This window comes from Sturnira hondurensis, unplaced genomic scaffold (genome assembly GCF_014824575.4).
Source record: "Sturnira hondurensis isolate 20B ecotype Veracruz unplaced genomic scaffold, ASM1482457v3 Scaffold0022215, whole genome shotgun sequence".
Classification (NCBI taxonomy): Eukaryota; Metazoa; Chordata; class Mammalia; order Chiroptera; family Phyllostomidae; genus Sturnira; species Sturnira hondurensis.
Window position 1 is genome coordinate 11,320,768 of NW_028094846.1, and position 121,896 is coordinate 11,442,663.

At 44.5% G+C, this 121,896-nt stretch overlaps 2 protein-coding genes and 1 long non-coding RNA gene across 8 annotated transcripts; 2 read left to right on the forward strand and 1 right to left on the reverse strand.

Annotated features, from left to right (window-relative positions):
• The first annotated feature begins 39,044 nt into the window (after positions 1-39,044).
• NPL (N-acetylneuraminate pyruvate lyase) lies at positions 39,045-94,133 on the forward strand. 4 transcript variants are annotated; one of them, XM_037035260.1, is made up of 14 exons: positions 39,045-39,148; positions 42,484-42,569; positions 50,443-50,516; positions 52,106-52,193; positions 55,085-55,142; positions 56,549-56,624; positions 58,879-58,971; positions 59,721-59,869; positions 59,997-60,043; positions 62,320-62,404; positions 65,272-65,311; positions 68,700-69,525; positions 78,634-78,639; positions 94,123-94,133. In XM_037035260.1, exons 2-12 carry the CDS (start codon positions 42,502-42,504, stop codon positions 68,879-68,881), a joined length of 960 nt encoding a protein of 319 aa, XP_036891155.1. In that variant the 5' UTR covers positions 39,045-39,148; positions 42,484-42,501; the 3' UTR covers positions 68,882-69,525; positions 78,634-78,639; positions 94,123-94,133. The 4 variants fall into 4 exon arrangements, with proteins under 4 accessions (XP_036891155.1, XP_036891158.1, XP_036891157.1 ...); XM_037035262.1 differs by lacking the exon at positions 39,045-39,148 and adding an exon at positions 40,189-40,354; XM_037035261.1 differs by lacking the exon at positions 39,045-39,148 and adding an exon at positions 40,516-40,724.
• LOC118979228 (uncharacterized) lies at positions 71,586-72,737 on the reverse strand. The gene is made up of 2 exons (XR_005064870.1): positions 72,206-72,737; positions 71,586-71,992 (listed from the first exon to the last, which is right to left on the reverse strand). It is a non-coding gene; the product is annotated as an uncharacterized LOC118979228 (long non-coding RNA).
• DHX9 (DExH-box helicase 9) lies at positions 77,504-120,458 on the forward strand. 3 transcript variants are annotated; one of them, XM_037035257.1, is made up of 28 exons: positions 77,504-77,566; positions 80,838-80,970; positions 81,599-81,739; positions 88,877-88,991; positions 89,967-90,079; positions 90,692-90,840; positions 92,995-93,041; positions 94,778-94,914; positions 95,244-95,333; positions 95,427-95,588; positions 95,712-95,789; positions 96,327-96,518; positions 100,866-101,007; positions 101,439-101,521; positions 102,823-102,979; positions 105,998-106,098; positions 108,012-108,225; positions 108,384-108,478; positions 108,763-108,836; positions 109,959-110,111; positions 112,168-112,328; positions 113,108-113,219; positions 113,820-113,981; positions 114,091-114,218; positions 115,590-115,819; positions 115,991-116,106; positions 116,728-116,928; positions 119,826-120,458. In XM_037035257.1, exons 2-28 carry the CDS (start codon positions 80,860-80,862, stop codon positions 120,178-120,180), a joined length of 3,819 nt encoding a protein of 1,272 aa, XP_036891152.1. In that variant the 5' UTR covers positions 77,504-77,566; positions 80,838-80,859; the 3' UTR covers positions 120,181-120,458. The 3 variants fall into 3 exon arrangements, with proteins under 3 accessions (XP_036891152.1, XP_036891151.1, XP_036891154.1); XM_037035256.1 differs by having other exon boundaries at positions 77,524-77,654; XM_037035259.1 differs by lacking the exons at positions 77,504-77,566; positions 80,838-80,970; positions 81,599-81,739; positions 88,877-88,991; positions 89,967-90,079 and adding an exon at positions 92,040-92,169 and having other exon boundaries at positions 90,753-90,840.
• The last annotated feature ends 1,438 nt before the right edge of the window (positions 120,459-121,896 follow it).

Sequence of the window (121,896 nt, forward strand, 5' to 3'; positions counted from 1 at the left end):
CCCAGCCCCGCCCCCCGCCCCCACTGCCTCATCGAACTGCACAGGAAGATTGACCAAACACCTGTGCTTACCCCAGTTATTGGAAAAAGGGGACAAAATTAGCATCACTGCTTTAGATCGGCTCTACTCAAACTAAGCATAATTGGTTTTTGAGCTGTTTATGCAATTTCTGCTTCTTCAGATGTTTCTCTTTTAAATCATCTGATCGTTTTTATCATTGCTGAAAACTGAAATACTTTTGTCCTCATTTAAAATTTTTTCCACATGATACAAGGGGCTTTTTCTTTGCTTTTTTTTTTGTTTTTCTTTTCTTTATCTCCCCATGGGCCTTCCTATTTTCTAGTTTCGGAGTACCAAAAGTTGCAAATAGCTTTTTGAGAAATGACTGAACTTAACCCTAAATGATCATAGGACAATGACTTGGCTGTAAAATGGCACTCTACATGGTGTGATGTGAAAGAACTGCTGCAAGTTCTTTCTCAAAAAAATGTTTACTAACCTGCTTGATGATCTCAAATTCTTTTTATGTAAGAGTATATCCTTTTAGGCGAAAGCTTTGGATTTTCTGATAATGAAACTATCCACGAAAGGGACGATATCTCATTCTCTGCTCAAAAGTCATCCGTTGATTCCCCACTAGCTACAAAATAACTTCCAAGTTCTTCATCTGCTCAGACCCTGACGTGGGCTAGCCCTGCCTTCTCAGCATCACCCCCAAGCCCCCCATCAGGAACTCACTACCCAAGAGGACCACAGCACTCATGTGTTCTGAGCATGCCCAGTGCATGCCTTCCTCTTGCCTTTGCTTCTAATGTATCCAGACCACCCTCCCTCTCCATTTGAGACTTTATGCTTATCAATAACCTGCCTCTAACATCGAGTCGGCAGCACTTAAATTCTACCTGGATTATAATTAATTTTTTCATTCTTCTGATTAAGAAAATAAATACTTCATCCATTCAAGAAGTATTTATTTAGTGCCCACCACGTGCCAAGTTCTAGGAGTTAAGGGTGCAGCAGTGAAAGAGGCAGAAAAAGACACACAATTCAAGTTTAGTGAAGCCAAAAACAGGGAAGGGAGAATGTCTTGGCTCATGTCACAGAACAACTAAATTTGGTTACAGTCAGAAGCGACTTTAGGGACGTCATCAGAAATGAGTCTCTCTCTGTCATGAAATACTTAATTTAATTCTACTTTTCTTGGATCAGCTTCATCCTCTGGCAGGATTTCTTCGTAGGGAGATAGAAATGGCCACCTGGCAGCCCTGTGCTTATAACATTCTAGAGGCAAAAATGCCAAAGAAAATAGAGCGATTCTTTCCCAGGGACAGGGCATTCTCAGGATCTGCTCAACGGGACGTCAAGCCAGGTACACACTCAGCCCGCGCTTCTCTGAGTGTCTCTCAGTCATTTCACACGTACAAAGTGGTTTCTAGCCATCCAGGTGTAGGAATAGGCTGCAGGAACGCTCCCATCGCCCACTGTGCTGGCCACTGAGCTCCACAGCACAAAGGCACAGGACCGGAGTTCAAATTCCGACCTAAGGTGAGTGACCCTGGAGGACGTGGGTAGCAGAGAAGGGAGGTTTGACGCTGACGGGGTCAGAAGCTAGTGGGTGGAAAGCTCTTCCAAACACACACATGTAAAATTCTCAGTGGAGAATTTTGTTTCGTGAATCCAGTCCAGATGTGCACTCCCTCACACAGTGCTCATAATTATGAAACACTCTTCCCGTCCTCAATGGTGACAGGCAAAAGCAAACATATCAGAACTGCCATGTTGGGGGGCATGAACCTACCACAGCACCATAGGTTCCGTGTACAGAGTTGCCCGCTTTATGCCCCTCAGTGGGTCCTGTCTTAGCATATGCGATCCCTCTCATCCTGATGAAGAAGGTAGTTCCAGATAAAATTTTGCCACATTGCCAAAAACAGAGAAAAATGGCCCCAAGGAACGTGTTGTTTTCTCCCTTGAAAAAAATCAATGCATTCATTGAAAAGTCACTGGATATAGTATAAGAGTAACTGGATTACATAATTATATCTGTCATCTATTTCCTGCCTCCCCAATTGCCCTATATTAGTGTCCTAGGGCAACTATGACGAATTATCATGAACTGGGTAGTTTAAAACCACAGAAAGGTGTTCTCTCAGGGTGCTGGAGGCTAGAAGCCCCAAATCAAAGTGCCGGCGGGGCCCCACTCCGTCTTCCTAATTTCTGGTGCCTCCCGATGATCCGAGTGTTTCTGAGTTTACAGCTGCATCTCTCCAACCTCCGCCTCCATCGTCACATGGCCTTCCAGCCTGCCTCTGTGTATCTTCTCTTCTGCTTATAAGGACACCAGTCACCAAATTTAGGACTCATTTTATTCTAGTATGACCTCACCTTCACTGGTTACATTGGTAAAGGCACCGCTTAGACCAAGCAGAGAGCATCTGAACCTTTCCATGGTTTCAGAAGGAGCTGCGCCAGCTGGTCACCCAGCAGGGCCCTGAGAAAGAACACACAAGAGGGTGATACAATGATGGCATCAGGGTGAGTGACAGGACTGAGATCCAAGGGCCACCTCATTACAGGAGGTGCAGTAAGAAGTTCTGGGGATCCATAGGACCCCAGAACCCAAGGAATGGGAGGAAGAGCCTAAAACCAAAACTTGGTGCTATGTGCCACCATTTTATGGGGTTAACTTTCTAAGGCTGGCATTCTTGGTGTTCTAGAAGTATTATATTTTCTACTAGATTATATGTCTAGAATTCTGGCAGGCTCAGCCACACCATGGTGTCTGAGATTAAGGTAATCAATCAGCCAGGATTTCCCTAGTCACAGGCAAACGAAAGACACGTTAGCTGAACTTTACAAATCGATAAAGTATAACCCCATGAAAATAACAACCATTGAAGTTAACAATTCATGAGTCACTAACATTGGCACACATTTTAAAGGTTGTCCTGCAGAGAAGACAGTTAATAAATCATGAACGTTGAGGCACAGGTGACACAGCTGTCTCAGCTTCTACCACTGATGTTAGCACGGCTCAAATTCGCTCTGGGTCTTTCATATCTGGGCCCAGCACTCCTCCTCAGTGGCTTCTCTGAAGCTTGCGGTTTGCAGCTCTTAGTTAATTGCAGTAAATGGGCCCGGATTGCCCCTAGGAAGGAATTTCATGGGTGTCTACGTAATGCTAATCCCAGAAAAACCCTTAGGTTTTCGAACCTTTGTTTTCCATGAAAAGGCTATGGGTTTCACTAAGCTTTCTCTGTAAAATGCTCACAAGCATCCTCAAAGCAACCCTAGGTAACCCTAGGGGTACAGCTGGGTCTAGGCTGCCCCCCAAAACCCAGTGTTTTAACATGTTGCTGTACTGAATTTCCATTCTACCACGGTCCTCCCCAGGAAAAGTAATGCGCCCCCTCGTTAAAGAAACGGGAATGTTGCCACTCTCCTCGCGGTCACTTTCACAAAGTAAGGAGGAAACTGGGGGTGGAACCCAGCCACAGGGCATTGCAGCAGGTCCATGGCTCCGAGGAGCCCTATAGCCAGGCTCCAGACTTTGGATAGGGGCTCCTGTCATCATGGGCCTTCCTGGCTGAAGCTGGCTTCTTGGCTTCTTGGGTCCATGTACCTCACTCCAAGGGCTCGTTCCGCAAGAGGGAAATAACCCGTTAGCTCTTCCCTCTCTCATTTTGCTGAAATGAGAGAATGGAATTCTTCATTCCATTTCAGCAATGGATGATAAGAGTNATTGCAGCAGGTCCATGGCTCCGAGGAGCCCTATAGCCAGGCTCCAGACTTTGGATAGGGGCTCCTGTCATCATGGGCCTTCCTGGCTGAAGCTGGCTTCTTCTTGGCTTCTTGGGTCCATGTACCTCACTCAAAGGGCTCGTTCCGCAAGAGGGAAATAACCCGTTAGCTCTTCCCTCTCTCATTTTGCTGAAATGAGAGAATGGAATTCTTCATTCCATTTCAGCAATGGATGTAAGAGTTAACTTTTATTGGACATTAATGATCACATTCCAGGAACCCATCTAAGCCTTTTCCAGGTGTATCTCATTTGAGAGATGACACCTTGCTTAAAGCATGGCTTCCAGTCAGGTTGCCTGAGTTCAAATCGCGATGTACCACTGCCCAGCTGTGTAACCTTGGGCCAGTTACTGAATCTCTCTGTGCCTTACTTAGCTTCTTCATCTGTAGAATGAGCTAATTATAGCCATATCTTATGGGATTATTGGGAGAATGAAATGAGCTCATACAGAGAGGGCATATAGAACAGTGCAATTTGAGTATTAGCTATTAATAGTGTGTCTGGATTGAAGAGAGTTTATGATGAGTTTTGGCTTTCCTGATGTGGAGTTTTTCTCTTCACGACATCTCAAGGGAGAAGAGCTGGCATTCCACTTTTTATTCATTCGCATAAAATGTGAAGAATTTTCAAAAAGAACCCTTTCTTGAAAGACTCATGACCCAAATGGAATTTAATAACTAAAAACTAAATATAGTTCTTGTAGGCTATTTTGCTTAATGTTATGAATTTTAAGACACTGAACAATTCAACAAGGATTACAAATATCATCTGTATTTCTCTGCCTTGATAATAATTAATTTAATATTATAAGTATTTGTAGGTTCAGAAAAGCATAGCTTTTTCCTAACATAATATTGCAAATGTATTCTCTTATTATATGTATTAATCAACATTCTTCCCCTAATTGTCTGAAAGTTCTTAGTAATTATTTTTATATATGAAGTGATAGCTCTCATGGTCATATTAATTATTGCAGAATTTTACTCTGGCAGAAATAAATATATGTTTATACTTCACCTGACTGTGAGATGTAAATGAATAAAGCACATAAGGAGATTTTTTTACTTCAAGTGACATCGAGAGTAAAACTCACCTACATTTGAATATTCCAGTAACCCAATACCCCCGTGTTAACAACAAATTCAAAGGATATAGGTTCATTGTACAGATACTGTTACGCTGATATTTTATGATGGCAAATAAATTCTTACACAATCACTGTTCTAGAGTTCAGAGATGTCAGAGATGACATCGAAGCATTCTCTGATCAGAGCTTCAAAGACTAAGCCAATCCGAGCAGGATCTTCTGACGAAGTACCAAGGCCAAGGTTTGATGTGTCTCTAAATATCTTAGAATAATCTAGAGGCATGATGGATAATAGTTTAAATAATAAAGATATGGGAGAATGCTGATCACAGCCTCAGAGAACATAATAAAACAGGATCTTTAATTATATAAATCATATGATCCAAATGACTTCCATATGAACTATTTAGACACTGAAGAATGGAGACGCTCTCTAGCTTGCACAGATAAAAGAAGTCTGGCTTTGGGATAAACACCGAGTGATATGAAAAAGTCAACGAAATTCAAGAGGCAAATCTTAATAGAGCTAAAAAAGAGGAAGCAAAAGCACAATAAGGGCAAGTGTATTAAAATCATCACCCGACATGGCAGGGAATCAAGAGGCAATGTCTAAAGTTGATGAAACCAAAAAGATTTAGGGATGTTCTTTCAGGATTCAACCACAGAAACCAAAGAAAAACTAACAGTAACTGCATGAAAAATAAGAAGGGGAAGAAGACGAGAATAGTGCAATACTGCTTTTTCATAGGCAGTACTTGCTAGATATATCCTCAAATAATCAAAACTGAGCAGGACAAGTGTCCTATTTAGGAATAGATCGTAATGAACCAAAACACCAGGCCGAGAGTCAGACGTGGTAGCCTCCGGGTGAGGAAATGGGGCAAGGCAGACACTATTGCTTCTTTTATAAGGCTTTCTGGCTGATCTTTTAAAATTCAAGTTTTATGTATTACCTGGACAGAAAACTTCAAACAAAATGGCTGATTGTATGAGAAACAGTTTTCCCCCTAGCATGTTTTTGTCCGCCTGGGTGGTAAAGATGTTAGCTGGTGTGTGACTTCCTGTCTTTTCACCTGAGAGTCCCTTCAAATGAACAGCCGAAGGCTGGGCTGGTGAGGTCCCTTGGATGACTCCTTCCGCATCGGGGCACAGCATTTCTGGACACTTCCATCCGGCGTACCCCCTTCTACTTGCGTTGCTAACTGTGATTATGGCAAAAGGGGGAGATTTTCATTGTTATTTAAAACTCGCAACCTTTCTCCAAAGACAGCAGAGCACAACTGTTTCTGATTTACATTTCGTAACTCCTTCCATCACATAATGACTCTTTATTCTATGAAAATGTGCAATGTAAATGTAAATGCCTTCAGGAAGCCCAGCGTTATTAAAGGATATACTGTCCTTCCTTACCCCATAAGTCAAACCCTGATAAAGCTGCATTAACATACTAATTAGCAATTTTTGCCGCTTAAATTTTTTATATAGATTTAATACTATTTTCAGGTTTTGTTTAAGGAATATTTAATTCAGAAAGCTATGCAACGATAGGTAATTATAGCTCTACAGGAACACATATTGACATGTAGTTTAAAAGACCATGAAAGGTGCCTTGTGCTTGCAGCGAGTTTATAATTTAGACACAAAGAGAAATTTTAAGGTTGCCAATCAAATATTCATCAGAAGAAAGACTTCATGGAGGATCGCACGTCCTTGGGGCACTCAGGCAAAGGAGACACTAAAAATAACACAGGAGCAGATTTGGCAGACCTTGTTTAGGCAAAATTCCAAACACATCAAAAGAGACCTTCTTTTTTTTTTTTTTTTAATGTTTCTCTAGCTTGAAAGCAAAGGCAACAGCATATAAGGGGCAGGTTTGGAGAAAGGGGTGGAGACAATAAACCAATGCGCAAGTAGTTTGAATTTCACTTCCCAATCCTTTTTTTAAACATCTTTTCTTAACGTGAATTGTCCTCCAATATCTTCAACCCTTTAAATGGAGCCTCTTGCTGCTTCTAAGAAACTCATTTTCTCTAACGTGTAGGGACTGAACCAGCTAACCCTCCAGGGGGTGGGGGGTTACGTTTTAAACAACCCACACAACGCAGCAGTGAAGGCGCAAACATGGATACCCTATCACACCAATAGGCAATCACGTTTTCTTGCAAAGAGTTTGGCCAGGTTTAAGAAAGAAAATTTTACAATCCTTCCAGCAGCTCCCCACTCACCCCCTCCCCCTACCTTGCAGAGAAAGGGCAATAGACCTCAAATTTTAACATGCTTAGGGGTTTTCTGGAATGCTACAACTGACCCATCCCATTTCCTGAAATTCTGAGATTCTGACAGCCCCAGAAAGCTGTACTTTTAACCAGAACAATAAGCAATTCCGATGTAACCCATCCCCTGACCCACATTTGAAAATCACTGCATTGTACTACGAGACTGAAGGAATACAGAAAGCTTTACTTCTGTCTGTTGCAGGGAAATCCACCAGGGCAGGGTTTGCTATGAATGGTGCCAAGGACCACCCAGGGTTCAAAGCAAGGAGGAGATCAGTGAAAAGAGACTCAGGCAGATCTGCCTCCAGTACCAGGGGTTTATCCACACTGTCCAGTTAAATGAGTAACATACACAGACTCAACATCGACAGACTGGCAGAGGTCCTGTAGCCAATAGTCTTCTGTTTAATGTCATTGCCAGAACGGAAGACACGGCCTGGTTGCCAAGTTATTTTGGCTTCAGATCTGAGTAAACAAAAAGTAGGTCAGTTACAATATGCTCTCTGCATTCTCTGCATTCGCGGATGGGTATTGATTGGCTGGAAGGTAAAAAATGAATCCTCATGGTGATGGTTATGATTTTGGATGCGAATGTACGATACTTGCAGCGTTATGAAGTGCAAACATCCCACCAGAGAAGAGAGTAATGCTTGCCAGTTAAAGAGATTAGAAGGTTCTCATCAATAAGTCATGGGAAAAAAATAATCAAAGGAATCTTGGGCTAACACAAACATATTTTCACTACCCCAGTACTCCCACATCCCTCTTTGATTTGGTGGTTGGTCCAAGCACTTTTCTGGGCATTTTTATGTTGCCTCATTATAAGGCATGGTTTTGTAAGAATTCCGCTTGACCAAGACGCTCTTCCTGTAATAGAATCTACTAATATTAACTAAAGAGGTAAGGGAATTGACCTAAATACCCAAGTTTGGCACCAAAGAGTTATAACTTTGCATTCTCAGTACCCAGAGGATATTGGGAGGTACAGAGTCAAGGATTACTCGGTGCCGAGTAAATAAAAGGTCAGGATTTAGTGCAAGCTAAACTTAGCATTTTCTAAGGCAACGCTGTCCATAGGTGAACCACTAATATGCTAACATGAGCCCCATATATAGTTTGCAATGTCCTAGTAGCCACATTAAAAGAGGTTAAAACGGCAGGTGAAATTAATGTGTATAGTATAACTTAGCACAATATAGCCAAACTATTATCATTGTAACATCTAGTCAGTGTTTTTGAACTATTCACATTTTACGCTCTCTTTTGTTGGACCAAGTTGTTGAAATGCGGTGTATATTTCAAGCTGACAGCATGTCTCAATCTAGGCTATTAGCCCCATTTCGAGGGCTCGACAGCCTCATGTGGCTAGTGGCTGTCACGCAGGGCACCACAGTCCTAAGATATCGAATGGGTAGGAAATTCAAGTAGAGAAAAGCATTTACTAAATATATTATTTTGACATGCATCGTGTTACATTGATTACAGAGTATTATAAGCATCTGTAACTAAAGAAAAGCCATTGCGTATTCTCTTTAAAAGAAAATAGAGGGGTTTTTGTTCCAAATTAGAAAAAGACATCCATTAGTTAATTTTCGTGGTGGAATCCTTCAATCCAACAGAATTCAAAGACCCGTGCTTTGGGATAATATGGGTCATTTATAACTCGGAAAATAACATGAAAGCCCTGACAGCAAAATATGATGGGGACAGGGTGCGAGAGAAGGAGAGGGGAGAGGAAGGAGGGAAAGAGCAGCAGGTCCTGTCCCTGTGACAGAGGGGACCCGGTGGGTCGGGGGTGGGGGGGACTTCCTCTCCGTCGCATTTTTACCGAGAACCGTGCTGCTCTGGAATAAGCCTATGCCTCGACGCAGCCTTATTGCACCAGTTTGCAGTGATGTATTGCTCTGGTTCTCTCCTTTCCGTGTTCACAGGAGACACGTCTGAAGGGTCATCTGCTCCTTCTGAGTGGCTTCCTGATGGACGCTGGTCACCAGGGCCTGCACCACACAAAAGTGGAGGCAGTGACCTACACAGATCTCTGTGCCTCAAATGCCTCCTCCACTTTCCTGTTGGAAACATTAAGGATCATTAACAGAAAACATGGATTCAAGGAATCAAGGAATAGATCAAGAAATCAAGCCTAAATTGGTTTAGCTGGAGTCAGTGAAACATTTATTGATGGAGACAGATGATGCAATCACTTAATAAGAGTAAACAAATACAGGACCTTGAAATCCAGTCTGAGTCGGGGATTCAGTTCAGAGACGGATGGCAGGTCCAGGGAGGAGGCTGGGGCCGAGTGGAGAGGCTGTCACATCACCTGGAGGGCCAAGGAGACGGGTTCAGAAGCACTTGGTGGCGCGAGAGGCTGAAGGTTAGTGGTAAGGACTTTGAAAGATGCGGAAGCTAGAGAATTGAGAGAACATTCCCTCTCTTCCATGGAAGGTGCCACCCTGAGTTCCGTCCCTGGACTTGATACCCATTTAACCTCTGGTCCTTCCTCGTTCCTGGCACACAGAATCACTGAGGATCGTCTCCTTCGAATTGACAGGGCTGCTTCCCCGGGTGAAAATGGATCACGCCCCCGCGTGGATGCTGGGAGATGCTCAGCATTCAGATGCACAATGAAATCCGCTGGTTACAGTCAGCTGCCATTTTACTTCCCTTTCTGTTCTTTCCTTAGGGTCGGCTACTCCCCGTTTAGGAGGAGAATCGCTGCTTCACAGGTGAGAGAAAAAGAGCCAGAAAGACGGCTTTCTAAGGGCTTCTGCAGCCCAGTGAGATGGTTTCTCTATCCCTGACGCTGAGGCCAGGCAAGCAGCACAGGGCCACCCGACCTTTGGATAAAGCTGCTTCCAGTGGGGTAGCAAGACGCCGCAGTCACAGCCACACTCACACACTCTCCGGAGTTTGCAGGGAATGAACGTTTCTTTTTAAAGGAGAGAACAGAACATGTCAAATTGTTTCTTTCTTCTCTGAGGGATTGGATGTTCATAGGCTTCTTCTTGGTGTCAGAGATTCTTCTGCCTGGGAGGAGGAGGCACTGGGGCTTTCCTTGTTACGTCCTTGTTTTCAGGAGAAAAACATAAGCCTCCTTCCATCCACCCAGAGGGAATCTCAGGGGCCCTGGTGTAGGTGCCGAAGCACTGAGGTGTCCTGTCCTTTCGGCCTTGATCTCTGCCTCCTTGGGCCTCCCTTCCAGGTACCCAGTCAGGGGGCAGCCAGACACAGGCCACTCCCCCAGGAACCCTCGTAGGCACCAGCAGTTACCTGGAAACAGTGACAGTCGTGATAACAGGGGACAAAACAGCAGTGGAGACCAGAGAGAGCAGCCCTTTCCAGAATCTACAAGAAGCAAAGAGCAGGAAGGCAAAGGGCCCTTTTTATCAATGGCTTTTCATCCCCATTCATACCGTTCCCCTGAATCCCCAACTCCCAATTTCTATCATCACCTGGTAAAAATAGCTTCCCATCAGAGAGTTTAATAACAGACACAGAGTTAGATGGAGTGGTGTACTTGGGGAGACCCAATAAGCAACCCCCTTCCCTCCAGGGCAGAATGGTCGGGAGTTAACCCACCCCAGCCTCCCTCTGTGCACATGCTGTATTCCAATGCCAGGATGTTGTTTTGACCACCTAATCATGCTTAAATTTTGTGTACGAAGAAGAACTGACAAGCAGCGATCTTACTTCTTGTCGCCCTAGCCACAATTCCGCAGTAAGTGGGCGACCTTGAAGAGCCGGGCGTAAACATCTAGCTAACAACGGCCAGCATTTACTGAACCCTTATAGGTGCTACTCTGGGCTCTGTACAGACACGTGTAACTTCCAAAACAATTTTAGGAGATCAACAATATTATCATCTCCACTCCACAGATGAGAAAAAATTAGGCTCAGATGGGTTAATTGTCAAAGGTCCTACCTCTATTAGGGGCAGGGCCAGGACCTGAACTCCCTTCAGGAGGTGAATTCATGTTCTTAACCCCTTTGGGTCTTTTTTTATAAAGATTTTATTTATTTATTTATTTATTTATTTATTTATCTTTAGAGGGGAAGGAGAGGGAGAGAAACATCAATGTGTGGTTGCCTTTCGTGCGTCCCCTGCTGGGAGTTGGCCTGCAGGGAACCGGCCTGCAACCCAGGCATGTGCCCTGACTGGGAATCCAACCGGGATCCTCTGGTTCGCAAGCCCGCGCTCAGTCCACTGAGCTACACCAGCCAGGGCTTAACCACTTTGTTACATGAAGATAAAAGGTGAGAGACCTTAGCAAATTCTAAGAGGGAGCCTGGGTGATAAGGCAGAAATGAAAATTACCTAGCTATAAGAGTCAGTGGACAAAAATTAATTATACGGAAGTCACCAAATAGAATATGCTAAGAAAAACTTACTCCTTGTTAAGATGGGATTGTGTCGTAGTAAGGGAGGCTGATCAATCCCGTCCAGCAGAGTCCTGTAAAACCACGTAAATACCCACAGACTTGGGGGCATGTCAACATCAGCCTGCTGGGAAGATAACCCTTGAACACCCTGTCATCCTCACCACTCTGATGAGAAGGGAAAAGCAACACGGCTGTGTGAGTCCACACAGACAGAGTGACGTGTGAAGCGAGATGAGCAGAACTTAAGTCCTGGCTCAGCCGTCCACTCTCTTTGTAACCTCAAAGAAGTCAGTTCCATAAACATTTATTGTCTCTGTCTTGTACCAAGTACTGATTCAGGAGCTGAGGAAGTTACCAGAATCGACCATGTTCTGAAACGAGGTCATGGGCTCATAGGACCAACAAAATGGACCACTTCCCACCTTTTCCTTCCCTAGACGGGGAAGACTGATGGCAACTTCTGTTGCCAGCACCACACTAGCTGATGACCGTGAAAAGCACTTACAGGCTATGTAAACATCATGCAAAGTTAATGGTGATTACTAGCGCTAAAAATGAGCTCTCAAAATAATTCACAGATATCACCGTGCTTGTTACCCACATGAACTGATCCCTGCCAACCTTGCCAACTTTATCATCCTCTAGCTCCCTGTCCCTCTTCGTAGGCAGACAAGCTAAAAATAGTCCTGCCTTAGGGGCTTTGCACTGCCTGGAATGTACTTACCCCAGTTACCTGGGTGGCTCATGCTTTCGTTTCATTCAGAGAAGTCTGCTCAAAAGATCCAGGGAGGGTCTTCCTATTCACCTGATCTAAATTAGAGAACATGTGTGCGTGCGCAGACACACACACACATACATAATACATACACAGGGACAGATACACTCAGACACATGCATACATATACACGCACACATACACACACAGATCGCTCTCTATTTCCTTGTCCTGCTTTACCTTTCTTCAGGGTACCACTCTTCCTAAAATTACGGTTTTACATGTTTGCTCACATGTGTTACATGCCCCCACCCCAGAATGCAAGCCCAGTGAGAGCTGGAACTCGGTCCTGTACCACGGTTTATTTTCAGTGCCCGGGGACAATTCCTGACCCATAACACAACCCCGTATGTATTGAGACATGACTCACATGCCATACAACTCACTCGCCCAGAGTGTAAAGTTCAATGGTTTTTAGTAATATTCCTAGTTTTGTGAGACCATCACCGCCATCCATGGCATTTTCACGGCCTCGCAAAGAAACCCCCTTGCCGCGGCAGCCAGCGCTTCATTTCCCCGCAAAGGCCCTACTGCCCCCAAGTCCTGCTAATCTACTTCCTGTTTCTGTGGCTTTGCCTGTTCCCGACATTTCAAAGAAATAGAATCCTATCATGTGTGTTCTTTTGAATGTTAAATTTTGACAAATGGGTGGAAAATGTTAAATTCAATGATTTGCCACACCTCCTGGACATTTGTAGCCCCACGGACTTTCCTTCCGCAGGTTTTGAGCAATCTAATATTTAATCTAGGAAATGAAGGGTTCATCTGGCAAAAATCTCATTTATTTACGGTACACTTTTGTTTGGTTGGTTTTCAATAGTGACATCTTGACAGGAGTTGAATGAAAGCTTCCCTTTGCATTATCAACAGAAAAAAAAGAGAGAGAGAGAGTTGACAGCAAGTAAATACTTCAAATGAAATTCTGAGGGGCCTGTTTATTTACTTAGAAGAACAACTGTTTGCGAACACTCTGAATTACAAATAATTTAATTCTAACCTAAGCCAGAGGCCAGCACGCCTGGTGTTCTGATATGTTGATTACAAATCATTCTGTATTCGTTAAAGCATGACCCTGACCAGCCAAGGCTGGTAGACATAATTCCACGCATTCGTGGACTGGAATGTCATTAAATGCCCTTTGATTATTTATAAGGGCATCCTTTCCTGGGCAACAATGAAGTCATTAGCGACACTTCCCAAATTTTCTATTTTCAGGCTATTTTCTATTTATAAGCATTTCCTAATTGACTTCACCAAACCCAATGACTTTCACCTTCAGTTATTTCAAATCAGTGAGGTTTCAGCGTATCAGTGTGCTCTTCTCTAGTATAAACCAATAGTTAAACTACGTCTCATATTTGATTCCCAAAGAGCAGTAAACATAAGTATCTAAGTCAAACCAGGAACGAGGCTCTTAGAATTAGAACTGCACTATCGGGTGTAACCTCTTGCCCAGTGCTGGAACCCCTGTGATAACTTCCCCACCATGAATGCATCCCAGAATTCGGGGCACATCATTACTTAAAGCAGCCTCCACCATTCCGGACAACTTTAATGCTAGCATACTGTTTTCTAGAGTAAACTCCCCAAGTATCNCAATCATTAAACTACGTCTCATATTTGATTCCCAAAGAGCAGTAAACCTAAGTATCTAAGTCAAACCAGGAACGAGGCTCTTAGAATTAGAACTGCACTATCGGGTGTAACCTCTTGCCCAGTGCTGGAACCCCTGTGATAACTTCCCCACCATGAATGCATCCCAGAATTCGGGGCACATCATTACTTAAAGCAGCCTCCACCATTCCGGACAACTTTAATGCTAGCATACTGTTTTCTAGAGTAAACTCCCCAAGTATCCTAACTCAAAGAACTTCTCCCCATGTAAATGTCTCCCTGCATCCCCTCTCTTTTAGTCCAAGTTCTGGCCCCTAGGATGAAAAAAAGGAAGCCTACTTTTTCCTTCCCAGGGCATGGAAGTCCCTCAGCTCTCTGGAGACAGCTCCTCCCCAGGAATTCTTCCCTGAGCTAAACCACCCACAAGCCATCCTACAAACTGGTCTGCAAACCCTCTGTCTGCTACACACCCACACTACGCCCCGCCCCCCGCCCTGACCCCTACCTTTCTGACCACCCACCACCAAAGCAGTTCACTGCCACCTCTCGGCACCAATCTGAAACATGGGCATTTAATTGTGAACCTTTTCAATAAAAAAAGGAGGCTGTCCAAACCTTCTGCTAATTGCTAAAATTACCTCTTAAATGCAAACACATGTATATGAATTGTTGACAGTACGCAGATGAATTCCTCCACAGTTAGTGACTTCTGTGGGCTTTTCTCTTTCGTTTGTGGGTCAAGGACAGCTTTGAGCTAAAATGAGCAGATCCCACTTGAACAAAGGACGATATCCATGCAGGAGCTCTGACCTGCACGTCCTATCTTTAGACACATGTAATTTCAACTGGAGTTATCATGGACTGAGCCAAGAGAGCCGGCGCTCTTTCAGCAGCTGTGAAAACAAAAGCAATAATACCAAGCCTCTTGTATCCATTGAATTTGGAGCTTTCCCAAGGAGAAAAAGTAAATTTCAGTGTGCTTCCCATTTAAAGATGACACACAGAGCACATCTTGCGGTTTCACAAGTCCTTCCCATGGCTGGTCAGAGCTCTAAGATAAGGGGGCGAACTGGCAGCCTATTTCTATCAGAGACACCATCTTAACAAGAATATTACGGTTCTAGGTCTAATCGGTCTATCCTACACGTTCAAGGACAGTAACAAGTTCACCCAGAACTGAGCCAGCGTGGACGCCTGAGTCCCCACCAACTGAGGCTACTCCTTAATTTCCAACCAGGGAAACATCCTTGGCCCATGAGTGAATCAAGCAAGAAGCGTCAAGCACTTCTCTCCCAACAGACAGCAACAGATAGAAGGACAGAAAGAAGGCAAGGAAGGTTCGCCCAAGCAGTATCCAGATCGCGGCTCCACCATTTCCGATGAGCAACTTTGAGGAAATGACTCACGCACCCCTAGCCCATTGCTTCATCCAAAAATGGGACCCTGGCTATCTACCTCCTGTTGTGAGCAGTCCTGTATGATAGTACACATGGAGTGTAGTAAACAGGGCCAAGCACACAGTAGGTGCTCATTAGCAGTGACTCATAGACAAATGACAGATCGGAAGTTTGTTTGGTGAGTGCAGAATGACAACATGGGGCATGGGGCGTGTTTAAGGGCTTTCTCTCGGGCTCTGAGAAGCGAATGAATTGCCGACCTTCTGCTTCTATCTAGAGACAGGGAGCAAACAGCTAGAACGGCCCGCATCCTTTCCTGGGCAACAATGAAGTCATTAGCGACACTTCCCAAATTTTCTATTTTCAGGCTCTGTGCGGACAACACCCTTCCCTGACACCTGTCATCACAGCACGTCCTTTTTGACATCAACACTAGTTTCAGATCCCTGCTTTTACAGAAGATTTTTCTTTCTTTATGATCAATAGGAAGAACTTGAGCCCAAGGGCAAACTATGCCTTACATCTCAGGCTGGATTGCAACTGAAGGTTTTCTTTTCTTTTCTTTCTTAAAATTCCGTCACAAAAGGGGACACTTTTTCCTGGAAGTATCTTATTCTTTCACCAAAATCATCTGTCTGAGGATTCCTCTAACTGTGGACTGATTCCTGTCCCCCAGCCCTAAATCCACCATCGTTAAATGGAAGTAGAGTTCTCCGTTTTCACATTCAACACAAATGCATTGAATGCCTTTTTGCTTATAAAATAGGCAAAGAAGAATACTGCATAATCCATTTTTTTAAGTCTGAGTTTATCCTCTCTAATTCTCACCCAACTCTTCTACATTATCACCCCCACAGATGAGAAAACTAAGACCCAGAGAAATCCAACCCAACTAGTGTCACACACAGACGAGTCCCCCCTCTGAGGCAATACTCCCTCCACACCATCCCCGCCTGCCACGACCCCAGGTCTGGGCTGAGCCACCTGGGACGGCCAGGGGTTCAAAGGCCTGACACAGAATATCAGCAGGTGGCTCCTCTCAGGACCGGCCTTTCCTGGCACGAGTAAATGCTCTTTCAGGATCTGTTTGGTCTCATGGGACAGTGACAGCTTTGTCTCCTTCCTCTTCTGTCCCCCTATTGTGCGTTTACAGAAGGGGAACGGGCTGCGACTGAATAAAGATGCTAAAGCTGGAACCGTGGGCCATCCAAGTTGGTGGCCGCTGAATCACGAGGAGATTCTAAGCCGCCATTTGTTCTTCTACCAAGCTTGAGTGACTCAGTTGTTTAAATCTTGTGGCAAGACACCTGGAAGCTATTCATCTTGTTNTGAGCCACCTGGGACGGCCAGGGGTTCAAAGGCCTGACACAGAATATCAGCAGGTGGCTCCTCTCAGGACCGGCCTTTCCTGGCATGAGTAAATGCTCTTTCAGGATCTGTTTGGTCTCATGGGACAGTGACAGCTTTGTCTCCTTCCTCTTCTGTCCTCCTATTGTGCGTTTACAGAAGGGGAACAGGCTGCGACTGAATAAAGATGCTAAAGCTGGAACCGTGGGCCATCCAAGTTGGTGGCCGCTGAATCACGAGGAGATTCTAAGCCGCCATTTGTTCTTCTACCAAGCTTGAGTGACTCAGTTGTTTAAATCTTGTGGCAAGACACCTGGAAGCTATTCATCTTGTTCACGAAGGACTCATCCACGGGGCAGAAAGGTAATCATGATTTGCCACCACCCCATTACCCCCAGGGCCAGATTGCTGCAAACTCGCAGCACTGCTGATTCAGTCACCCCGTCACTGCAATAGCTATTTATGTCCCAGCACCATCTGAAACACCTCTCAGATCCTCTCTGAAACGTTCAAGTCCCAAGGAGGCGGCCTGATCTGATGAGGATGTGACTGGCTGTGGGTCCGAGGAGAGTGAGTCTGGAGGTCAGCCAGCCGCCTCGGGGTCTTGGCTTCCAGCTCAGGTGATAACCTCCCTCTTATCCTCAAACTTATTTCAGGACAAACTTCCTCAGAGTAAGACAGTCACAGGTCACGTTAGCTCTGGGACAGTCCACTGCCCACTACAGCAGGAAGGAGACGGAAAGACGTCAGTAGCTGAATGTTGGATAATGTTTCAGACTTGCCAATAGCCTGACACGAACACGTGGTCGCCTGCATGGCTTCTCTGTGCCCCAGTTCCCCCAACCAAAAATGAGGATATTTACCCCATGGTGAAATGAGGTGAATAAATGATGAAATGAGGCTAACACCATAATGGTGTGTAGTTGGAGGAGCTGGACACCCAGCATGAAGCCAGCAGAGAGGGGGCAAACCTGTGAGCCTGTCTATGTATATGGAAGTCCTCTGGCTTGCTCTCCCCCACCGTCTCCTTCAGAGGGCCTCAGGTCTCACCTGAAAGAGTGACCACCAGCCCGGACTGGTGTGGCTCAGTTGCTTGGGCGTCATCTCACAAAGTGAAAGGTCATCAGTTCGGTTCCCAGTCTGGGCACATGCCTAGGTTGCGGGTTTAGTCCCCGATCAGGGTGCCGTGTAGGAGAAGCAACCAGTCGACGTTTCTCTCCTTCTCTTTCTCCCTCTGTTCCCTCCTCTCTACAAAATAATAATTATTATTTACATAATAAAGATTAATAAATATATAATAAGTATTTATTATAATAAAGATTTTTTAAAATAAAAGAATGATCACCAGGAAGGAAACAAGCTGTCCTTGTGTCCTTCCTTCTTCCAGGTACACGAGGTGACAGTAGCTGATAAAATGCTTCTGGAGGACTCCAAGCTATATGAATAGAAAGTTTTCTTATATCACAAAACGCTGGAGAATGGCTTGCCCAGAAGTCATGACACATCAGGCAGACGATAGAGGAAATCACTTCCTTTCCTTTCTTCCGATCTCTGGCTAAAAGCTTCTCAGTCATTTAAGGAGGATTTAATCCACTAGTGGACTGTCCCCATTTGAGGACTGCAGGGCTAAAGTTAGTACTGACCTGAACGCGACAACCACAAGGGGAAACAGACCACAGTTTCTCTCTGCTGCAAACTAGCCGTCTGCCAGTTGGCACAGCCTTCCTTCCCCAGAGTTTGGGGGACACAGTTTTCCACCAAGGTCTCTCCTTGGAAATGCCTTCAAGCCAGAGAAGGCTCAGGAAAACTCCCCGCTGGCCCTCGTCCCACCTCTGATTTTCCCCAACTTTCAAGGGACCTACTCTTCCTCATTGGTAGAGCACCTTGCTCTCAAAGGTTAGTCATCATTGCCCCACTTACATGGTCGCCCCCAAGGACCCTTTTTTTAAACAACCAGTTTTAAGGCACTGAGGAAGAGTGTTGCCAGGGGCTAAGGAAGAAATTTTCCCTTCAAACGGCTCTAGGAAAGTAGCTGCCAATTGCAGCCTTATAGTAGTCCATTTGGAAGGCGACAAGTGTATGTCCCAGGGGGAAGGACCAAGAGAGCTAGCAGACACCTGGTGTGAGAATTAAGTGATAAGACTGGGAATTTTCACTCAAAGAAGCGATCTCTCCAGGAGACGCATTGGTGCTTCCAAATATGTGAATGTGTGTAAGTGTAGTTTGGTGGTTGTGGCACAAACAGTAGAAACCCATTCAAGCTAGCTCAAGTAAACTGGGATTGTGACCGGCTTCTAAGGGGCTCCGGGCAGTCCAGCAGATGGAGCCACAGCAGGCCTGGGTCTCCTGCAGCAATGGGTAAGGCAGCAGGTTTGAATCTATGGGGGTCTAGAGACTACAGGAGCAGGAAGAAGTTCAAGTGCCTTTTTATACAGAAAATCGCCTCTAACGTGACTCATCTGCAGGCCAGCCATCTGCTTCCTCCTCTAACAACAAGCAAATTCCTTCCAAGTTGCTTCATTAAAATTCCATTGAGAATCTTGGCGGCCTGGCTTACTTTATTTTAATGACTTTATTTTCTCAGAGCAGTTTGAAGTGCAGAGCAAAATGGAGAGGAAGGCACGGAGACTACCCATATACCCTTAGCCCCCACATGTGCATAGGCTCCCCCATTATCAACATCCTAAACCAGAGTGGGACATTTGTGACAAGCGATGAACCTATACCGACACAGCATTACCCAAAGCCCATAGTTTACATTAGCTCACTTGTGGTGTTGGACAATGTGCAATGGCGTGCACCCATCAATGGCGTGCACCCAACGTAGTGCCCTACGTTGTATTTTCACTGCCCTGAAAAGTCTTTGCACTCTGCCTAGTCATCTCTTTTCCCCTACCTCCAACCCCTGGTGACCACTGATCTTCTTACTATTTCTGCAGTTTTTGCCTTTTCCAGAATGCCATACAGTGGGAATCCTACACTATGCTACCTTTTCAGATTGAAATAATATCCAACTAAGTCTCCTCCATGTGTTTTTATGTCTCGATGGTTCATTTGTTTTTAGTAATGAAATAACACTCCATTTTCTGGATATACCACAGTTAATTTACCCATTCATCTACTGAAGGACATCTTAGTGGCTTCCAAGTTTTGGCAGTTATGAATAAAACTGCTATAAATATCCATATGCAGGTTTTTGTGTGGACATAAGTTTTCAAATCCTTTGGATAAACACCAAGAAGCAAGACTGTGGAATCATATGGTAAGAGTATATTTAATTTTGTAAGAAATCACCACAATGTTTTCCAAAGTGGCTACGCCATTTTGCATGCCCACCAGCAGTGACTAAGATTTCCTGTTGCGTCATACCCCCACCAGCACTTGGGCATGTCAGTGTGTGGATTTGGGCTCTTTGAATAAGAATTTCATGGTTTTAATTTCCATTTCCCTAAGGACATATGATGTGGAGCATTTTTTTCATTGCTGTAGTATGTGGGTTTAAAAGCACAAGCCTCGGAGCCTGGTTTTGAGACCTGGATTGAAGACCCCGGGCTCTGCCTTCCCCCATTTATGTGACCTTGGACAAGGAACTTGATCTCCTCAAGCCTAAATGTCCTTGTCCGTAAAGTAAAAATTACTTTACCTCCTAAGACTGTGAAAGGATTGCGTGAGACCATGAGTGCAAGAAGCATTTCCCATATTGCCAGACAAAGTCATTATCACTATCGTCCTCCACATCCTCATTTTTATTAGCACAACCCCGTCTCGCGTGGTTTAGTGGCAGAACCTGGCTTCCACGTCAGGCTGACTCCCTACCCAGTGATTTTCAAACTACCCCTTAGTGAATCTATGTAGGACTGTGTTTTCAATTTAGCTCAAGAAACAGTCACCACTTATTTAACATTCCTGCCAAAATTGCACATTCTGACTCTAACTCATGAGGGAACAGCAGACAAAACCCAGTTTGAGGGACATTCTAAAAAATAACTGACCTAAATTCTTCCAAGCCGTCAGTGTCGTGAAAAATCTAAGGGAGGCCAGAAAACCATCCCAGATGCATGATTCTGCATTGGGTCCCGGGCCAAAGCAAAAGCGTTGCTATAAAGCACACACATGCACGCACACATACGCACGCGCACACACACCCATGCATGCTGGGAACTATTGGCAAAATGTGAGACCTGTAATTAATAGCATGTCATTGTTAAATATCCTGAATGAATATTCTTCTTAGAAAATACACACTGAAGTATTCAGAAACAGAGGAGCATGGTTTCTGAAACTTGTTCATGGTTCTAAAAAGCATTATATAATATATATAAATCTATAATGCATAAAAACATAAGTATGTCAAATATGTGTTTGGCATAATTTTCAGGTAGTTCTCTACTCAAGACTCTCATCTATGAAGGCTCTGTGATTCCTTAAGGTCCTTTGTTGAAGGAGACCTAGCACAAAAACTGGAAATTATTTTATATTCTCCTCCTCACACACCACTGAGAACACAATAATTTTTACATGTGCTGCCAGTGAACTTCCACGAGTTATATAGAAGGATTTACAACTGTTCCTATTAAGTTTTGTGTTTTTATGTATATGGAGAGAGAAAAAGGTAAAGAGAAAGAGAGAAAGGGATAAAGAGAAAACAAATCTGGCAAAATACTAGAAGTGCCCGTGACAAGTAAGGCACTATGTATGACAATGACACCTGGTGTTATATAGGACTTTACAGTTTATGACACTTTCACATGACTTCCCATTTGATTTGATTCCACTGAATTCTCAGTGAAGCGCAATGAAACCATAACTTATGGGGGCAGGGTATGAAGCAGGGGTCTAAACTTTCAGCCGGGAAGGCAAAAATCATGAAGTTTTTGTACATGAACTTCCTGGCATACTCTTTCTGTTTAACGTGTTATCTTGTACTCACAAAGAAATCAGAAACCAATCTTGTTTGTCGTGTTATCTTGTAATCACAACCAGAAACCAATATAGTATCTTACTTCCGAAAAGACAAAAATGGAACAGATACGTTGATAATAGAGAGAGTTAACATTTATCTAACACAGAGGGTTCTTCCTCAGTTGTCACAACAGATTTAAGAGGCAAGTACCATTATTATCACCACGTCCTGGGTGAGGGGACTGAGATTCAGGGCAAGTGAAGCATTTACTCAAAGTCACAGCAATGACGGAGCCAAACCCAGGGGGAGGAGCACCTATCCTGACCCAGGCTTCTCTCGGGCTCAAGTCTGCTCCTTTGACCACTTGCAATGTAATGCAGCTTTCTGTGAGGTGAGTGATTGCCAATGTTTTTTTTCCAGTCCCCCAAATAGTGTTTTCTAAGCTGGAAGAGACAACCACTGATTAAATCCAGCAGCCCTCATTAATCAGTTCCTTGAATGAAAACTAAAACAGCAGGTTTCAGCATTTTTATTCTTAACTACCTTACGAGGGAAAAGAAGAGGGCAAGGGAAAGTAAGGAAATTGGCATCAGAACCCAAGATGGCGAATTCAACTCCATCTCTCCTGCCTCCGTCGCCAGCTACCTTGGATTCCCCAGAGCCCTTCACCAGCCCCAGGACAGCAGACCTCCCCATCACACTCCTGAACCCACGCAGGATCTCCGGTCCCTATACCCACGTATTCCTCCACGGTGAGAAACGGTCGTTGAATTGTGTCTCCCTAATGTGAACGATGAGTTTTCCCCCAACAGCAACTGGCTGCAGTTCTCAGGTTAGAATAATAGTGGATCTGCCACTGGAGCCCTCTCAGTCCCCCTTTGCAGCAGCCCCCCACCTGCCCCCTTTGCGCCTCTGGTCCAGGTGCCCCCGTTGCCCTTGGTGATAGCGCTAAGGTTCTGGCACTCCCCACCACCACACAAATGCCCAGGGACTCATTTGTAAGGGACACCCAAGCCGTCACTGCTCACTGCTGCAAAAAGAATCTTGCTGCAAAAAGAATCTTGGAATCTCTGGGTTATATAACCTTATCCCATTTTTCTTGGCTGCTGACAAATTCTGGGGAGCAGGAGGGATAGCAGTGAAACGTCTATCATCCTATGGCTTGACTAGCAGCTGCCGTGACCTCCTCAGACTGGATAACCGCAGGCTGACTGTAATCGTGGTCTGTTGATCTGGCTTCCCGGATACTACCTCGATGCATCATCCTCTTCCTTATCTATGTTGGATGGGCTAAGAAAAGCTTCCTGCATCTCACCATCTAAACCTGGGAAGGAAGGACTTTATAACTAAATTCCAGCTACAACTGTGTATGCTGAAAGGGAACGTATTTCATGTGCAAAGGTCACTAGAGGACACTTGGATCTTGTAGGTCCATGCATCTTGAAAAAAGAATTTTAAGCTACACTCTGAGGACATGAATGTATCTGCAAATGTGAGCAAAATCTGTGCCAATAAATGTTCCATCTTGCCGAGTGTTGCTGATTTCTTCCAATAATGTTCATGGAGTACTTCCCCATTTTCTAAGAGGACCCTTGGATTACCAATGAGGTTAGTCATACCTTTGTAACCGGAGATTTATATCCACCTATATTCTTGTACAAAAACCTGCGAAGGATTGATCACTTTCATAAGCAGCTCTGATTCAATGTCATTACTATAATAATGTCACTCTCATTCACGCCCATTCTTAATATGCTTTCCTGGGGCAGAAGGGTGGGGCATATACACAATGCTGGTGTTGTCCCCAAGAACGCGTCCCAACAATGCATACCAGCTGGCGTAAGTTTCTGTGAGCAGAAGGCTCAGGACAAGCATCCCATGCCTGTCTCATTCTGACTCGGTGACAGTTAACGGTGTGCACCCCTAACTGCGCCTGCAACAGCACCTCAGACAGAAGGAAGAGTCAGAACCCAAGCAAGGTTCAGAACTAAGGCTGCCTGGAATGAAAATTGGATGGCCCAGCTCAGTCAGCTATGTGGAGCACGTTTCCCAATCCCGTCGTTTTCTCATCTGGGATAAGAATATCATTGCTTCATGAGATTATTATGATCAGGGTTGAATGTGACAATCATTTTAAGGTGCTTAGCACGTTGCCCATCACAGGGCAAGCTCTACCAACGTCAATTGGTAGAGCTTTTGTTATAGCAGGCACTTGGAAGATGCCGGATGAGCAAATGAAAGACCTACCCTCCAGTGTTTCAAGAGCAGAAAATTACCCAAGAACTATGGAATTGGCCGGGTTATCTTCACTTAGGTGGTTTTCTGCGCCAAATACCACCACACTTTGTCTTGGCTTCTAAAGCACATACATTTGGATACTTGTCACCTACCCTGTGGTGACTGTCAGGTACCACACGGCGAGCATTGTCCCACACGGTGAGCAGTAGCCAGCATCGGCAAGAAGTCCGGCCATGGTCAGGAATACACTTTGTGGTCGTGCCAAAGAATTTTCTTCCAGAAATACTAACAGCCTTCTGTGGGAATCAATCTTGTAATTTTGGCCTCCAGTAGCAATGGAATAAATCAATTTCAGGGAATAAGAGGAAATCAAGAAATTTGTGCCCTTCTACTAGGGGCGTATTTACAGTAACCCTCAGCCAATGATTCAGCGGGGTGACTAGCTGGACAATAGTTATGCAGAATAGTCACAATTTAAGAAAGGATGTTGATAAATTCCTTTCCAAATCCTCTCTAGAAAAACTTCTGTGCTAAAAGAGAATGAGGCATGTGTGACCAACGGCTGTATGTGACTTTTCCACCAAAATTCAAAGCAAAACTCACAGGCAATGTCATATTTCCCCATATCTTTGGGCCTCCGCCTATGCTGTTTGCTCAGCCTGGAATGTCCCCACCCACCCTCTTAATCCCAGCAAACCATAGTGGCATAAGTGCAGAGGTTAGTGACACGGGTTCAAATCCCAATTCCTCCTGTCCCCAGCTAGATTACATTAGGCAAGTCATCTAACATCTCTGTGACCCAGGTTTCTAAGGAAATGATACTTCCACCAACTTTGTAAGGTTTGGGGAAAATGACAGAGGTTAATATTAGAATAGGGCAGTTCATGAAATATGGTAAGCCCTACCTAATTAGCATCATTATTGTCTTAAATCCTATCTCAGCTTTAGACCGTTGGGAAGGTTCTTTCATTCCCCTGGGCAGAGTTACACACCTCCTCCTCCCTGCCTGCAAGTCCCACATTCGATGACAACCATCCCCACGAAGGTCTGCCGAGCCACAGTGCAAAAGCATAAGAAATGCAAACACCGTCATTTCACCCCGAAGAGTCTTTGGCCCTTACAACAGAGCCACACACATGATAGATGCCCAATAAATATTTGGTTAGCATATGAATACATGGATTAAATGCTATTTAAGCTTTTCAGGCTTTCCATCAGTCGGTGTGTTTTCCTTCTTGCATGAAACCACTGAGTGACTGCTGTTGCTATGGTTGCTTCTAAGGTCAAATGAGGTAAGATTCTGAACCATCTCCGAGTCTGTACGATGATCACCGGTATCATAAGAATGCGTTACTAGCACCATTCACGGAGTGGATTAATGTTCTCCCAGGGCCAGCAGAATGACTCGGCCCAGCACATGTTATCTCTGGAGACGAGCCTTCGATTTTCCTCGGGCGAGTTCTCAAGGACTGCAGCGCCCTAGCATTGCCGAGACGGGGGTCACCGGTCACAGCTCCGAGTGGTTAGTCACCGTCCATCTGCAAGTGGAGAAAGGCCCAGGCAGGAATGTGATCTGAGGAGACACTAAAAATAAACAGCCCGTTGAAGGCCAACAGAACTTCCCCTTTATGAAAGTGAGAAGGGTGTGATGAAACAGGCAGCTTCCTGGCAATGAAAAAAAATAACCTCCTGTCTGCGACGGATTGTGAGAGAGGAACCGGGGACCCCGGGAGGCGCTGGCTGCCTTGGGACAGTGTGGAGCAGCAGCGGGGACCCATGACATGAGGTTTGCAGTCGAATGAATCAAATCTTAATTCTTCCATTTGATGAGTTAACTTTCTCCTCTTGAAAATCCAGAGACAAAGAATGAAAACTAGAGTACCCTAGGCGCGCAGGAAATGATTCAATATGCAGCTGGGAAGGGCCCCTCCCGGACTCACAGCAAGGGTCCCACCCTGAACAGAGACCTCTCCCTTCCATCCCTTCCCCTCCAGGTTTCAAAGAGATGCCTCTGCCTCCTTCTCATTTAAATGAGCAAGTTTTAAAGACGCTCCCAGGACAATAGGCCCGAAGGTTCTCTTGGGATAAAAGGTTTGTTAGAAATCTGCTTTCGTTTGGCCACCACAGCTTGGAAATACATGAACCCCTACAGGGTGGTTCACGGCCCGTGTGGACTTTTCTTACCTTCGGAGCAGACATTTAAGACGCACACTGGCTGGTGAGCTTCGGGAGCTGGCTGCCTCCAGCTGGTGAGAGCTGGTTCTGCACGCCGCTTCCCACCTCCATGCTCAGTAACCCTGGCAAACGACAAATGCTATACATCAGGATTTTTTTTACCCTCTCGCTCCAAAAGCTGGTTTACCAGAATACCACTGACTGAAAGCCACAGAACGCAAGAGTCCCCCAGCCACCACTCTCGATTCCAAATGCTACCCAAAAGAAACCACACACACACAAATACCAGATGAGGAACATTGCAGAGATACAACACAATGAGCATAGAATAAAAGGAAAGCCCTGCTATACCAACTGCACATCCCCTCCACATGAGGTTCTGGCAATGAGACGCACTGGGTCAGGGGCGGGGTTTAAACCGAGAGTCACTGTAATATGCCAGGGAATTTTGAATCAGCCTTATTTGGAGCCTCAGATGAATATATCCAAATGTCATATCACAGCTAGAATTCAAACGTCTCAATTGCACATCGAGGGTAACATAATAACGGAATCACCAACTCGTCAAAATAGGCGATGTGTCGTTTACCCCTGTGAGCACAGTAGTGCTGCCTCTGTAACCTTTGAATACATAATGGTCAAATTAACGAACAGGCGTCGCTTCCTCTTACACGGTCTATCTATTCTCTCCCAGCGTAAATGGATTGTTCTTTTTCTCCTGGGGCTCCAAACATGACACTGTTCCCCCAGGCTGGTGCTCGTGATGGGACAGGAAGGTAATGCTTTGCCTGCAGAGGGTGATTGGTAGCTCTCAGAGGCCTTTCTCATACACGAGCGCATTGAGTACTTAGGCACGCCCTCTAAAGTAAGGTGCCCCCCTTTCCAGACAAGGAAGAAGACGTCCGCCATGATAAAAAGCTGTGGACTCCGTACCCTATTGTCATTAATGCTACTGGACATCGAACACTGACTGTCATAGCCACCAACGCCGCTGCCACTAGAATAACTATGAAACTGCCCTGGCTTCTTTGTATCACTCTTTACAGTCAGAGAGCTCAGGGTAAGCGTTTGAATATCATGGCCATATACTAAGTCCTATGTCAAAATTTCAAGCAAACCAGTATCTGGTGTTTTTTCTGTGTCTGCGGTGAAACGAATATCCTCTACCCAGCAGGGCTTACAAAACGGCGGATGCCCCTGATACGAAGAAGTTCAAATTCTGGATAGTAGAAATGATTATTAGTACATTACTATTATCCTTGTTGTTATTATTGGCATCTATCCTATTCATGGCAGCCTATCATTCGCATCTCCTTCCTGTCACAAGTCATCAGCACGCCAACACAGGAATCAGCCATGGACAGCAGCAGTTTCTCATTGGGTCCATTGGTGGGTTTGGGGCAACATTCCTCCAGGCTTACTCCTCAAGCCCAGCTTTCCAGTCCACTCAACCATTCTGTGATGCACCCAGTATTTTTCATTAAATAAAATATTTTTCCATGTATTAAGAGTCAGCTTCTGTTGCTCAGAAAACTCTGACTAATGTAAGAACTCTGACTGATACAATCATTTTTCCTATTTCCCAGATGTGAAAATGGAGGTCTTCAGAGGCTCAGCTTCTCGAGATCACAAAGTCAGCCAATGACAGAGCAAGAATCTGAACCCTCGTAATCCGAAGTCCACCTTGTAAACCAGAAATATTAAACCACAAAAACCACACGACTGATGAATCAAAGTGGTCCTTGTTTTTTTTTAAGTTAGAACAAATTACAGAAATATTCAGTGTCACCCAAAGTTCTGAGAAACTATGTGTCAAAGCGGAAGCCACAACCCAAGTCTCCTGATCTGATGGGCTTTCCATGGTACTGGGCATCCTCATAACCTCATCACGTTTTTCGTTACATATTTTGAGATGGATTTTTTAAAAGATTTTATTTATTTATCTTTAGAGGGGAAGGGAAGGAGAGAAAAAGAGAAGTATCAATGTATGGTTGCCTCTCATGAGTCCCCTGCTGGGAACTGGCCTGCAACCCAGGCATGTGCCCTGACTGGGAATCAAACTGCGATCTTGTGGTTTGCAGGCCCACACTCAACCAACTGAGCTACACCAGCCAGGGTTGAGATGGATTTTTAAGTGCAATTGAGTTCGAGAATATTATACAGGAAGGAGATCACAATCGTGTTTGGCACCCCACATTTTCTTCTGCATTCATTTTCCATCTTACGGAAACTGACTCTTTTGTAGTTCTTTAAGCAAGTCTATTTTTTGTATTGTTTACCAGCAAATGCCTTTATTTTTTTCCCCACAGCCTTGAATGATATCGATTTCTAGGTTGAACGTGATTTCTCATCGACACTTTCCCCGCATCTTTGTGACGGATAAGACGTTTGCTATTGATCTGCTTGCCCTTCTTTTGGATTAAACCCTTTTGTCCCCCTAGCAGTTTTTAATATTTTACCTAACTTCGATAAGCTGCAACATCAGCCCAATGTGGGGTTTGTTCTTACCGATCTCGCTTGGAACATGCTCCGACTTTGATTCTTAGGACCCTTGTCTTTCGTCAATTCTGGAAAACCCATTCACAATCTTTTATAACACGGCCCCACTTCAGTGGGATAAACGGCTACTTGCCCTCCAATATCCATTTTTCTCTATTTCTTCTGAGAATAGAACTATCCTTTTTTTTTTCCAGGAACATAGCTAGAACCTCTCCCTGCCTCCCGAGTAGCTTTGTGACATGATAAATGATACATGTATCTCCTGATAGTGCTTTTAAAGAAAACAGGCACACCTGCCCCTTTTCCCTTCCCCGCACATTCCCCACACCGCCACCTGGGCCTAAGACACAGACCTGGGGGCCAGAGCTGAAGAAACCATGTGGAAATCCTGAAATAGAAACCAGAGACTGAAAATAACGGAGCCGCTCCGCCGGCTCCTGACATCTGGACTGTTATGGGGAGAGAAACAAATCTCTGGGTTGTCTAGACGAGTATTTGGGGGTCTTATCTTTTAAGCAACTTTTGTTACATCTTAACAGCTGCACCTCTGTCTCTCTCCGCTTCCCCTTCCTTACACTCTCAACGTGTGTGTGCACACGTGTTCTCACGCACATCACCTTCTGGTTATCACCTTCGTTTCTCCCCTTTGCGTGCATAGTTTTCTACTTCATTATTCTCCGTGCTGCATGTGAGGTGCCCGTCTTCGATCTCTCTTCAAGGTCACTTGGTCCTCCTCGGATCTGATGTGCCGTTTGGTGTGTGCCTTTACATGTCTGTTGTCAACAAGCCTACTTTTCGTTGCTATTTGGTTTCTTCTTAAATAAAGCTGCTTCCTTTTGATAACAAACTAGTCTTTCATTTTATGCTTTCTTCTAGGTCTCTGACATTTGGAAGTTACTTATTTCATGACGTCTTCCAGATTTTTTTTTTAAGTTAACTGAGTTCTCAGATTGCTAATTTTCCTGTTCATCTCCAGTTTCCCTTCTAGGATGATTCATTTCCTCATTTGGTTGGTAATATTTTAGTAAGATTCCAGCAGGGCTGGTAATTCCAAAGGATACCCGTGTGTTTAAACGGTAGGCATGCCCCCACTGGGCAGTAGGTTTGTTTCTGGTGAATTTCTGAGGGTTCAAAGGTCCTGGACCAGGTTTTATGGCAATTGCTCAGGTTGAGGTTTCTCTATCCCATAGGCTGTACACATTCGACTCATGGCAGGTCGTGGGGGACACGTTTTTGCCCCCACAGCCCCAGACCAGCTCCAAACCGCCTTCCTGTTTCCTCACAACAGTGGTCAGTGTTTGCTCCAGTCCCTTCCCGTGGGTGAGGAACCCCTCCAGGGCTCCAGGGCTGATTGACAGAACTCGGTCACAGTCAGGGTTAGATAAGATACGGTTATTTATTTACAGCTATTAGTTAGTTATTTATTTACAGCTAGTGCACCAGTTAAATTTGAATTTTAGATATATTATTCATCTAAATAATGTTGATCCGTTGTTTATCTGTAGTTCCAATGTAACTGGGCATCCTGTATTTGTATCGGCTGATCTCACAGCCCAAGTCACGGTGGCCTGAGGCCACCTATCCTGCCTGGGTGTCAAGGCCGCAGTCCCCAGATTCTAGCACCTACCTGCAGGGTCAGCAGCATTATCTGGTTATCACACGGGCTCCCAGTTCCTTTTTCACACTGCACACTTGACTATGTCCCGTACTCTTTTCAATACCAGTCGTATATAAATAGTTTTCATTGCTGCCACATTTTATCTAGGCTTTCTATGTGACATCAGTGGGGGGGAAGTCCTGTCCATGACAGCTGCCTGCCAATTGTCAGAAATACTTTCAGTACTTTCCATGTGTCCCGATCCCCAAGTCGGATACTCCCCTGTGCGGTCCAGTGGACCGTCTGGAGCAAGGGCTTGATACCCCCAAGGTAACTGGAAGACAAAGGAATGTGCGGGAACAAGCCTGCAGGGCTTGTATGTCAGGGATACTGCCCAACTCAGCAAAGGGAAGTTTTCTTTTGGGGGTTGGAAGGGTTGGATTTTTCAGACAGGCAAACATATCCCGGTTTTAGCTAAGGTTTGACTTCCAAAGAACCTGGCTAGCCAAAGATGTTCTCTATATTTTGGGAGTGTAGAAAAGGAAAAAAAAAATCTGACTTCACTGCACTTTAGTTTCACTGGTCTGACTAAAAGATAAGAAGTTAGAAGGTGAGGTAAAAAATAGAAAATTATTCGCTAAAAAAAGTTCAAACACGTATATTTTAAGACCTTTGATCAGTCAAAACTTAGAAAATGGAAGACATCTAGTCACAGGAGGAGAACAATAACATGCTTTTGTATTGGAATGTTTCCGTTTCAAAATAGTTCTAAATAAAGTTCTCGGAACAGAAAAAGAGTATTTTGTTTTCACTCTGGACATGGAAAATTCCGCGGGCCAAAAATTCCAAAACCCTTCCCAGATATTTTCTGATTTTTGTTTCCCAATAATCCCACATCCTCCGCGTGGTTTCCAGGCAGGGCTGCTATTATTATTATTATTAATTACTCAGGCACAATTATTATTAATTATTTGGAGATTTTTTGCATAATCTCCAAATGAAGTTTTACTTTCTGTTCTTGTATTCTTTGTGTTAAAGGTATTCATTTGTTCAGAACAGCATTTAAAATACACCACATTGTTTTTTAAAAACTCTGTTTTGGTACATCTGTGTATGTATTTTAACATTCCAGAAGTCTGAAAAATTGATCCATGCCCTGGGTTTTCTGCACCCTCTGCTAGGTTCTGCGGCTAAAAAAACTCATGATTGGTCCGCCTCAAGGTGTGAATCCCTCCCAAACACCCCCCACCTTAATGTGAGTTCACAAAAATAAGGTGTGCGTTCTGACAAACAGGAATTATTCCTCATTCAAAGGAAATGGAGTAATGCTTGGGATTCTTGCCTCCTGTCCCAGAACTTCTTGGTTGTGTGAAATCTCTGGCCCCCACCCGCCTCCACCTCCACCTCCTGGGCCTGTAGGAACCTCTCTGAAATAGGTTGACAGAAAACTTACTGGGTAACAAAGCATGACTGCCAAACTTTGGAAACCTATTAGATCAGAGAACCACACGGTTTTAATACACGTCTTGTGAGACTTAACCATGGAGCCTGGAAATCATTTAGAAACTACACAAAAACATAAAGAAGTGGAAATCACAAATATCTTCACCACTCGGATACATTTCTCTGCATAAAACACATTTTTAACAAAAATGAAACCATGTTCTTCAAGTTTTAGAATTGGCTTTCTTCATTTATCTCTGTACAGGGATCATTGCCTACCATGTGAAGTATTTTTCTATGGTAGCATTTCAGTGACAATGGATTCTAGTTTATAAATATGTCTTAATTCGGCCCTTAACGTGGCTCAGTGGATTGAGCGCCGGCCTGTGAACCGAAAGGTTGCTGGTTCAATTCCCAGTCAGGGCATGTGCCTGGGTCGGGGGCGTGCAAGAAGCAACCAACTGGTGCACGCAACCAACTGGTGTTTCCCTCAAATACAGATATTTCTCTCCCTCTCTTTCTCCCTTCCTTCCCCTCTCTGAAAATAAATAAATAAAAATTTAAAAATAGGTGTTCATTTATTTCATCAGTCCTCTTTTGGGGGTTCTGTGATAATTATCCCTGTAGAAAAGCTATTCTTGCAGTCGGCCATGCTTACATCCTTGGGATACATTCCCAGAAGCAACACTATGGTCAGAATAATATGCACATATTCAAGATTCGGAGCACACATTACCTAATTACCTCACCAGACATTATTGGTCTCATCAGTAGTGTTTAAGAGTATCTACTCACTTGCTTCAAGGAATCTCACATAAAGATAAAAACTCTAAGAGGTTTTCTGTCATACAAAAGTGCTCTTCCTCAGTGAAAAGGGTTTACAGCGTGATTTCTTTGAACACCGAACTCTCCAAGCACGTGCAAAAAGCCATTCGATTTCAAGGATGACTGTAAGTGTCCGTGGACACTTTCTGTAACACAATTCCTAAAGAAAATAAGGTACTTTCTCTACTTGATTTTTGCTGTCAGGGAAGAACGCCACCTCTCAAAGAATTCTTTCTGTCTGTCCTCATCTCCACCGAGAAGAGGTACCGCAGTGCAGCACAGTGTCTGCTCCTCATCTGCGGTCTGCTCCATATTCGGCTTCCCAGCAGGCACTGCGTAACCACGGCAGCCTGACATGCTGAGAAGCCTTCCCCAAGGCTGCAGCCCACACTCACCCATCCCTTCCCTGAGCTCCTATTATACTTATTGTCTGTACCACGCAATTAGCACTTTATTATATACTGTCTTGTTCTCTAATTGTCTGTACCACACACTTTAGCACTTTATTACATTCTGTCAGATTCTGTGATTGTGTCATGTATTTTTGTCTTGTCTCTCCACCGAGATCCCAAGCTCCAGGGTGACAGGGACCCTGCCCGGCCCTGCCTCGGCATTTCCCACGGCACCAGACACTGTTCCAGGGAATAGCAAAGTGCGTGTTTGACAAACACTGGCTGGTTTATTGGTTGGTGGGTGGGTTGGGAGATGGGTTGGTGGATATTCTGCTGGGCTTTAAGGAGACTGTGCCAGCTAGAATCTGGAGTAGAAAATAGATAGGAGGTTGGGAAACAGGAGAGGTGACCCCATGTCATCCCAGCCATTACCCTTCAGCCCAGCCTGCTCCTCGCAGGTCATTTGGTCTCCACCTGCATTACTTTGTGTATGTCAAACAACTAAGCCAAAACATTGGCCAGGTAATACTGTGTTTTAAAATAATGTGGGAATCATGGTTTTCGCCTAAAGATTTTACATTATAACATCGTCCACTCAGGCAGGGCCTGCCGTGGAGAGTGAGGAGGCCACGCTTTGGAATTAAAGGGACTTCTTATGAGCTCTGTGATCTTCAGCAAATTGTTTAAACAATGTCTGTCTGTCTGTCTGTCTGTCTGTCTCTGTCTCTGAAATGAAACTCTCATTCCTCATCTCTGAAATTATTCCAATGACTATAATTACTTGTGATAATGCCACTGAATGCCCATAAGCCTGCTGGAATATTCTTATTCTTTCCAATTCTGCAACATACTCTTGTTTTTCCAATTCGGCAAATATCATGTCTTAAAGCAAGTGTGGAGTACTATTATTATCATAATACACGTAATTAGTACCTCTGTTTGTCTCGCACTAACCGCAAAGGATCTGCCTTGGCTCTGGTTCATGGGGTTACTTCTCAGAGAATCAAGTCAGGTAATGACACAATTTATCTTTCTTGGTCGAAGAGTTATTTACAGCTAGTGGTCCATCCCATGGTATCAGACTTACTTGTAGTAAATAAGAAGAGAAGAAATGGCAGTTTCTAGCATTAACAATTCCACACCCCACTGTCGCTTGGATCTCTGCTAGAAATACGTAGGTGAATCGAGCATTGAGTTAACCATAGTTCCCTGAACGATACAAATAAAATGTTCTGTCCCTTGTCATCTGCTTGTTCCCCTTCTCATCAATATGTTTGGCCATACTGCTTTTGTTTTCGTGTTTCCGACCTTGTTTTTCCCATTGGCAGGCACACAACAAAATGTAGCTAGTTGATGAGTTGTTCAACAGGTTATCCTCTCAAAACAAGATCAGTGCAAGCCTCTCCCAGAGGTTCTGCTCAAACCCTGCATGTGGTTGACCCCTAAGGACCCGAGGGGCCTACACAGCTTTGAATGCCCACTTTGTAGGGCAGAGGTTGCCCTGTAAGAGTAGCTTCCCTCCGTGTGTGTGTGTGTGTGTGTGTGTGTGTTGCCTGAGTATCGCTTTGGCAAAAATGAGCGGTTTCCTTTTGTGCATCTAGGCTGAATGACTGATTATTCTTTCAAAAGGTCTTGCCAAGGTCTGCCAGGTGATAGGCAGGGATGGGGTGCTGGGGATACAGAGATGAAAAGCACAGTTAGGGGCTCATCTCTGGAGGAACCCACCGTCTAACGGGAGGCAGACATGTCACAGATCACTGGCATGTGAGGTAAGTGTGTAGACAATTGTGTGGCCAAGGTGTCAGCCTGAGCCAGCTGTGCCCACCACTGAGTGGGATCAAGCCAAGGGAGCGGAGGAAGCAGGGAGAGCTGATGAGACTGGAGGAAAGTGACCTCGGGAAGCCAGTTTCCCGGCAGCCTCGTTGTGGAAAGGAGGATAGGGGATAGCCCTGGGGTGGGGGGGGGGGAGTTGGGAATAAAAAGTCTTGTCCCTGCCTTAGCTTCCTAGACCCATGCCCGAGCTTATGGAGGGAGAACCTGCAAGGAGGGAGGGAGGAGCCTTAGGGAGACACCGGACACAGGTCACACTGCTTCGGGACCCGGATGAAAAAAAAATATATGGCAAAGTTAAAGAGACGGGGCTTCTCTCCACGTCTTCAGGCCCAGGGAAAAGCAACCTTGGCTGAGTGTGGGACAGCAGCTGAGATGAAACACTGCCCCCTAGTGGCCTCATGGGAGGGGACGCCAAAAAGGAGCTCAAAACCGAACAGGAACGGATGCGGAGGGTGGAGGGGACATGGGTGGTACAACCATACCTCCCTGAAAAAACAAACAACAACAACAACAAACCCAGGGAGACCTGGAGAACAGGGCGGTTGTCTCTCAGGAGGGTGGAGACACAAGCAGCACAGCGTGAGTTAGTGCCGCAAACATCATGGCCGTTCCCATACTGCCTAGGCACAGACAAAACTCCGGGCAAGTCGCTCCCACGTACCCGAAGTCGTGTGAACACCCCAAAGCACGTGCTTTCTGGCCATGGATTAAGCAGGCTCATGTCCATACTAGTTAGCAAAGGGACTGAGGTCTGGTAGGTGGAGAGACCAGAGGCCCAAGGTGGCAAAAGGAGATTCCCAGAGCAACGTTGGGATGGTGAGAGGGAGGGCAGCCGGCTTCCCCTTCCTGGTGAGAAAAGCAGTTGAAGCACAGCCCTGGTGGAAGCGTTTCCAGCAAGAAGGAACTATAGAAAATGCCCCGGAGGCTTCAAACTGGAGTCAGATGCCTAGACCCAGATGTCCAGAACCGAATTATAAAAATAAGGCTTGCCTCCTGAGCGGAACACAATGAAATTCTATCTGCCAGCACATGGTTGAATAGAAGTCAACCAGACAAACAAACAGAAAACCATTTCAAACAGCACGAACGGGCACACTGAAAAATAAGTCCTTCCTGCCTTGAACCCCCTTTCCCGGAAAAAGTCGTTGGGAGCTGCGGGCACCATAGCCGAAACGTGTAAGTTGTTAAAACACTTAGGTGGCTCCCTACAGGTTGGTAAACGGCCATTGCTTTAAGTTCTTGGAGTGCTGCCCCTCCCCCCAAAAATTTCAGTTGATCGTTAAAGAGTTCAAGTTTATATGTTAGAGGACCTCCAGAATCCTTGCTTGCCAATGCTAAACCGGCTGTTTGCTATTCTGCTATTTTTCTAGGAACTATCCATGCAAATCAAGGTATACTTCTACACGGGCCTTTTTTTTTTCCTTTTAATACAAATGGAAGAATTGAATACTGTTATGTACTTAGCTTTTTTTAAAAACCTATTTGGTTCGGCTTTACATGCGTGGCCAGATATAGATCCCACATTTTTCTTTCGGGGCTCACAGTCTAGCGACAGCTAAAACACCTAACCTGAGAAAGTGCTGGAATAATTTACGGGAGCTTTCCAGTAGGCCCAGGAGAGCGCAGTCAATGGGACGGTGGAAATGATGCCAAAAGCTGGAATCTGAGTGAACGACTCCACAACAGCAGTGACCTGATGGTTTAGGTACAAGGGATAAGGAGAAACAAGACCAGCAAGTTCTCCCCAGGTGGCCCCCACAGAGCCCATCTGGGCTCCTGCCCCCTGTGACTTGGGGTGGGGGGGGGAAGGCTCAGCCTCCAGAAGCCCAGACTATTGGCACCCAAATTCAGCTGTAATCAAGAATCTAACTGGCCGTAGGTGGAAAGAATTAATTTTAAATTGCACTTACCTCATCAAATTATTTCCAGGGAGTTTTCCCTTCACTCAAAAGAAGGAACATAAATAAAAGTTCTTCATTGAAGAGAGAAAATACATTTCTCCAGGCCCCATTTTTACCTCAAATACTAAAAGGAAGCAGAGTTATATTCATAGGGGAGAAAATACTCAATTAAACGTGAGCCAGATTTTTAAGTATTCTCTTCATATCAAAAAGTTAAGACCACTGAGTGTACTTTTTTATAATCATATTTATCTTCAAAACCCAAAGAACCAGTATTTTGGGAGGGGGACTTAATTTTCTACTTCTAATTTCTGTGTTTCTAGACATCACTTTTTTCATTATTCTAATATCAAGAGACAGATTTTAAAAGAATGTTAAAATTTAAGATGTCAACTGCACAGATTTTGGGGGAGAGGAGAATAAAGAAATGGGATCAAGGAAAGGTTATTTAGGGTTTCCCCCCCCTGATATTCCCAGAAACTTTCAGTTTGAAAGTCATTAAAAGAGAAAGCAATTTGTGCCAATAGGCTGCCACCTAGTGGTGAGTTTTTGCCATATTTGGAACACGAGCAGCACGGGGTTTGGAGGCTTTTGGACGACCGGCTCACTTCTTTTTGCCATCCCTGGGGAACCCTTGGTGCATTGTCACGAGAAGAACAGACTCACTGTGCGCTTCCCCAGGACCTAACGTTCGTGCAGGCACAGCCTCGACCCAGCGAGCCTCCTTCAAAAGGAATTCTTGCCTCTGCAATGATTCTGATATCGTCACAGAGGCCCTGCCAAGCAAAATGAATGTTAACCTTCTCTTCTGTTTTCAGCCTACGGCACTTTCATAATTCTCCCTGTCTAGTAGTCACACAAGGCCCGACTTTTCCAATTATTAGGAGATGACAAGTTTAAGTGTGTTTAAGCCACTGGCACATGAGTCCAGAGGTACAATTCGGAAAGAGGGCCTCAAAGTCAGCCACGAGGCAACAATCTGCAGATTGCTCTCTGAGAGGCACTAGAGTCCTCTTCCCCCAGCTCCTGTGTCCCCAGTGCTGACCCTGGTCCCCTGGGCCACAAGGCTCCCTGCTACGGCATCCACCCCCGTCAGCAAGGAGGCCCCCACCCCCACCCACGCTAAAGTCTATGTTCAGGCCACAGAGCTAGCGCGGTGCTCTCAGAAATCAACACCCACTCTGCACTGCATGCTCGTCGGACCACCGACTGAGAGCCTACTGTGTAGCAGGCACTCCGTGCGTCCCAGGGAACAGGACAGACCCCTTACTGTCCTCGAGAAACCGACGAGCTAATGGGCAGAACTTGCCTCTGCATCGCCAGGTTTTGAACTTGAATTTTAGTAAAAACAAAAGACATGATGCGAAATATATCTATATGTAGACACACACACATATATTTTTTTTAACCAAAAAAAGACGGTAGTGTGGTGATTGCTAGGGGGAAGAGGGTATAAAGGGACTAAATGGTAATGGGAAAAATATAGTAAAGACAATATAATGACTAATAAAGAGAGAGAGTTGAAGGGAGTGCATGTCTCCCACCTCGCCCTCTGGGCCTGCGGGCAAGCCTACGCTGTGCTCTGCGCTGCGGGCAGACGAAGTCCAAGGACAGGGTGCCAGCCTTGAGCAGCTCCCAGTGGAATTAGAGGTCAAGATAAAGCCTCTGTTTCTGATCTGTAAAGTGGGGTGGTGCTTCTTCATCTATGACGTCTGAATCCTACCAAACACGTAGGATGGTTTCGTGAAATAATAAATTAATTACTGGTGCTTTGTGCAATGAAAGAACAATTATTATGGATTCGATAGCACTTTGCCAACCAGAAAGCCCTCTGGGGAATGTATTTTCTCTAAATGAAATAACACGCCTCCGCCATTGCTCTCTTTGGAAGATGGAGGTTACTTCGCATCACTAGAGAAAGCAGAGGACCCGTATATGGAGGGGGGTTCTGATTTATTAGCACAGGACATGACTTTAGAAAACAAACTTTTACTCTTCCTGCAAGTGGAGGTGTTTTGGTTGCAAATACTTTTCCCTTTCGAAGCTCTTCCAACTGTTCTCGAGAATAAGCCAGGAGAACTGTTGCATTTAGTACCTAATCCGCTTTTAATATCAGTTCACCTCTCTTTTTAACACGAGAGTGTGCGGGGTTGGGGCAGCAGCAGCTGGAAGTTCACAGCCCACGACCACGAAATACCTGCTGTTGCAGGGCCCGGGACCGAGGAAAGTCGAGACCAAGACCTAAAGATGCCCTGGAGGGGTCAGCCAGGAGCCCATGAGCCCTCGCTGCAAACACCACGGTGCCAGCGCGGCCGCGCGCAGGTCTCGGGGAGCCCGGGCTCCGCGCGGGTGACCCCTCAGCCTACCCGAGTCAAGTCCGACCCAGGGAAGGGCCAACTCCGCTCTTGGGGTGCCGGACGCGCGACTCTGCCGCCCTGTGCCGCCCTGTGCCGCCCTGTGCCGCCCTGTGCCGCCCTGTGCCGCCCTGCGCGCTCGGCGGGAAGAGGCGCGGAACCGCAGCCCCCAGGGTCGCTGGGCGTGGCTGGCGCGTGGAGCGGGGCAGGGCGGCCCCTGCGGACGCAGGGGGCGCGGCGGAGCGGACCCGCGGCACTGCGCGGAGCGGCGGCGACTGCCAGGACGAGGGAGGCCACCCGGGCGTCTCCGGTGAGCGTGGACGGACGCGCGGGGACGCAAAGGTCACCGGGGGGTTCGGGCAGGGGGGCGCAGGGGCCAGGGTGGGAAGGCGACGGCCGAGAGGAAAAGGGGAAGGCAGACAAACTGGGAAACGGAGCCCGAGGAAGTGTGAAGGCGACACCGTCCGGCCTGGAGCGAGGGTCAGACGGACAGGGACAAAGGGACCCCGGCTGGTCACGCGGCTGGTCTCCAAGAATCCTTTCGTCAAAATGACCAGAGAATTTAGCGATTAAATTTGATGCACTCTCTTCATTTTACGGGAAGTTGGTCCTATTTCTGCATTTGTTTTGTTTTGTGTCTCTATTTCTGTTTCTCCCTTTCCAAGTATTTCTCTGTCAATCATTCTCCTTATCCAGTTGCATCCTCTTCCTCCCCCAGATTTTTTTTTTTAAACTTTGCCCTTCTCAGAGAATTTGATTAAGGCCCCCTGAATCCTTTGGACTGAGTGTTCTTGGCTGTGGGTAGAGGCATAAGATTTGGAGAGTAACACCCCCTCCCCGGTGTTGTCAGTAATCATATTCCAAGTTCATGTTAAACCTTAGGCTGGAGAACATTCTAACCATTTGCTTTTGACACAGGCTATAAAGAACTTCAAAGCATAACATCACCGGGTTTATTTAAAACTCAAATGGACAAAATACAGGTGCTTCCCCAGTTACAGCTGCTGTGATCTTTCACCCCATCTCTCTCTGTAAGAGTTTCACATTTCACAAAGTCCACAAACGTTCACTTATTCAGAGTGTTGATCTGTGCAAAGATACATTTTTAAAGCTTTTCCTGCCCCCAGATGGCCTACAGTCCAGACAAGGCTCCCCAACTACCCTGCTAATAACTCTGCTGCGAGGGTTTTTAATAAAAAGCCAGTGTTTGAGGAGGATCTAAGGGGCACAAAATTGTTTTCATCTTGGAGGATCGGGGGGATTCCCTAGCCTTTTAAAAGTTGGCCAGACTGAAGGAGCTGAAGTGAGAGACAACGGCATTCCGGGTTGGGGACCCACGGGGGAAGGCCGGCCAGACGGGGTAGGGTCCGTTGCTGCAGAGATCTCTCCAGAGACCAGACCAGGGGGGTTGGTATTTAGCTGGTGGGAGCCAGGGTGAGAAGTTATTGGCAACGGAGAGATCAGAAAGTCTGTGCTACTGTAAGATGAATCTGCAGACTGTGTGGGCTGAGAGAAGGTAAGAGAGGGAGAGTTAGGACAGTGAGTCCCAGCTCTCCTCCTACTCCCCGTGCTTCGGAAACTATAACCAACCAAACGGGACTTAAGTCACTGAACTTAACTTGATTTCTTTCGATCAAATATATAACTGCCACTCTGAGCTTCTGACCATCATGAGAATATCAGTGGAACTGACCTAAGCACGAAATAAATGCAGCTAAAACCCCAAGAATGTGGAAGTCTAGTGTGAACAGCCCAGTACGGTTTGATTGAGGAGACTTCCCCTGCTGAACCCAGCTCTTGGGACTCTTATCACTTGAACCCTCGAGCCCCTGGAGGGCCCTTGGACCCGAGTTGTACCCTTTGGTGTAGATAAGAGGTAGCAAAGGGTGAGTTATGAGAGGGGCAGTAAGGGGAGAGGGAAGGCATGCAGGAAAGACGATAACAGAATTGAAATGACTTAGTCCCTGAATAGGAAGGGTAGCTGGGGTTGGGGAGGAGGTACCAGTGGAGCTGAGGTGACAGGGAAGAGGGTGCTCGTAAGGAACTGAGGACAGTACCTGCTAATGCCCTACAGCCATCAGACAAGACTTCGTGGAAGTTGCTGACCTTGGGTTTATTATGTGTCTGGCACTGTTGTTAATCAGGTTTCCAGAATTAATTCATCTACTTCTCTCGACAACCCCGGGTATATAGTATGATTACTACTACCCTCATTTATAGAAAAGAAAGTTAAAATATAGAGGGGTTAAATAATAGTCACAGTGAGTTTTTAAGGGTCCTCAAAAATATAATATACCCCTCTTGTTGGTTACCTATAGACATCACTATATTTGTTCCAAGCCAACCACCTTTTGTATAAATGTCATCAAATCCTATCTGATTATATTTCATGTTCTCCAATTGTTAGAATTTGCATTTGTGGCTTCAGATTTTTATGTCATACAGCTCAAAAAAGAATGACACTTTTCTATAACTAGTAAGTGGCAGAGCTGGGCGTTGAACCAGGCAGTCTGCCCGCAGAACCCAGGTGACTACCCACGATGCCGTGTTACTTTCCTTACCTGTTTTGGACAACCTCTTTTGGCTTTTCTATACTGGTTGTGGACGAGGAAGCTGTCTAACAGATGGCGAGGCATCCTTTTCCCCGAGTGAGTTATGTCGGGTGGACTCTCCCCTTCCTTGGAAGTCGTCATCCAGCTACCATCTGAACACTTCATTCAATCAACCAAAAATCCGTCCACTTTTAATTGGACACAGGTGTCTGCAGAGCCATCCTCGAAGGAAAAGCAAAGGCAAATAGAATTTATTCCCTGTCTTGGGGAGCTCGGTCTAGTGCGGGAGAAATGAATAAATAATTGTGATATAGTTTATGTGGTATGTGAGGACTAGGAACACAGGACAAAACTGGTCAGAATTAAAATCTGATAGGATAGTTACATCTGATGATAGCTGCAAAGATTACACTGAATTCTTAAAACGTAAGTGCTGATTTTAAGTAAATTTCTTGCCTAACAGACTGCAGGTACAGAAAGAGATAAGAAGGTCCCTTTTCTCCAGACCGTACTTCAGTTTAAGTAATAGTGATTCTGCCTTTGAGCCTCCTGAGCTGGGTTCGTGTTCTTCCTTTGGTCTGGTTTTTGTTGTTGTTTTTTAAGATTATTTATTTATTTATTTATCTTTAGAGGGGAAGGAGAGGGAGAGAAACATCAATCTATGGTTGCCTTTCGTGCATCCCCTGCTGGGAGTTGGCCTGCAGGGAACTGGCCTGCAACCCAGGCATGTGCCCTGACTAGGAATCGAACCTCGATCCTCTGGTTCACAGGCCCGCGCTCAATCCACTGAGCTATGCCAGCCAGGGCCTGGTCTGTTGTTTTTTTTTTTTTTCACCTCTGCTCTTTGAGGTCTGGCATTGCCTTTTCTATGGTATGTTGCCAGAACACTGCTCTCCTGACTTTGAAAAATAGTCTCCCCTCCTGTGGAATTAAGCCCTGTAATCCTACAAGCCTACTTGCTCTCTATCTTTGCCTACTTCTAACCATTTTTCACAGTTCAAAATGAATTTTGAAAACGGACTTTGCCCGGGGGAGTTTTATCATTAATTAACCTTCCTCTAAGGAGAGAGGAATTATGCTGTGTGTTTTCCAGACTTCTTTCAGCAGCTCAATGGCCTCCCCGAAGAAGATACTCCGAGGTCTGATTGCAGCAACCATCACGCCGATGACTGAGCATGGGTAACTACCATTTGGGATCTCAGAGGGGTCTGTTCTCACTCTACCCGAATGGACTGATGCTCTCTCTATCCCAGTCATTTAAACTCCGCACGTCTGTGATACGGGTGTCAAGGGGCAGCTTCCATCAGTTGTCTATTTGCACTGTCTCTGACCCAAGTCAGAGACAAGGTATCTATAGTTCCAACAGTGCAGAGAGAGGAGGTAAGCCTTAGCAGCTTGCCTTTTCCTGGGGTCTGTAGCTCCACAGTGCAAATTCTGCTGGGGTGTTATCCCAGCCCTGGCTTTCCCAAACAAGGCCGGTGGAGTTGGACAAGACTTTTTCGTATTTGCAGGATTTGATCTCAAACCCTGGCCTGGCCCCTCTAGATCCTGTCTCTAGACTTCTGGGTGAGTCGGCCCCGGGCTGTTCATAGATGGGATGAAAGTAGGGAAGGTCTCTACAAAAGAGACCCCTTTAGGCCTGTTTACAGTCTCATTTCAACACTGGTTAAATGTTGGGGAGCCTGCAGAAGTGGGAGGTAACAGCAGACGATGGCCGGGAAATCGTTGGCCAAGCATTTGGACTTCCAAATGAAAGTGCGGCAAGCCGTTTGCTTACACGGTTGGATAAGGGCCCTGTGCTGTGCGCCCATGGATGACATGTAGCTCCTCCCGGGATGCAGCCACGTAGAGACAGGAGATTCAGCCACCTCCTGGGTCTAAATGTTTTTGACCTTTTGAGAGGAGTCAGTCTATCAAAACCATCAGAATTCTTACTTCCTTAAGCTTCTTTCTTCCTCTGTCAGATATGATGGTCTCACCTACATCACGGATTGTGTGACACTATAGAATAGTGCTTAGCGTAGGGTCAGTGTGCACTTAGGTCCGTAAGTCCGAACTGCTTTTGTGGCGTAAGATCTGGGTGAAAGGAAGAGGAAGAAATTAAGATATCTTCAAATAAGGCTTGTCTTCATTTTTGGTCATTTGTTGCTGCGCTGGTAAATGTTAACCCTACCCCTTTAAAAGAGAAGAAATGTCTTATAATGTTTACTGTTCTCATTCAAAGTTGTCCACACCACTGTTTTCTCTTAGATCATTAGAGTCCAAGACTTCCAGTTTCTGAGATTCATGAAAAATACATCTTTGCTAGGTCGAAATGAAATTCTTTCTAAGATGGCTTTTAGATTCCTCAGTGGTTAGTAGCAGGTTTTTTTTCTTTCTTTTGCTTCTCCTTTTCCACAAGTTCTAAGAAAGACTGAAGTCAGCCTTTTCTCATTGTGTCAGACACTCGCTGGACAGATAAAGCAGAGGACACGTGATTGCATGAGCAAGCAGAATTTACTTCCGGTTATGGAGTAAGATCCTGTTGGCAAACCCAAAACACTGCATGTTGTTGATGCTGCATAATCTTTTCAACCAGACCCCTCTTAGCCTAGAAGGGCTTCTTAAAACCATCTTAATTGTTTCCTCCGGGACCCCCCCGACAGTGGTAGTGTGCTTTTCCTCCCTTTTCTGCTGTTTTCCTGGGGGCCCGAGGCCCCATGGGTCGGAGATTATTAACCTGACTACTCTGCTGGTTCCCTCTCCATTTCCCGAGTACCTCTGGCCCTCCAGCTTCCATTTCACTGTTTTCTCTTTTTTTCATCAATTCATATCAAAATAAGAATACATTTTAAGCCATGGCTGGTGTAGCTCATTGGATTGAGCGCGGGCCTGCGAACCACACGATCGCCGTTCGATTCCCAGTCAGGGCACATGCCTGGGTTGCAGGCCAGTTCCCAGCAGGGGACTCACTACAAGCAACCATACATTGATATTTCTCTCCTTCCCTTCCCCTCTAAAATAAGTAAATTAAAAAAATAAGAATACATTTTTTGTAAGGGGCCTTTAAGCATTAAATTAGTACGTTAAAAATGCATATAGCCCATGGTAGGCACATAAGCTATGCTGGTTCCCCTTTGTCCCACCACCTGCTCCATCCAGACAGTCGTGTATGGGTACGAAGCAGGTCTGGTGCACCCACCGGGAACAGGTCAGCATTAACGTACTTGCCCACAGGGCAACCCACACTTCGGACATGTTTTCAATAAATAGGACACAAAAAAAGATCACATGGAATCTCACACCTGGACATTCTGCCCGGTGGCCTGCCATCCTGGGAGTTTTCCTAATCTGGCCCGACCAGGGTTACCATGGACTCCACGATTTGGAATGGCTGAACAAGAACTATTACCCGGCATCCTTTTTGATTCAGGATTCTAAGGAATCCTCACGAAGGAGTCAACTCTCTCAATATAAGTTCAAGTCCTCGAGTGGGGGATTGGCAGAGAGAAGCCCTGCGTAGTCTGCCCTCTGCTACCGCTGCCGTTCCCCCAACACTCATACCCCTCCCTCCTCTGTCCCTTTCCACGTTCTGTCCCTCTCCTGCGCTGTTTCTGCCACTATCCTCTCCTTTCTCTATTGCACTCGAACACTTCTTTTGATCCATCGAAACCATCCTTTGGTGATTCTTCCTCATTTCCCCCCCAAAAGAGTGAAAGGATCCTTCCCCTGGGGTTCCGCAGCACCCTGCACAAACCTTCTCACAGTCTTTCAGAATTATTTGTGTATTGTGAGTCTTACAATGACTGTCACATGCCTGTCTCTCCCAGCAGGCTCTGCACGGCCTAACCTGCCTCAGTAGCTCTCTCTCAAGTACCAGGAAACGCACAAGGACTGAGTGTGTAACTTATTTAGCTTTGTGTCTTCAGCATCTAGCACAGTGTGTGGTAAATTTTGTTATTTCATGGGTGAATATGCTACAGGGATGAATAATGCTGATGGTCAAAACGGGGGGGTGGGGTGGGGGGAGTTAACGCTGATTGGCTAAGCACTGTGTCAGTCATCGTGCTGGGCGTATTCATGAACGTATTCCAGTTTAGTCTTTACGAGAACTCTGAGACAGAGCTGCTGTTACTTCTATTTCTGCGATGAATGAAACCAAGATCCCAAAGGTCTTTCCCCCTAGCCACATAGCTGGAGAGGGACGTCTTTCTTTATCCAGCCCAATCCTTTTCTGTCTCTACACTGGAGCCAAAGACTTTTGCTTCCCTTAGTGGTTTCAAGAAGCCACTTTCTGCTTCAGGCAGGTACAGTCGTTAGAAGAGATGTCTCTTTCAGATTGGCCACAATATCAAGAAAAAGAGTCGCATTTTGTCCCTCACATGCCCTCGACTTTACCATGGGACTCTTCACCACGGTCTCTAGTAAAACAAAACCCATCACCCCAACCAGCAAGGGCCTGACTTGCTGGAGCTGGAGGCGTGCAAATTATTGTCTTTTTCACTGTGTTTGCGAGACTTCACGACCCACAAGCGCAGAACATGCTCTGGCCAACTGGGGCGGACGTAATCCCCGCTTGCTCCTCTGCTGAAGGAGCCTCGAACTCACCAAGTCCTGTGGCTATGTTGCCGAAAGCACGCATAATTTCCACTTGATTTCACGTGCTGGAAGAGACAGGTGAAAGGCAAGAGAATTGGAATGCCAGGTTTTCTGACATGCATGCCAGATCACGCCAATTAGGCAAACAGCCGTTCTGCGGATTCTGTGCTCTCAAAGAGAAAGTATTTTTGTGTGTGCTGTGGGCCAGGAGAGGCAATAAACAGTAATGGAGATTTTCTCTGAAAAGAGACTTTAGAAAAATCGATTATCCTTGTACCGTACGGGGAGAGATACAATCTGAGTGTGGTTTCATAGTTCACCCACTCGGGGCCTCAGTCTGTGGTTAAAAATAATTTGACTACAAGTCTCTCCTCTTACAGAGTTTGGAAGCAAACTAAATATCTAAGAATAGGGCCCTAGCTACGTTAATTATGGGCATTTATACACTGACATGCTGTGTAGCCAGTATAGTCACAGAATAGCTGAGGAAGTGGGATGATAGTCAGTTTTGAATGCGGTGGAAAAGTTTTCCAATAATGTATAACATGCCGATATTAATGGAAGAAAATACTTCACTGTGTGGTTGCGAATAGAAAATGTCAAACTTATAAGAGTAACCATTTACAGGGAGGTCTTGACAGATTTTTTCCCCTTTCTTATTGTGTGTACTTTCCAAAATAAATTATATCACTTCCCCAATATGAAAAAGGTTAAATGCTTTTATTTTTTTTAAGATTTTATTTACTTATTTTTAGAGAGGGGAAGTGAAAGAAGGGGAGAGAAACAGCAATGTGTGGCTCTTGTGCGCCCCCTACTGGGGACCTGGTCCATCAAACCAGCGACCCTTTGGTGTGCTGGCCAGTGCTCAATCCCCTAAGCCACACCAGCCAGGGCTAAATGGTTTTATTTAAAATATAATCATGGACCAAAGGCAAAGACTCTGAGCCCAGGGGAACTGGAATGAGGTGTTAAATTTGAGATAAGAGTGAGAATGACTACAGCAGGCCTGGGGCTGGTTCTGAGCCTGCCTCCCCCGAGGCAGCCAATGGTGGGATGTGCTCCTGGGGCTCTTGGAGAAAGAGAAGATACAGCAAAAAGCCAGTCCAGGTTTTTCAAGTGAAATGACTTCAAGTGCAACCTCTCACTTCCATGAGGACCAACTCCCAAACAGCTGGTGAGGAGAAGAACAGTTAAATTCTCATTGTTCCGTGCTCTCTAGTGACTTCCTGGTAACGAACACAATGCCTGCAGCAATGAACGTGAACCCAGGTGCCCTGGGGAGGTAGAATAGGTGGGAAAACAGGGAAGGGACCAGAGACCCCAGGGAGACCGATCATCCTGTTACCACCCTAGCCTTACTCTTTGGGTGCTTTTGTCACAAATAGGGTAACGGCTCCGGGTGACTCCCCTTGGCTCACTTGTGCATGGGGCCACTGAGCACCTCCACCAAGGGCTGAGACCTGTACCCACGCTCAGGCGGGGATCCGACATCCCTGAGGGGACCCGGGGCTTCTGCGCCTCCATGGGGGCAGACACTGCACCTCCCCGCCAGCCGGTGCCGTGTGGAAGTGCAGGCCCCGCCTTGTTAGATCTTCTGACTTTTCAAAGAAAATCAGTTTTTTTAACATGAAGAGAAATGTGCGCCTTGTGAAAAATCAACAATACATTCGGGGCTGTCCCTTTTCAACCTCTGACCTTGCCAAGGGGATCTGGTAGTTCCGAAAGACCCAGAAAGTCCACCAGCAGCAGCACCCTGGAGGCTAGACGGGTTTTATAAAAAGCAGCAGAAGCAGCAAAGTTCTTGGAGGCAGAGATCATCTGTCACTCACGAACAACCCTAACCCGAGTGAAACTGCAGGAGCTTGTCAGTCACGAAGGCCTAAAGGAGTGGGGGGAGGATGGCGGAGATGAGTGTGGTTGGAAACACCGGCCACGGAAGCCATAAAAGAGTGTGGAGTCACCGGGGAAGGAGGAGGACCCTGGGTTTCCCAAACTTGCCTGGCAGTGCAACCCACAACCTGGGAAGAGGAGGGCCCCAGGGCAGGGCAGAAAAACAGCAGCCCCCCCAAAATCTGGGAAGGAAGCGGGATGATGGGGTTTCATCCTGTTTATTACTTCAGGTCCACCTCCCTTGTGACACCTCCTTAATTGGAATGATCAGTCCCTTTTCTGACCTCTACACACGTAATCTTTAACTCACGTTAGTTAGTTACTAACGTTAGTTAGTACGTTAGTTACTAACTAAATACGTTAGTTACTTATATACAGGATCGCCTTCCCTCGCTGAATGTCACAGTGACATTTAAAAGCATGGTGCAAGTGTGGGGATACGCTGCTGTCCAGGCAGATCGTGGGCATTTCGTTATCATTGCACGTTCCCGCATCACAATGCCTGGTTTCCATCGCTGCAGAGCAGTCATGACAGTGATGGCTGAGCACTTCCCTGGAGCCAGGAACAGTGTGGAGCACTTGTGTGGGCCTGGCCATCCTTGGCCCACGTGGTGGTGGGGGTCTCTGCTGAGTTCCGGAATCCACTTCAGGCACACACACCTGCACCCTAACAGCCTAAGTCAGTCTCTCTTTAAGGATTTCTGGGAATGTGAACAAGGTCTCCAGCTTCCTTTCCCAAACGACAAAGCGTTAGATTAAACCCAAAGAATGCACCGTGCCTACCAGGCCAGGACCATCCAGAGCTCTACAAGAGTCTCCTTGGTGAAAATGACAGGGCTGCTGTCAGGGTCTTTGAGTAAGTGGGCGGGGCCGAGGAGGGCTCAAGACTTCAGTGAAAGGAGCCAGCTCCTTTGACTCTGAAACTGCAACACAGGCTCTTTCTGGGGAGGTTCTTTCCAGGTTTCGATCTGTGATTCGCTGTGTGATTCAGAAGTCCCCTGGGTCTGTTGGAGCTGTTTCTTGGTTGTCTACAGGAGCAGGTGGATGTCGGTGGTCAAAGTCAGCGTTAGTGTCACACAAAGCCCCCGCTGGTTGTCCCTGCATCTCAGAGCTTGTCCCAAGTGGGGAGGAGCTGACGGGAGCAGCAAGGAGCGGGTGTACTATAAACATTCGACTCCAAGTGGTCAGACATGTCTGAGCCTGTCAGCCACCTAAAATGGGGGTCCTGAAGTGGATTGTTAGGCAGCTAATTGCCTCATCTTATCTCTTAAGTTAGTGCAACCTCCTGTCATGCATTCAGGGAGCCTCCCTCCTCCGCAAATCTGAGAGGCAAGGATTTGGCATTTAAGCTGGTAGAGGAAGGAGTCTGCTCCCCTGCGGGGCTTTCTAACGCATCGAAACACACCGGTTCCTGGAAGCAAGTGGCGGCTGGTTGTCATTCGTGTGCTCTGGGTGTTGGTGACTGCTTGCGATTTCCTTGCTTTGGTCTCTATGGTTCCCATTCTTCTTGGCAAATACCCTTTTATGTCTTTGTTTCCTAAATGCATCAGAGTTTTGGTTTTGTTTTTGTTTCTTAAGGAAGACAATAAGTAAATAAGAAAAGAGTGTCCAGACGATTAGAATTAAATTAGGGTTCTCTGGCCCCACTGACAAAATGCAAATGGAAGCTGACTACTTCTCTGTTCTTGTCAACGCAACCATGGCTTCCACGGTGTTGGACACAGACTCGTCCCACAGTCCCCCTTTGCGTTGTCACTCTCCCCTCCCCCATCCTCTCCACCCATATTCTGATGGAGAACAGGTGACATTTATATGGTTTGTGTGTGAGTCAGGTTCTAGATTTTAAAATCAACATCATTTTCCGGAAAATGAGCCCTTTTTTGCCTGGAGCATCATATCCTTACAAGGTCAGCAGTCTGCGAAGTGCATGCAGATGACATGGGGGATCTGGTCGCAATGCAGATTCTTGGCTGGGAAGGACCGAGTGGTGCCTGGGACTCTGCGTATCTAACAGATCCCCCCAGAGACTGCGGTTTGGCACACCACCCTTTGAGAGGCCGAGGGACAGCCAAGTTCCTTCCAACTGTTAATCCTCTTTGATTTAAAACTAGCAAATACAGCCAGATTTAAGCCTTCATTTGTTGTCGTCCATATTAAGTGCTAAAATTCTTAAATGATTAAGGTTGAATCTTCCTATCTTTTAAAGCTACTCACCAAGTGGAAAAGAGTTCTCATTTAAATCTGCCCCCAAACATCACTCTTCCCCAAAAGGACAAAAAAGGATTCAGTAACTTCTTTTCCTCTATTACTGTATTTTTAAAAGTCTTCTTGATTTTTAAAAACTAAATGTAAAGCCTTTGTTGATGAATAGTGTTTTGCTCACATGAAGGAACACATGGCTAAATCACAAGACCCAGAAGGAAAAAACAAACAAACAAAAATTGGCTAAGAATTTCACTGACCAGGTGGATTTCAAAAACTATTAACAGTAGAGAACAGACTATAGACTTGGGGACTGATTGAATAATGTTCTTAAAAAAAGACTAAGTATACTTTTTTTCTGTTTTTTTTCTGGGTCTTTTAGAGAAATCAACTTCTCAGTAATTGGTCAGTATGTGGATTATCTTGTGGAAAAGCAGGGAGTCAAGAGTGTTTTTGGTAAGTCGTCTTCAGACATTTCTCGACATAACTCTAACTCAGTCCTTAGGACATCCCCATGTCATCGTGTCATAGGTTATGACATCGAGTCTGGCAAAGCTATGTCAAGTTTGTGAACTTGTAGGCTCATCAATTTCAGACCTGGAAAGCACCCCAGGAGAGCATCTAATTTGGTGGTGTGCCTTCAAGGTACAGAAGGTATTCTTTTCACCCCCATTTGAAGAAGAAGACTCATGGCTCGGATATGTTATTTAGGTTGTTCAAGTCTATTCGGCCAAGAAGTGATAGAGGAGCAACAGAACCCAGGCTTCCCTCTTATAAGAATGGGCTTTATTCTCTCGTCCCCCAGACTTCTCATATTTTAAATGTAAGAAGGACTTGAAAACAATCAGAGAGCTGGCAGTCACCCTCATTTATTCATAGATGGTGGAAATTTAGAAAATTCAGACCTTGGGCACTTCAGGCCTGACAGCTGTCCTTACCTGCCATCACGGTGCCCCTTGTGTTGGGTTCTGGGCCTCAGCCCCTTGGACTGGTTGGCATTCTAAGGACACTGCACCTTGGCCCTGAGCTCCCGCTCTACCAACAGGTACCGCTGCACCTCCAGTTCCGCTTTGGAACTGGAGGTGCCACAGGGTCATAATCAAAGCAGGTTAAAGTGTCTGTGAAAAGTTGGCCACAAGTCACAACCAAAACCTGATAACGAAACCTCTCAGTGTCTGCCTATGGTTCCAAGCCTTAGTGGGGAAAACAGGTTCTTCCTCCTCCCAGGGCTCCAGGGAGCACGCCGGCAGTGGCTCCAGTCCCCAGAAGAGTGATAAAGACACTCTTTCCCACTCCCTCCCCCCGCCTCCCCGCCTCCCACCCTGCCCCTGTGTCCCTGCTGAGTGCTCAGTGTTTGGACATACGAAGTGCTGCCGCACAATTGAGGCCCAGTGATGTGTCCCTGTGCCATCTGCATCCCTGGTCCCTGTGCCATCTGCATCCTTTCGGTGACTGATTAGAAGAGAAAGTTTTGGAGTCACAGAGGTGTGGATTCAAGCTTGGATTAGGTAGTGACTCAGAAACTCCCATTTTCATCTGTAAATAAGGAGAATTAGTTATACTTTGCAAGACTGTTGTGAGAAGTGAATATATCAGTGCTTGCTCCAAAAAGTATTAACATCCTGGTGCTTTCTCAGAAATTAATATTTTTTTAAAAAAAGTAGTGCTAGAGTGCTCCCATGGCAAACCACAGGCAGAGGTCACGACCACCTGGACGTGCCAGGACTGGATGGTGTTGATTTTCCTGCCATTCAGGCCCAAATATCGAACTGGGTGGTATGTTGGAGATTTGCCTAAAACGTGGGCAGTTATCTTTGTCTTTGCTCTCCATCCCTGACGATAATGACCGATCTGTAATGACAAGTCAAAATTAACCTCCCTGCTACTTTTGACCTGGTGAAGGGGGAAAACAGAAGCGTGGCATTTTCCCTCCCCCCTCCCTCATTCACTTCCCCTGGAGCTGGGATTTCTGACCCCGCCTCCCCATCCTCGGACTTGCGAAAGGTACTGGTTGGCCCCACTGACTGTCACTTTGTTTGGAACAGTGAATGGCACAACCGGAGAAGGACTGTCTCTGAGCGTCTCAGAGCGCTGCAGGGTCGCAGAGGAGTGGGTGACGAAAGGAAAGAACAAGTGAGTGACTCCACCCGGATAAAAACACGCATCTGCATGAGCTGTGTCTACAGGAGAGCGCCCTTCCTCTCCGCTCGCGGAAGGACAGCCGGGCTTCGAGACTCGCCTGAGGCTCAGAGATCCCGACCAGAAACGGGAGCCTACCTCCCGTCCTTCGACCAATCAGTTCTCTTGGGTTACCTGGCCTTGGGCTGGAGGGATGAGAGGGAAAGTGCTGGTGACTGATCCGCTGGCCTCCTGGCTCTTGTGCTGAGAGAGTCCTGCTCCTTGCTTTTGCGGGCTGGGTACCTGATGCTTCTGTGAGCCCTGCATCCTTATAAGCCTTCTCCATGCACATGGTCAGCACGTGGGGCTTCCTCTCGTCTCGGCGAGCTTCCCGCATCCTTTACACTTCAGTGTGATGATATATTTTTGTTATACCTCTCCATTCATGTCATGGTAAAACAAATAGGAGAGCATCGGCTCAATAAGCACATTCAGTTCACCAGGTTTTCTTCATTGTCTGTCATGTCATTGTGTGCTATGCACTGTGCCCGCCCTGGGAATATCAAACAGGATCTCGGCCCACAGGTTGCTTACCATCCAGTGGAGATGTCACATCATGAAAACTAACACTCTGATCTTCCTGATAGGTAGTATAAACAGGGATCAGAGAAGCGAGTGATGGATGCTGGCGTAGGTGGAAGGGGGCAAAGACTGGAGGTAAATCGCAGCTGAGCCTGGAGCAGAGGCCGGCGATGTGAAGCCCATGATTCTTAAATGGTCTCAGAGCCCCTTGAGGACTCTGAATTATAGGCCAGCTTCGAGTACAGGTTCCCGTAAGCCTTTTCCGGTGATCTATCAGCTGCTACCTCATTTGCTGGCAGATCCTGGGCCCGGAAAGATTGAAGGCCAGAGGCAGAGTAAAAGAAGAGGAGGGCCAAAGAGAAACACTTAAAAAAGCACCAGAAACAGGGGTACTGATGTGGACAGAGAAAGATAGGCCTCAGAAGCTAGGACGGAGGTGGGCAGTGCGTCTTGTCACCGAAGGGAGAATGGATTCAGGAACTGTCACGGTCACATGGTCATGAAAAGCAGGACTGGAGAGACAGGCTGCCCCAATGTGGGGCCTCTGGCCAGCTCTGTGAACACAGACAAGTCTTAACCACCGGTGCCTCATCTGTAAAACAGGAATAATGACAGGCCTGTCTAACAAGGTGGTGGCGAGGACTGGAACAGTGCCTGACACACAGTGCTAAGTTATCTCGTAAGAATGTCCTGTCATTAGGTACAGTAGATGCTGTGTTCTCCACGATGTTTATTATCATAATTGCTAGATGCTGTGAAAGTCAGAAGGTGGAGGGCGGAGAAGGCCGCTTGCACTGACATGAAGGGAGTGACCAATGACCTTGGAGAGGATGGAGCCAGAGGTCATTGTAGCAGAGGAATGCGGGGCACCCATGGCCATGGAGCAGGAGTGTAGCTTAATCTCAGAAAAGAAATTCTGGGGAAGGGAAGGAGAGATGGATCAGTAGATTAGAGAGGAAGGAGGACAGCTCCTTTTCTTCAAGTGGGGAAGTCTTGAGCATGTTTCTATGCTGAGAAGACTTCACCATGGGAGGAGAGAATAAGGAGAATGGAGGACCGATGCCTTGGTTGGAAGCCCTCAGGGGGAAGGGAGGAGTAAAATAAAACCAGTCGGTAGAACAGCTTCAGGAGAAGCCAGGAAGCCACGTGGAGAGCACAGGTGGTGAGCACAGGTGCTAAGTGCAGAGCAGGAACCATGAGGGGGTCTGTGTGGAAAAGCAGCTTTGCCTTTGGTGTCGAGGGACTGAAGACGTCTACCCAGAACAAGGAGCAGGGGTGGAATTTAGAGCTTACAGAGAATAGTGAAGAGTCGGAGTAGCCACTGCAGGGAATTGGAAAAGCAAGTCAGTCAGTCAGGTTGACCAGAAGGCTTTCTGGAGTCTCCTTCTCCTGAAGCAGGAAGTTTGTGTGAAAGCCATAGGGTAGGTAGTCTTCTCCAGCCGCACCCAGCAGCACGGTGGAGGGGAGCAGGAAATAGGTGGTTGTTTCAACTTGAGCCAAGAGAAGGGGACAAGGAGGTCCTGCAATAAAGTTGCCGGTGAGAGCGAAACAGGTCAGTCAGCTTCTTTTCTCCTTCCGGAGTCTTTTATTGTCCTTTAACAATGCAAACCTGATCATATCCTCTCCCAGCTACGTCTCCTTTTATCTAAGACAGACAACTCAAGAATCCGTGCAGGGTGCAACTGGGCCTGAATGGAAACCATGCCAGGAGGATGAGGTCTGTGTCCCTCAGAGTCCCTCAAACTTGCTGGGACACCTGGATTCACAGCTGAGTCTTAGCCATCCTGCCCTGAGAAGACCAGTGTCACTGTGGCCTCTTCCATGGGGCCACACGGAGCACTTCCAATGCCGAACAATGGAGTCTTGGAGAAAACCTCTGCTGGCCAAATTCTAGGGACTGACAAGATAGGGAAAAGCTTTTCCCAGTGAATTCACTTCTCACATGGCTAGTTTCTGGTTGTTCTCTTTGAGAAACCTCTTTACTTTTATCTCCTGCACAAACACATGCAAAAAAATCTCATTTTGACACCTCCCTTTAGGGAGGTTACCGCCATCAAAACAATGCAGTGTCAAAAAAAAGTACTCAAGCACTGGTCGATTAATCAGTCACTAGTTTCAAAATTCCACTCGTCTACTGAATCTTAAATGTTATTCTCTGGACATTTTTTAATCCCATGTTAGGTTAATTATAAAGACCACTGCAGAATTTGATAGTCATGAGACTGATATTACTTAACTGCTAAAACCAGCACTAACCAAGGTGGTGCAGCTCTTCTGTGTCGTCCTAAACTTCCAGTGATGCAACCGTGCTTTCTCGTTTGCAGGCTGGATCACGTGGTAATCCACGTTGGAGCCCTGAGCTTGAAGGAGTCACAGGAACTGGTATGTATGTAGGTCCGTCTGGGAGAGACCACTCGGGGGCCTCCATTTTCACGCCGAAGTTCTAATCAATAGTATTTTTGCTACATGTTGGATGCCGTGCTGGAGAATATCAGGTGTGGGAACTCAGAGAGCTCCCCACCCAGAAACAGGGAATAATAGCCCAGGAGATAATCATTATAGCAGAGCTTTGAACAGAAGATGGAGGCAGCTCTTTTCTCTGAGCAAAGTGAGGATGGGAATAGAGGCAGAGAAGTTTGCAGGTAATCAGTGCACTTTAAGCCAAACTGTTTTCTCTAGGAAGTAAAAGGCCAGCTCACCTGCTGGGCCTAAAGGAGGTGGAAGATGGGGTTCAGCCAGGAGGAGTGGTACAAATTGAGAATTGCTGCCTGGAGGGGGAGAGTGAAGTGAAACACAAAAGATTGCCCCTCCCCCCCACCGATGTTCCCAGAAGCGCTCTTCACAATAGCCAAGAGGCAGAAGCAGCGCCAGTGTGCATCTGAGGATGAATGGGTAAACAAACAGGGTACATACGTACAGTGGGGCATTATTCCATCTTCAAAAGGAAGGAAACCCATCCTGTCATATGCTGCAGAATGGATGAACCTCTTTGAAGACGTGATGTCAAGAAATGAGCTGGCTACGTGAATAAGGAAGGACTGCCGTATTTGTTCCTTGTCCCTTCTTTGGCAAAGAGCTCCTAAAACCCTTGGAATTTCCTGTGACGGGAGCAATAAAGCTGTTTCATGTTAGATAAAGAGCTAACTTTTGTAAAGAACCTGAGGATGGGGGTGGTTGCCAGGACAACGGACCAAGTGAAGAGTGGATCACAGGGGCAGGGGCTGGAGGTTGAATTACTCACCAATGGCCAGTTATTTAATCAATCACAGCAGTGAAATGACGCCTCCATAAAAATTTGAAAGAGGAGATGCCAGAGGGCTTCCAGGGTGGCGAACAGGTCCAGATTCGAGGAGAGCGGCCCACTTGCATTCCCCAGGGCATGGGAGCTCCACTCCCTTTCCCCATGCCTTGCCCTGGGCATCTCTTTCTGGGTTACATCCTTTTTGTAATAAACTGGTGTTCTAGCAAGTGAAATGTTTCTCTGAGTTCTGCAAGCCACTCTAGCAGGTTCATCAACCCACGAGGGGGTTGTTGGAACCTCCCATCTGTAGCCGGAGGGTCAGAAGCACCTGGGTTGTTACCTGAACGGGGAGAGAAGGCTAGGGGATTGAGCCCTCAACCCGTGGGAACTGAGCCTATGTCCAGGTAGGTAGTGTCGGAGTTGATTTGAATTGTAGGACGCCCAGCCAGTGTCAGAGAATTGCTCGTCAGCGCTTGAAAACCCCCAGACCCACGCACGTGAGAACTGTGACCAGACCCCCACAGTCCTCTCTCTTCTTCTTTCAAAGGCCAAACATGCAGCAGAAATAGGAGCCGACGGCATCGCTGTCATCGCACCTTTCTATCTCAAGCCACGGAACAAAGGTAATTAGGCAGGTCTAAATGCTCAGCACCTCACCTGGTCCACGTCTTCTTGCCTTCATTCACAATGGTTCTGCTTAACCCTTGAAAGTAGGGCTTGATGGACCGGAGGCATGAAGGTACAGTGGTGTAGCGGTTCTCCACAATATTTGGCCTCACTGGATCCGTGCAAGAAAAGACTTCATTCAAATATTTCAACTTTTTAAAAAATATACCTTATTTGCTTCATTTTTAGAGAGAGGGGAAGGGAAGGAGAAAGAGTGGAAGAGAAACATCAGTGTGTGGCTGCCTCTCATGTGTCCCCTACTAGGGACCTGGCCTGCAACCCCGGCATGTGCCCTGATTGGGAATCGAACCTGTGACCCTTTGTTGCACAGGCCCATGCTCAATCCACTGAGCTACACCAGCCAGGGCAAGATTTCAACTGTTTTGTCAAGCACTCTGATTGGGTCATCCCCCAACCTCCCAGTCAGCCTATAGGTGCCTGTATTTGGGTCAGGTGTCTGGGCCTTGGTATACCAGTTGTGCAAAGTGGTAAAGCAGTCACATGGCAAAGCATGGAACCACTTTTCTCAAAAAAAAAGAGGAATATAAGTGCTGAGTGTTTTGAGACTACATGTGCTATTTGAGGTTGAGTGAGTGATGAATCTGAAAGGAGATTCCACAGAAACATCTATTGTCTTTCAAAATATCAAGGTATTGTTTTCTCCTCCTCTACCCTCTCTATAGAAACTATTTGTGGTTTCCAAGTACACCGAGTCTTTTTAATTCTTTTGATTAGCAAAAAAAGAAACCCAAATTTTCAAAGGATTAGAAACAGACAAGATGTCATTTGCATGCATGATTAAATAAATCCATAACTAAATGGATAATGGGTTGAAGTTATCATGAAAAAACACCTATTATTGGTTGAGAGAAAATACTTGTTAAGACAGATAAGGAATTTAAATACTGCTATTTGGAGACTTTAAAATGAACATTTGAAATTTTTTTCCCATGGCTTTTTAAACTTCTACATGAATACTTTCTCCAAAAGACACAGAAAAAGAACAAATGATACATAATAATTTCATCAGAAATATTTATCACAGACAGAATACATCATTACAGTGTTCAGGTGAAGAATGTAAGATTCTCTCTCCCACTCTCCAACAGCATCAGAAGCAAGTCTGCTGGATTTGTTTATTCTCTGCAGTAATGTTGCAGTTAGAGCTCATTCTGGATGATGTAGAAAGTCCCCAGACCTCTGTGAACTAGAGTGAGCTCTCTTCTAATACACATGGATTTCTCCCCAAAAGGAAAAAGCGCCAAACCCTGTTTGAATTATTGTGGGAGGCTGACTCCTCTTGAGAGAGGTGTCAGTGTGAGGACCATCCATTGGTTGCCTTCTGTCTGCACCCCAACCAGGGATCAAGCCCACAACCTAGGTATGTGTCCTGACTGAGAAATGAGCCCACAGCCTTTTGGTGTATGGGATGACGCTCCAACCAGCTGAGCTGCTTGGCCAGAGATATGTGACTACCCTTGTAACTTCCCTGTTTGAGCAGATGTTGCTTATCCTTGTGTTGTAGAATTTTCTGTTACAGCTGTCTCTTTCTGATCCGAATGCAAAGTCTGTGTTGTTCAGTGACTGCGCTTAGCCCTTCTGGGGTAAAAGGACAAGAGTCCTACCTATGGGCTTCTTGTTTTTGTGAGAGTGTTTCATGAGCTTCTCTTAATAGGTGGGAAGGTTTGCACTAGTGTTTTAGCAGTAGTTTAAAATGGTAGGAAAAGTCCTGGCTGGTATAACTCAGCGGATTGAGTGACAGCTTGTGAACCAGGGGGCCACTGGTTCGATTCCCAGTCAGGGTGCATGCCTGGGTTGCAGGCCAGGTCCCCAGTAGGGGGCGTGCAAGAGGCAACTGCACATTGATGTTTCTCTCTCTTCCTCCCTCCAATTCTCTCTTTTTAAGAATAAATAAATATTTTTTAAAAAATAAAATAAAATGGTACCCTCTCTCTAAGAATAAATAAATATTAAAAAAAATTAAATGGTAGGAAGTGATAGTCTCTTTTGGTCTTTCTACAGAAAGGAAAATAAAACTTTGAATGAAGTAAGTTGCAAAGATATTGCAGCAAGCGATGTCAGGGATGGCAAGACAGGCCAGGAATTTGGGCTTCCAAAAAGATGGCTGCACTTCATGAGATGGTTCATCTACCAGGGAAAGCCAGTCTGTCACACGTGTTCGCATGACAGCTTTGCCGGCTCTTCTTTCAGATGACCTCGCTGACTTCCTGAAGGAGGTGGCCGCTGCCGCTCCAGAACTGCCTTTTTATTACTATCACATCCCTTTCATAACAGGGGTGAAGAGTAAGTACTGCTTCCTTCCAGGTTTCTTTCTCTGCCCCCTCACATCCTACCCTATTGCCCAGAGAAGCCCCACTCACTCTTTCTCCCCAACCCCATGTCGTCGAAGCATAGCACCATTGACTAGATCGTTCCCATTGCTCCGAAATAAGCCACTCCCATTGGAAATAAGTCAGTCCTTACAGGCGTCGTCGACACCAGCTGACAATGGAAGGGGAGTACAAAGGAGGAGTCGACTCCAAGACACCTTGTGTCTGTCACACACCCCGCTCCTTCTCATGCAGGGAGACACAGCCGGAAGCCCCACTGGGACAGAACTGCGTCTCTCTACCTTGTGCCCTCCTGGAGCCTGGCACCCAGCAAGGGTCTCTGACCTTTTCTTGCTTTTCTTCTAGCTGTTCTGTTATCATCACTCAACTCCTCCAGTGCGAAGATTGTCACAGTGAAATGAAATGTTTTAGATTATTTTTAAAACTCCATGCCTGTCTAACCTTCTTAAAAATAAAAATAGAAGTTGTCCTCTATAAATAGTCATTGATAGTCTTCAGGGAGCGGGAGACTCGGGGCTAGCATTGGACAAGTATAACACGTAGGACCTGCCAGGTGAGGGCAAGTGGTCGTGTCCAACCCGCAGTCAATTCAGGCTGAGAACAGCTCCTGGGACCTCAGTGCGTATGTGTGAGGCCATGAGGATGCTGTTTGGTATTTTCTGGAGGTGGGCAGATTAACGAGGCGCCTGTTGTTTTGAGCAGTTCGCGCTGAGGAGTTGTTGGACGGGATTCAGGAGAAGATCCCCACCTTCCGAGGGCTGAAATTTAGTGACACGGATTTCTTAGACTTCGGGCAGTGCGTCGATCAGCATCGCCAGCGACACTTTGCTTTCCTTTTTGGGGTGGATGAGGTAAGTCACTGCTTGGCATGTCCCACAGGCCAGTCTCCCCCCAGAACAATTTCTGGAGCTGTCTATGGAGTCACATCTTCTCTCTGTTTTTCATGAAAGTAAATACGCTTTGTTTGTTTCCAACCAGCAACTGCTGAGTGCTCTGGTGATGGGAGCAACGGGAGCCGTAGGCAGGTAAGCAGGACGCATGTCTCCCAGTGGTCATCTGTGTATAAGTGTATAAAAGCCCCCCCAGAGAGGCGTTCTCCTTCTAAGTAGCAATACTTCGCGCATGTACACCTTTTCTATAGAAGTTGCCTTTCTTCCCCACAGTCTTCCACTGGTAGGGAATTAAGCATCACTTCGCAACTCAGTTTTTGTTATTAGGAGCATCTGTTGCCGTGAGAGGTCAGGCATGCGAGCTCAGGGCACACACAGAATTTCTTGGTCAGAAATTATTCGGTTACAAATAACATGAACCCAATCAGACTAGCGTATGTGCACTAAGGTATTATTATAAAACACTAGGAAATTACATAAAACCGAAGAAAAGGAAGTGTAGGCAGGTGTAAGAGAAGATGAGAAGCCAGAAGTACAAGGCTCTCAACAGCCAAGGCGGCTCAGTCTCCATCCATCTGCCGTGCTCTGGAGATGCTCACCTCTGCATTTCTCTGCATAGCTCTTTCTTTCCCGCTCTTTCTTTCTCTCCAGATGAGCTCTTTCGGCTTCCGCACACACACGTTCAACTGCAGTTGCCCATACATGACACGTCAAGATATCACCAGATAACCAAGTATGCGCCTCAGGTCCTATGTGCTGAGGCCAGGAAAGCAGAATCACAGAGGCTCAGCAGAAGGCTTAGGGGAGAAGGCAATTCGATTAGCATGTCCACTGCACGTGTTAACCTAATTCGTTAGTAATGTGCCTGCAAGCAGATGGATTGAAATACTCGCACTAACTGAACGTGCACTTCTTCCCTGTGGGAAATGTACAGGGGAAGCAAAGTAATATTCATAGCATGTCTTGGTGAGCGTGGCTTTGATGAGGTGTAACTGAATTAGATCGTCTTAATGGCTTGTTCACAAGCTAGGAGGGGCTGTATCATCCATCATCACAGTAGGGCCGTATCTACCAAGGTCAGCATCTGCTGACCGTGGAAACATTTTCCCCATTGGGAAGTATGACTTTTTTGACCCTGAGGTTTTTTGGCCTCAGTGCTGGACATTTTAATTCTGCCAACATGATTTATAAGCAGAGTACATTTGGTTAGACTTCCTGTCTTCTTAATTTATTACCCTGTTCCTTTCTGTCTAACTGAGGACACAGCTAAGACCCCTGGGATTTGAATGTAGTTTTCTGGAAGCCCTCAGCCATCCATGCGCACACTGGGACTTAGGAGTGCTTCATACCTACAAGTGACTTTTCTCAGCTATGATATTTTCATTTCCTTACTTTATTACCAGACAATAATATAAACATCACATTCTTGGAACCCCTTGCTGTTGCCTCCTGGGTCTACATATATGAAGAACATTCTATTCTTGGTACAAGATAAACCTATGTTCTCATACTAATTTACTTTACAAGAAATTGTTAACAAAGGGGGAAACATCCTAGCTGTAAATTTTTATAAGCTATCTTTCTGGTTTCTCTTGAGATTTTAGTGATTAGTCTGAGGTATTTGTTTTTATTGCTAAAGTCGGAGCTTTTTTTCTTTTTAATGCACAAGAACATTTTCTGAGATCAAATAACCTCCCTTTGCGCTGACTCGTTACGGAGCGCTGCACCTAGGGATGGAAACTTCGAGATAACTCCCTATGTAGCCCCCTTCTTGAGCCCCAGCTTCCTCAAAGTGCAAGGAAGACCAGGCCTGCCTTGCAGGGCCTGGGGAGAATGAGACACGGTTTGTGTCAAGCACATGGCATATAATAGGCACTCAATAAATGGCCTCTTATTTTATTATCATTACTATTTTCTGGAAACTGACCTCTAGGTAATACCTAAATTTAAGAATTTAGGCGATCCATTGGGATTTGCCCCTTGTACTGTGTGTAGTGTGCCCTCCACCCACTTCCTCAGCCTAAAGCCTCCAGGACTCACCTGAGACACTGCCTCTTACCCACGCTTCTTATCTATTCTAGCTCCGGTCTCTGTGCCCTGGGCCAGGGGTTGACTGGTGGTTCCTCTCTAAACACACCTCCCTTTCCTTTCTTCTCCTTTCTTCTCACTCGATCCTTCTCCCATGTTCCTTCACTTTCTTTACCGCTTGGGTGTTCTCTGCATCCTCTGGGCACAGCTCAGTGATGCTGGAAACGTCAGAACTGAAGACACCTGACCCTCTGGTAGGTTAGAGCCTGAAAACAGACGTCCTAGAGAACCGGTTCTGTGCCTTGTAGGCCGCAGAGGGGGTTGGCGATCCGGACCTTTCCCACCGGGTGTTGACCCTACAGCACGTGCTGTTTTCTTTCCAGCACCTACAACTACCTGGGGAAAAAGACGAACCAGATATTGGAGGCTTTTGAACGGAAGGACCTCTCTTCGGCCCTGCATTACCAGGTTAACTTTTGTTTCCTCCTCTACGTGCATTACAGCCTTTGTGCTTTCCCCGCTTGTGAATTCTCTCATCCTACCATACCCACCTCGTTAAAATCGCCCAGCCGTCTCTTTCTTTACTTGCCTCCTGTTTCTTGCTTTTTTCTTGTTTAAAACCAAACCTGTGCCCATCATCTGTGCCCCCATGTGTCTAATCAGGGCAGGCCCCGTACTGGAATGACTCCTCTGATATTCCTGGACATAATCTTTTTACTCCGTGTTCAAAGTACTTTTGCAATTGTAAAATAGCAATGATCGATTTCTGGGAGAACAACCACATGCCATCCCCTTGAGGATGTCACACCTGAGTCACCAGAAGCAGTGATGCTGCTGACCTACAATAGGGAGACATCATTCAAAGTGAGAGCCTGTTAGTCCTCTTCCCCATGAAAATGTGCTGAGAACAGAAAACATCCACTAAGCAGGAAGCAGGAGCCACTGGCTTTGAAGCCGGGAAGGAAAAGCAGCAGGAACTCCCTTGTGACAGGGAGGAGCCCAGGGGAAGCGGTGGCTGCTGTGACAGGAGTTTGCTGTGACAGCAAACTGTCCCAGCTGTCCAGGGAACAAAGGGCATCACGGGATAGAGCTGGTCTCAACCCCTGGGTGGTGTGCGTGCTTCCTGTAAATGGATGAAGTAGAAAGAAGTAGGGTACGCATGAGAGAAAGACTCCTGGAGGCCGAGCGGCACACGGAGTTTCAGGATGATGAAAGTGACCGAGAGGAGTGTCCCAAGAAACTAAGTGGGAAGGGAAGACATGAGCAAGAGCAGAGCAGGTGGCCTGCCCTGAGCTCTAAGCCAGCCCGAATCTACTCCCTACTTAGAGTTCCAATCGCTTATTTAAATATTTACCTTTGTTCAGCCTCAGCCCAGGTAGAGCTCAGAGCAGGGACATGGTAGGGACTTAGGAAGCTATGCCAACTAAATTAAAAATCGGCATGACTTTGATTTCAACTACAATAAGAGGTGTGAATTGTGTGGCTTCTGCCATCTCTTTGCATTCATGCTTTTACTTTTCCTTTGTTTCCCAGAAGAAGTTATTTCTGAACGTTGCAACCTGTCCCGAGCTGAAAGACAGGGAGCGCACAGGATGCAGGGGGCTGAGAAACAGCTGGGAGGAGGACCCTTAGTGGCTCCTTTCTTGGCTGATCCAGTCGCCATCTCTTTTTCCCCCCTTTAGTCCTGCTCAAATAAATCCTCCTTCTCAACACAGTATTCGTAAGGAAGTTAGTGTACCGTCTTCTCTGTTTCTGCTCACAGAAGGCGAGAGCAAGTAGGTCTCATTTGCTCATGCACACATATGCCAGGGGCTGAGCTGAGCGCAGAATTTCAACAAAGCTGGTCTCTGCCCTACAGGAGTTTGCAGTCCAGTGAAGAGGCAGTCAAGTAACTAATTGGGGTAGACCTTAGTCATTCTCAGGGGCTTGAATACCATTTGCTATATTTACATATGTGAACAGACACATGTACAAAGATGTTCCTTCTAGTATTTAGAATTGCAAAAGATGGAATCTGCCCAAGTATCCATCTATAAGGAAATGGTTAAAAGCTTCTTTTGAATTGTACAATCAAATGATACACAGCACCTTAAAAGGATGAGCTAGATTTATATGCACAGATCTGAAAAGATCTCCATGATATATTACGTAGAAAAAAGCAGCAAAGTGCAGGCTTGTGAATGTGATGTGCTGTAGTTTGAGAGTGAGGGGGGAAAATATACTTATGTTTATAAGCCTCTGGATATTACAGTTGTGCTCTGCTTTAAATTTTTATTACAACTATACGATTGATTAAAACAGCATAAAATTAAAAAGTTGTTGAAAATACATCTCTTAATGAGATGGATGGCAGTCCTTTTGTGTGAATTAGTTCATGAAATCATGGATGAGTACTACTTAACGCTAAGGTGAGTTCAAGTTCAGCACCAACATTACTTCTGGTTTTTGTTGTAGAAAAATAAGTGCTGGGAACCCCTGTCCATATAAACTACTAGATAAGAATGGAGGGGATTTTGCTTGAGCAATGTCACTCGATTCTTTTGGAGTCCCTTGCCAAAAATCAGAAGGCCCGATCATGCTTTTCAGCTTACAACCTGAGTAGCCACGCTGAAAGCAAACAACCGAAAACCTCCGGGTTTTTTTTAGAGGTCTCGTTGTCTGTCAGTTGGAGCAATCACTCTGTCACTGTCTTTGTGACTGCCAATGCCAACATTTTGATTTGCTCCTTTATTTGGTTCCCAGACGTGTCCCAGGGCAGTGATGTGGGAGGTATGTCCTTATTTTTTCAAAAAAGGAAGAACAAGCAGCACTGTGAGAGGGGGAGATATAAAAGGACAACCCACCACTCCGTTATGTGTGAATTCTTATTCTGATCACTTTGGAAGGTAGCACGTACAGAAGCTGAGTGTCTAAAAACTGACTCCCATAGATCTTCGTCTTGGCCATTTGCCCCTTGGGTATTGTGGAAAGTACCCCAGAGGTCAGTGAGCCCTAGTTTGGAAACGACTGCTCTGTCTGACACGGTTACCTAGTGAGCTTGATGGGTTCAAGGCTGTCTTCCCTCTCTGCCATTTCCATGGCGCAATCCCATCATCGGAACTTCTTTTCTGTGGGGGGTCTGTTTTGTAAAGCTGAACTGTTTGAAAAGATCCTGCCGTGCCCTGGATGGATCTCCAACCATCCTTACTGGGCCGGTTTTCTTCACTCTTGACACTTTCAGAAAATTAAGGTGCGTGGACTTTTGGCCTGGGGCTCCTCTAACTTGACTTCTAAGTTCTTTCAATTGTTATCATAGTCCAGTAACACTGACTACAGATTTGTTTGTTCCTTTCCAGTTTTGTATTCAGAGATTCATCAACTTTGTGGTCAAACTAGGTAAGTTTCCTGCCTGGTCTGCTACTGGAGAATGTAAAGGAAATGGACTTTGTCTGAAGGTTCAATGGGAACACCTTTTCACGCTCCGTTGCAAACGGAGTTGTTTACGACGCTAACCTTCAGGACAGACCTGATAAAATGGTTAAGTAAACCCAGTTGAAGGTCTGGGGCACCCTTTCTCAAACCTCTCTCCGCCACTTTAGCACCCTGTTCGCCTCCCCAGCCTGGGCACATGCCGTTTTCGGTGTTTTTTTTTGTTCCTCTTCTCCTGCACTGTCAGCACTCCCTCCCTTTACTCGCCTCTTCTCATTAAAATTCTCCCACCCCACTGCGGCTGATCTCAGGAAGGCAGTGTGAATATAGATCTTACTCAATTGTGAATGACTGGCAGCTCTCCCAAGAGTATTTGCAACTTCAAAAGAGTTCGTCAACACAACTGAGTTTAAATGGATTGAGGATCGGATAATAGGACAAATGTAAAATTTGAGGGAAATGTAGTGAAATCGAGTAGAGAACCATCTCCAAAGTCCCTTGTCTGATACTGTGGCACATGGCAAAAGCTACCATTCGCTCTACTTCTGCAAGAGATTGACCCTCCCCAAGAACTTGGGTTCAGCAAGCAAAATGTAACCAAAGACACTGAAATACAGAACATGCTGACAGGGTCCAGAGGGTAGAGGGGAGAGAAGCACAGAGTAAAAGGGGATGGACTCACACGAATAAGTATGAAGGACACATGGACAATAACTAAGATGGGGGGTGGAGATGGGAGGGGGGTGGGGAGCACTGGGGGGGGTGCAGGGCTGGGAATACAAGAAAGAAAACTGTACTTGAACAAAAGTTAAATAAATAAATAAATAAATAAATAAAAGAACTTGGGTTCAGTCCAGGAAATGTTTTAGGTTTATTCTTGGCAAACCTCCTACCTCCCATTCAGAGCCTTTTCAGACTTATCCTGGCCACTGCTCCTGGGCCCAAAGCACCTAGTAGGTACTATGTCTCTTGTTCTCTAGGGCTTCTTAGTTCGCTTTCAATCCTTCAAAGACAATGTTTCCCATTTGCTTTTTAAAAAAATCTTCACTGGACAATATGTTTTTATTGATTTGAGAGAGAGAGAGAAAGAAACCTAGATGGGTTGCCTCCTGTACATGCCCTGACTAGGGATCGAGCCCGTAACCTGGTATGTGCCCTGACTGGGAATTGAACCCACAACCTTTTGGTGTACGGGATGATACTCCAACCATCTGAGCCACCAGCCAGAGTCCATTTGCTTTTCCACTTTCTTGATTTTTGTTGTATCTGTGTGCCTCTAGTACTATTAATGACCTGTCATTATTCTCTTTCCCTAAGCAATGCTTTTTTCAGAACTGTGGGTTTGGTATGATAGTTACATGGTCCTTAAGTGCATTGAAGTAGATGTTGAACTATTTAATTTTCAAAAGAACTAAAAGTTTACCTGTATGCATAATACTCAGCAATAATCTACAAAATATAGCTCTAAGATATCACCTGAAATGATTAAATTTTTCTGGAATGTTTGCATTTTAAAAGAGGAATCTTAGTTTTCATGCTGTAAAAAAACATATCTTGAAAAGCTCGTTTCAGACTGTCTTGGGACTTGGAGCTGTGGGGGTTTAGTCCAAGAGAAACTTATCCTGAGAAACCGGTAGCCCTATCATGAAGGCAGCTCCCTATCCCACCGCTCACAATAAGCCTGGGAGGGCCATTTTGCATTCATCAAACTATATTCTGTACATTTAGACATTCTAGTATTTTACTTCCCAATGCTAAAGTGCTATTGTAACTAAGTTATCTTAGCCAAAGAAAGTTACCGTGGGTCCAAAGGCAATAGACAGTTAAAAAAAAACACACAAATATCTTTATCTCTATTGTGAATTATTTTCTGAGGTCTACCTTCAAAATCACTGATTCTATCTTTAGCTATGTTTACTTTCACTGATTATTTTTTATTTCCAGTATTTTTCACTGGCTGTGTTTCTTTTTCAGGCTTTCCTGTTCTTTACTGATATGTCCTTTTCTTAGCCTATGGCTTCTATTTCTCTTACCTCTTTGAAGTCTCTTGCAGAATTCTGTATCATCGGTTTGCAGGCGGTGAAACTTGCTAGTTGTGCATTTGCTGACCTTCATGAAGCTTCTTTCTCCTCATGCGCTCTGCTCTGTAATTTTTAACTCTGAATTCATCTTCAGATGGACTGTCGTTTACCGGGGAGCCCATTGTCCTCTAGGTTGTGAGGTGTACTGTCGAGGGGTTTTGTGTATTCCTGTCCTGGGACACGTGGTTTCACCAGTTCTAACCAATCTAGGTTATTTTCTCCTTTCTTACCTTCTTCCTCCTCCTCCCCTCCCTCCCTCCCTCCCTTCTTTCCTTCCTTCACTTTTTGTTGTTTACACCATTACAGATGTCCCATTCTCCTTCCCTTTGTGCCCGCCTCTCCCCCTCCATCACACCCTCTTCCCTCTGGCCATCAGCACACTGTTGCATGTCACTGCGGGCTGTGCATACATGTTCTTTGGCTAATCCCTTCACCTTCTTTCATCCAGTCCCTGTTGGGTTGTTCCATGTATCCATGCCTGGGCTTCTATTTAGTGCTTTCTTTAGTCTGGTACCTACACCAAGTGCATAATGCAAATACGAATCTGTCATTCATATATAGCACAGGCTTGGGATTTCTTTCACATGATCTTTTTTCCTCTGCAGCCCTGGCACAGGTCAAGGGCTATGCCTCTATCCTGAAGCCAGCGGGCCAGATTTTCTTTTCTTGCTTTTCATGGAAGGTTGGCTACCAGTTTTACCCGAGGAGTTCTAGTCCAGCTCCTCGCCATGCACAGACCCCAAGCTTGCTTTGCATTCCTGCCCCAGCTTTGTAACACCAGCCCCAGATCAGCCGCTTTGACTCATAAACTACCTTAAATATTGCATTTCTCAGGGCCTTCTTAGATACGCTTGAGCCAAATTCTGTTACAGTGATGGAGCCCTTTATCGTCTGGGCAACAGCAATATGCCCCTGACTCAGATTATTTTCATGGATCTTTTGGCTTCAGTGCCTCGCTGCTCTAACCTCTCTATTCCTGATGACTTTCGTCCCTCCTTCCCGCTTTTGCTGTTGCCTTTGAGGCTTATTTTGTTTTGTGTTGCAGCTTGTCAACTGGTTAAAAACCTTTTCCCCAGCACGTCTGTATATTTGAAGCAGGAAGAAGGATTCCCTATATCTTCTATGTCTGCCATTCGGACTAGAAATGTTCCCACTTTTCAGCCCACCTTATGCTGTTGTAAGAGTCACTGTGAGGATGTGATTGCGTCTTTGGGATGTGTGTGGTGGAGCGGACAGTCCCAGTCACACTGTCCTTGTTTACTTTTTCTGTACAGGTTTTGGAGTGCCGCAGACCAAAGCCATCATGACGCTGGTGTCTGGGGTTCCCATGGGCCCACCGCGGCTTCCGCTGCAGAAAGCCTCCAAGGAGTTCACAGATAGGGCAGAAGCTAAACTGAAGAGCCTGGATTTCCTTTGCTTTCCTGACTCAAAGAATGCCGACTTGGAAGCCAGCTAATGCCCGTCTATCAGGTCGGGGTGTGTACACTGCGATGTAACCCACCTTGGAGAGTGCATCCATTTCTCAAGGACTCTATAGATGACCTTGAACTAAAGTCTTTCCTGTCAAATGAGCTCTCCCATCAATCAACAAGCATTTAAGTACCTACTGTGATCTTTAAAAAGCTTTGTTTTCTGAAGGGGTGAAAAATGTAAACGGAGTTGTAGGCCCTCAGTCATTCAACATTGTGCGAACTTTGTGTAGAGAAATGGCCACCCACGCGGATGAAAGGGAATCAAAAGGAAAATTGTAATTAATTCCATTTGCCTTCGGGAGCTCCCATTATGTTGATTTCTGGATGTTCACCCTATTTTAAAGTTCTCTCATTTTAAACCACTAGAATGTACTTTCATTTTAATGAATATTCATTTGGAATCTAGGAAAACTCCGAGCTGTGGCATTTATTCGGGCGTGCTAACTTGAATGCCACATTGCAACACGACTTAACCACACACAACTATCGCATTAACACACCAGCTGACTCGGCTGCTCAGTCTAACTGTAGAATACCTGCTTTCAGATTAATTGTGATGTCCCAGGTTTTCCCCAAAACACTGTGTTAGGTGAGGACTTGCTTCCGTTCCTCTAAGGGGCCCATTAGGGTGGTTTTCACATAACAAAGGAAAAGACTCAAGTCTTCACTTGTTGCTGTGTGAGAACTCCTAAAAGCTCCAAGTTTCAAAGAACCAAAGAGTTCTCTGCTCGGCACCACAAACTTCCCCTCCCCACACTGATAGGGAAGTGTCACCCCCACATCACCCTGGATTATTGGAGAGCGCAGGCCTTGTCCCTTCTGCAGTGAGTCCATGGGCTACTGTCACTTCCCAGGCACGCTTGCAAGGAGTCACACTCGTCTTCAGCCACAGGAGATTGATCAGTTTTACACTATGCATTAATCACATATTAATTTTCTGAAACCAGTGCTTGGAGAATTTTTAAGAGGGTTAGTGAGCTCTTTGGAACACAAAGAGCAATGCGATGATTAAAATGACAAACGTGACTACCCGAGCAGAGCAGAGTTTAGCACTTTGTCATCCGACTCCATAGAAATGAATATCACGCAGCAGTAAGTTACCAGTAATGCCTTTAATCAAAAGTAAAATTTTGGGATATTATACACTTACTGTTTTCTTTGAACTTAGTTCTCAATGTCAAAACTAATGACATGAGAAATATTTTATTCAACCCAATACTCAAGTCTTCTTTCCCCTCTCTCTACCCAGCATCGAGTTTGCAACAGACACATTTCCTTCAAGTGCTCCTCTCTTGAGTTTGTTTCACTGTTGTTACTTTTGCTTTGCATTCGTTGTTGTTTGATTGTTGCTATGGTTCCCTTTTCACTGGAGCTGTGAGGCACTCTGGCTGCACGCGGCTGCATGGCTGGGGGGGGGGTCTCCGCAGCCTCTTCACTGGGGGCACCCACCAGCTTTGTTTCCTCTCTCCTGGCCCCCTGCAGCTTTCAGTAAGTGGAAGCTTAAATTCCTCCATGATCCGCAGAGACTCTCCTAAGGTAAGCACTCAAGAATCAGGGTCCTCTTGCCTCTTGGGATTCATTTCTTCATTTCTTTTTTGTTACCTTTAAGGCATTTTCTTTCTTGGTAGCACTGCAATGTTTTATTGTAATCAACATTTTTTACTTTTTTGGTATTTTTTCGAGATAGGTTTATTTAGAGCACCTTCATCTTTTTTTCAAGCTTTTGGAATTTTTCACTTAAATACCTCTTTTTAAATACAGCAAATTTATGTTTTGCTTTGTGTCTTAATCTGAGAGTCATTGTCCCTTAATGGGTTAGTATATCCCATTTACCTTTTTTGAAAGTTCTGAAGTAGTTTGAGGAGGAAAACTTTTTTTTTTTTTGGTTCATGCAAAGACAGTACATTCTGTACTACTATCAGCAGGAAATTACAAATTCTGGATATGGGAAACTAATTAACACTGAAAAAAGTAACATTCCAAGCCCTGGCTGGCGTAGCTCAGTGGATTGAGTGCGGGCCTGCGAACCAGACAATTGCGGTTCGATTCCCAGTCAGGGCACATGCCTGGGTTGCAGGCCGGTTCCTTGCAGGCTAACTACCAGCAGGGGGTGCACAAAAGGCAACCATACACTGATGTTTCTCTCCCTCTCTCCTTCCCCTCTAAAGATAAATAAATAAATAAACTCTTAAAAAAAAGTAACATTCCATAACCCTACAGAAATTTATTAGAATCAGTGCAGATTTATTAGAATCAGTGCAGGCTGATATGATATGGTATAAAGCAGGGAACAAAATGCTCAAACAAATGCATGGGGAAATATAGCCCCACACTTTGATACGGCAACCGTAACAGCCCATGTGAAAATGGTGCTTCCATGACCACATACGTAAGAAGCCAACCAAACTAATATTAAACTAATTTCCATCAAATTAGGGAAAACAAATACAACTATAAAAGTGGAACAAAGCATGTTACAAAGTCCAATGACCTTGAGTAAATTTCTGTACAGGTAGCCATAGAGCTTGTATAAATGTTTCAATAGAAACTAGTACAATGGATGAACTTGAGTAAATTTCTGTACAGGTAGCCATAGAGCTTATATAAATGTTTCAATAGAAACTAGTACAATGGATATAGAAAAATAATACTTGTGAATGACCTTCAATGTCATGCTCACTCACTTAAAAAAAATGAATAGAATAGTGTCTGGCATATCACAGGTCCAGGGGAGTGTTACTTCTCACTAGTTTTTATAGGTATCCAAGCAATTCAGTGTGTGTTCTTTATGCAACTGAGAAAAACATTACATCACCGCTGAACCTTTTAACTATTAGCTGGCAAAATAATAACATGCACAGCAAGCCATAAAAAAATAAATAGGCATTTCAATGAATAGCAATAATTTTAAAGGTGGCAAATATACCTTATTCTTCATTCAAGATCGAAACAGCCATTTCTGCTGGCCACGCTAGACACCGCATCTGTGACATTCATTGCACTGAAGTCATCAGTCCTAAATAATAAGCCATTAACAGTGCCACTCTTAATTCCATTTAGGCGCTTTAACTTTTCTCTTATTTTACTGCATTACACTTTTTAAAAAAGATTTTACTTATTTATCGTTAGAAGGGAAAGGAAGGAGAGAATGAGAGAAATGTCAATGTATGGTTGCTTCTCATGAGTCCCCTGCTGGGAACTGGCCTGCAATCCAGGCATGTGCCCTGACTGGGAATCGAACTGCGATCGTCTGGTTCGCAGGCCCGCACTCAATCCACGGAGCTACACCAGCCAGGGCTGCATTACACTTTCATGTCTAGCACCTTTCAGGTCTGCCCTTATCTTTGCCAGCTGTATTTTTGCTCGGTTAGTAGGTGCCCGTAGTTCCATTCAATAGTGTCTCTCTCTGGGCCAGGAGTGTTAGGTTTGAACTTCATGTTAGGTCAAAACCTCCCCGACTTTTGAGCCCTGCGTTAGTGTAGTAACACACATTTAAAACTAAACTTTAAAGTAATAATCCAAACTTTGCCTCTGATCAGCTTTGTGTGTTGTGTGTTATTTTGTTAACAAAATCACGCCTAATGGGTGAAGCGTGCCCTCTTCCTGGGGTGGTCTCTGTTGGTACATTTTGTCCCTACAGGGCAGCACATTGCTTTGTGCGCTGGGACACACTGATGGCTGGCTCCCATGTCTGTATACTTACCATTCTTGCTCTTGATGGGGCCTCAGCCTCTCACTCACATGGGTGCAATGAAACAGGGTGCTCTTCAGATGCTGGGGTTACTTAGAAAAAAAGTTTTTGATACGGTTAATGCCAGGAACTGAAATTGACATATTTATTCTGTATAATTACTTTATGATATAGATACTATTTCACCAAATCTCATATGCTATTTATTATTATACACTATTCTATGTATACCTAGGAGAAAGTAAAAAATACTGACAAAGGATGACGTGCCATCTCATTCCAGTGGATTCAAAATGTTTTTCCAAACATGTGTTTTAGAAGTGATACAATATAGCATCTTCCCATTTTCAAAATGAAGTAACTATGGCAAAGAGAATGAAATATGTTAGCCAAGGTCGCACTCGTTTCTGTGCTGGGAACTACCCTGCCTAGTTTTAGAAGCTGTAACCTCACCCCCCATGGCTAAGACTCAGTAAAGAGACTTTGGGACCATAAGCCATTGAGGAGACAAAGCTTATCTTCCTTAAAGGGGCCCCACCTCTGCCCCTTTTCACCTCACCCTGCTTGGCTCCCGGTGGATGACTGGTTAGCCAGTGGTGGGTAAGATGCCTCAAGGGAAGAACAACCTAAGACGGGCATGATCAGGAAGGTGACCTCAGGGAAGGACTTGGGGGGCTATAGAGAAAGGAGGTGATGGATCCTCACCCCTCGGCTTTGACATAGCCTGAGTCCTCATTCTGTCTGTGAGGAGTCTCCTAATCTCTTGGCTGCCTTACTTCCCCTGCCTGACTTAAGCCTGAAACAATGCTGGAGGGCGGGGCAGCCCTGAGCAGGAATGGGCAGTTCCCCGGGGCGATCTGGCCTGAGAAAGAATGCATAAAATCCCATGACACTGCTTTGCTAAGAATGCCCTCGATTTTTGGATAAGTTGTCTAGGCATAAAATGAGTTTGTTTCTCAGTCTTATGGCCCTTTAGCTAACTGATCCGGACTGAGAATAAGCCCTCATAATCCTTTCCATGTTATCTATTGTTTGATCCTTACTGCCTGGACATAATGAATGAGGACCTTCCTTGGTGTAGTGCTCCCAGAAAACAATAAAAGCTCGTCCAGGCAAGGGTTGGGGTGCTCTCTCACTCAGAGAGTGTCCGTGCTGTCCCTTTTCTCCACAGGACTTCTGCAGTTCGTGTGACTTTGCTCGTTGCACCCACAACAGCGTGGACACTGCTGGCCGGAGTCCGAATCGGTTCTGGCAGAGCCAGAATGTGAGTCTTGGTGTGACAGACTATTTCACACCAAGAATCTTAAATTCATATGTCCACTTAAAAAAAAAAAAGATTTTCTTTATTTTCAGAGAGAGGGGAAGGGAAGGAGAAAGAGAGGGAAAGAAACATCAATGTGCGTCTGCCTCTCATGCGCCCCCGACCAGGGATCTGGCCAGCAACTCAGGCATGTGCTCCAACTGGGAACTGAACCAGTGATCCTTTGGTTCACAGGCTGGTACTCAAATCCACTGAGCCACAGCAGCCAGGGCCATATGTTCACTTTTAACAACACTATGAGGCAGGAGACAGCAAAGGAAGAACTTTGAGACTGCAATACTGTTACTGGCCAGCATTTAACGGCCTGGTTGCCAGGAAACACCTTTTACCCATCAGAATAAATAGTAAACCGAGGCAGGGAGGAGGAAGGAAACAAGTCTCACGTCCTAACTCAGCAGTCCTGAGCCTGGTCTGGTAATACTGCCAGGTGTTCCAACATCTCGAGAAACACTATGTTAGCAAGAAAGAAGGGAAGTCCTTGAAATTCTATGTAGCATTTCCACTATCTGGGAAAGGAAGCCTTGAAACTGTGCTTTCATTCCAAGGCCTGAATGTGGGAAAGGGTCCCCAGTGACCAAAGAAAGAGCCCATAAGCCCATTAAGCTTCGGTTAATTACCTACTTCTGGTCACTATCTGTTTTACGAGGGAGTTCCTGATGCTTACAGAAAGAGCCCATAAATAACTCTGGAAAGTGCCCTAATTTTAACTGCCTCCTGTCACATATTTGTTTTACAACAAGATGAACAAATGGGGTCTGAAGCAACATAAGGATTCCGGCTAACAGACCCCGACACATACCTAACTTTGGGTAGTCACATTCCCCCAGGGAAGCTGGCACTGCATTTACCCATTAATCAATATATAATTTTTTCCCTCCTATCTCACCAACTATGTAAATCCTCAGAACAAAGGGTAGGTCCTCAAAACAAGTTAGGCTCTCTCTTGGGGGCTCAGGGGCTCTTGGCTCTCAGGCCATTGGGCCTCTGCCACCTGGCCTCAGGCTGCCCAGGGGCGTGCCACCCTGGTCTTCAGACACTCTTGCTTTTGTTGCCCCTCTTTGCCCTGAAACTTTGCCTTTCACCCCCTATTCTACCCAGTCCCGTTCTCTTCCATGGAAACGGGCCACTAATACACTGATTAGATGCTACTAGATTTGCTGATATGTAATTCTTTACATGCGAGAAGAGCCAGGTCTCTCTGGTCAACAACCTCCTAGCACTCCAGTGTTATCCCTAAGATTCAATGACCAAGGACCTACTGATGTAGTGGAGAGTTGGGTTCAGTTTAGTGCGAAATGGCAAATAGTGTAACGTGGTTGTACGGGAGGCAAGGTTGTCCTGTTGGTGGTAACTTTTATGACCTCAGGTCCAGGCCACGTGGGTTCAGGTCTCAGCTCCATCACTTACTGGCTACATGACCTACACATTATTTCACTTTTTAGTCCTTCGGTTATTACTTCATCCATAACATGAAAATTACAATGTCTGCCTTCTGGGATTATTGTGAAGATTACATGATGTAATACATATAAAAACAGCATTTTAAAACAGCACCTGGCACATCATAAGCATAGTAAAGTGTTGGCTATTATCAGTTTTTGTAGTTATCCAAGCAATTCTATATATGTTCTTTATACGACAGAGAGAAACATTCCACCAATGCCAAACAGTTTAACTAATAGCTGACAAACTAAAGTTGAAAATGATAGCAAACCTAAGGCAAGAACTGAAACAAAAATGTGCATGTATTATTACCAGAGCCAGACTATAGTGCCACCCTCATATTTTTTTCTCAAGTTGGGAATTTTTGTTGCATTCTCTACCAGTAGACCACAGGGAATGAAAAATACTCACACGCTCGTGAATGGCCCATGTATGACTATTCAAAATAGTGAATAACACAATGAGAGAGCCTTTTACTAAGTGATTTTAAAGGAACAGTAGGTCAAAGAGGTATAGATAGTAAAGGGAGCCCTGGCTGGTATAGCTCAGTGGATTGAGCGCGGGCCTGTGAAGCAAAGGATCACGGTTCGATTCCCAGTCAGGGCACATGCCTGGGTTGCAGGCCAGATCCCAATGGGGGACACATGAGAGGCAACCACACATTGATATTTCTCTCCCTCTCTCCTTCCCTTCCCCTCTCTCTGAAAATAAATAAATAAAATATATTTTAAAAAAAGAAAGAAAAGGGAGCATGTCTTGAAGCTTCATCCACAAATGTTAAGGAAGATCTCAGAGGGTGCTAAGATAATGCCAGTCACTGACACCCAATCCCCTGGAGATCGCAGGTCTCGGGTGCACGGGCTAAATTAAGAACCAACTCAATAATAGAATTTTCTATAATCCTTGGAAGCTCAAGCTCCACCTCGGAAATTTTTGTTTATACTTAATATGTTGCTGTGTTCATTATCTAATTCAAAATATTTGCATTCCACTTATGTTAGTTGGGTTTCTCTTATTGTAAATGTCACTTGCAGGTGTAAACACCCGGAAAGGTACAAAGAAACAAAAAATTAATTATCTTGCCCTTAATGGTGTTACTCTTTTTTTTTTTTTAATATTTTATTTATTTATCTTTAGAGGGGAAGGGAAGGAGAGAGGAAGGAAACATCAATGTATGGTTGCTTCTGGTGCATCCCCTGCAGGGAACTGACCCCTGCCGGAAACTGGCCTGCAACCCAAGCATGTGCCCTGACTGGGAATCGAACTGCGATCGTCTGGTTCGCAGGCCCGTGCTCAATCCACTGAGCTACACCAGCCAGGGCTGTGTTACTCTTAATTGAAGAGAAAAAATACACAGAGGAAATTAAAAAATGAATACATGCTGAACTGCTATTCTGATTGTAAGAGCAACAGAGTTTTAAAGGGAATGATCACTATGAGTTAGAAGAGTTAGGATAAAACTCAATCAAAGAGGTGAAAAATAAGGGTATGATGGGCCCAGATAAATGGATTAGTTTGGATTCTCTGGAACAACCCCATCTTGATATATTTTGCATTGCTGCCTTCACGGGAAAAACTAGAGTTAAAAATATAACAGTGACCACTACAGTAGGTCAGAATACAAAGTATTCCACAGACTCTGAAGACAAAAGGATCTCCAATGTAAGCCAAAACAACCTTGCAGGATATATCCAATCACTAAACTAGTTTCTGCAGAGCGCTTAGCAATGTGTCAGGCACTGCAGTGAGTAGTTTGAGCTAGCCAGGCAGAGTTATTGCCTTCACTGAGCTTATTTCTTTTACACTATCTGAATCTCTACAATTAATAGCACTTACTGAACGCCTATTACCTGCCAAAAACTGAGCTAAGCGCCTCTGATATACCATCTCATTTGATCAAAACAACACTACAGAGTTAGCACCTAAGACTTCCAGTTTTGTCTTGGAAGGCCACCTCATCTACTAGAGGCCCCTACACAAGATCTCGCTGCATTAAAATGGTACAGGACCGCAACTCTCCCAGTAAGGTAAGGCACAGGTGAGCATGGCCTCGCCAAGCCCCGCTGATCTAGACCACAGGAGGCCCCGGCCCCGCCTCTCCCTCTGGGCGCCCTCGGGCCCAAACTCGCTTTCTGCGCATGCGTACGCTCACCGACCCCGCCCCTCGGCCGCCGCCGCAGGAGCCATTTCGCTGTCGCTTCCATGCAGGTTAGGGTACGGTTGCTGTTTGTCTCGGAGAAAGTCACGAGCCGCGGACGGGCCTAAGAGGGTTGTACTCCCGGGTACCAGGCAGCGGAGGCCGGTAGGGGAAAGACGTCCTCTCCACCCAATGTGGCGGCGTGGGGCCCCTCGCCCTGCAGCCGGCCTTTGTTGCGGAGCGCGGGCGGCCGTGGCGGGTGGGGGATGGGACGCGCCGCGGCGCCGGTTACCGGGATTGCGGGCTGCGGGCTGCTCGCCACGCCGGTGCTGTCCCGGGCGCGTGGGGCTTCCAGCCTTTCGTCCGTCTGTTCCCAGTCCTGTTTCTGAAGAAGCCAAACCCCACTTCGTTCTCCGGCCTGCCCGGCGGGGCGTTGTCCCGCTCAGCAAAAGGGGAGCCCGCCAGATGCCACACTCGTTTAGGGTCCCTCCTTCGTTCGTGCCGCAAATTCTGGGCCCTGGACTACAGGTGGTGTGAATGGAGCTGTAAACAAATTAGGCACAGTCCTGCCCCTCACTCACCGAGGTGGCGATCGGGGGCAATAGGAAAACAAACGGCCGCTGGTTTCGATCAAGATGGGACATTGGGGAGTGTGAAGGTGGAGAGCTGCATAAGGCGGACAGGGAAGGCCTTTTGGAGCAGAGAGAGTGGCTCATTAGCCTGCAGACCGAGGACAAACAAGAGGTAGGAAGGAGTAGTTAGCGTTTAAGGACAGAGATTGGAAATGCCACGTGACTGCAGTGTGGTGAGAAGGATTTAAGAGAATGGCCAGAGTGGAAACGGAGTTATTCAGGACGACATTGCAGTCCTGCAGGTGTGCGGTAGTGGTGGGGGAGGAGACGGACAGAAATGTCCAGACCTGTAAAGAATTTTTGTGAGATTATTTGAGCCAAACTGATGACAACGGCCAGGAAGCAACATCTCAAAGGACTGAGAAAATGCTCTGGAGAGTGGCGGTTTTACAGCTTATTTTATACTTTAGAACCAGAGGTGGGGGTGTTGCCTGAATCACTGGTGGAAGATGAAGGGGGGTGGGAGAGAGTGAACTGGGGAAATCTCCGGGCTTGGATAAAAAGTAAAACAGAGAAGCGTATATTTCTTGTACATTGGTGGGTACAGGGTAGTTGATCCTTAACATTCACAGCGTGTGGAGATGGGAAGCGGGGAACAAGGTGACAGTGAGGGGTTCTGCGGTGGGTTGGGCCCCGAGGGGTCAGGAAAAGATCACTCTGGTATTTCAGAAGTTTGTCATCTAGTTGCAAAGATTCAGTAGACTGGCTCACTTAAGGTAAAGTGACCTTTGTCAAGGAAGCCACAGGCCTAAGACCTAACTACCTGCCATGGCTGCATTGAGTTAAGAATTTTTAATAATTTTTACGTTCAGGCCATCCTAGGAGGTCACTTCCTCTCTGAGTCTGTGGGGTCTGCCATGCTGGCCTCCCCTGAGCTTGTCAGCTTCAGTGTGTGGCCACGTTTTCATCCAACAGATAACGTTTGGGAGGCAGAGTTGTTTAGTAGATTAGGAGTCAGACTATCTGCCTTTCCCAGTTAGGGCCTCTGTCTTCTAGGTCAAGTCACTGTCTCAGGTTATTGGCTGGTGAAAAGAGGATGGTGATAATGCTTCTTCTGTACAGTAGTCGTAAGTGTTAAGAACGATAGTTCATGGAGGTGATCTTCCAGGGATACGGTCTGGCAGGAGTAAAGGCTCTGTAAGGATAGCTGGGGAGGATCTCGAGGGAGTCTCGGACTCCCACTTGGTTGACCGTATGGGTAACTTGGTGCATAATGGTGCCATGTAGGGGAATGGGAACCCTGGAATTAGGGGTGGGGAGGAGGAACAAATTTGGGAAGGAAATTTAAAATTCCATTTGAGCTGTCACGTTAGCATTCAGATGAGTACTTGGGTGCTGTAGTTTGATGAACTTTTTTGGTTTTGTAGCTTAGAGATTTTGTAGTTTAGAAAGGACTAAATTTTGAATATATTTTTGGGCATCATTAATATTGAATATTATGGAGTTAGATGAAACTACATACGTAGGGAAGAAGAAAATTGATGGTGTAGTTCTGGCTATTTTATGTTACTCATTAACCCTGAAGGCTTTTTAGTTTTTATTCACTCCACCTTATTCAAAGGTGGAGTGAATAGACATCTTCAGCTTTCCACAGCTTTTCCATTAATAGAATGTCCCCGGGATTCGTTTGTGGGTGCAGAATGAACAAGTTTATATAAACAGGGCCCAGTTTGATGACATTAGATTTGGGTGTTAACAAAATGCACCTAGACATTAACAGAAGACAAAGGTTTGATGTTAGTTATGGGGTTTCTTCTCACAGCAAACTAAATTCGTAGCATTTGGGGTTTTTTAATTTGGCCTCAGATATCTTGCTTGTAATTTAGACCCATATCTTAGGCTCATGAGTCTCTTGGTGTCTTATGAACCGGGGAGTATGTATGGTATGTTCCACTTGGAGAAGACGTAATGTCCCCAGACTGATAAATAACATGGTGTAGAGGAGTGATCTCAGGTAACAGATAACTGTTTTTAGCTCAGGTACTGCATATTTAATGTATTTGGGCTTACAATATACAGCCCACAACTCTGAGGAGGGTCTGCTGGGAGACATCATCAGCATGAGAATAAATATTGGATACATACACAAAATGATACACGACCATTTCTTAGTATAGTAAGTAGTTTGAGTTTGAATATAAGCCCCACAGCAGGTTACTGGGAAAAGTTACTTAAACTTTGTATGTCCTAGTTCTTTCCTCTGTGAAGAGATGATAACACCTACCGTGTAATGTTATCTGCCATCGTCGTGAGGATTGAATGAGTTAGAACACATGAGGTGCCCGTTGTAAAAAGTAGGGCGTAGCATAAGCTCTTTTAAAGAAATGATAAAAGTCCCTTGTTACCCAAAGATAACCGTTCTGGGGGACATTTCTTTTCCAGTCTTCATTTATGCATATAGACTTTTTAATATTATATAGGCCAAATTAGGGGTGGGGAGGAGAAACAAATTTAGGAAGGAAATTTAAAGTTCCAAATACAGAATACAATACAGAAATGTATTCCTCTTTTATTTATAACATATCATAGACTCGATTAAGTCATTAAAATTTCTTCATAGGCAATTTTAATCGAATTGTGATAAAATAGCCTGTATTTAACCTAGATTTTTGGTAAATTTCAGTTTTGATATTTCCAGTGTTTGCTTGGTAATTTCCAGTGTTTGCTCTTATAAATAAATAATGAAGTTTTTGATTTTTTTTTTTTTTTTTTTTAGGTCTGAAGAAGACACCTGAATCATGGGTGATGTTAAAAATTTTCTGTATGCCTGGTGTGGCAAAAGGAAGATGACCCCAACCTACGAAATCAGAGCGGTGGGGAACAAAAACAGGCAGAAGTTCATGTGCGAGGTACTGAAGGACACAGTTTACACGATATGATGTTAAAAGAACAATGTTAAAAGAACATTGTTTGGTATTTGGAAATGTTTATGTGTTGCGTGTTAGATAATGTTCTTTATTATGACTTGCTTGCTATTTTATAGCTTTATAAGTGGTTTTCAAGTAAGCATTACTTTGAAAACAGTCTGTTAGGTAGATTCTTCTACTTAGAACATGTATCTTCCTCTTTGACGGACTAGCAGTACTGAACAGAAAAGTTCGATCACTGTTTGCACTTTCTCTAACTCCTGTAGAAAGTGCAGTAATTCTCGATTGCTTTAGGTCTAAGTGTTTAAAATAAATACAAATAGGGAGCTTGTTCTTAGGTCTTATAAAATAATGTTGCCATTTATTAATGGACCATTATGTTATATGAGTAGAGGATTTCTGAGCCACATAAGTTAATATTCTTGTTTTGAATTAGCTTATTACTAGACAGAATGATTGAAGCTTTTTCATAAGGCAGACAGTCCTTGAATTCCTGTAGGTGTGTTATTTTCACTGCATTTACAGAGTAAGGCATTGTTGAGTTATGATTTTTTTTAAGTCCCAAAATTACCCAGGCCAGTCTCTTAAGTTGTTTTCTTGACTGTTAAAGGTTCGAGTAGAAGGATACAACTACATTGGCATGGGCAATTCCACCAATAAAAAAGATGCGCAGAGCAATGCTGCGAGAGACTTCGTTAACTACTTGGTTCGAATAAATGAAGTCAAGAGTGAAGAAGTCCCAGCTGTTGGGGTAGGTACTTACAGCCAAACACTTGAGCGAGTGTGTCCTGAGGTTTTGCTCACCCAGTATTCATGGAGACTTTGACAATTTTTCATTGTTATTTTCAAATATATTCAAGTGTTCCTCAGTGTGTACCTTGGCGTCGGGTTTCCTCGGAGCACTGGGGTGAGTTCCTGAGGGTTGGATTTCATTCTTACTGTGCGCTGACTTGTGGGTTCAGGAAATTCTTTTACTCTGTATGTCCTGGGGTTTTATGTGTTTCATTCATTTGTTATCTGACTTTTCAGAGCCTGTTGTGTTCTGCGTACTTCCAAAGATAACATGTTAGACAATATAAAAGTCAGTGACATTTTAAGACACAATATTGGGTCCCGTTGACACGTTCTTGTAGAGCAGAGAGAAAGTAGTATTTCCTGCATTGAAACACCACTCCAGGGATTTTGGTACCACGGTTATTTTAATCGTATGTGTGAACATGCAGCAAAGACCCTTTCTAGTACTGTTTTTAAGAAATAAACTTTATTTCTCATTTAATTAAAAAGGAAATTTGAATTTTCACCAAAATAGAAGAATGGTTGACATTAGAAAGGGTTCACATTACAATTTATTTTCACTGAATTTTTGTATTCTGGCTTTTGCCTTTGACTCAGAAGTCAGGAGACTTTCTGGTGCGTGTACCACTAGGTACCTAGAGGATTCTCAATCACATTGGTTTGCCCACTTGTAAAATGAAGGGACTGGGCAAAATGACCCTGACATTGTTTCTGGCCTTGAAAAGAGTGTTGCACCTCTTTCAAATACTTGAAAATATTGGCTGTTGCTCCATGTATTTTCTGTATTTTCCGTAAAATGATAATATTTCATTGTCTTTTTACCTCCATTGTTTTCTAGTGGGAAGTCACCTGTAGTCAGATTACTTTCCTCTCTATGTAGTGTGTTATTTTCTTTGGTCGCTTTCGTTTTTTTCTTTATGTTTGGTTTCCATGGTTTGACTATAATGTGACTAGATACAGTTTTCTTAGTCACATCAGAGTCAAACTATGGGGCGTGCTTGAGATTCGTGGATCTATACATTTGTGTCTTTCACCACTGTTAGGGAGCTGGCTATCATTTCTTCTGCCTCATTTTTTCTCTCCTCTTTCCTGGGACTCCTGTGTTAATGTGTATGTTTAACCCAAATGTCCCTGAGGCTGTCTTTCCCCCCTACTTTCTCTCTGTTTCTCAGATTAGATGATTTCAAATGATTATCTTCAGGTCCCTGATTATTTTCTTTGTCACCTCCATTTTGCTGTTAAGTCCATCCAGTGAATTTTCTTTCAGATACTTTTTCACTTCTAGAATTTTTAGCTTTCCCCTCCTCTGGTGACATTCCTTACCTTTTTCATTCATTAAAAGCATATGTTCATAATATGAGTGAATTTCCTTTGTGTTATTGAGCACAGTTACGGTGGCTGCTTTTAAATCCTTGGCTAGTAATTCTGACATCTGAATCATCTCAGGTTTGGCTTTGTTCATTGCATTTTTTCTCTTATGTCAAGTAACACTGTACTGTATTCTGAGCATTGTGAATAATGTGTTGTGGAGACTCTAGATAATGTTCCTCCAAAGAGTGCTGCTTTTGTTGTGATGCAAGCAGTTGGTTGGACTCAGCCTGCAAACACTGCTCTTGAGTAACAGCTCCAATCTTCAGCATTCTGATCCTTCGCCAGGCAGCTTGGGGTCTGTCCTGTGTATGTGTAGTTGAAGAGCTAGAGCTTTGGGCAGGGTTCGTACACAGAACCTCTTTACTTCCCAGGCTTTCCTCCGCTTACTAGCAGCTTTGGTTTCCCCAAACTCTTAGCCACTTCAGGCCAGAGAGACTAGATGTTCTGTTGGAGTCGTAGCTGCCTCCCATGGTCTCCCCGAGACTAAAAGCCATAATAAACAGGTGTTACACTTTTGCTGTTTCTTGGTTTCTCTCATTTGAAGTCTCCTCTGAAGTCTGGTAGCTTTTTAGTGCCTACATACAGCTGTGGAGGTCCTTGGTAGTTTTTTCCACGGAGTTCCTGGTATCTGCAGGTGGTAGTCTTGTGTAGGAGCTTGCTTGGCCGTGCCAGAAACAAGACTCTATTGTCTTTTCCTTATTAACATGTAACGGGCTCAGATCTTTTCCATTGAATGCTCTGACTGCATTTCCTGTTTTCTTCCTCACCTCCTGTATTCCAGCTACACTGGCCTTCTTACAGTTCCAGCACATTTCTGTGTAAAATACAGAAATCTTTCCATCAGGAAGATTGAAAATAAAGACATGAATAAGCTTTATCAGGCCAATGCAATACAAAAAGGAATGGCAATATTAATATCAGAATAAACATTAGAGAAGAAAGCAGAAAAGACAAACATCAGTTCATAGTGTATCAATGCACCTAACATTAGAAATGCTAATGTACGTTCCTGGAGGAAAGCCCCAGAGGTCTAAATTCGAGATCCATCCAGAAGAACTCACTCACAGGCTTATTCCAATTCATAAGAGCTCTCATAGGAGAAACTTCAGGGAGAAAGCAGCTGCTCCCAGTTGCGGTGGGCCAGGAAGAGTCCACACCCCTCCTTCACCCCTCCTTGGACAGGGTCTCTCTTTTTTAGGATTGACCCACCTGGTGCGTAGTCATGTGGACCATGAGAACAAACAGTGCATCCCCAAGTTATAGGTAACATTCAGCATTTATTGTACTGCGTGCATGCATAACCTCCTCCCTGTGGGCATGACGTTTATCTCTGGGCGGCATGCGGGCTTTCTAGGTAGTCGGCCAAGCCTGAGGCTACAGAGCGGAGCCTGACATTTCTCAGATGCCTTTGCTACTGAAGTCCCATTGCATCTCAGCGAGTTCCCCTACATGTATATATTATTACAATGGCTGGTGACACGGGCTGTGAAATTTACCAAGAGAAGAAAATACAGAGAGTAAAGTTTTATTTTTACTTTCCCAAGAGAGGGAAAGGGCAAGGTGTGGAGAAATGTATCAGCCTTGAGGGGTGGGGAGGGGTTGTAGCTGGGTAGTCATGGCAGGCGGTTGTGAATCAGGAGGCAAGGGCTGATGGAAGAGGCTTCCAGTTGTTTTGCTGTTGTCTTTGGGTTCGAGATCTGGGTGCTCCAGTCCGGTGTGTCCTGTTTGTGTAAGTTTTAAAACACCTGTGCGGGGGATGCTTTTAGTGATCTTCCCAGGCCTGAGAATAGCGGAACAGCTGATTCTGCCTGACGGACCTACGGGAACAGGTAGCTAGCTAGCTCTGGTGAAGGGGGCCTGGAAGGGGCCTTTGTGTCCTTTCATGTGTTGGGAAAACTAAAATGGCACTCTGAGGAGGTAGCAAACAGACCCCCCACACACACAAAAAAAAGTCCTACTAAACAGTTGGAAATGTTAACACTCGGTTCTAAATGAAAACTTAAAATTATAATTATAGACTGTTTAGATAATAGTGTCTGTCAAAATTCTGGAGGTTAGAGGAGGAGTCATTTATTCAAAGGAACATTGAATGCTTTTATTATTGTACAGTACATAGGTTTTAAAATAGTATTAGCTCAGGAAACTAGAACAGCTAAAATTGGAATAAATTAATAAAGATGAAATCAAACTGCTGAATTAAAAAGCAAAAAATAAAAAAAATTAAAATTCTCTTGGTAAAAGATCAATAAAATAGCCCATTCTAGGTCAGATTTTTAAAAATTAAGTAAATACTATTGATTCACAGTCCTTTATAAAAAGTCCACCTGGTTTAAGGATGCAGAGTTTTTCATGTTTTAGAAAAACAATGTGGTGCACAACGCCATGTCTTATATGACATCTCTAGCACGTTTCTTACTATGTCACGTGAGTGAATTTATAAGAGGAAATATCCACTCAGTGGTCAACTTAATAGAGGTCTCAAAAAAAGCATTTCATAAAATTGAGTGCATGCAATAAAGTATGGAGGAGATGCAGTAGAAAACTGCTTCCTTGACATGCTGGAAGGTACCGTGTGAACCGTTGGTAGCAGCGCGACTTCGGGCTCGTGACAGTGTGACAGCCTGTGAGGGAGGCCAGTGCAGAGACAGGGGGTGTCGTGGCAGTGGTTTTCCTTTGCTGACCGATAGGAAACTTGGGCTTGTATTTTATTTCTATTTTATATTCCTAGCAATTTGTTTTTGGGGATATTTTACAAAAATGTTCCCGATTGAAAGGGGAAATACTGAAAGCTGCTTCATCTCAGACAGTTTGAGGTGCACTGCCTGCCGTGGGGGGTTTCTGTCCAGTGGGGACCCAGGTGTCTGTTGTCACCGCCATTGGTGTAATGCCATAAAGAAAAAGAAAAGCGGTATGTAATAGAAAAGAGAGTATAAATACTATAAATAATTTAATTGGAAAAATATGCTATTCACTGTACCAGTAAAAATGAAGAGATCTTAAGAATATGTAGTTTGTAGGGCCTGTAAGAACAACTCAGCACATTTTTATTGAAGGGTAGTGTGAAGAACTCTGGGATTTTACCATACTTGTAAGCTAATAATTTAGCCTGCCACAATTTCATAGGTGCTGGCCAAAGGCAAAAGACTTCTTAACCAGAGGCAGAAGTTGTTATTACAGGCAGCATAGGTTTTCCCTTGTCCCCAAATCTCTTGGGAAACAAATCTGCTTCCTACCCTGGAGGAGGGGATCATTCTATTTTCCAAGATTATTTGCTGTTCAGATGTCAAGGTGTCCATGGAGAATTTCAGCAGATAGAAGACTTGATGAAATATAGAGCCGCACCATGTTTCTGGGTGGTAGGTTGCTTTATTTCGTAACATGTCAGTTGATAATAAGAAAGTTAGTTCTCCCTGAGTAAACTGTGTAAGTTTAACATATTGGATATATTAGGAAAGTTAATTAGGAAAAATAATTATTTAAGAATAGTCAAAAGAATTGGAAAAAGTTAAAGTACCAGCAATTCCACCATGTGAGAGTTAAGATGATTATTTTGAGATTACAGTAACTAAGTTGACGTACTGTCTATAAATGTACATGATATATACATTTATGTATCGATGTGTATCTAATACAATAACTATATAATACCTATTATATATAATATATGATGTATAATAATTATAATGCAGAACAGGTCTGAGGGTAGGAAAGGCCATTTGGGGGCGAATGTAAAAGGCAGAAACTAGACTCGACTACAGAAAGAAGACGAGCAAAATACTGTTTTGGAAAGTAAGCAATGTTCATAAAGTTAAAAAAGGAAAAGGACAAACAAATTTGAGGGGAACTTGTAGGATAAAGAGTGAATATCACTGAAATGTTAAATTCTTTGACATTAATGTTAACGTGAATATCCAGATGGAATGCTGAACAAGGAGAATGTAAATTAAAATAATAGGTCGCTAGAACAAAAACCAAAACTAATATTGGTAAAAGACACAGCATGGATTCTGTAATTCTCAGAGTTGGAGAGGATGTGGGGAAATAGAGTCTCATATGTAGTACTGGGTGAGTGTGGTATTCAGCAACCTTTCTATAGAGCTCTGGTGATTTTTAAAATGTCGATGCCATTTAACGCAGGAATTTTACTTTCATGAATTTTTCCTGAAAGAAATAGACCTAAGTACGAAGAGTTTATGGCAGTGTTTTACGATTTCTTTAAGATTGGCCGCAGTCTGAGTAGCCATCAGCACGGTATTGATCGAGTTGTATGAGTAGTGTGTGTGGCCTGCTGTTGAGTTGCCCTGACTCGTGGCGCCCTGTGAATGAGGGAGGTCCACAGTGTCCTGTCCTTAACAGCCCGTTTAGCTCCAGTAGACGCCTGCCTGTAGCATCTCGTACAGAGGCAGTCCATCTCGTGTCTCGTCTGCCTCTTTCCTCTCTGCCCTCTGCTGTCCCCACCTCCCAGTTGCTGGCTTTTCCAGAGACCCCGCCTTCTCATGGTGTGCCCGAAGTGAGGCAGCTGCAGTTCTGCCAGTTTTGCTCTCAGCAATGTTGGAGGCATAATTTGCTCCAGGCCCCACCTGCTCATCTTTCTGGCAGTCCGGTGTACCCATGGAGCTGTCCTTCCAACACCGTATCTGAAATGAAGCAGGTTTTCCCCTGTCAGCCGTCCTCGCTATCCAACTTTTCACATCCATACACGGTAATTGAGAATACGAGGGTGTGAGCGACCTTGGCCTTGGTCTCTGGTGACGCATCTTTGCTCTTGGTGATCTTTCCTTGTTCTTCTGTTGCCCTTCTGGGTCTCAGCCTTCTCTTGATATCTTGGCTGCACTCTGCATTTGAATTGACGCCTCAACTAAGCTGAGCAGAATCTTTAGCAATAGCAGTGTCTTCATGATCTATGTCAGTGATGTGTGTTTCTTCTGTGGTCATGAGCTTTGACTTTTTGATGTTCAGATGCAGTCCTGCTTTGGCACTTCCACTAGAAGTCATTTCTAATCATTGCTACTTTTGTGTAGTAGCTCCATATACTAGAGTAATAAGCTCTTAAAATTCATATAGATCACTGTTTAAAGAAGTGGACAATTTATGTAAAATATTTTTGCCTTTGTCTTGAAACTTGCTGTTTCTTCTCTGGAAACTTCTTCCCCCAGATCCTTTTTTGGCTGCCTCTTCACTTGGTTCGTATATCATTTCAGAAGTCACCAATGAGTGCAGCTTTCGCTCCTCACATTATTTAAATAGTCGTCTCTCATGGTCCCCATTTTTCTTTTCTGTTTTATCTTTCTCTGTAGTATTGTATCATGCTTGACACACTGTTCTTACTATTGTCTAGCTCTGTAAGTCTCGGTGTACACAATTAGAACATAGCTCTGCGTGTAGTTCTGTAAGTACAGAACTTGTGTGTCTGCGTTGTTTTATCCTTGGTACCTGGAACAGTGTGTACCATGCAGAGGGCTCCTAATGGATACTTCTTGAATATTGAATGTATTTATAAAGATAGTGAGTGGAGAAAGTAAAGTAACTACATAGCATAAACTGATCCCGCTTTTTGTAGGAGAATTATATTTGTACATACCCTATATGTATATATAAAATTTCCAAGTGGAGAATTATGAGTAATTTTTACTACTTCCCCTTTTCTGCCTAAAGTGAGACCATAATAGTTTACAGTCCCTGAAAACAGTTGCCAGTACTGCATCGACTTTTTCGCTTGCAGGTGGCACCCCCTCTGCCCCCACTTACCGACACACCGGATACTGCAGCGAACACTGACGGAGGTTTGCCAACCACCATGGGAGGACCTCTTCCTCCACACCTGGCTCTCCAGGCAGGTAAGGGACTTGAATGTGTGCACATGGCTGAGAGTAAGTTATATACGATCTTGGTGGTCATCTCTTTTTCACGTGGATAAAAAGGAATAACTGTAGTTAGCTCTTAATGTTGAGAGAGATCCCAAAGGCTTCATAAGTGCAAATACTGCCAGCTCATTTAATTTCTCTTACAAGGTGTGATACAGCTTCATTCCTTGCTGTAATTAGCATCTAATTTCTGATTTCTGGATAGATTTTGCACCAGCTAGAACATTTGATTAAAGGACCTTATTTCGTGCCCGTTCTTGTTTCTAACGCTTATAAATATCAGTATATTATAGACTTGTTTGTTTACCTGTGGATCCAAGCCATTGTTGGGTTCTATAAACTACCCAAACTTGTATTGCCATGTTCACTGTAGGGTAGATGGACTAGGGATCCAGTATTTATGAAATGAGAATAATAGTGGTATTTACTTCTTAAGATTGTTGTGAGGAGAAAAATTTTTAAAAGCATGTAATAAACTCAGAGTTAATGATCAGTCAGAATTAACTCTGGTTACTCTGCTTTTTCATCAGGATCCATGACTTTCTTACACCTTTTCAACTTCTCACTTTCATTACCAGCACTAGCAGATAGCTTCCTTCCAGGGTCATATTTAGCAAAGAAACAGTTTTATTATTTACTCTGTTTTTTGTATATAACAACGTGACAAGCAAAGCGATCTAGAGAATGTATGCTAGATCACCAGTCACTTCTGGTCCTCACTGGTGTCTTCCCACTGCACACCTGCCTTGGCAGCGGCAGTTGAGCCCCGTGCTTCAGTAATGCCACACTTTTCAAGTGAGTCGTGGAGATTTTGGGCCCATTTCCAAATGATTGAAACCTAGGATTTCTAATTATGGAGTGCCGAAATGTGAATTGTGAATATTCTTTAAATATTTAGGATCTTCCTGCAGTTTAATTCATCAAGAGAACATTTTCTTTCCTTAATAGAAAATAATTCTGGAGTGGGGGCCTCTGGCTATGGTGCTCCTGGGCCCACCTGGGATCGAGGAGCCAACTTGAAGGATTATTATATTAAAAAGGAAGAACAGGAAGTGCAAGCGGTAAGGCTGTCATCCGGCGTTACGTCTCCAGGAGTGGGGTCTAGGACTTCTTAGTTCCCGGCAGGGTTCGAGGTACCCACAGTGTACAATTAGGTGGTTCTTTACCGTGGTGATTTGAGACAGCTTGGTCACACGTGACACCATAAATCTAAGCTACCCATTAAATTGGTCCCTAGAATTGCCTGTGAAATAAAAGCATTTTTTCTTAGTTGTAATAAAAGTTCTCATCTGCTTTGTAGGGATTACACATACCTCAGTAAACCTCATTTTATGAGCCCATATTGTGAAAATGCCTTAATAAAACAGCTTATTTACCTACTTATTTTATTGAAAGTGGTAAACCAGCCCATAAAAAAGTTGTCAAAGTTTTCTTAGGAACAATGTAAATACAACGCATTAATGGATAGGTGATGTGTTTTTAAGCTAATAGATCATCATATGCAAAATTCTGGCTCCGTTTTGACTAGAAATAAAAACTGTTGAAAGTATCCTTTTAAAAAGAAGCTTTTGCATTATAAAGGATGATACAAAGACGTTGTTACACATTTCTGTGCCTCAAATATTCATAACTAAAACTAGCACAGCCAAATTTAATTTTCATTGATTCAACAGACTCTTGAATCAGAAGAAGTGGATTTAAATGCAGGGCTTCATGGAAACTGGACCTTGGAAAATGCTAAGGCTCGGCTGAACCAATATTTCCAAAAAGAGAAGATCCAAGGAGAATATAAGTACACTCAAGTGGGCCCCGATCACAACAGGTTTGCTTGTTTCACTCTTTCCCTTCCATAGGAAGTTATGGTGGTTTGGGATCTTTGTTGTTCTGTATTTGGACAGCTGTGTAAAAAAATTCTGCAAGACTCTGTTGCCTGTATTGCTAGATTTTTTAAGGTTCTCTTTGAATCTGACAAGCAAAAATGATAGCCAAAGGTGGTGGTATTGGCCAGAGGTGGTGAGTTTATTCACTGTGGTGTTGTCAGGGGCAGTTGTAATTATTTCTTTAATGGGTCAAGTTAGACACTTAAGTTTTAGAGTGTCAGGGGTAGATTGCATTGCACTTGATCCAAATGTTCCTTCAGCTTTGAAGCTTGCCAGCCCTTAAGAGTTCTGTTGGAAGTTTTAAGGGCTTCGTATAAAGCTGAACAGCCTCAGTGTTTGTATGTGATTAGCCTACTTCTAGGTCGTTCAACTTATGAAACTAAACGTAGAGGGAGGTTGTGGTGACAGTGACAGTATGTTTCTCAGCCTGCTTGCTGTTCTTCCTGAGAGCATTCCAGGGTGTAGTGATTATTACTCCCAGGAAGGCTCATGGATTAGACTCTTGGGGGGCACAGTTCTTCTCTTTCATGAAATAAATTATGCAAAATAAATTAAAAGTATTTTTCTTAAAACCAAAGCATTCTTTCTCCCTTGGATGCATCTGGCAACCCTAAATTATTACTAAAATAACACTTTGATGCTGTGGTCAAAGTGATGTTTAATGAGCACTGTTACCCCGCATCCCACTGTTTTGTTCAATCCTGAATTCTCAGATACTCAATTCTAATGTCAAACTTGAAAACCCTCAGGGGTTGTAAAGGAAAGATGCATTTGTTACTGGTTTTTCTTTAATATTTTGTCCTTATGAACTGATTGGGCTTAGCAGCACATGGGGACTTTGCAAATAGTTAAGACGACGTAAGTGTGCCTGCTGCTGCTTGCAGTGAACATTTTACGATGTCACTGTCTTATCATTGACTTCGATCCAAGGAATTGAAGAATTCAGGATATGAAGAGGAGGGAGGCAGAGACAGTTGGGGGAGCCGGGACAGCATTGCTCCTTATATGCCCTTTAAAGGCATAACAGACAGCAACACCAGAGGTCTGTGTTCATACACACATGTGCTGCTGCTTAGGCTGAACTAAGCAATCACATGGGAAACCATTGTAAACTGATTTCTGGTGTCGCTGTTCCCCCTAGGTGGAGGAGAATGAGATTGACTTTAAGCCTGGCTGAGAAACATACTGGCATCGGTGTCATTAATGAAAGGGTGGATGTTGTTCCCCTGAAAGTCAGTGGCCTTTGACCCCTGAAGCAACTGTGCCTGAAGGTCAGTTCACAAGACGTATAGGAAGGAGTCTAACACTAATTTTTTTTTTAACCCTCACTTAACCTTTTATTCGCAGCACAATGTCAGGGTTAGAATGTACCTGAGCAGTGGAAGGATCAGAAAGCATAGTTTTCGAAGGGCAGTTTTTCCCTTGCTTAAAACCTAAGCCATTACCTAGAATCTGCTAGCAAGTTTAGCTATAATTTTCAGAGATACTTTGTTCTCCATGACTTGATTTGGGTAAATGTAATACAAATAAGCTAAATTTTTTGTTATCAAGGGCTGCTTCCAACGTCGGGCAGATACCAGACCCCTGCCTCGATCCACTGGTGGAAGCAATGTTCGCGTGTCCTTGCGTTGGGTGCCTGCGTGCGTGTGTTAGCTCAGGGTGACAGACTGCAGTCATTAGTGGAGGGCCCGTGCAAAGGGACCTTAAAGGAATCACAACTATAATTTATAGAGCTTGGTCCTGTTTTATTTCTTGGCTCCAAACTAAGTGGAAAATTCCTTCTCATTGAATGTATTCTAGCTCCTCAGAGTCCAACCTTTGGAATAAGAGTAAGTAAATACAGAATCTAAAACCCTAACATTTTCTTTCCATGAAAAATTGGCTCATCATCTTTGATTATAGCAGTCTTGTGGCATGTACGTTATTTGAAGTTTACGTACTTCATTTGTTCTAGGATTGAACAGAAGCAAATGTTTTACAGTGTTTTTTTTGCTGTGATTTGCTTAAGCGGTTGGAAAAAGCCTGCCTGATTTGGGAGTCTGGATTTAGTAATTTCTAACTGAAATTCCTAACCTTGTTTGTATATGTTGTTACAGGAGTTTTATTGCAGAAATGACCATTTATATCAAGCAGCTGGGCAGAAGTAAGTGTTGCTGATACGCTGAGTCTTGTATATGATATAAGGTAGTATCTAGGGTAATTTAGAATATTAGTCATTATAAGAATTAGAGGGCCCAGTTTTCCAATTTGCAGGTGGAAAGAAAATGATCAGGCTGGTGATATATTTCAAAGGGAAAAGATGGTAAGTTACCTAGGAGTCTACCAGTGTCAAAGAACTTTAAAACATTTTTCTCTTTGTACACACAAGCATTCTTGCAGTTTGTTTAGGTAAAACTAGCTAGGTGAGATTTAGAAAAGGAGTAAACCAGATGAGAGGGTTAGGAGGCAGATATGTAGCATTTACTAGTCATGGAGTCAAGAAGGAAAGGTGAGAGTTACCTGGAGAAACGAAGACTAGATTGGGGTTATTCGTAAAGGAAGTAAAAAGGCAAACATACGGTGCGTGCGTTCTTTTGTACAGGGACAGTGAGTTGAAACAGGCAGTGTGTGGTGCTTCGAGGATAGGAACTAGCCCTGGGTGCCTTGTTTGGTTACTGAGAGATTTTGTGATTTTGAGTATCACACCTTACATCGCTGGAATTCAATTTAAATTATCTGTGAATTGAGAGAAATGGCCTAAGATTCTTTCCAGCTTAAGAATTCTGCAACTGACATTCATGTTTCCAGTTTCATATATGAAGGACTCTCCTGATAGAATAAAACCTTTAAATAAATCATCAAGAGATGGTGTTGCCATTTTTATCTTAGACTTTAAAAATAAGTTATTCGAGTGGATGGGATGTTAAGGGAAAAGGACAAAGGCAGTCTGATGTCTGTGAGCCCATCGATCTGACCATCAGAACAAATTCAACTAAACTGGCTAATTAGGCAGAAGGGACCTGTTCCCCTTCTTGCTTTGCCATCGCTCCTAAAGCTGAATGATACAGGAGAGGAAACTTCTGTTAGCGTTTCCTTTAAGATTATGAGTAACCACTGGCTTCAGTCAGGTTACTTCTGTCAGGACCAGCACACTGGAGACCCCGGGCAGAGACAGCCGTGGCCTGGTTTTCCCAAGTCGCGTTGGGCCACAGTTCTACTCGTTTGTTTGCATCAGGGGTAGCGAGCTTCTGTAAAGGGCCAGGTTGTAAGTAGTTTAAGCTTTCCAGGCTACGTATATCACATGCTTTGTCATATTTGTACAATTCTGAAAACAAAAATAATTCCTAGTGCCTGGGAACTGTAGTTTGTCACACCCTAGTTGAATATTGTATATGGATGGATTTGTGCTTTAAAGGCAGGGTTGAGTGGTTGTGACGGAGACCATGTGGCCTGCCCAACCTAGAGTATTACCCGGCTCTTTACAGAAGGAGATTGTAAACCCCTGGTGTCCTTTTTTATTTTTATTTTTTGCTTTTGGCTCTTTGCTTTTACAAAGTTAAACTGTGATTTCTTCCCCCCTTTTAACATCATGATATTGATATTAATATCATTAATCAAGATATTAATAATGATAACTTTTATTGAAATAGGTTATTTGCTTTTATAGTGATTATTTGTATGTGTCTTAGTATCAGCCAGTAATCAAGATGGTTGGTTACTTAATTGATGTTATGGAAATTGCTTTTGGTTAGCAGTTAGAATGAAAGTTAGAACCCATTATGTATTCTGTATTGTAGGGCAGCTTTTGTACTTAAGCCCCTACTTGCTTATGAGATGAAATATTTGTTTACTTAGAGGAGTTATTCTTCTGTCTTGGGTAATCTTGACCTTAAATTACAGGGATTTTTGCACGGGAACACGGATCAAATAAGAAACTGGCAGCGCAGTCCTGTGCCCTCTCACTTGTCAGACAGCTCTACCACCTTGGAGTGATCGAAGCATCCACCGGACTGACGAAGAAGAAGGAAGGAGAGACGGTGAGTCTTTAGACATGGTAGCTCAGAGAGACACTGTAATACTCAGTCTTACCTGTTGGGTAGGATTTGGCTAAAGAAGTTTGTTTAGTAGTGGTAGGAGTCTTACCTTAAGAGATGGGAGTGGTCTAGTCGTCTGTGCCTGGCGGGTGGCTGTGTTCACAGTGGGCAGTAATCATTAAAGTAATTCTTACACGGAAACAAACTGACTCGTTGTTGGCTCCAGGACTATTATAGACCCGGTGGCACCGCAGACTCTCAGCCCTGTTCTAGTAGATTTCAGTAGTGCGCGGACGTGTGGCGTGGCTTTCATGGTCACTCTTTTTCTGTAGGTGGAGCCCTACAAAGTTAACATCTCACAAGATCTAGAGCATCAGCTGCAGAACATCGTTCAAGAGCTCAATCTTGAGATCTTACCCGCAGTAAGCATGCAGTTATTTAGTTCACCTTTGTGGAGAAGTTCTCAGTCAGACAAGCAGCTGGTGTTGGTTTTTTGTTTTCTTCTTTTTTAATAGCCTGATGATCCTTCCGTGCCCGTCTTACTCAGTGTCCGCAAATTGGCCCACTTCGAGCCATCTCAGAGGCAGAACCAAATGGGTGTGGTTCCTTGGTCACCTCCGCAGTCCAACTGGAACCCTTGGACTAGCAGCAACATTGACGAGGGGCCCCTGGCTTACGTGAGTGCACTGTCGTTCCTAAGACTAGACTCTTGCATTTTACTTTTGGGTCTATTTTGTTAGGGATTCGGGTTGAAGATGAGTTACATGCTTCTGTTTGACTGTCGCCTTCCCGTTTTACAGGCTACTCCAGAACAAATAAGCATGGACCTCAAGAACGAATTGATGTACCAGTTGGACCAGGATCATGATCTGCAGGCTGTAAGTCTATGCAGTGTAGTAGGCAAACGGTGCTCAGAGCATCAGAACTTTGTGGGTGTGGGCAGATGGGCAGTGAAGAATACATTTGCCCTTTCTGGGAAAGCAGACAAAGGTAGTTACTACACGGCTCATCTGGGTTACCACCACCGGAGGGTAGCAGTTGGGAGTGAAGGGCGTGGGATTGTTAGTTAATGTAAGTGGAGGGATTTGGGGTGATGACTCTATCTGATGTTTTTCCGTGTTTTTCAAATAAAACAGCATTAAAATGTTAGAAGAAGGGGAATGTGTATGGAATGTTCAGGGAGAAAGCAGGAAAATAAGGATGTGGACAGGGCCATTAGGTGGATTCTTCAGGAATTCAGTGAGAAGGGACCGTTCTGTTAGAAAATATACACCCTCATTTGTGAAAAAGTGTATTTTGAATATTAATCCAGAAGAAAGGAGTTTTATAGAGATAGCAGTTTTATTTAGGCAATAGGACATTTGCTCCTAATGTGTATGTTGGTAGAAATTTGAGGTGTAATTTTTCTGACACAGATCTTGCAGGAGAGAGAGTTACTTCCTGTGAAGAAATTTGAGAGTGAAATCCTGGAAGCAATTAGTCAAAATTCAGTTGTCATTATCCGAGGAGCTACCGGATGTGGTAAAACCACACAGGTCCCCCAGTTTATTCTCGACGACTATATCCAGAATGACCGAGCGGCCGAGTGTAACATTGTAGTGACCCAGGTAAGTCGTGAGCCCGCTAACCGTGTGTCTCATGTGGCTGGTTTGAAGGTGGAAATACCTAGAGGCCAGACTCTTCCTAATTTTTTGATCAACTCCCCTTTGTAGCCGCCTAAGGTTCTGAAAGTGGTAGAGCATCGGGCCTTTTAAAATTAAACAAAATGTAGAAAGAACTGAAGTCCTCTCGTGTGTCCTTCAGTGATTAACTATACTGAGCCATGTAGGAGATTTCTTTGTCTGGGCTGAAGGGTGTCTTCAGGCCCAGAATCAAACAAGAGAATAATTTCTCAAGTTCATATCCGAGTCTTGGTCCTTTCTATCTTATCACTTAGTAGATTTCAGTGGAAACAGATAATGGTTGACCTTTACTGAGTGCTTCCTGTAGCGTTTCTGTCATTTCAGGACCTAGCTGTCCCTCCTGTAAAATAAACCCAGAGTGGAGCCAGACATGTTTTGTGATATCTGGTGCCTTAGAAATCACTGTATTGCTGCTCCGTTCTGTGATCGTGTATTTAAATACCCAGATAGGCAACAGAGGTAGAGTTCTGGGGCCTGCACCCCTTCAGTTAGACAACTCTCTGATAAGAGAAGTTGTTGCAGTTCTGGACAGATGTCAAGAGGGGTCGCCAAAGAGGTGGGCCCTGGACTACTGCAAAAGGACAGTTTGAGACAGGCGTTCAGTCGCCTGTGCTGTGGAGAGCTGCCCGGTGTCTGACACGCAGGGCACTCACTGCATCCTCAGTAGACACCAGCTGTTCCAGTTAAAGTGCGCACAGATGAACTGTGTAGGAGAGGTACTGAGACACTGAGGCCGGGCTCCTGGCACGAGGAGTGAGATTCTGCAGAGAGAGTGCATCAGCGGGTCTGTGCGATGAAAATGTACAGGAAAGCTCATGTCCTGGAGGGTGATTGAAGTATTCTGTTGGAGCGACTTCACATTATTTCTTGCTTTCATCACCAGTACTTTCTAATTAGTTTTACTTAAATCAGTTATTGTTATTTTTACTACTATATTGTCCAAATACAACATAAAACTGCAACAGTAAGAGGCGGTATGATTGGAGGAAAATTTATATTACATCTAAAGTCATTTGGATGAATTTAGAAAAATAATTTAACTTCTATCAGAATGAAAAAAAAATGTGTTCTGAAGCACAAATAAAATAGTATGTGCAACCATGGTATTTACTGTTGCATTACACAGCTGTTAATTGTGACAATTCTAGAGGTCTCCATAGGCTTGGCTCTTCATGTTTCTTTGTAGAATATAGAGTATTTCTATATACTGTATAACAGTTAAGAGAGGAATAGGTAAGCCCGACGTGGAAAGGTAGTGTTGCAGATGTAGATGATGTTTTTCTGGTGAGCCTTGCCTTAGGTTTGTTCACTGTGGGGTGGTGTGTCGAAGACTGGTTGGTATCCCCGAAGGTCAAGGGAAAAGGTAACTAACGTATTCAGGGAATGCGCAGACAACCCGAGCTGCCGTGGGCTGCACAGTCAGGGAAGGGATGCAACGTTCACTTGTAGCCATTCACATTAAGCAGTAGGCTACTCAAAATGCTTCTCTTGTGAATATTTGCAGTGAGAATTAGAAGATTATTTTTAGTTGCCTNCAGATGTAGATGATGTTTTTCTGGTGAGCCTTGCCTTAGGTCTGTTCACTGTGGGGTGGTGTGTCGAAGACTGGTTGGTATCCCCGAAGGTCAAGGGAAAGGGTAACTAACGTATTCAGGGAATGCGCAGACAACCCGAGCTGCCGTGGGCTGCACAGTCAGGGAAGGGATGCAACGTTCACTTGTAGCCATTCACATTAAGCAGTAGGCTACTCAAAATGCTTCTCTTGTGAATATTTGCAGTGAGAATTAGAAGATTATTTTTAGTTGCCTTTTTCTGTGAAAGGAATACATAGTCATTGGAAAAAAATTAGAAGTAGAGTAAATTTTAAAGAAAGCAGAGTCCACTTGAGATCCTCCCATCCAGAAGTAATCATTTTTCCTGTGTGTCCTCACCCTTTGAGACTGCAGTGTATACACACCGTGTCTCCATCTTCCCCTGCCCCCTGTGCGTAACGACATAGTGCGGTATTGGAGGAGCCACGTAATTTTTAGTGATTCATAATCTATTTTATGCATATGCCCTTATTTTATTCTTAAGTGGTGGGGGTTTTGTAAGGTTGTTTTTAATATTTTGGTATTGCTTATGCTGGGGTGAATACTTGTATGTGCATCTTTATACGTTCATTTCATTGTTTCATTAGAGTAAATTCCTAGACGTTGAGTTGTATCAAATGGTTCGCATGCTTTAATTTCATGTGCTTTGCCATACTCCCCTCAGGAAAAATCACAGATTTCTGCTTGACTCAATTATGAATGAAAAAAAGCACTTCTCTCTTTGGTGTGCATTTAAAAATTTTTTTTGTTTTAAAGTCAGGGCTGTGGAAACTAGAAGTTGCTAAGTCAGAGAAGAATACAAAATATGGGTAGGACATGGCAGGGTCATTGTTTCTTTGCTGTTTGAATAGTCACCTTGATGTTGGTGTTTTCTGTCCATACTCAAGGGGATTTAACTGATGTGGCTTCTGAAGATGGGTGTTTAAAAAGCACCTCTAATGTTCATTTGTAACACCCTCTGTCATGGGTGGCCTTTCTTGAGTCTTTTAAGGTAGTTGTGCTTGGGGGCACAGTAGAGTTAAGAACTGAAATAGATACTACTTGTGGACTGTGCCATCTCTTGCCGTATTTTCATTTAGGAGGCTGGACTCTACCCCAAGGTACCCAATAGTATCAAATATTTTACCGCGTTTTAAGTTCTAGAGGCCAGCTATTTAGTGGAAATGTTGAATACTGTGGGAAAAACAGAAGTAGAGGAAGAAGATAATAGTATCAAGCGTTTATGCCTGTTACTCATAGGATGCAGAGAACTTCTTGAAAGGGCTCAGAATACTTTGGAGTGTGTAACTTTCAGTGGGATGTCATTCACGTTTCCTGACGTGAGTATAGAGCAGAACTCTTCTTGGTGGACGAATACAGAGCTCAGTTTTTCATGTAATGCTTTTATTCAGGGTCAGGGGGGTGCAGTAGTGGTCAGGAAAAGCTTGCGTAGTTTAGCAAGTCAAGGCACCTACACCAGACAGAGTGTTGCTTAGAATATAAGCTCTGGAAAATGCAGCACTTGGTACAAAAAGGCATCTTTTAATCCTATATCTTTGGCTAGGATAGACGTGAACCGAGTGATTGTACACTTAAACCTGCATTTGTTACTAGCCCCATGCCCTGATGGATTCTTGTATTAGGAATATAGAAAATAATCATTATGTTTTGTAATTAATTCAAAGTTCTAGTAAAGTTACAGTGTTTTTTTTTTTTTTTTAAGATTCTGTCAGCCTCTAGTTTTCTAACTAGTCATGTCATAATCTGGGATATCTTCGTATAGGTACTTAACTAGATACAAAACTCAGAAAAAGTTTTCTTAAGGAACTAAACTATAAGCTGCCATCAGGAACTCTGACAAAATCAGAGTCAGAGAGGCTTAGAAGCATTCAGTCTTTACAATCTTCCTGTACCTCCATATCCTTAGGGCATAGTACCCAGCAAATGGATACTGCTTTGCACACTTGGAAGTTATGGAACACTTCAGACAAGTTTTCGGAAGAATCAGGGCCCAACACTTAAAACATTAACCCGTAGCAGTCCCCTTAGGATCCAGCGTATGTATTGCTGGGAATAGTCATGTACGTAATGTTTTCTCCGCTATGGGAGCTCATCACAACGGGAGTCATTTCAGTGCCCTGTCTGGCACCTGGTGTGGCAGCTCATGCAAACACGCAGCGAGTTTGCCTCCTTTGTGTTAATATGTGAGTGAAAGGTGCCACGGCGGGCACGGCAAGGAGATCGTCCCCACCCTCTTACCCCCCGTCTTAGTTCAATTGCTTTAAATGTGTCTGCGCTGTGGTGGGCAGTTACAAGATTTTCCAGTCCCCCCTTTCCTACTGGAAAATCACTCTGAGTATCATTAATAGTTCAGGCCAATGGGGAAGAAGTTTTTTTTAATAAAAATCTTGGGATCACTTTATATGCAAAATGAAAAACAGCATTTTTAAAGGTCTGCCATAGATTTATGTGTTTTTTTTTTCTTTTTTTTTTTTTTTTGTCCTGAAATTTAAAAAAAAACTTTGGAGCTTCCTCAAGATATCGTCACTGTTACTGTTGATTACTGAGCTTGCGGTGGGACATACTTACTCTGATAAATAAGTAACCCTCTAAACAAATGTAATTTTGTGGCTTTTAAATCACTTCTTTCTTCTGTTGGTTTTGTTTGTTTTGTTTTTGTTTTTGTTTTTTTGGGTCTCAGCCCAGGAGAATCAGTGCCGTTTCTGTGGCGGAGCGAGTTGCCTACGAGAGAGGAGAGGAGCCTGGCAAAAGCTGCGGCTACAGTGTGCGGTTTGAGTCCATACTTCCCCGCCCTCACGCCAGCATAATGTTTTGTACTGTAGGTCAGTGATGTGTTTTATTGTGGTCTTTCGTTTGGGGGTTATATTGTGCTATTTTTGATGAAAACTCGGTAATCTCACAGGATGGCTGGAAATAGTAACTCAAGGAGCCGGTCTTAGAATTCTTGTTTACATAGGACTCTGGGAGCGTGATGCATTTGCTGGGCACTGCAGCTTAGGAAAAGTGAGGTTTAGAGTTCTATCTCTAAATTCTCCTTTCATCAGATACATATATTTCAGAGTGCACCATTACCTGTTAAATAATTTTAAGTGTGCAGATGATTGTTTCTTTCTTACAGTGCTGTTGAGGTTATATTAGTTGATTATTATATAAGCAGAGTTGATTTTCTAGAAATTTGTTTCTCTCCACTTTTCTCCCTGCTTAATCAGCATAGAAACTCATCTTCAGCCGTGGCTCTGGTTTTCTTTCCCAGGTGTGCTCCTGAGAAAGCTAGAGGCAGGCATTCGCGGGATCAGTCACGTGATTGTGGATGAGATACACGAGAGAGATATCAATGTAAGTAACTGAGCCTCTGGGGAGGGCCCAGCACTGATGTTCTGAATAAAAATAAGTCCAAATGGAATGTCTGCTTTCATTTTCTTTCTGCACTGCTTACATCTTCTTTCAAAACCATGAACTTGGACATCTTTTTTAGTGAGGCCATTAAACCCTTTTTTCTTTGTTAAACTCAACGCATCCTGAAAGTAAAGACCTCTTATTGTAAAGTGTAATCTCAGTGAACAGTAAGAGCTAGCATGCGCACTTACCCGTAGCAACGTGGTGTGTACAGCAGGAGACATGAACACGAATGTTCCCAAGAGCAGGTGTTCACAACAGCAGAATCCTGGAAACAGCCTAGAAACCTGCAGTGGGTATCACCACATACCTGCTGGTGAATCAGTTGGTGTAGTCACACATTGGGGTATTGCACAGTCGTTAGAATAGCTAGCAACGTGGCTGAATCTTAGCAGTGCTTATAGTATATGAGAGGGGGAATTCCCAAAGATTATATAAAATATTTAATAAAGCTAAGGAAAAGGAAACTTAAAAACATAAGCATCCGTATAGATGAGAGGAAAGCTGCATACACTAAAGGAATGAAGGTGTAGCTACATACACTAAACAGGTGTAGCGTGGTGGGTTTCTGCAGTTGGGCAGAAGGGATGGGCTAGGGAACCTCACAGCTAGAGAAAAGTGGTATCAGAGTTCTGGCTTTCGTGGGTTTTTGTGGGTCTTTTCATGGATACTTTACATTATTAAATAATAAATGTCTTGGCCAACATGGTGTTTGAATGAACCAGCTAGGACCTTTTCGTCAGTTTTAATATTTGCTTTATATGTGATTAGTTAACTGATTTTTGGCTCATCATTGGTTTCCCTATTTTTCTAGTTGAAGTTTGTGCCTACAAATGTAAATTTTACTGAAAACTTTGAGATAAAGTCTTTGCTGTCGTTTATATCTTTTCCTCTTCCCTATCCAAATAGCACTCCTCTTTAATTCTCACAGCTGTTAGCCTAGGACTGTTATTTAAAATGCTGTTACTGCATTCCACGGTAACCCTTTATATGAGACTTCTAAAAGTCACATAAATCTTTTGGGTGCATCTTACTAGCAAGGACTTTCTAATGCAACATGAAGGGCTCATGAACTTTCATTGTGGGCTCATTATTGTCACAGAAGAGAATGGGTTTTAGTAAAAACATGCAGTAAGTTAGCATTACAGAAAACTTCTTAAAAAACTGACTATAATGTCTATCTTTGAGTGGATAGTGCAAAACAAAAAAATGCAAATTTTTTTTTGTTTGTGTTTGAACAGACAGACTTCCTTCTGGTAGTGCTGCGTGACGTGGTTCAGGCTTACCCTGAGGTTCGCATTGTTCTCATGTCAGCTACCATTGATACCACCATGTTCTGTGACTATTTCTTCAGTTGCCCCATCATTGAAGTTTATGGGAGGACTTTCCCGGTTCAAGGTAAATCATTTGGGGGTGGGCTGGGAGGGCGAGGATCTCCTGCGCTCCTGAGGAGCATAACTCATTAGTTTCTTAATTCTGGAGATGAAGAAAATGTCCTTTGTGGGTTAAAGGGCATTAAAATACAGGCCACGTTTGTATCTGTGTATCACAGCATTGTTGCGGTAAAGCAGGAGTGGGGGCAGTGTGAGGGGAGAACAGGTTTCATCCGCTGCGTGCAGAGTTTGCGTAGCTAGTAAATGCCCTACCCTGTATAGCCAAACTTTTCAAATTATTACGGTCAAGGGTAAATCAATATGATCTATAGGTGGTTGTGGTAAATTCTGTTAAAAGTTGACGTGGCCAGGGTCAAATTAAGAGAATTTTTTTTTTTTTTAAGATTTTTATTTATTTTTAGGGGGGAAGGAGAGAGGGAGAGAAACATCAATGTATGGTTGCCTTTTGTGCATCCCCTGCTGGTACTTAGCCTGCAAGGAACCGGTTTGCAACCCAGGCATGTGCCCTGACTGGGAATCGAACCGCGATCGTCTGGTTCGCAGGCCCGCGCTCAATCCACTGAGCTACGCCAGCCAGGGCAAGAGAATTTTTCTTAGAGCCGGAGCAGGCAGACTTGAAATGAGTAAGGTATTTCAAGGTTAAGTATTTCAGTAGTTAAGATTCTGATGGTTATAATTAAATCTTTACTTTTAAAAGATTTTCGTCACCACTGTTTTCTAGTAGCTCGGGTTAAAGCAGTGAATTACGACACGGTCTAATTGAGGGCATGTAAATAAGCTACAAGGTATGCAGTTTGAAATGATGAGTGAATATTTCAGGGTGCTAGTTTTTGAAAAGTACGGGTAGCTCTGAAACAACCAGTGTAGGAACTTTCAGTCAAGATGGAGGTGTAGGTAAATTCCTCACACAACCACATCAGAATTACAGCTAAACTCCAGAATAGCCGTCACTCAGAACCATCAGAAATGGAGGTGAGTGGAAGTCTGAGAGCTGCAGAATGAGATAAACCACACCCATCCAGACTGGTAGGGGGCGGGGCTGTGGGGTTGGCTGGCCCCACATGCACGTGCGGATAAAAATTCGGGAGGAATGTCTGGGGAGCGAGGAGTCCCGGCTGCACACCAGGCCCCCCACCCCCAGCCCGGGGGTCCGGTGCCAGGAAGATAAGTCTAGGATTTCTGGCTGCAAAACCCAGCAGGGACTGAGTCAGTGGAGCAAACTGCTGGATCCCAGGCAGTTCCTCTCAAATGAACGGTGATTATAATTGGGGACATCGGTAAGAACTAGTGTTTAGATACAAATGGATGGATAGATTTGTATCAGTACAAATGGATACATAACAAATAATTGTAATGAATGAATGCGTGAGTTAATATGTGTGTATACATCTCCATACACATAAATGTGTGTGTGTATGCATTCCCAGCTCTGTCTGCTGAGCGGTCCTAGAAGTAATGACACCCCAGTAGCAAGGAACATGCCAACACCCAGATCTTACTTTCAATACCATTTTCCAGTTAAAGAACCAGACGTCCATGGAGAAATTGTGATTCTAAGATTAAGGCGGGGGTATACAGGATGAGCCTGGAGTATCTTGTAGTGCCGGAAAGTAAGGAAGTGCTTGAAAAGAGCAAACGGTGGAGAAAAGGGACCTGGGAGCCAACAGGGCAGAGAGCTCCATGGCCAAGGCTGCAAGAGGTCGAGCCAAAAAAAAAAAAAATAGCAACCTGAGGTTATAACTCTGTAAAACAGTACTGTTGAATCTATATGATAGCTAAATAAATAAATGGGTAATAAAGACAAGTCTCTCATACAGAAGAATTCCAAAATACGTATATAGATAACTCTCCCCGAAAAAGTGGGCTTGCCCTAGCTGGTTGGCTCAGCTGGAGCGTCATCCGGAAGACNAGTGCTTGAAAAGAGAAAACGGTGGAGAAAAGGGACCTGGGAGCCAACAGGGCAGAGAGCTCCATGGCCAAGGTTGCAAGAGGTCGAGCCAAAAAAAAAAATAGCAACCTGAGGTTATAACTCTGTAAAACAGTACTGTTGAATCTATATGATAGCTAAATAAATAAATGGGTAATAAAGACAAGTCTCTCATACAGAAGAATTCCAAAATACGTATATAGATAACTCTCCCCGAAAAAGTGGGCTTGCCCTAGCTGGTTGGCTCAGCTGGAGCGTCATCCGGAAGACCGAAAGGTCTCTGTTGGATTCCTAGTCCTGGCGTGTGCGAGAGACAACAGACTGATGTTTCTCTCATGGAGATGTTTCCCTAAGTATGTCCTCTGGTGAGGATTTAAAAAAAGTGGGACTTAACTCCTTGTCCCTTGAGTGTGCTGCACTGAATGACTTGTTTACAAAGAGTGAAGTGGGGCAAGGGGGAGGCAAGTGTAACTTTACAGTGTAGTGACTTGGCAAACACTGTCTCGGGTGATCAAGTTTAACAACATCAGTAACAAGTCATGGTGATCGCGTGTACTTTGGATATGTGATGAGAGTGGCACTTTGGGCTCTTGGCACGTAGGGGGCAAACAAATGTTTAGATTATGTGACACTTCTGGGCCCATCAGAGAACCTCAGGAGTGTAATTGGTCAGCAGATGTTCCAGCAGATTGACTAAACGGAACCCACTTTGGGTGCACATCCTTCTAGAGGATGGGTGGACCATGGCATATTATTGTATTGTTATTTCTTTCTATGTGTCACTGCTACGCCATGGGGGAGTGTACAACAGTGAACGTGCACAGCAGGCAACCCTGAGTTTGGATTGGACTTTGTGTGTGGAGGGTACCCTGACTGGCTTTGGGTAACTCCCCTTTTAGTTTTGAGAGATGGGAACACTGAGTGAGATTAGGAAAAGGAGGTTTTGCCCCTGGAATGCGTGGTAGTTTCACAGCTACCAAGAAGAACCCAGGTGGTGGCTATTAGGCAATTTTGAATTATGAATTAGTAAGTGAGTTTAGAGACATCTCTGTTTTGAAAGCTGATAGCACTCACTGGGCTGGACTGTCCCTGCAGAGTACTTTCTGGAAGACTGCATTCAGATGACACACTTCATTCCTCCGCCAAAGGACAAGAAGAAGAAGGAGAAGGATGACGATTGTGGCGAGGAGGAGGATGTAAGTGAATTTCATGAAGGTTTTTTTAAAGATTTTTCATTTATTTTTAGACGGCGGGGAAAGAGGGAGAGAAACATCAATGTGTGGTTACTTCCTTCATGGCCCACAACCCAGGCATGTGCCCTGACTGAAAATGGAACCAACGACCCTTTGGTTCACGGACCAGTGCTCAATCCACTGAGCCACACCAGCCAGGGATCATGAAGAATTTTCATTGTGGGCTCATTATTGTCACAGAGAAGAGAATGGATTTTAGTAAAAACATGCAGTAAAGTTAGCATTACAGAAAACTTCTTAAAAAACTGACTATAATGTCTATCTTTGAGTGGATAGTGTCACTCCAAAGAGTTTCATGTTCACTGACAGGCTCTTTTCATACCATGAGTCAAATAATCTCTGGCAAAAAAAGTAAAAAGATAAAGAAGAGAAATAGTAAGATGTTTAAGGGGCACAGCACCTGGGTCACTGAGTGGAGGAAAGGCAGACCCTGGTGCCCTGCCCAGCTTTGCTGAATCAGAACCTGCGCTGTCGCCAGCTGTCCAGGCCACCTGTGCGCGCAGTACAGCCTCAGGAGCAGCGGCGTTAGCACCTAGAGAGACAGGTGACAACATCATCACACACGGAGGGAGTCACAAACTAGGAAGTTAATGAGGGACATTCTTCATAGAAAGAAAATCATATTTTTATAGCACTTACTTTACAGTGCTATAGTGTTGGGTCAACAATAAAATAAAAATTAATCTTGGAGCTCAAATATGAACAGAATGAATAATGTAAGACAACCAGCAATGCAGAATTTGTTAGAAAATAAACCTGGGATTAGATTTTTTTTAAAGCATTCTTTTTTTAAAAAAATATTTATTTATCTTTAGAGGGGAAGGGAAGGAGAGAGGAAGAGAAACATCAATGTATGGTTGCCTCTTGTGTGTCCCCTGCTGGGAACTGGTCTGCAACCCAGGCATGTGCCCTGACTGGGAATCGAACCGCGATCGTCTGGTTTGCAGGCCCACGCTCAGTCCACTGAGCTACACCAGCCAGGGTTGGGATTAGATATTTTTAATCAAAAAGCCAAGGATGTAAATGAATAGCAAATTAGGGGACAGTTTATCAGGGAAAAAAAGACCTGTTGTAACAACTTTATTTCTCATTCCTGAATGCGTGGTTTGTCGTCGATTTAGGGCAGACTTTTCAAGTTATTTCAGAAATAGATGAAAGTGATCAAATCTCTGCCTGCAGTTCACTCATTTAAGAATTAAAGGACTTCCTATGTGGTAGGCAGTGAGCTTGGGAATTAACAGGAAGGCATTTTGTGTGGATAAATTTTATGAAAAGTGATGCACACAGGATCATACAAATCAGCAAGGAAAATAAAATTTTTTTTAAAGATTTTATTTATTTATCTTTAGAGAGGAAGGGAAGGAGAGAAGGAGAGAAATATCAATGTATGGTTGCTTCTTGTGAGTCCCCTGCTGGGAACTGGCCTGCAACCCAGGCATGTGCCCTGACTGGGAATTGAACCGCGATCATGTGGTCGGCAGGCCCACGCTCAGTCCACTGAGCTACACCAGCCAGGGTGGAAAATAATTTTTGAAAAAAAACTGAAGTTTACAGTCAGCCATAAGAGAAAAATATACTCAGTAGAAGGAGCCATTAGAAGTTTAAGGGTCAAATGTAAGAACTTGTGTTTGAAGTTTAGTCATGTCCTATGGGAGAGGCTGCTCAGTAGATACATTCAGTATGTCAGCACGCAACAGGTCCTATGTGTTTGGACGTTACGTTTCTTCTGTACACCAGCAAGAACCGAGTTAGCCGGAACCGAGCACACTAGGTGTCACTGAAGATTAGGACAGACATAGGAGACTGACCTCGCGAGCTGCAGTGTGCAGTCCCAGACCTCCCTCCCCTGTTTGCAGGCGAACTGCAACCTTATTTGTGGCGATGAATACGGCCCAGAGACGCGAGTGAGCATGGCTCAGCTGAACGAGAAGGAAACTTCTTTCGAGCTCATCGAGGCCCTGCTGAAGTACATCGAGACCCTAAATGTTCCCGGAGCCGTGCTGGTCTTCCTGCCGGGCTGGAATTTGATTTACACTATGCAGAAGTACTTGGAAATGAATCCACATTTTGGTAGGAGCCTTTGAATTCTCACATGTTTGAGAGAGAAAGGGGACATTTTTGCTTGTGTCTTAGCTGGTATGTGAAAACAAAATTTAGTGTGTTCACTTAAGTAACTATGCATAGTGTAGAGTGGTTTTACAGACCTTAACCTCTCCGTGCTGTTACAGGAAGCCAGAGGTACCAGATTCTGCCTCTGCATTCACAGATCCCGCGGGAGGAACAGCGCAAAGTGTTTGATCCAGTACCTGTTGGGGTGACCAAGGTAAAGGACAGCCGTCCTGTTCGGTGGTGTGAGTGGCCTGGGTACTAGACAGATGTTACTGGCCTTCAAAGGGCTATTAGAAATTGTAGTCTGCCTAAATTGGGGGAAGAAAAAGATCGTCTTTCCCAGTTTAGTAAGCTTTTTGTTATCTAGTCAGTGGCTGATTGATTTTTGTAAGACCTCTGTAATTCACTTGTCATTTGTCACAGAAGAAAATCAGTCTTTTCAGGTACATAATGGGAAAATCCTGAAGTGTAATTTTTCTTAATGTTGTTTCTTCACAGGTGATTTTGTCCACAAATATCGCCGAGACAAGCATCACCATAAACGATGTTGTCTACGTCATTGACTCCTGCAAGTGAGCTCCTTAGGGACCTACCTGCCCGGGATAAATCTGAGAATGTTTCATGGGGCGTCTCCCATCAGTTAACAGAAGCAGAACACCTTATTTTTAAAATCCTATGTTCTTACGCCATCAGAGTTACTGTGCATTTGTATATACTGGGTTATTAGGCTAATTAATAATTTCTTTTGATACTGGTCATCACAAATCAGTTATGAGAGGAAGTGACATAGCTTAATACTCTGACTTCCAACTGATTTCCACTGCTCTAGTCTGCAGGTGTTTTTGCTCATTGCATTTTCCAGGTGTTTCTTGACAACTTCCATGCAACAGCATGCTGTTTGGTGTGGCACATGACAGATGTCCTACCTATACCATAGGACACTCATTTCAGAGCTAACAGATTTCATATTTGGTATGAGATAAGCCTGGGAAAAACTCAAAGTCACACTGTGTATAGGTAAAGTGCTTATGTGGTAATTGATGCACAGGACAAAAAAGTCATAGTTAGTTATGTGGCTAGCTTGTGGCCCCCTCTTCTGTAAGGTCCTCAGCCAGTCTGGCAAGATTCGCCAACACCCAGTCTCGGGAACGGCGAATAGTGTGCCGCCCTTTCCTGCCCGTCCCAGTCAGTTCGCCCCAGCCACCTGTGTGTGGCAGCGAAGGGCTTGGGGCTGCGTGGTGCCTCAGAAGATCGAGCAGGCCCCGCCTGGTGAGGTCCCAAGAAGTGTCACGTGTTCATTCAGCCCTTTAGATCATAGCGTAGATCATCTAATTGTCCACTTAATTTACATGCTGGATCCTGTGTAAATGCTTTACATTTATTTATTTGCTGAATATTTATAAAGAAAAAAACATTAGGTAATAGCATTCTATTCGTTCAGATGAAGAAAAGAGGCACAGAATAAGTCAGTCACTTAGCCAAGATCCTCCAGCTGGTAAGTACTACATGGATGTTACACTGCCCTTTAGCAAGTTGACAGGAGAGTGTGGAGTCCAATTCTCATTGGTGCTGTTCACAAATAGACATCACCAGTAGGCGTGGCTATCTGGAAGCCATCCCCCGCTTAGTAGAATTACAATAGTTATGTGTTGGTAGTTCATGAGTCTTCAGATTAACCACTCTTTGTTCCGTAGGCAAAAGGTGAAGCTGTTCACTGCTCACAACAACATGACCAACTACGCCACCGTGTGGGCGTCCAAGACAAACCTGGAGCAGCGGAAAGGACGAGCCGGCCGTGTGCGGCCAGGGTTCTGCTTCCACCTCTGTAGCCGAGCTCGTTTTGAGAGGTGAGACCAAGTCTGGAATACAGATTGAAGTGGTTTTTAACCTTTTACACACCTCTCCTCTTTGCACCCCACCCTCCCCCTCCACCTCTCTGCTATGACTTGGTGAACTCAGTGCCTAAATACCTTCAGTTAAGTATATTGGAGGAAACTTATTACCTGGGATAACAAACAAGACTGCAGTAAGAATGAAAACAAGTCAAAATGTTGATGGTGGCGTGTTTGATAGCCAGCTTACTGTTAACTAATAAGCATTCAAGTGGAGAATATATGGACATTATTGTGGCTCCACATCATAGCTCTATCACTTTGGGATTACTAATATTTATGGAATGGTCGACTTGCTAAAAAATGTTAATATTTTGTATTTATAGAATTTTTTTTTTCACTGTGTAGCATCATCTGTCTCATGATCTTCCTCATGTGCCTAGGAAATAGAGGCCATTATTTAGATCAGGTAACTAAAGCTTAGGAGGATTAGCTGACTTCTCCAGGGCCCCAGTCCAAGTCTGCTAATACCTTGTCCATTTCCATTTGTGCGACACAGCCTCTTGGGAAATGTTTATGTTTGGTTAAAACAACCCTTGTATTTCTGAATTATAGATTTAAGATAGGTATTTAGTTGTATGTTTCTGGAGATCCATGTGGCATGTATTAGCTTTAACCCGTTGTCAACAAAGGTGGAGTTAGGGCTTTGCGGGTGTATTATGGGACAGAGAAATTTCGTTGACCAGATGTACACAACACACTGAAGAGAAAAGCCAAGGAAGCTTTGACTTGTCTTTGTACCAGTGTCATATGGCTCTCTGGTCATTGTCAGAGTAGGGTTATTGTAGCATCAAATGCCTGCGACATTTGGGTGATACCTAGTTCTTTCGAAGGGTTAGATTGTCCTCGAATGGAAACAAGTTCTGTACTCTAACATGCTGGAGCAGAGCAGCTATTAATTAGCGACTCACGAGGAGGCCTGTGACAAGGGCTTTGCTCTGTGCCCGCGGGGTCAGGAGTAAGTAAGCCCCGTGCCTTATGTTGGAGGCGGGTCTAAGCCGGTCGTGCTGGAGTCACTGGAGTGGTTCCGGGGGTCTTCATCATGAGTAGTGGTTCCGGGGGTCTTCATCATGAGGAGTTGGTAGGGGTGCGCCTGGATTCGAATTGTACAGACCTGGTTTTAATTCCGTTTGTGCCTGAACTGAAACATTTGCACTATTTAGGCCTCTCATTTTATAAAACGAGATTAAGCTAGGTAGCCATTCTGTGTTGTTTCTGTGGTTGTAAAAGAAAGGTGGTGCACTACCTAGCCCGTAGGATTTATTCAGGAGTGAAATGAGTTAATGTCAAATGCCGAGAACAGTGCTTGGCCCATAGTAAGCCCCAAGTGAATGTCAGCTGCTGTTATTGTTGGTATTAATTTATAATAATAACTTCTGGTATTTAAATTTTAAAGGGTAAAATGATCTGTAAGATCCTTTCTAGTGGCACTGGAATTAGCATGGAGTCGGGTAGGGAGGAAGCTGTGGGGAAATGTATTAGCCGCATCCCCACGAAAGGTCTTGCTACTGTTTTGCCCCATGTTTGTTAGAAGGTGGGAACTGTAGAAGCCATAGGTGGGGGTAGTAACATTAGGGGTTTGGGATACTCTCCTCCTCCAGCTGAAAAATGCTCTCAACCGGTAAGTGTGGTCAAAATTCCCTGCTCTACCAGAGGAGAGGGTCTTGTCCAGAGAGAGTTTTCGCAATATATATAAAACGTTCTTTGAGCCCTGGTCATGTGGCCCGGTTGGAGCATCGTTCTGATTCAGTCCCCAGTCAGGGCACATTTCTAGGTTGTAGGTTCTGTCGCTGGTTGGGGCAGGTACAGGAGGCAGCCAGCTGGTCAGTGTTTCTGTCTCCCTTTGTGTGTCCGTAAAAATGAATGAATGAATGAAATATTCTTTGATAATTCCAAAAGCACGAGGGAAGGACAGCTCCATATTCCTTACTATTTCTCTGCAAAGAATTTATGAAACAACTATGTGTATATTCAAGGAAGGATGGTTATTCTACACTTGGTTTTCTCTTAGACTTGAAACCCACATGACACCAGAGATGTTCCGAACACCATTACATGAAATTGCTTTGAGCATAAAACTTCTGCGTCTGGGAGGAATTGGCCAGTTCTTGGCCAAGGCAATTGAACCTCCACCGTTGGATGCTGTGATTGAAGCGGAGCACACGCTGAGAGGTACCTGCAGACCCAGACCTACATAGCACGGGTTAATTATGCCATTGGTCTTGTCTTGGCGAGTCACACTCAACAAGGAGCCAAGAAGAAGCTGCAGTCCACAGGGCTCTGATACTGATAGTTCTGTGTTGTCTTATGAGCTTAGTATGATCAGAATTATAAAATGAGCAACATGAGGCAAGAAAGGGCTAACGTTATTTTGGGGAAAAAGGGAGAAAAGGCAGGTGTTACCTCTTAGCCAGTATTTAACAGTCAGAACATGAAGCACTCGTGGCATCGAATTTTACATACATTTCTGAGAACACCTGCTTTTCCTCATCTCAGTTGGGATGGAAGTGTGAGGAAAACAAGGGCGTTGGAGGCAGGGGGTCTGCATCGGAATCCTGGGTCCAATACTCATCTTCTCTGTGAACCTTAGCTTTGTTCTCAGGGTGCCGTTTCCCAGAATTAGCAGACGACATCAGACTTGGGGCACGTGGGTACTTACGCTGCTCCTAATGTCTCTTACTGTTTATAGACTTCTCATGGGCTCCGTTCAGCTTTATAGACTAGAAGGCCAGCTTCTAGTGTGTGTTCATAGCAGGTGCTCCAGAATTCGGTTTTGTTCTTTTTTTGAGTGAAGAGACTGTTGGCTAAGGGCGCGTGCTGACAGTGGGCTTGACAAAGGAAGGCTTAGGTGCGCTCTCCTCCCCTTACTCTCTGAAGAAGTGTTTCGTCTTCGCCCGTGTGAAAGGGGTGTCTGTTGCTGTTCCTGCTCACAAACATCTGCCTACACACAGAGCTTGATGCGTTGGATGCCAATGATGAGTTGACTCCACTGGGAAGGATCCTGGCGAAACTCCCCATCGAGCCTCGTTTTGGAAAAATGATGATAATGGGCTGTATTTTCTAGTAAGTGCTTTGCTTTATTGCTAACAGTTAAATGGGGGAGAGTTTCAGAATCTTACTCCCCTCTCCATAAAAACATGGGCTCGGAAGGAAAAAACCAAGCATTTTTAAGTATGGAGGTGGCGTACTTTGGATACCGGGCGAAGTAGGCAGTGGGAAGGACGGCCGCTTCCAGCAGATGGACTCCTGGACCCGACTTGCTGTGGGAACGAGCTCAGGTTTCTCAGAGGCCGTCTTTTCTCAGGTGCTTGGTTCAGTAGTTGTCTTTGAAAGGGAAGTGGCATTAGGGAAACAGGTATGTTTATCAGAAAGGTTTGAAGATTAAGAGATTTTGTGAGTGGGGAAGAGAAAGTAGGAAAGGAAAAATGTACACTGCATGGTCATAATATATGGTAACTGTGCATCCACTAATATCCAAGCTCACTACTTTTTCCCTTTCTACTTCAGGAGAGAGCAGTCGTAAAGTTCTTTGTTAAGCCAGTTTTAGTGCTAAAAAGCAGTAGTATCATGGCCAATAGTGTCGCTGGCCCACATTGGCCAGGACTGCCTGAGCCGCTGGAACCGGAGTGGGGTGGAGACTGAGCTTCCCTGTCTCTGTTTCAGTGTGGGAGATGCTGTCTGCACCATCTCCGCCGCCACCTGCTTCCCGGAGCCTTTCATCAACGAAGGGAAGCGTCTGGGCTATATCCATCGAAATTTTGCTGGAAGCAGATTTTCAGATCACGTGGCCCTTTTGTCAGTATTCCAAGCTTGGGATGATGCCAGGTATGGGTTTGAAAGAGGACAGTTGTAAGATTTAGGCGAACTGTCCCTAGTTTCTAATCTGTGTCTAGTTCTCTGGGCTTTGAAAATGACTTTATTGTATTTCCTTTAGAATGGGTGGAGAAGAAGCAGAGATACGCTTTTGTGAGCACAAAAGACTCAACATGGCCACGCTGAGGATGACCTGGGAAGCCAAAGTTCAGCTCAAAGAGATTCTGATCAATTCTGGATTTCCAGAAGGTAAGCCTCTTTCGGTCCAAAGGCATATCGGGGGGGGGGGGGGGGTGGCATTTATGCAGGACACCTGCTGATGGTGATAATGCGTTTGTCTCGGCCTCAGACTTGGAACCTGTGCTTTTTCTGTGTACCCAGCTCTTCATTCTCTGCACTGTGGTGGTAATTAGTTCTTCTGTTAGTTCATTCATTTTAAAAAGGAAGCAAGAGGGAATGATGCTCAAATTTAATGTAGATGATAGGTGATGATAGATAATTCAAAAGTTGTGCTACTTGGAGAGGGTTTTTTCCATCCTTTATTTCATGAAGAGTATTGGTCTAGTTTTCAGTACTCTGAGAATGAGTAGTTTGTTCAGTAACTTCCAATACTGGTTTATGAAGTGATACATCAATCTGCCCGTGTGTTTATTTTTAGATGTGAAGTAAATTTTGCCGGGTTGCTTTTTAAGTGGCTTTAATTAAGGTTTTTAGTGTGCGGACAGTTAACAGAGGACTTTGTGATATGTTTTTGCGATGCAAAAACAGTGATCCATTTGCTCACCTCTTGATAGGAAGTCGAGCTGTTGTATGTACTTCTCTTCTTCAGCCAGAGTGATAGACAAAGCCATTCCCTAAAACGTGGAGAACTAGGACACACAACCAGATGAGGGCCCATTAGACAGAAAGTAGGTAGGCGCAATGGCAGACTTTAAAAGGATTAAGCTCCAAACTAAACAAAGTGGTTCTTTTCTGTCGTTTTTATGAAATCAAAAGAGGTGAGAAGAGCCTTTTTTATAGGATAGAATCTTCACAACAGTCCTGGAATGCAGCCCTTATTTCCCCATTTTATTAAGGAGGAAACTGACCAGACGTTTCAGTCACATGTCCAGACTCGCTCAGTGAGGGGGCTTTAAGACCGGGCTTGAGGTGTGTCTGGAGCAGACTGTCTCCATGCTGCAGACACCTCACCGCCGTAACCCCAAGGAGTAATGAAGCACTCACGGCGCGGCTGAGGGGAAGGCCGCCTCCTTCTTCAGACAGTGGGGTCCCCTCAGGGCGCCCCTCTCTGTCTTTTCCAGAAGGAGCAGCTTTGGGAGCAACATCGGGAGGAATGCTTTGGTCCAGTCAGCCTCTTTTTTTTTTTTTAAATAATCACTCCTTGCTAATGTTATAGATGACTTAAAGGACATACAGGCATTTTAGTTTCCTTATTGTGGAAACTCAGCAGAATTTCTTCTTGAACTTAATCTGGATGTAAGAGTTCTAGAAGAAAGGAAGTTAGGTTATTTGAAAAAAGAGGGTGGAGGAGGAGCCGATTCTGATTCTCTTTAGTTGACGTGCAGTGTGAAGATTAGTCACGTAGCTGATTTTTTTTCCTTACCCCATTCCTCTTAATAGACTGTCTGCTGACACAGGTGTTCAATAACACCGGGCCAGACAACAATCTGGATGTGGTCATCTCTCTGCTGGCCTTCGGCGTGTACCCCAACGTGTGCTACCACAAGGAGAAGCGGAAGATCCTCACCACCGAAGGGCGCAACGCCCTCATCCACAAGTCGTCTGTGAACTGTCCTTTCAGCAGCCAGGACATGAAGTACCCGTCTCCCTTCTTTGTTTTTGGTGAAAAGGTAAGAAAAGGTTCATTTAGAAAAGCTTAGGCTGAAAATGAAAGTTGTCTTCACTTATTAATGTGCAGTAGGAACACGAGTTTTAGTTTTCAAAGCCGTTTATTATTACAGAGCAGTTGATGGGTGGTGGGAATCTCAGCTCTTACCTTTTGACTCTTTCTCCGCCTGCAGATTCGAACCCGGGCCATCTCTGCTAAAGGCATGACCTTAGTCACCCCCCTGCAGCTGCTTCTCTTCGCCTCCAAGAAAATCCAGTCCGATGGGCAGATTATGCTTGTGGACGACTGGTATGGGCGTTCAGATGGGAACTCCAAAGGGAATTCTGGGCATCGAGGTGTGATCGAATTTAGCTGCTGATCTAACTTCATTTGTGAAACAAACATGGCAGAACTCGGTGGCCCAAATGAAGTGCCGTACCACTTGGTCATTGTCTTCATTCCTTTACGTCTCGGCAGTATGGTTTCTACTTGGTAGTGAGTCTCAGCACCGCTATCATGTACTCTATATTTCGGTTAGAGGTTGAAGGGCAAGTATACAGATGACTTGGCAGAAGTGGAGTAGAGCCTAATGAACAGCCAGTAGTAGGCTCAGTCATATTCTTGGAAACTTAGAAAGCTCCCAGCAATCTGAATGCTGCGAGCTATGTATTGCTAACAGAATTTCGCTCGATAGACTTTGTGATTTACAACTTCAGCTGGCAGCGAATTTTAAGGCGTTAGTGTAGATTGGTGTTCTTATTTATGCCTGCGTTTGCCTAAGGTGTGGCAGGGGAGGGGGCCATTACAGTAGTTGAAAGGATTGGTACTTGGTAAGAAGTTAAATGTATTGTCACTGTGTGAATTGAGAGATAACAGTCTTTTTCTGTGTATCTCCCCCCACACCCCTTTCATCATTTTTCTCCATTGTAGGATCAGGCTGCAAATATCACATGACGTTGCTGCCTGTATCACTGCTCTCCGCTCAGCCATGGAGGCTCTGGTTGTGGAGGTCACCAAAGAGCCCAGTATCATCAGCCAGCTGGACCCTGTGAATGAGCGGATGTTGAACATGATCCGCCAGATCTCTAGGCCCTCGGCCGCTGGGATCAACCTTATGATTGGCAGTACGCGGTGAGTATACAGTCACTTTTCTTGGAACTAAGCAGAGGACGGTAGTTCCTTAGACTGGCCTAAAGTTCCCACAGTTCGTTGATAGAGGCCTTGTAATTTACGATAAAATTCTAGACATGCACTGAATATGGAGTCCATTTCTGATTAACACACTCAGAAAAAGGGTGTTTACTTCTGTCTGTGCGTTAACAATCTGTGTGTCAGTGCATGTCGGGGATTGTAGGGGGCCTTGAAGTATGTGCGGCACGGCGTTTGGTGGGTTCCAGGCCTCTGCAGTGCATTGAGCCACGTGAATTTTGGGTTTTCCAATGCGTGTAGAAGTGTGCAATATATAGCATTATGTCTGAACAAGCAATGTATGTTCCTTAATTAAAAATGGATGGCTGAAAGTGCTGACTAACCATCACCGGAGCCTTCGGCGAGTCCTGCTCTTTATGCTGGCGGGGGCCTCGCCTTTGACGTGGAGAGCGCAGTGTCTGAGCGGAACAAGGGTGCCTCCCGCGTGAAGCCAGGGCGGGCCAGGCGGCCAGAGGGGCAGGGCCCAGGCGGTACCCTGTCCACGGTGCCTTGGCCGTCTCCAGAGGAAAGATGGTGCCGATGGGTTACATTGCTGCTTTTTCCACTGAAAAGTGTCCAGATTTATTTGAGGGAAATAGAAGAATATGTATACCTTAAAGCAAAGAAATAACAAAATATTTTTTAATTCTTAAATGTTTTATTTGCTTTCATTTTTTCCCACCTTTTAAAGTTTTCTATGCCTACAACCTTTTATTTCACAGTAGCTGATACTTACATCAAAGAATGGTGTAGTGGACATCCATGTAGCCTCTTCAGTGAGGTTCTCCGTCAGTTTTGTGACCCTGCTTTTATGTGTGTGTCACATACACACCTGCTGCTTTTGCTCTTCGTGATTAAGTTGCAGACACTGTGGTGTTTGACATGTATGGAATATATTCCATATATATATATATATATATATATATGTATACACATATATATGTGTGTGTGTATATATGTATATGTACACACACACACATTTTAAACATAGCTACAACACTGCAGTCACACTCCCAAAACATAAGTTATAAAAGCACTAATATACAAACTAAGATTTCGGTATCTGAAATTGCTTTGTGCTTTATGAATTCTGGTTTCCCGTTTTGGCTATAACTGAGTTCATTTTTAAAGTTAGTGTACCCAGCACTGTGCTTTCCTGATCTACCTGTGATGTGCAGAGATCATTATTCTTATGAAGAAGGAAACCAGGCACAGAGAAGTAAAGACCCAAGGTTCAAGGTCAGGCAGTGTGGCTCCTGGAACAGTGTGCTCATTGATGATGCCACACAGTTGACCCTTTACCAACATGTGTTCGAACTGCGTGGGTCCACTTACATGCGGACTCTTAAAAACAAACATATGGTCCTCCATATCCCTGGGTTTTATGTCCAAGGGTTCAACCCAACAGTGGGTTGAAAGCGGTGTTTCAGGTCTATACTGTTGGGGATTGGCAGATGCAGGGGGCTGACTTTGTGCATTGTTCTGTGACATTCTATATAAGGGACATAAGCATCTGTGGATTTGTGTATATCTGGGAGAGAGGGGTCCTAAAACATATGCTCGCCAGATACTGAGGGACAGCTGAGGTTTGTGGGGGGCCAGCCACCCCTCACTCCCACATTGTTCGAGGGTCCAGTGGCCCTCCCAGCAGATCCAGTGAGTGGAAGAATTATTGAGGAGACTCTTTGAAAACAAAACTGAAAAAAGGTGTCACGAACAGATTCACATGCAGTTCTCGCAGGTGTTTAGGACAGGAGAGATTACTTTTGGTGGGGGGCACGTTGGGGGCTTCACATACAACCTGCTCTGTTGAGGACAGCAGTTGGCAGAGAAATTCGTTCCCGAGAACAAATTGAGGAAGTACGAATGTGGTGGTGCCCCGAGTCATAGTTCGGAGGGTTGCGATGGGAGAAGTGAACAGATCAGACAGCAGTGCAGGAGCAGCAGCAGAAGCAGCAGGAGGTGGTGATGGATGAAAGGGGGGAGAGCAGGGGGGGCGGGGGGAGGGGAGTGATGGTGGACCCCTGCCACGTCCTTGACTTGACCAGTGCTGAGTTGGTCGTGCTGGTCTCTGAGCTGCACAGGAGGAGTGGCTGTGTGGGGTGGTGTCTGTAGATGGGGGTTAGCAAAACATCTTGATTTCTGTAAGTTTCCATTACCCCTCATTTTCTTTCTTTGCCACATCAAATTGATTTAGATTTAGGCTAAACAGATTACCCAAAGACATTTTTCAAAAATAAATTCCAGAGTTAATGTAGGAAAACATCTGGTGATAAAGATGAAATAATTGATTGTGAGCTCCAAATTTCTTGGAATGCTATGTAGTTGAGCTCTGGCCGGTGTGGCTCAGTGGATCCGTGGGTTGCACACCATCTGCAGACCAGAAGGTCGCTGCTTCATTTCCCAGTCGGGCACATGCCTGGGTTGCGGGCCAGGTTCCCAGTAGGGGGCACGTGAGAGGCAACTACACACTGATGTTTCTCTCCATCTGTCCCTCCCTCTCCTTCTCTAAAAATAAACATCTTTAAAAAAAAAAAAAAGAATGCTATATAGTTGAGCTGAGTGGAAGCAAACTGTCTTCAAGTTATAAGAATACACTGCCTGAATCGAAGATCTTTGAGAATGAACCAGAAAGAACTTTAGAAAAACAGGTGGTTACAGTTGTTGCTGTCTCCTTGTGTCTTTTTTGGAGTAGCAAATTTCATTTCAGTTTATGTTTGTGTAATTGGCTTTGTCCCTCTATGTGTTACATTTCAGATATGACTGAGTGTTTCTATTTTGTGACTAGTTGAAGAGTGTTAGGATGCTTTGCTAAATTAGTGGCTTTGTGCTTCTCTTAGGTATGGAGATGGTCCGCGTCCTCCCAAGATGGCCCGATACGACAATGGCAGTGGATATAGAAGGGGAGGCTCTAGTTACGGCGGTGGTGGCTACGGCACTGGGGGCTACGGTGGCGGCTATGGCGGCGGCGGCTACAGAGGCGGCGGCGGCTACAGCGGTGGTGGCTATGGGGGCAGTGGCTACGGTGGTGGCTCCGGCTCCTTTCGGGGAGGCTACAGAGGGGGTCCCCGAGGCGGCTATAGAGGGGGTGCAGGAGGGGACTACAGGGGGTCTGGAGGGTTCCAGCAAGGAGGGGGGCGGGGGGGCTATGGGAGTGGCTACTTTGGGCAAGGAAGAGGCGGGGGTGGCTATTAGGCTTGGTTACGTTGATGCCCATGAGTAGACAGTAGAGGACAAATGCATGCAACCTGTTTTCTCAAGTTGTTTATTTGCTGTTAATAAGTAAACCCCCCCCCCCATTCTGTGGTTCATTGTAGCTTAAGGAAACCAAGCATATAGATACGTTAGTGATTTTGTTTATATTATGTAAAATATAATGACCTATTACTAAAGTACCACAGTTTGTATTTTTTTCTTTAAGGATTAAAGATCTGCATTTGAAATTAACTTGATATTTTCTTGATGTTAGTTGACTACAATAGAAAATAAAGTATCACTCTGAACACAGGCAGTGTAATTATTGACCTTACACAGAATGATGTTACAGTGCCATTGACGTCTGTTAGTTTTTAGTCTGTTAGATGTCAGAGAAATGACTGTCCTGTTTGAGAAGTACACCAGGTGGTGGTGGTGTTTGTAGGGGGATAACTAGCCTTGGCACGGAACCGGCAGTCTTGCAGTAAATACTGGTCATTATACTGTTCACGTGCACCGCTGCGTCTGAATAAGGCTGGACCTAGGGCTGAATGTTTTGGCCTTTCCTCGGGCTTTGTCTTTGAAAAGTGTAAGGCCAAGGTCAGCATTCTCTTTTCTAAGTTTCCAGTACAAAAAATTAATTACAATTAGAATTAAAAATTAACCCACAAAACTCTTCAAGTCTCTATGTAGACAGAGAATGAAGGTAAGTTTCACCAGTGCATTAAGTGTATGTATTTGACAATTAACTCTACCTACTTTAACGTACATGTCTTTTAGCAGATACTGGTTAAGCCAGTTTATCTTAGTAGGGATGTTTATATACTTACAACACTGCAGTTTCCAATGGACTTTTACATATTTTCAGTAGAGAGTACAAAGGCTTTAGATTAAACAGAACTGGGCTCATATAATAAAGCTGCTTTCTGACACTTGAGTGGTCTCAGGCAGGTTATTTCGCTTTCACGTCCTTTTTGAAGTCCTCTTCTTGGTCTGTGTTTTCTTTAGATCGATCGCCTTCGACCATTAGTGGGCCGATGGCTCCACATCTGTGTTTCTGCAACGGATTTCCGAGAATCAGACTACTAACCACAGTACTAAACAGTACCTGCTGAACATGCACTTCTGCTTAAATGCCCACTGAGATTAAAAACAACAACAACAGTACAGTACAGTTGACCCATGAACCACACAGGTCAGGGGTGCTGACCCCTCAATGCAGTCAGAAATTCACAACTTTTTGTGTCCATCCGTGGGGAATCGGTGGTGTGGACACGCCCTGCTGATACCAAAGATCTGAGGGTGCTCAAGCCCCCTGTACAGAATGACACACAGCAGTGCATGTACTCAGCCTCTGCACCGGGAAATAACTGGTTTTAATCCGTGGTTGGTTGACTCTGCACGTGAAACCTGGGGATACAGAGAGCTGACTATGTTGGGGGAAATCCACATACACATGGACGCATGCAGTTCAAAGCCAGGGTGTTCGCGGGTCAACTACTTCCAAGCCGAAGTAAACCCTCACTCCATGCCCTCGACTCTGGTCCCTATTCAACTGTTGTGGTTTTTTGCTTTTTTTATCACAGGAGTTTCAGGTAACTAACAAAGCCATGTATATGTCACTTCATCTAGTCCTACTTTCAAAACACCTTTCAGTTGTGCTTTTGTACAGCATCTGTCTATGTTCTGCTCTAGATCCCGTTAGTTCGGGTGTAT

Coding starts and splice junctions, on each gene's coding strand:
- NPL (XM_037035260.1), top strand. CDS start 42,502: ATGGCCTCCCCGAAGAAGATACTCCGAGGTCTGATTGCAGCAACCATC. Junction 52,194..55,084: donor GTGACGAAAGGAAAGAACAA/GTGAGTGACTCC, acceptor TCTCGTTTGCAG/GCTGGATCACGTGGTAATCC. Junction 59,870..59,996: donor TCCTTTTTGGGGTGGATGAG/GTAAGTCACTGC, acceptor GTTTCCAACCAG/CAACTGCTGAGTGCTCTGGT.
- DHX9 (XM_037035257.1), top strand. CDS start 80,860: ATGGGTGATGTTAAAAATTTTCTGTATGCCTGGTGTGGCAAAAGGAAG. Junction 95,790..96,326: donor AGGATCATGATCTGCAGGCT/GTAAGTCTATGC, acceptor TTTCTGACACAG/ATCTTGCAGGAGAGAGAGTT. Junction 113,982..114,090: donor CAAGCTTGGGATGATGCCAG/GTATGGGTTTGA, acceptor TATTTCCTTTAG/AATGGGTGGAGAAGAAGCAG.